General features: G+C 50.1%; 2 protein-coding genes across 8 annotated transcripts; both read right to left on the reverse strand.

The window, feature by feature from the left end:
* Nucleotides 1-9015: 9015 nt before the first annotated feature.
* On the reverse strand, nucleotides 9016-37898 carry NAP1L4 (nucleosome assembly protein 1 like 4). Of its 4 annotated transcripts, XM_069739811.1 has the most exons (15): nucleotides 37789-37891; nucleotides 32618-32674; nucleotides 30103-30202; nucleotides 29266-29407; nucleotides 27517-27609; nucleotides 27113-27232; nucleotides 17709-17780; nucleotides 17400-17539; nucleotides 16925-17070; nucleotides 16481-16500; nucleotides 16171-16290; nucleotides 15644-15673; nucleotides 15043-15099; nucleotides 12651-12693; nucleotides 9016-10256 (listed from the first exon to the last, which is right to left on the reverse strand). In XM_069739811.1, exons 2-14 carry the CDS (start codon nucleotides 32646-32648, stop codon nucleotides 12688-12690), a joined length of 1077 nt encoding a protein of 358 aa, XP_069595912.1. In that variant the 5' UTR covers nucleotides 32649-32674; nucleotides 37789-37891; the 3' UTR covers nucleotides 9016-10256; nucleotides 12651-12687. The 4 variants fall into 4 exon arrangements, with proteins under 4 accessions (XP_069595912.1, XP_069595909.1, XP_069595910.1 ...); XM_069739808.1 differs by lacking the exon at nucleotides 12651-12693 and having other exon boundaries at nucleotides 37789-37898; XM_069739809.1 differs by lacking the exons at nucleotides 12651-12693; nucleotides 37789-37891 and adding an exon at nucleotides 37554-37677 and having other exon boundaries at nucleotides 9375-10256.
* Nucleotides 37899-47216: 9318 nt separating this feature from the next.
* On the reverse strand, nucleotides 47217-115765 carry CARS1 (cysteinyl-tRNA synthetase 1). Of its 4 annotated transcripts, none has more exons than XM_069740055.1 (23): nucleotides 115481-115748; nucleotides 74065-74310; nucleotides 72786-72877; nucleotides 71503-71591; nucleotides 71275-71371; nucleotides 71091-71189; nucleotides 70147-70296; nucleotides 69919-70059; nucleotides 68744-68832; nucleotides 68530-68651; nucleotides 68247-68359; nucleotides 67601-67729; nucleotides 67387-67516; nucleotides 66895-66998; nucleotides 65932-66029; nucleotides 65666-65855; nucleotides 54500-54568; nucleotides 52279-52360; nucleotides 51917-51997; nucleotides 51036-51103; nucleotides 50728-50787; nucleotides 47679-47762; nucleotides 47217-47578 (listed from the first exon to the last, which is right to left on the reverse strand). In XM_069740055.1, exons 1-23 carry the CDS (start codon nucleotides 115503-115505, stop codon nucleotides 47447-47449), a joined length of 2490 nt encoding a protein of 829 aa, XP_069596156.1. In that variant the 5' UTR covers nucleotides 115506-115748; the 3' UTR covers nucleotides 47217-47446. The 4 variants fall into 4 exon arrangements, with proteins under 4 accessions (XP_069596156.1, XP_069596157.1, XP_069596158.1 ...); XM_069740056.1 differs by having other exon boundaries at nucleotides 70147-70281; nucleotides 115481-115636; XM_069740057.1 differs by lacking the exon at nucleotides 74065-74310 and having other exon boundaries at nucleotides 115481-115765.
* Between the last annotated feature and the right edge of the window lie 22762 nt (nucleotides 115766-138527).

A 138527-nucleotide genomic window follows, 5' to 3' on the forward strand; every position in this document is an offset into this window, starting at 1 on the left:
GGCGCTATAACAATAAATAATAATAGGGGCAGTATTATATTAGTTATATTCTTGGACATAGGGTGCAGTATTATAGTAGTTATATTCCTGTACATAGGAGCAGTATTATAGTAGTTATATTCTTGTACATAGGAGCAGTATTATAGTAGTTATATTCTTGTACATAGGAGCAGTATTATAGTAGTTATATTCTTGTACATAGGAGCAGTATTATAGTAGTTATATTCTTGTACATAGGAGCAGTATTATAGTAGTTATATTCTTGTACATAGGAGCAGTATTATAGTAGTTATATTCTTGTACATAGGAGCAGTATTATAGTAGTTATATTCTTGTACATAGGAGCAGTATTATAGTAGTTATATTCTTGTACATAGAGGGCAGTATTATAGTAGTTATATTCTTGTACATAGGGGCAGTATTATAGTAGTTATATTCTTGTATATAGGAGCAGTATTATAGTAGTTATATTCTTGTATATAGTGAGCAGTATTATAGTAGTTATATTCTTGTATATAGGGCAGTATTATAGGAGTTATATTCTTGTACATAGGGGGCAGTATTATAGTAGTTATATTCTTGTACATAGAGGGTAGTATTATAGTAGTTATATTCTTGTAAATAGGGGCAGTATTATAGTAGTTATATTCTTGTACATAGGGGCAGTATTATAGTAGTTATATTCTTGTACATAGGAGCAGTATTATAGTAGTTATATTCTTGTACATAGAGGGCAGTATTATAGTAGTTATATTCTTGTACATAGGGGGCAGTATTATAGTAGTTATATTCTTGTACATAGGGGCAGTATTATAGTAGTTATATTCTTGTACATATAATTAGTGAGCACCTTATACATTATGCTATTACATTCAGCAGTCATGTGCAGATAACGTCTTCTCCGCGCTCCCTTCCCTCTTGGCTGCAGAGGATTAGCTCCTCTCCTGTTGTGCTGAGGAGGAGGTTACAGTTCATGGTGAAGTTGAAGTCTTCAGAGCTGGTTTGAAGTTCAGTTTGCATGACAGATGGGGGAGGGGGGGTAGTCACGCTACTCTCTACATCTAAAACAGAGTGTGTGTATATATGTACATACATTATATATACACATATTATAATTTTTTTTTTTTTTACTGTGAAATGAGCAACCTGAAACGTGTCAAACCAGATTCTGCACATCACCTAACCTGTGGATGTGGCAATCTACTATTTGGGTTATTGGGCGAGTGCCATCGCGGACTGCACTTCTGGAATTCTATTCATGGACATCCAAGACCTGTATGAACAGCGCTTTAGCATCCAGTCCAATTATGGAAAATTACACTAAAAATTAATACAGCATGCAGGGGGAGGCTCTTAAAGGGGATGTCCTATCATTTGTCGCACACCCCTTAGTGTAGGGTGAAAGTTACGCCACACGTTGTCCTGTAATCCCTACGCTGTTCCCTTTTTGTGGGTTGGAGTGGAAACAAATATAAATTGTATACAGATTAGCATAAAGCCATAATGAGATTTATGAATATGAACTGGAATGAGACAAACACCGAACAAATCCTGGAAAGTGAAGTTTCCTGGACTATTATATCATGGAGATCGCCGACTACCAACCCCTGACAACCTGGTATAAGATTACTGATGATGGTCAGGGGTCTGACCATTACGCATTGAACTGTGGCATGCTGGCGAGATAAAGGGATGTTCCTGCACTTCCCTCCCTCTTCATTATACGCAGATTTTATCTGCCCTATTGTGCTTTTTAGACTCATTAATTCTTTATGCATTCTTACTGCCCATTTTCCTCAACCTCATAATTGAGTTTCCGCAGAAGCTCCATGTGTGAACATACCTTAGTGCTAGAGCCGCTCTACAATGGAGGAGTGAAGGCTGCAACCTGAGAAGCAGCAGCGCTACCCCCATCTGAACGACAGGACGCTGGCGCCCCCTCATGGTGCCGCTTCATACCACTATGCCCTGAACTTCAGGATGTTACCTCACTCCGAGGCCGGTTTCACACGTCGGTGCCTCCGGTACGTGTGGTGACCGTTTTCTCACATACCGGAGACACTGAAACACATAGACCCATTCAAATGAATGGGTCTATGCAGATGTCAGCGTATTTTGACGGACCGCGTGTCCATGTGCAAAACACGCACACATGTCCATTTTTACCTGGACACACGTCCCACCAAACGGAGAACAGTGTACACTGTCCTGCCATGGGGGAAGCAGCGCTACTGTAAGCCACTGTTCCCCTGCATGTGGTGCTGAACCTGGCTTTCATCCATTATCCTCTGCTCGGCCGGCCGCAGCGCAAGCAGGGGACAATGAAAGAAAGAAAAAACGGACGTGGGGTCCCCCCTATATTTTACAACCAACCCGGCAAAACTCACAGGTGTGGCTGCTATTCTCAGGCTGGTAAGGGGCAGCCTGATTTTCCCACGCTGAAGAGTTCATAACGCCAGGGAGCGCAGCGTCGGTGACATCACGGAAGCCCCGCTCCCAGCGTTTCATTCACCAGTAGTTTACAACCGGGAGTGGTGCTAATGCGACCGTCCCGGCTGTAAACTGTATATACCCCAGATATGGATTACTGCGTGGGACTGACTGTACGCCGGACAGGTATGGGATATTGTTGGTTTATTTTTTTTGACATTTTTTCCAGGAGATCGAGGGCATCACTTGGAATGGCAGACTAATAAAGATGGAAAAAACTGTGTGTATTGTTTTATTTCACTAAAATACTTTTTTTCCTAACTGTAGTGTGTTTGATTAACCCTTTAACAACTATAGGATTAGTAATTGATGTCTTATTATTGTCACCTTACAATAGGAAGGTGACATTAACCCCTCATTACCCCACATGCCACCGCTACAGGGCAAGTGGGAAGAACCAGGCAAAATTCCAGAATTGGCGCATCCAATAGATGCGCCTTTTCTCGGCAGCTGCGGGCTGCTTTTTTTTTAAGGTTTGGGGGGGGCCCCATTTCCGTGGCCCCTTACCAGCCTGAGAATAGCAGCCCGCACCTGCGAGTTTTGCCGGGTTGGTTGTAAAATAAAGGGGGAACCCCCACATCATTTTTTTTTTTTCTTTCATTCATTCGCCCATGGTCGCGCTGCTGCCGGGTGAGCAGGGGAGAAAGGATGACAGCCGGCTTCAACACAAGCAGGGGAACAGCGCTTACTGCAGCGCTGGCGGCCGTCCGTGTGGTCCTGATGCAGCACACTGATGTATCACATGGACATCTCCGGTACCGGTTTTTCCAGTACCAGAAAGATCAGGACGCGTGAAACCAGCCTTATTAAAAATTTGGTTCAAGTCCCGTGAATCTACACCCATCTATCAGCGGCCCTCCATGTGCCGCACAACATCTGAGACTCATCACCCCACCTTATATAAAGCACTGCAGGTGGTGTGCACTACAAGTATCACAATGCCCACCAGCATGCACCTGTGCTACAATACGGTTTATCGCAGCGCAGATCTTCTCGGATTAGCGCTCGGCCCCAGCTTTATCCATTGTCTGGAGCCGGATGAATGAGCTCCACTCCCTGGATAACCTGAAGGTACAATCAGCGCTCTGTCCTATTCATGAAAAACAAATATTTTCTCCGCCACCCACCGCCCCTGCTATTACAAACTTTCCTGCAGCTGCGGGTGCTGCCATCGGCACCGCTGGCATTAGTAATAGGCTTACCTATGCGGTAAGCTCGGGAGCTCTTTAACCCTTGTATGACCATAGATTGGATCATGGGAAAAGGGAAGGTGTTACGTCTAATTTATTGACCCAAAATACAAGTGTCCTCCCCTCGAGTGAAGAAAACCGATCACTGGTGATTACTAGTTCTTACAGTACCCAAAAGGTGTCGTCACCCAGCTTTCCACCTCCCCTGAATGGTAGATATAAGTGCACGGTTGAATTACTTTCTATTATTGGCTTCTGTTTTAATGCAAGTGTCAGTCTCAACAATAAGCAATAATTAGTGAATGGCTACTTGCTGTGGACCCAAGCAGGTTAACAACCCCAAAGTACCCGCTTTTTGCTACTTACAGAAAGAAAAACCCCCCACACCATACAATAGTAGAAAGAGCGACAAAAGTAACTGAGGAATGATTTTCCTGGCTTTTTACAAGTTTTTGTTGGTCCAAGTGACTTACGCAAAGGAGGAAATGTTATACATGACGGATTGTAAGCTCCTGGGGACGGCTGCTGTCACTCACATGCTAGGGAAAAATTTACATGTATGCGGCGCCATCTAGCGCCTGCAACTGAAACTGCACGAAGAGTCAGTATAAGCCAAACACAACTTATACATGAAACGCGCGTCGGGTCAGGGTGGTGGGCTCAAGGGGGAAGTGTCACATACTGTTTCAAGGAGTGAGGAGTGTTTTTATTTTTTGCTGAGTGATGCACTGTATATTGGATTTTGATGCTCCCCATTTATGGACCCATATCCATATAATGGTTTATTGAAAAAAATGATATAAAAATTACCATGTAGCAGCATAACGCCCATGGTCCTGTGTCCCTCAAAGTGGCAAAGGAGAAACCATGTTTTAACCTTACTGGTGGTTTATGGCTACTCTGTTGTAGTAGATTATGTTTGGAGTACTCCGCCTCCTGAATACATTTAGTCTGATTTATTTAGGGTGGGCGTACTCTTGTTCCTGACCAATTGTCATGGATCCCTACTCTGTGGTGTCCTATTTCGTCACGTGCCTGCAAGGGTTAATCTATCTCCCCACTCTCAGTCCAGCATTCAACCTCTGTCCTATGCTGTAATGGGAGCATAAATCCCACACCGACCCAGGCCACACACCAGCTCATACGCGCGGCCACCACTCATCGAATACACGGGCGATGAGTCCCAGAAATACAACAGCTAAATCTAATGGTCACTACTCCATGCTAATTCTCTTGGATCTGTCCGCAGCATTTGACACTGTGGATCATCAGCTCCTCCTCACTATGCTCCGCTCCATCGGCCTCAAGGACACCGTTCTCTCCTGGTTCTCCTCCTATCTCTCTGACCGATCCTTCACTGTATGTTTTGCTGGGTCCTCCTCCTCTCACCTTCCCCTTACTGTTGGGGTTCCTCAAGGATCAGTCCTAGGCCCCCTCCTCTTCTCTTTGTCTACTGCCCCTATTGGACAAATAATCAGTAGATTTGGTTTCCAGTACCATCTCTATGCTGACGACACCGAACTATACACTTCTCCTGTTATCACGCCGACCTTTTTAGTAAACACTAGTGATTGTCTTACCGCTGTCTCTAATATCATGTCCTCCCTCTATCTGAAACTGAACCTGTCAAAAACTGAACTCCTTGTGTTTTCTCCCTCTATTATCTTACCTTTGCCTGACATTGCCATCTCCGTGTGCGGTTCCACCATTACTCCAAAGCAACATGCCCGCTGCCTTGGGGTCATACTTGATTCCGAGCTTTCATTCACCCCCCCACATCCGATCACTGGCTCGCTCTTCTTATCTGCACCTCAAAAACATTTCTAGAATTCGCCCTTTTCTTACTTTCGACTCTGCAAAAACTTATTGTTTCACTTATTCATTCTCGTCTGGACTATTGTAACTCTCTACTAATCGGCCTCCCTCTTACCAAACTCTCCCCGCTCCAATCTGTCCTGAATGCTGCAGCCAGGATCATATTCCTCACCAACCGTTACACCGATGCCTCTACCCTGTGCCAGTCATTACACTGGCTACCCATCCACTCCAGAATCCAGTACAAAACTACTACCCTCATCCACAAAGCACTCCATGGCTCAGCACCACCCTACATCTCCTCTCTGGTCTCAGTCTACCACCCTACCCGTGCCCTCCGCTAATGACCTCAGGTTAGCATCCTCAATAATCAGAACCTCCCATTCCCGTCTCCAAGACTTTACACGTGCTGCGCCGATTCTTTGGAATGCACTACCTAGGTTAATATGATTAATCCCCACAGCTTTAAGTGTGCCCTAAAAACTAATTTGTTCAGATTGGCCTACCGCCTCAACGCATTAACCTAATGATCCCGGTGTGGCCTATATTAGAAAAAAAAAAACATAATCAGGTTCCTCGTATCATGTTCTCATTCACTTTATGCAGTTAATAGCCCTCTGTGTCTGTACTGCTACATACTTAGGCAGTTAACTGGTTCATGCAGCTTTACATGAACACCTGAGCCTTACACTATGGCCGGTCCGAATAACTAAAGCAATTGTTACCATCCACCTCTCGGGTCTCCCCTTTTCCTCATAGTTTGTAGCTTGCGAGCAGCAGGGTCCTCATTCCTCCTGGTATCTGTTTTGAACTGTATTTCTGTTATGCTGTAATGTCTATTGTCTGTACAAGTCCCCTCTATAATTTGTAAAGCGCTCCGGAATATGTTGGCGCTATATAAATAAAAATTATTATTAGATATTATGCGTGCTATTAATGCTTCAATATTGACATTATAGCTATAGTGGTCACTGCAGGGGATAATGAGCTACCCACACCACTCCATCCTCCCGACATCTGCCCCTTTAACCCCTTCATGACCTTGGGATTTTCCGTTTTTTTCCATGTTCATTTTTCGCTCCCCTCCTTCCCAGGGCCATAACTTTTTTATTTTTCCCGTCAATTTGGCCATGTGAGGGCTTATTTTTTGCGGGACGAGTTGTACTTTTGAATGACATCATTTTACCATGTTGTGTACTAGAAAACGGGAAAAAAATTCCAAGTGTGGTGAAATTGCAAAAAAAAGTGCAATCCCACACTTGTTTTTTGCTAGGTTCACTAAATGCTAAAACTGACCTGCCATTATGATTCTCCAGGTCATTACGAGTCCATAGACACCTAACATGACTAGGTTATTTTTTACCTAAGTGGTGAAAAAAAAATTCCAAACTTTGCTAAAAAAAAAAAAAAAAATGGTGCCATTTTCCGATACTCGTAGCGTCTCCATTTTTCGTGATCTGGGGTCGGGTGAGGGCTTATTTTTTGCGTGCCGAGCTGGCGTTTTTAATGATAGCATTTTGGTGCAAATGCGCTTTTTTGATCGCCCGTTATTGTATATTAATTCAATGTCGCGACGACGAAAAAAAATGTAATTCTGGCGTTTTTAATTATTTTCTCGCTACGCCGTTTAGCGATCAGGTTAATGCTTTTTTTTTTTTAATTGCTAGATCGGGAGATTCTGAATGCGGCGATACCAAATGTGTAGGTTCGATTTTTTATTGATTTATTTTGAATGGGTCGAAAGGGGGGTGATTTAAACTTTTATATTTTTTCACATTTTTTTTTCATTTATTTATTTTAACTTTTGCCATGCTTCAATAGCCTCCATGGGAGGCTAGAAGCAGGCACAGCACGATCGGCTCTGCTACATAGCAGCGATCTTATGTTCATTGCTATGTAGCAGAAAATCAGGTGTGCTGTGAGCGCCGTCCACAGGGTGGAGCTCACAGCTACCGGCGATCAGTAACCATAGAGTAACCTATATGGTTACTATTCAGAAGCATCGCTGACCTCCGATCATGTGATGGGGGTCGGCGGTGCGATCATTTCCGGCCGCAAGCGGTAGTTAAATGCCGCTGTCTGCGTTTGACAGTGGCATTTAACTAGTTAATAGGTGCGGGCAGATCGCGATTCTGCCCGCGCCTATTACGGGCACATGTCAGCTGTTCAAAACAGCTGACATGTCCCGGCTTTGATGCGGGCTCACCGCCGGAGCCCGCATCAAAGCGGGGCTTCTGACCTCGGACGTACTATCCCGTCCGAAGTCAGAAAGGGGTTAAAGAACAAATTGCTGATACCCATATTCCCGTTTCATTTTACATTCTAGATTTTAATTAAACAAAAAAACAAAAAAAAACACATGACCCACACGATCGTTCAGTCATTTCTGGTTTTCGCTTTATTAATATTTTGACATTGTCCTTGAAAAAACAAAAAGGAGAAACCCTAAAACACAAGATGATGTAACTGACGGATCAATAAATAATGAAGCCTGCAAAAAAAAAAAAAAAAAACCAAACAAAAAAAACAAAAAAACAGAAAACGATGAGACGACATACTGGAAGCATCAGTTTATAAGAGGCTGAAGACAACGCCCCTCGGTGGAGCCATTAACCCTATAGATGAGAACCCGACACATACAGTGTATGATAAAGTAGAACCGCACCCGGAGAGGGAATCCAAAACTCAATAACTCATATTTATCATCAATGTCCTACAGCCTGTAATCACAGAGGGGCCATTGGATCCCCAAAACGATTCGTCACTTAAGACTTTCAATTGGCACCAAAAGTTGTTCAGGGAACTGTGTGCCCATTTTAACTCTTTTTAGGCATCTTATCTTTTACTGGCCCAGAAAGAGTTAAATATCACCGTTTAATTCACAGTCCCTTCTTCTGTGGAGTCATATAGGACTCCGGCCCAGAGAATGAAGGGTCTGGGAAGGTTGGGGGTCCACAACTGCACTGGGTTGCATCGTTAATGGAAGGAAAAAAAATAAAAATAAATAAAATCACACCGTCACAAATCAATGTAGATGTCCATTGACTTCATAGTGTGTGAAAATCAGAACAAAAAAAAAAAAAATTGGAAAGATTGCATTGGCCTCCTCACCTCGGCCATTGTACAACAGCCCAGGCCTGACTCCGGTATAAACAATATAAGGCATCAGGTATAAGCAATAGTCAATTTCACATGACCTCCACGTTTTAGTCCGACCTGAGCTGCATGAATCAAGAGTTGAAGTGGGTTACTGGGATTAAGAAAAATGGATTCACTTCTCCTTAAAACAATGCCTCTTCTGTTTATTGGGCCATGTCTGGTATTGCAACCCAATTTTTATCCGCTTGCAATCCCAGACATAACCCCTAAACAGAAGCGGGTCTGTTTCATGGACTGGGATAAATGGTCTGGAAACCCAAGTGAAATTGGAAAACCCCCCAAACAAGGTCAGGTAAAAATGCAGCTTGGAGAAGCCATCGTTCTGTAACAGTGACCTATATGTATATCCGTATGCAGCAGATTCAGCCAGTCTATATTTTATTGCATCTTTTAAATACATTATACAACTTAAATAAGTAGAATATCTTGAGACGTAAAAGGTTTCAACGTTCATTTTGTTTTTAAATTTGTGTCCTCGTTTACCCTCCATGGAGGACGCAATTTTTTTTTTTTTTTTTTTGGGGGGGGGAGCTGGATTTAGCCACGCGCAGACATGGATTTTCAGTACAGGAACATACCGTCATTGAAAATACAGCAGTGATAACGACGCTTTATTCCCATGAAGGATGTTTCCAGGAGAAAGAGGTAATCATGTTCTATTTTGGCCAAGAGGCAGTACACACCACCCTTTTAGGAACCAAGGGTCATGATGGGACACTGTTGATGAAGTAGGCTTTATTCGTTGATCCACGCATCTGCACACTTAACGGCGCCACTTACCTACTGACAAAGTAGTGAGTGGCTCCACTATACCCCTTTAAATATCCCACCATGACTCCTGGGTAAGATCACAGGACCCTCTCTTGGTTATGTAAATGACTGCCACTTGCCCACAATTGCAGTCAAGCAAATTACAAAAGGCTGGTTATTTGCATAGTAAGGAGAAAGTATAGAGGTCCAAATCTGAAGACCCAGTGCCGAAAATTGGAAAAAAAAACAAAACAACAAGACAGGATTTTTTTCTGCAAGATCACTGGGTGAACACACAAAAAAAGCGCCTTTCTTTATTCCCAATGGTCTGAAACGTGCGGTTTCCAGATGTTGTGAAAACTACAACCCCCAACAAGCCCTGACAAACTACAACCAGTCTGAACAGGTGCACATCCATAAAGGTTGCAGACCAGTGCTGGAAACAATTGAACACTAACTTTTTTTTTTTTTTTTTTATCATTTGGTTAGTTCGTAAGGTAGCTGTGTATCCAAAGGAGAAACAAAAAAAAAAAAAAAAAAAAAAAAAAGAACACCGCGTGTAGACTTAGACTGTGCTTCTGCTCCTCCTGAATCCAAAAACAGATCCAAAAGTTCTAAGAAATCATTGGAAGATATCAGGCTTTAAAAAAAAAAAAAAAAAAAAAAAATATGTGGGGGGGAAAAAAAAAAAATAAAAAGTAGAATTCATGCATAGAAAAGTGAAGCCTTGATTTAAAAAATATGCTGCAGCACAGTAGAATCCTGAATATTTGGAAAGGTTTCCTCTAGAAATGCATCCGTCGTCTCCGGTCACTGCTGTTTGCACTCAGCAGGCTGGACGGCTTCTTTCGGCTGGGTGGAGAACAAGAAATAGGAACAGCAATTAGGTAGAGACGAAAACGCAATCAGAGGGTAAATCTATAGAGACAGGAGCATAAAGGGGGACACCGATAATACAGGAGGGGGGGGGGGGGGGGTACAGAGGACCCCCTCCTAATCACCTTGAGAAAAGCAATAGTCACATTCTAGAAGGCAAATTTACTCAATGGTAACTACTTGCCCAGACAAATTTATTTATATATATTTTTTTACATTGAAATGAAGATACAGGATAAGAAAGAAAAAAAAAAAAAAAAAAAAAGTGTCAGGAACTCGCAGGTCAATCAGTGGGAACTTTGCAGGATGTGCCCCCTATATTAGGCCATGTTCACACGTAATAAAGATGCTGTGATTTTACTGCAGATGTGTGCGCCATAATACACACTGTGTACATTACCGATCCGGAGTTACATCCTGTATTATACCCCAGAGCTGCACTCACTATTCTGCTGGTGCAGTCACTGTGTACATACATTACTGATCCTGAATACATCCTGTATTATACCCCAGAGCTGCACTCACTATTCTATGGGGGAGTCACTGTGTACATACATTACTGATCCTGAATACATCCTGTATTATACCCCAGAGCTGCACTCACTATTCTATGGGGGAGTCACTGTGTACATACATTACTGATCCTGAATACATCCTGTATTATACTCCAGAGCTGCACTCACTATTCTGCTGGTGCAGTCACTGTGTACATGCATTACATTACTGATCCTGAGTTACATCCTGTATTATACTCCAGAGCTGCATTCACTATTCTGCTGGTGCAGTCACTGTGTACATGCATTACATTACTGATCCTGAGCTACCTCCTGTATTATACTCCAGAGCTGCACTCACTATTCTGCTAGTGGCTTAGCTTTAGGTTGCATTTCATAAGACTGAATTTTATACAGTTCTTGCTCAGCCACACTGCTGGGCTCTTTATAAGCATGTATGAGGCTGTTCCATCAGGGCATTGCAGTCCATGCATTGACTGTAAAGTAGTGTTGTGTGAATGCAGCCTTGTAAGTAGATTGCAGTGTGCGCGAGTTGCAATATTACATGAGACAAGTACAGGGAGCACATAAAAGCAGCACATTTAGGGGCTTTCGCAGTAGATCAATTAGTAAGCTGGGGTCCAGCTGATAGCCCTTAAGCATGCACAAGTCCTACACCAAGACCTCCACATACTACACTTTCGGGCTCATACTCATCAGCGTAAATAAAATCAATCTGATGTTCCAGAAAAGTAGGACGAGTGTCATGCAGGTAAAATGCGATTGCATACGGATGCTAGGTGAGCAATGTGATTTTAACATCAGCCTTTACATAAGAATTACTGGATGTCATTTCAAGATAATTTAGCAAATACTAAAAAAACTCTTAGACGAGTTATCAATTAGAGCATTGTGTGCATTTTAACATGTATTTAGCTAATTAAATAAAAGGGGGGGGGGTGGGGGAGGGGGAGGAAAATGGGGTTCCCCTTACTTTTTTTTTTTTTTTTTTTAAACCAGTTGAGGGAAAGCCGACTACTGGGGGCAGATGTTTATAGCCTGGGAAGGGGGTAATACACATGGACCTTCCTTGGCTATTAATATCTGTTGACAGCTGTCTACTTCACCTTTACTGGTTAGTATCACATTGCACTTCTTTGATTTATACACAGATGAGTATGAGTCTTTAGAGGGAGTCTCGCCTACTAGTACCTTGCCAGCACTGGAAATCCCAGTTAGTAAAGTCAATGACAAAAATACTTCATGCTTGGAAAAAAACAAAACAAAAACGCAATGCTGGATTTTTTTCCCCCCTTCTTTACAACTTTTACCATAAGGGTTCAATAACTTATTTTTTATTTTTAACTAGGAAGAGTGGGGTAGTATCAATGTATATTTTTCAGCTTTCACACTTAGTTTTTATTTGGTCCACAGAGAGGACTGGAGCCTGCACTAACTTGATCACAATACATGGCAATACTTCAGGGCAAATTTCACAATTTTCCCCCATTGATTATCGCACCCTACAACCATTGCCTGTTATTGCCAGTTTTTGCCTCTGCCCCAGTCTCCATGCCAGTTCATAAACCTTAAAATCCATAATCTCAAGACCACAACTGTTTTTCACCCCTCTAGATGTAACCAAAAATGTTCCCATTCACTGACAACAAGCACAGATATTGTAAAAAAACAACAACAAGGAAATACTATAAAAGCAACACTTAAGCAGCAGACATGGAAAAAAAACAAACTGATAAAAGGAAGTTTGTCCAAGTAGACCCCAGTACAATGGGGATTAGTGAACGTGACCAATAATAGAGAAAAGACAGAAAAACCGGAGGTGGGGAAGGATGACAGGAATGGCGAGCCACCTTACCTAGGATTGCATGAATGACAAAACAAGAAAAAAATTATTACACCTAAACAGAAAAAAATGGAAAAGATCAATGAAAGCCAGTATGGAATGGAAGAATAAAAAATCTGATTATAGTCACAGGCAGAGCTACACCAGAGAGAAAATATACCATGAAGTTTCCTTAATTCAGCCAAAAATATGCTGCGTTATCAATACTATCTATAGACTAGATTTAATGTATTAAATAGTCTTCTGATTATCTCCGCTCCATAATACATGCATCATCTGATAGATACTCGGCACAGTATAGGATCACCACTGAGCAGGAAATATAACAGAACTTTCCAAATAAATTACCGTGTATACTCGAGTATAAGCCGACCCGAGACCCCTAATTTTGCCACAGAAAACTAGGAAAACTTATTGACTTGAGTATAAGCCTAGAGTGGGAAATGCAGCAGCTACTGGTAAATTTGAAAAATAGATACCAATAAAAGTAAAATTGATTGAGACATCAGTAGGTTAAACGTTTTTGAATATCCATATTGAATCAGGAGCCCCATAAGATGCTCCATAGAAAATACGCCCCATATAATGCTCCAAACAAAAAAGTATGTCCCATATAATGCTGCACAAAAGGTTAATGATGGCCCCATAAGATGCTCCATATTGAAATATGCCCCATATAATGCTGCATAAAAAAGGTTAATGATGGCCTGGCCCCAAAAGATCCATAGAATCAGCATCCCCATATAACGCTGCTGCTGCGATCAAAAGAAAAATAAAATGACACTCCACTCTCGACGCTAGGGGCCAGGTGCCAGTGTTGCCGCTGGCTCAGCCCCCCCGGCACTTGCGATAGTCACCTGTCTCCGTTCCACCGCCACGCGCCGCTGTGTCTTCTGGGTCTCTGCAGTGACTGTTCAGGCAGAGGGCGCGCACTAACCACGTCATCGTGCCCTCTGACCTGAACGTCACAGCCAGAGGACACGGAAGACACAGCCCGGCGATGGAACGGGGACAGGTGAACATCGCAAGACTCACCCTCCCCCCAGTCATACTCACCCTCCTGGCGTGGTCTCTGGCGCCTGCAGCTCTTCCTGTGTTCAGCAGTCACATGGTACCGCTCATTAAAGTAATGAATATGCACTCCACGCCTCTGGGAGTGGAGACGTGTCCATATTCATTACTTTAATAAGGGTACCATGCAACCTCTGAACACAAGAAGAGATGCAGGAGCCAGAGACTAACGGAGAAGTAGGGATGTGCAGAGACGCACCAGGAGGGGGTGAGTATGATGTGACAGCCGCCGGCTCCTGCTGCTCCTCCCTCGCCTACCCCCTGGGACAATGACTCGAGTATAAGCCGAGAGGGGCACTTTGAGATCCCCCCCCCCCCAAAAAAAAAAAATAAAAAAAAAATCCCGGCTTATACGGTACATATTTTGTATTATACTCCAGAGCTGCACTCACTATTCTGCTGGTGCAGACACTATGTACATACATTACTGATCCTGAGTTACATCCTGTATTATACCCCAGAGCTGCACTCACTATTCTGCTGGTGCAGTCACCGTGTACATACATTACTGATCCTGATTTACATGCTGTATTATACCCCAGAGCTGCACTCATTCTGCTGGAGCAATCCGTGTACGTACATTATTTATCTTGTATCATACTCCAGTACAGGATAAGTAAATGTAATATATTTGGAAAGTTGCCATGTATGAATTGATAGCGTATCTTATGGCCGTTATTACTCAGGTGGATTAATAATGCAGCAGGTTCTGGTCATTGATCAGATGCATTCAGGTCACCTGCACCAGAAATATCCATACTTGGCAACCATATAAAAATGGTCCCATCATCAAGAGCTGAGTAGAGTGCTCTCCTTACTATATAAATATATACATTTTCTTCTTTTGGTTTAGTTCCGCTCTGACCACAACAATATTTAGACATTCAGGACTTCAGACAGCGCCCCCTTAAGGACAACGGAGTGAACAGCTCACATGTAGGCAGCTCATGCAGTACACAGAACGTGCCAGAGCAGATTAGCTGGATTAGAAAAGGACTATTTGCAGAAACAATTTGCAACATTAATGATGGATGCAATTGCTGAAGACCATCCTAGATAGGTGCCACAAGCAGCTGGAAGGTGCCGTGCAGTCTGTACATTATGAGGGGTCTTTGGCAAATACGGCTACAGAGACATGACTTCTAGAATGGATCATAAAGGTTATTCTGCACGCAGATCCGTTCATTCATTTTTACCCCTCATCAGTTCTGTTCCTTGCCAATTATAGGATCTCTACTTACAAAGGTTTTTTTTTTATCTAATGGTAATAGGGGGCGAACTGTCACAGCCCATCTGATAATTCCCTTCATAAAACAAAAAAGCCAGAACGTACTTTGTCAGCATTTGGCTCTTCATCATCTTCCTCACATTCTTCTTCCCCTTCCATTTCCTAAAATGTAAAAAAAATAAAAAATAAATGTCTAACTCAACATCCAAAATGAAAATATAAAAGTGATCGCTTACCATTATCACTAGTAAAGTTACACCCCAAGGAGATAATGGAGACAAATATTACAATAACAGGATGTGACAATAAAGGGTTAAGTAATGTCCACTTAAAAGTCCCATACAGTCTTATTGGTATCTGTTGGGAGAACAAGGGTGGCCCCTCGTGTCAGAAAATGTCCCAAACGAGTTTCTCCTCTGCAAACTCAGAGTGAATGTTCCCTAAATCAATGACGGGATGGCAATTTGTTAATATCTGCCCCGTCTATTGGACGTTCATCGATTGCAATGAGTGACGATTAATACCTCATGAACACAGTTGTTATGCTCCGGTTACAGCATGAAGGTCAGTACACATTTGTTCTCACTGATACATACACAAAGCAACGCCGCCTGTGGGTCTGCAGCAATCGGTTTGGACAATCTTATTGGGGCCCCGTGAACAAAGTTTGTCCTTTAAAATATAATAAATAATGTTGTGCACTCACCTCCTCTTCTCCTTCCTCCGCTTCTTCAAACTACAAAAGAAGAAAAAAACTACAATCAAAGCGTTATTTTCAGAGAGGATTCTATGAAGACATTACAGAACATTTTAGTTACAGAAACTTTATTAGACATGTTTGTTTCGTTCATTTATTTTGTGGTTGTCAATAGTGAAGAGCAGATTGTAGGGTCTCCCAGCAAATAGTATCTAAAGCAGTGGTCCCCAACTCCAGGCCCCGAGGGCCGCCAACAGTGCAGGTTTTCAGGATTTCCTTAGTATTGCACAGGGGTTGGAATCATCACCTGTGCAGATGATCACATTACCACCGATGCAATACTAAAGAAATCCTGAAAACCTGCCCTGTTGGCGGCCCTCGAGGCCTGGAGTTGGGGACCCCTGATCTAAAGGCTCGAAGCCCACGGTACAAGATGTTGTAAGGTTGGATGCATTATTGCAAAACGTCATTTCTGATGAGACAAGCAATTTACCAAATGCTTCATAATCGTAAACATTTGGTGCAATAAAACATACACTGTCCTCATCCTCAATGGCTTCTCCAGTGAAATACAGAACAGCTCGAGGAACTATTCTTTCCCGGAAAAAGTGTCCGAGCTCAAAGTCAGCAGCTAAAGAATTCTCCATCTCTTCATCCTGTAAAGAAAGGGATGACATTGTGGGTAAGAGACACGTTCACATTGACATTTCCCACAACACAAATACTTAGAGGTTGAACCTCTATGACAAGTATTTTACACATAAAATATTTACTATATATTCTTTAAGAGACCAATTAAAAAACAAAATAAAACCCTGTATCACACAACATTCACATTTCACTTACCAATTCTCCTTCTACAGGTCCTGAAAAACAGAGGAAAAAGAATAAGTCAACACATGTATATAAATTATGGCCAAACAATACCATAAAGGCAATGCAGGGGGTCATAGATGACAGGGAAGAAAGAACTACAATTACACATTAATATTAGGCACTGCTCAGGCTGCCAATCCAAAAAGCACTAATACCGTGATGTAGAGAGATAATGGAGCAGTGGGAAGTATGTACAACCACTGCGAGGGGGGAGGTCAGAAACCCATTTATTTATTTATTTTTTTTTGGGGGGGGGGGAGGTGGGGGTGAGGGGGGACCGGAAATCTATCATTTGATCAGCACAAGATCTGCACAAATGAAATATAATTTTTAGTCAGGAACAGTAGTGTCATACTTAATGGTGGAAGTATAGAAGACAAGAGAATGATAGATAATGGGAGCTTGTTGATTCACCTTTGATTGGAGTGAAGAAGTTGAAGAAAGACTCATTGGGAACTTGCTTTGTTATAGTTCGTACGGTGCCACGTCCCTTGTGCTTCTGCTTCTTTTTTATTGTTTTAACTGTAACATTCTTGCCTTTTTTCCAGTCGATAGTACATCTGTTATCAGAAGAAATAATTATGTGAAATCGTTCTCATCCACAGGGATATAATTCCAGTTGTGAGTGATGTTTTAGCTTACAACCATTCTCTTTAAAACTGAACCATCAGGTGTCTTATGACAATATCCGAGAGTAGCGTAGGAAAAAGTTGAGACGCGGAGCATAGTTTTTACTAAGTATTTCAGTCATAAGTGCTGCCAGGATTTACAGCGAGCCCTGAATCCTGATCCTTCACCCACGTTGGACAGGTGAAAGCAGGACGTTCAGGCTGTGTAATCGCAGGCGGTAGACAGAATAAATCTAGAACACAGAGGACTCAGATCTTACCCATCACAATCAACAATTTCAGGGCCTTCAAATGAAAAGGGATCGGTAGAGTCCGGCTCAGACTTCATCTTGTAGGTTTTCGTCAATACATGGTTAGCAAAATACTCATTTGGTTCAAAGTGGAACTCTAATGTGAAGGACTGGAAAATAAAAAGGGTTACATAGTAACGAGCCTTGTAGTGATCTGAGCTTTAACCACACAGTAGTTTTGGACACCATCTAAAAACAGTGCCGACATTACCTGACCGCGGCCATCATCAATATACTAAATACTAGAAAATCAACTGCGTAAAATCCCGAATTACTCACCATCGGCTGCCCTGACTCAGAGAACTTCACTTTTACATCCTGCAAGTGCTTTAATATTGGCTCATCGTATTCCTGCAAGGAGTGGGAAAAAAAAACAACAAAAAAAAACCACTATGAACGGAAGCCAAATTGTTTAAAGGACTTCACCACCAATCCTCAAATATTATAGGCCATAGGTCATAACCTTAGCGATATGACATTGACTGTTTCCGTAAACAAGTTAAATCTGACAGTTTGGACAGACACCATAAAGTGCCACAAAATATCACTATGGAGGAAAGAAAAGCCATACAATCCAAGAGACAATAACAATATCATCATCAAACCAGCTGTAGTCCTAATGAACATGACAGATTACATCCAGGAAGCAAACAGACAACTCTTGGATATAAAAACAGGATTTTTGGTTGCTTACCGTAAAATCTGTTTCTTGGAGCCTCCATTGGGGGACACAGGAACCATGGGTGTATGCTGCTGCCACTAGGAGGCTGACACTATGCAAATAAAAAAGTTAGCTCCTCCTCTGCAGTGTACACCCCACCGACTGGCATAATACTCTTCAGTTAGTGAGAAAGCAGTAGGAGATAAATAAGGTTGAAAACCAAAACCACAAACTTGAGAACTGTAAACGTGATAACAGTCATAGAACATATAACCAAAACATTGGGAGGGAGCTGTGTCCCCCAATGGAGGCTCCAAGAAACAGATTTTACGGTAAGCAACCAAAAATCCTGTTTTCTTTATCGTCTCTCATTGGGGGACACAGGAACCATGGGACGTCCCAAAGCAGTCCCAAGGGCGGGTAAAACAGACTTCCATCAGGTCACAGGACTCACCCCTGCCGCCTGCAAGATCCTTCTGCCTAGGCTGGCGTCCGCCGAAGCGTAGGTATGGACCTTGTAAAATTTGGCGAACGTGTAGACCAGGTTGCCGCTTTGCAAAGCCGTAGGGAGGAAGCCCTGTGGTGCACCGCTCAGGAGGCGCCGACTGCCCGGGCAGAGTGAGCCTTGATCCCAGGAGGAGGCACTCTGTTCTTGACCCGGTAAGCCTCCAGAATAGCCGTTCTGATCCAGCGAGCAATAGTCGCCTTAGAAGCTGGCTGGCCTCTGCGCGAGCCATCAGGAATGACGAAAAGAGAATCCGTCTTTCGGGAAGTGGACGTTCTATCCAGATAGATCATCACTGCCCTGACAAGGTCCAGCTTGTTCAACGATCGCTCCAGAAGAGGAGTCGGAGCTGGACAAAAGAAGGTAGAACGATGTCCTCGTTGATGTGGAATGTGGAAACCACCATAGGAAGAAAGGAAGGCGGAGGTCTGAGGACCACCTTGTCCTGGTGGATAACCAAGAAAGGAGGTCGGCAAGAGAGCCGCCAACTCGGAGACGCGGCGGATAGAAGTGATGGCCACAAGAAAGGCCACCTTCCAAGATAGGGGAACCTCTTTGAGAGGTTCAAAGGGGAAAACCCTCAGAACGTCCGGTACCAGGTTTAAATCCCATGAATCCACAGGGGCCCTGAACGGAGGGACCGCGAGGGCTACTCCTTGAAGGAAGGTCTCAACCTGTGGTCTGGAAGCTAAAGTCTTTTGAAAAAGGATGGAAAGCGCAGAAACCTGGCCCTTTAGGGAAATAAGAGAAAGGCCCGAATCCAGTCCTGCCTGAAGGAAAGCCAAGATGGAAGGCAGGGAAAAGGACATAGGTGAAACGCGACTGAACTCGCACCAACGGAAGTAAGCCTTCCAGGTACGATAGTAGATCCTGGAAGACGAAGGCTTCCGAGCCTGAATCATGGTGTGAATCACCCGAGCCGAAAGGCCGGACGCTCTTAGAACCGCGGTCTCAACAGCCACGCCGTCAAACTGAGCGACCGTGAACTCGGGTGGCAGATCGGACCCCGAGACAGCAGATCTGGCCTGTCTGAAAGGCGCCAGGGAGCGTCCGCGAGAAGATTGACGAGCTCCGCGAACCAAGCTCTCCTGGGCCAATCCGGGGCGATTAGAATGATCGGCACCCCTTCCGCTTTGATCTTTTTCAGCAGTTTGGGAAGCAAGGGAAGGGGTGGGAACAGGTAGGGCAGCACGAACTGTGACCAAGGAATGGCCAGAGCGTCGACGCCCACTGCGAGAGGATCGCGAGACCTGGAGACGAACCGCGGAACCTTCCTGTTCATTCGAAACGCCGTGATGTCCACGTCCGGAGTCCCCCCTCGAAGGCAAATCTGATGGAGGACCTCCGGATGTAAGGACCATTCCCCTGCCGCGAGACCCTCGCGGCTGAGGAAGTCGGCGGCCCAATTGTCCATGCCGGGGATATGCACCGCGGATATCACCGGAACCGTTGCCTCTACCCAAAGGAGGATCTTGGATACCTCGGCCAAGGCGCTCCGAGTTCACCCCCGATGGTTGACATATGCCACCGCCGTGGCATTGTCCGTCTGGATTCGGATAGGAAGGCCCCTGAGAATCCTTTCCCAGTGACGAAGGGACAGAAAAATGGCCCGGATCTCGAGAACATTGATCGGCAAGGGTGACTCTTGCGCCGACCAACGTCCCTGTACAGTCAGTTGGCGAATCACTGCACCCCAGCCGAGCAGGCTGGCATCCGTTGTCACCACTTGTCAGTGAACTGGAAGGAAGGACCTGCCCTGGGAGATGAGAGGTGACGTGAGCCACCAGTTGAGACACCGTTTGACTCGGGGAGAGAGTCGGATCGGGCGGTCCAGGGAGAAGACAGACCTGTTCCGCTGAGACAGGATGGCTTGCAGAAGAGGTCGAGAGTGAAATTGGGCGAAGGGAATCGCTTCCAATGATGCTACCATCCTCCCCAAAACCTTCATGGCCGATCGGAAGGAGGGAGACCGAGGGCCCTGGAGCAAGCGTATGTCCCGACGAAGAATGGATCTCTTGTCTTCGGGAAGAAAGACCTTGGTCTGACGAGTGTCGAAGAGCATGCCCAGAAAGATGATGCGCTGAGAAGGAATAAGGCAGGACTTCTTCCGGTTGACCAGCCACCCGAAACGGGCGAGGGTGTCGAGAACGATGGACAGGCTTTCGTGGGCCTGAGAAAAAGACGGAGCCTTGATGAGGAGGTCGTCGAGGTATGGAAACAGAACCAGACTTCTGACCCTCAAGATGGCCATCAGTGCCGCCATGATCTTCGTGAAGACTCTTGGGGCGGTTGCAAGACCGAATGGCAGGGCGACGAACTGAAAGTGTTCCTGGAGCACCGCAAAGCGCAGGAATCGGTGATGTCCGGGGAATATTGGGACATGGAGGTAGGCGTCCTGAATGTCTATGGAACACAGAAATTCCTGAGCCTCCATATAAGCAATTACTGAACGAAGGGATTCCATCCTGAAGTGCTTTAGGCGGACTCTCCTGTTCAGTAATTTTGAGATCCAGAATGGGACGCACTCTGCTGTCTTTTTTCGGTACCTCAAAAAGGTTTGAGTAGAAACCTGTGAACCGTTCTTTCTCCGGGACGGGAACGATTACCCCGGCTTTGAGGAGAGACGCGATGGCTGCGAAGAAACCCGGAACTAGAGCGGGATCTCTTGGAGGTCGGGATTCGAAGAAACGATCCCGGGGTCGTGAAAGGAACTCTATCTTGTATCCCGAGGATACAACTTCCCTGACCCAAGCGTCCTCTACCGAGGAGTTCCAATGTCCCTGAAGAAGAGAAGACGGCCGCAAAGCCTGGGAGGTGGACTGGCTACTAGTCGAGAGTCATGCCGAGGAGGTCCTTCCAGTCCTGGACCTGGAGGATCTACCCTGGGAGTAGCGAGCACGCCAGGAAGGAGTGGGCCTAAAGGATACCAACTTCTTTTCTTGACGGGCCTGTGGCCTCTGTTGCCGCTAGAAGGAATTAGATGCCGCGAAAAGACCGAAATTGACGTCTAGGAGGAGGGCGTCGAGGCTTAGCCTGGGGAAGAAGGGAACTCGTGCCCCCTGTAGCGTCCTTAATAATTTGGTCTAGCTTAGAACCAAAGAGACGAGACCCCTGAAAAGGCAGGCTGGTAAGGGACTTTTTAGAAGACAAATCTGCCTGCCAGGCCTTAAGCCAAACTGTTCGGCGGATGGCAACTGCGTTGCTGGACGCCTGAGCCGCACAAGACGCGGCGTCCAGGGAGGCGGAGACCAGATATTCACCCGCGTGAGAAATCTGGTTGGCAAGTTCCGCTAGGTGTCCGGGCGGAGCCCCGTCCAGAAGACCCCGACGGAGTTGCTTGGCCCATTTGGATATAGATTTTGAAACCCAAGTGGAAGCGAAGGCCGGGCAAAGACTAGCTGAGGCCGCTTCAAAGGCTGATTTTGCGGAAGATTCTATGACCCCATCGTTAGAATCCTTCAGAGATGCTCCGCCGGACAGTGGAAGAACCGTGCTGGTGGACAGTCGGAAACTGAAGGGTCCACCGAAGGGGAGGCAGTCCAATTAGCGGTGAGCTCCGGAGAGAAGGGATATAACACGCCAAGTCGCTTTCCTCTCTGAAAGCGTCTGGTCAGGTTCTCTCTTTCTCTAGTCATAATCTCCTCAAATTCCGGGTGAGGAGCGAAAAAACTTGGAAGGTGGTTTAGCCCGTCTAAACGAAACCGCCTGATCTGCGGGATCCGTAGAGGACTCTTTGATGCCACGGGTTTGATTTATTGCTCCAATGAGATTCTGAACCATATCCCTCATGGTAGCGATTTGGTTCGAATCCAGCTCCGAAACATCCTCCGAGGGCGCATCAGAGAAAGCCTCGCCAGACTCAGGGGAGGAGGATTGGGAGGACGCCGACCGCAGAGGGGGACCGAGTGGCGAGATGGAACGAGAAGAGGACTCAGACCGTCGTTCCTGTCTGGACCTTTGCGGCTAGCCATGAAGGGTTCGGACGGAGCTTCCTGCGACCCGCTGGCTACTGCGGGAGTCTGCAGGGGTAACTGATTCAGCGCGGACACTGAGGGAAGTTTGGTGTTACAGGACGAACATGTAAAGTACTTGACTAAGGTAGAAGAGGAAGAAGTAGGAGGGCGAGAGTGGCCCCCTTTAGAATTACATTTTAGAAAGGTCCCTGAAGAAAATGCCGGTGGGTTAGGGGACAGTGGGGCAGAGGGGGGTGTCGGTCTGCAGTGCAGAGCTACTCACGGCAGACGAAAAACCCGGATACCAGTATGCTGCAGGCCTGTAGGAATGCTGTGGATCTCCGGCGCAGATGGCGTGCTGTGTCCCCAGGAAGGCGCGCTCTGTGGAGTTTTAGAAGGTGCGTGGCACGATGCAGGAATCACGTGCCCTGAGTGTCCAGCAGCAGCGTGGAAGGGGCGGAGCCAGACGAGATGGCACCGGTGGGTGGGGAAAGCAGGGCACAGTTTGTCGAAGGGAAGTGGGCGGAGCGCGGCCCAGAAGTAGGCCCCGGGAAAAGCCGGGGCCTAAATTAGAAGCCGGTGGCCGGTGCTTGTGGTAGACAGCGGTGCGGCGCTAATAATGTGCGGGCGCCGCCCGGCTGATAGGTGCGGGAGCCGCCGCATGGAATAAAGGATTCTGGTGCCGGCGTCGGAAGTAGGCCCCGAAAAAAGCCGGGGCCTAAATTAGAAGGCTGAGACCACTGCGCTGCCTCCGGCGGGCGTATAGCCAGAAGTAGGCCCCGGGAAAAACCGGGGCCTAAATTAGAAGGCTGCGACCGCTGCGCTGCCTCCGGCGGGCGTATCGCCGGAAGTAGGCCCTGGGAACAGCCGGGGCCTAAATTAGGAGCCGGAGGGAAAACCACAGCGGCGATAACAGCGGCGCGGCAGCCTGCGAGGCCGCCGCCTAGAGTGGAGGGGAACTGCTGCGATGTCAGGTGTGGGCGCAGGAAAGGTACCGCACATGGGATGGGGAGTGCTGCAAAAGCAGCCATGACCCCTGCTGAATCCTGGGCCCCTTTTAGGAACGCCGATCAGGCCCAAAAAGGTGGCCTGGAGTACTTAAAACAAGGAACCCCCACTGGGAATACTCACCTAAAAACATCCCACGTCGTCCGTTACTAACCTTGGGGAAGGTATCAGACGTCCATGGGAGCTGCTGATGGACGTCCTCGTCTCCTCCAACCGACAGGCTCTGGTGGGTGAGTGGGTGGGGGACGGGGCCAGGACCGGACTTGTGTGCTAGGCTCTTGGTCCTGGAGAGGGATCTATGAGGATACGGGGTGGCAGTACACGCCGTACTCATAGTCCGTAAAGTGGGACTACAGGTGTGACTGCTCACCCTGTATCCCTTCCGGGGAAACCTGAAAAGAAACGACGCACATTGAGGTAGATAAGGGTCTAATGAAAGACCCGTGTCCACCTCCTACTGACACTAAGCTAAACTGAAGAGTATTATGCCAGTCGGTGGGGTGTACACTGCAGAGGAGGAGCTAACTTTTTTATTTGCATAGTGTCAGCCTCCTAGTGGCAGCAGCATACACCCATGGTTCCTGTGTCCCCCAATGAGAGGCGATAAAGAAATACTACATTCCACTTCAGGGAGATCCGACCAAAAAAAAATACACAGAGGAACTAGAACACATATCATCAATGGATTTGATTCCACTTCATCCTCACTGCTGGAACTAAGACCAGACAATCCCCAAACCGGTACCTTCTACATGTTGCCTAAAATACATAAAGAAGGTAATCCTGGGAGGCCTATCATCTCTGGTATTGGGACTTTAACTGAGAAGATCTCAGGTTGGGTGGAGAACGTTCTGAAACCCTTGGTGAGGCGCACACACCCAGCTATATCCAGGACACCGCGGATATTCTTTGCAAATTGTCAGCGCTGGGCCCACTTCCAGAGAACACTACCAGCCACCATAGATGTAGAGTCTCTATTCCAACATTCCTCATGAGGATGGAATGGCAGCATGTAAATATTTCCTTCAAAAAGAACAATCTAGCCACAGAACCAACACTGCAATTCATCAGGTTTGTGCTCCATCACAACTATTTTTCTTTTGGGAACAATTTATACTAACAGTGTATGGGCAGCACCATGGGAAGCAAAATGTCCCCACAATATGCTAACTTATTTATGGCGAAACTAGAGGAAAATTTTTTGTCATCTTGTTCTGTTAAACCTTTTGCATGCTTCCGCTACATTGATGATCTGCTAATAATATGGCTCAAAAGATGATCTACTACTCACCTTCCACAATAACGTCAACAAGTGCCACCCAACCATCAAGCTCTCCCTCAACGTTTCAAAGACCCAAATACATTTTTTGGACATGACCATATACATCAAGGACAATGCCATACAGACATCCATTTACCATAAGCCCACCGGACGTCTGGCTTATCTTAGATAGAACAGCTTTCATCCAAGATGCACAAAAAAATCCATCATCTACAGTCAAGCTCTCAGGTATATTCGGATCTGTTCAGAAAGCAAAGACAGGGAACTACAGCTGCGATCACCGAGGAATACATTCCCACAACAAGGATACCATCCACTGGTAATAGATGAGCAGATCCACAGGGCTACAAGGATCCCAAGAAACAGCCTCCTGGATTACAAACAGAGGATAACAACAGGGTACCTCCACATATAACCCCCACATTGGCATCCTAAGGAAAATTGGTGCTGAGCTCCAACCCATATTCCAGAGATCACAAATTGAAAGACATATTCCCAGAACTACCACTTCTCTCCTACAAACAGCCCCCAAACTTAAGGAATCTGCTTGTCAGAAGGGTCCTCTCATCACCATCAGTAACTGGCACATTCCCCTGTAACAATAAAAAATGCAAAACGTGTCCCCACATATTACCGACAAATATAGTCCGTGTACCAAACAACAACAGGTCATGGGTTCCTTTTCTTGTACACCCTCCAACGTGGTGACATGATACAATGTACGAGGTGCCCTGGAAGCATCTATATTGGGAAACCATGCAAAGACTACAAACTAGGACGAATCTACACAGACACACAATCAGGAATAAAATGGACACACCAGTGGGAAAACATTTCTCTGGACCTGGACACAGTATGACAGATTTAAAAGTCTAAAGGTACCGTCACACTAAGCGACGCTGCAGCGATACCGACAACGATCCGGATCGCTGCAGCGTCGCTGTTTGGTCGCTGGAGAGCTGTCACACAGACCGCTCTCCAGCGACCAACGATGCCGGTAACCAGGGTAAACATCGGGTAACTAAGCGCAGGGCCGCGCTTAGTAACCCGATGTTTACCCTGGTTACCATCCTAAAAGTAAAAAAACAAACAGTACATACTTACCTACAGCCGTCTGTCCTCCAGCGCTGTGCTCTGCACTCCTCCTGTACTGTCTGTGTGAGCACAGCGGCCGGAAAGCAGAGCGGTGACGTCACCGCTCTGCTTTCCGGCTGACCGACGCTCACAGTCAGTGCAGGAGGAGAGCAGAGCACAGCGCTGGAGGACAGACGGCTGTAGGTAAGTATGTAGTGTTTGTTTCTTTTACTTTTAGGATGGTAACCAGGGTAAACATCGGGTTACTAAGCGCGGCCCTGCGCTTAGTTACCCGATGTTTACCCTGGTTACCAGTGAAGACATCGCTGAATCGGTGTCACACACGCCGATTCAGCGATGTCTGCGGGGAGTCCAGCGACCAAATAAAGTTCTGGACTTTCTTCCCCCGACCAGCGACAGCACAGCAGGGGCCTGATCGCTGCTGCCTGTCACACTGGACGATATCGCTAGCGAGGACGCTGCAACGTCACGGATCGCTAGCGACATCGTTTAGTGTGACGGTACCTTTAATACTAAAAGGTAATTTTAAGGAACATAGGGAAAGAAAAATTTGGGAATGCAAACTAATGAATGTGTTTAATTCGTTGACACTAGTACTCAATTTAACACCTGGATTTATGAGTCACTACATGGATACAATTCACACCTTTACCTGATGGACTCCAGATAACTAAGAACATTATTCCCACTGCCTCTCCATTTGTAAGAAAATGCCTAATTTGATTATCTTGTTTTATCTATGGATTCATCACACTTCCCACCCCCTAACAAATGTCCTCCTGTAGTATTCTTAAAATGTTGTGCTTGTTTCTTATTAATCTATTTGTAATCTTGCCTGAAGAAGGAGCCACTGTGCTCTGAAAGCTTGCAAACATTTTCTGGTTAGCCAATAAAAGGCATCACTCCTTGGTGTCATCATTGAGCAGAAAAGTATTCACATCAATCTTAGTGATAAAAAAGCAATGAAGGGAGAGGAAGAAAATCATCATCAGCAATTGACATCTGTAGTCCATAAACTTCGACCACTGACAGCAATGATAACCATTCTGTAACATTGATCTTATAGCGCCCCCTAGTGTTGCTGCTCCAGCACTTTCAGGACACCTTGCATCTTACCCAAAAGAGAGCCATGTATACTTTCATTACGGTTCATACTTCTATAAACTGTGAACTACTTACCTGCAAAGATATATTAATCATGTCTACATTCCTAAATATTGTGAGCCAGAAGTCTGGGATCCCTTTAGGGTCTCCTGTATTTGGTGCGTCTGATATTGTCATTTTCTTCTTTACATCTTCCTAAGATTACAAATGGAGATTTTATAAGTGCCCTTAATTCCGTGGTTTAGCATGTGCAAAAACAATTGTTTTTGTACTGAACCCCAACAGTACAAAAAACAAACAAAAAAAAAAAAGAGTTACTGATGCCAAGTAAGTGCTGAAGGCGGTGGGATGCCGTGTGCCATCTCCAGCCAAAGGTATCAATGCAAAGGTATCAATGCAGAAGAGGAGGGGGTCCCAGGACAGTGCTGGGGGGGGACACACTAAAGGAGGAGATGAATAATGCAATCTTTGTTACTTACTGATAGCTTGTCTTTGTCGTCATCCTCACCGCCGCTGTGCCATTCAGATTCTGCATCTGTTGGCTCTTCTGCTCCTGAAACAACGAGTCTCCTCTGGAAATAAATTAACAAGATCAGCCTCAAAGTATACAGCATGTATAACAAAACGTAAGTAATTGCAATAATTTTCTGGGAGAAATACTTTGCTTGCTGGAACAATTCCAAGGGTGCCACCACTTTCGCCCATAGCTGTATATAATGGTTAGCTGGTTTCTCCTGCTCTTCTCCACAATAGAGCTTGTAAATGTTTCGTCAGTGCAGAGCCGATTGTTGCCTGCTGCTGACAGGTCAAAGATGTGAAACTGAAAATGGCGCTATGTTGATGCACATGGCAGAGTTCTCTTCTGCCATTGGCATCTACAGAGCAATACTGGAAGTTTCACATCACTGCTCACAGAAACATACACACACACACATCCCATCAATCCGGTCATATAAGTGTGTACCGTCCTATCCTACAGTACATTGCACCTCATCGCCTGTATACAGAGCCCCATCTCAGCACCCATCCTGGAGTACATTACTCTCCTCAGCCCCATGCTGCAGTAAATCACTAGTCTCAGCCCCTCAATATACAGCCCCATCTGACAATAGATCAAACTATTCAGTCCCCTTTATACACAGCCTCATCCTGCAGCACATCGCTCCTCAGTTACCTATATACAGCACCATCCTGCAATACATTGCTGCTGAGCCCCGTGTAGAGCTATACATAATATATATATATTTACTTACATGGGTCATCTAACCAGTATGCCATTGCTTCCTGGTATGAGCTCTGCCCTGTAGGAAGATATGCCACTTGCCATCACTAATGGGAGCAGCCTAGTCCCAGAGCAGAGATATGGTTGGAAGAAGGCAACAGACTGCACCGAGCATGATCGACTGGGAGCAATGGAACTACAGGAGGGTACCAGTGACAAATGAAGGGTAAAAAAGAACCTGGAGGGGCATCCTTTAAAGGCGGTGGTGTTGTGATTAGTGATGAGCGAGTATACTCGTTGCTCAGGTGGTCTCCGAGTATTTATGACTGCTTGGAGATTTAGTTTTTGTTGCCTGATTATATGTGGGGGTTGCCTGGTTGCTAGGGAATCCCCACATGTATTCAGCCTGTCTAGCAGCCGTAAATCATGCAGCAGCGACGAAAACTACCGTATTATTCTTTCTGTATTTGCTTAGTGTCCACCCATGGTCCTGTGTCCCCCAATGAGGCGTAGGAGAAATTAGGGGTCTCTGCTTATACTCGGGTCGGCTTATACTCGAGTATATACGGTAAATATTCGAGCAGTCATAAATACTCGGAGACCACCTGAGCAACGAGTATAGTCGCTCATCACTAGTTGCGATATGTGCAATTCAGGATAGATTCAAAACTACATTATATTGGTACAAAATAAGTGTGTGCATTAAAAGCCATATAGACCTAGACGAACCTAGTCAAAAACTTTTGACATGCCTCTAACACTTCAAAAGTATTCACATATTACCCTGAAATTTCCTAAAGGCGCTTGAGAAGATGAAAGCAACAAACATGACTGACCAGAAAACGTAAAAAAAAAACAAAAAAACCCAAAATCTAAATTAGCTATGGTGGCCCAATAATGCACGTTGGTTTGCTCTGGAACTCATTTAACATCTAGATACAGTATTTTACATGCACATATGAAGCCGACCGGCCATACAGTATATGACAGCATGTGTGCTGCATACCTTCTCAAACAGGGGACAGTACAGGGCTGCGTACTTTCTTTCCAGCTCATGCACCTCTTCATAGAATTTCGCTTCTATGTGTGCACATTTCTCCTGAAGTTGCTTTAGCGCATTGATTCTTCTCTTCACTGCTTTGGGCAAACTGTTGGGGAGAAGAGAAAACCCAGTTAGTTATATTTGACCATCTTGCAATCACCCCATTTCCCCCCCCCAAATACTCCAGGGAGCCCTTATGGGAAAGGTTTTGAAAATCTTAAGTCTCAGCAGGATCTGATTTTTTGGGGGAGAGTTGTGTGACAAAAAGTAGCTGCCATAAAATCACCCACTCAGCTTTCTTGGCCCTGTAAACAGCAAACCTGCACAAATTCTGTTGGCATGATTCTGTATAAAATGGCCTTTAAACACGTATCAATTGATTCATCTAGTCAACCAGTGCTTGTTCAAGCAGGAAATTTGCCTTTATATTTACAAAAAGTTTTCCCTAGGCAAATCTACCCTTGTTTGCCAGAAATATATAGAAGTAGTCACTCTGGCTTTCAGTCTAGACAGGGTATGCTGGGAGTTGTAATTCTGCAACGGCTGATGACCAGCTAAACGATGCTATATACATACTTGGCTCCTTCAGGGATTATTAACGAGTCCAATTTTCTTCATATACAAGAAAAACACACGGATGAGTTTGATCAGAGGGCATTGGTTTTTCTTAATTGATAAAAAACAAAACAAAAAAAAAAAACACACGGACGTATGAATAGTCATCATGTTCATATTTAGCTGTGGATTTGTGGTGCAGACTGCACCCCAGGATTTTACGCACAGTACCAGGGGGTCACTTACGTTTCAATATAGCTTGAAGGTGTCTGAGAGACGCTGTCGAGCCTTTCCTGAAGGGCAGCGAGAACCTGAGGATTCTGCATTATCTGGTCTGCCAGTGTTTCTGTTGAGAAGAATAGAAACATCAGCCGTGATAAAGTACCGTACAGCTCCAGCTGAAGGTATAAAGGGTCTCGTCATATATGGCTCCATCCACCTGACAGATGCAGACTGTGTCCTTGTAGTCTCTGCCAGGTGTGCGCTCATTTTTAACCTCGATACCCTTTTTTATAAGCGGTGTTCCAAAATGTGTAAGGACGTGTGTCACGTCTGCCCTTTTGAAAATGCCCTTGAGAAAAAAAAAGCCATCGGCAAACAATACCAACGGTGCGTGAAGTGTTAGCATTACCGAATGTAACGTCAGATGAATGGTGCTCCTGTTATTGGCAGAGGCACAGTAAAGGGTGCTGCCATAACCTGTATAGCGGCGCAGAGAAGACCCTGGTGGACCCATCTAGGTTTTCACAAAATCCATCATCTCACCATGGCTTACGAAATAAAACAAAAAAAATATAATATAGTAATAAATATTTAGCCATGCTCTTCCTGTGTTAGGCTAGGGTCACATTGCGTTAGTGCAATCCGTTTAGCGCTAGCAGATTGCGCTAACGCAATGTTTTTACCGGGGCCACGTTCCGGGGTCGCGGTAACGTCCCCGCTCTCGCAGATCCCCGATCTGCGAGAGCGGGGAACGGACCGCGGGCGCGCCTCGGACACTGCAAGCAGCGTCCGCTGCGCGCCACAAAGCACTGGCGCGTCACTAGCGCGTGCCGAACATGGCACGCGCTAGTGCTGCGCGTTCCCATTGCCGTGAATGGGCGCGCTAACGGAAGCGTTGCACGGCGTTAATTTCGCTGTGCAACGCTGTCCGTTAGCACGTTCTCATTAACGCAATGGGAACCTAGCCTTACTGTGCACGATGCCCTTGTGACAATGCAGTCTCCTCTAGAAAAAATGTTTTAAAGGGTTCAAGAAAAACCTGCCAAATAAAATATCATCTATGGATTTAAGCCAACTTCAAAGCCGCGACATGTCAGCTGTTTTCCGCTCGCGCCCATTAACTAATTAAATGCCGCTGTCAAACTGACAGCGGCATGTAACAAGCGATGCGGGCAGCGTGGCCGAAAGTACTCACACCGCTGACCCCTGTCATGTGATCGGGGGTCATTGGTGCGTTGCCATCACAACCAAAGGTCTCCTCGAGACCTCTATGGTTGTTGATGGCAGATTGCTATGAACACCACCCTGTGGTCGGCGGTCATAGCAAGCCTGCAATTCTGCTACATAGAGGTGATCTGTGCATCACATCTATGTAACAGAGGCTATTGAAGCATGCCAAAATAAAAACCCAAATTTCGTTTTTTTTGTCGCTGCGACATTGCATTGAAATGCAGTAACAGGCGATCTAAAGATCGTAACTGCACCAAAATGGTATGTTATCATGAAAAAATGTCAAGCTTGGCGCGCAAAAAAATAAGCCCTCACCCGACCACAGATCACGAAAAATGGAGACGCTACTGTTATCGGAATTTTTTTTTTTTTTTAAACCAAACTTTGGATTTTAATTTTTACCACTTAGATAAAAGAGAACCTAGACAAGTTTGGTGCCTGAACTCGTAATGACCTGGAGAATCACAATGGCAGGTCAGTTTTAGCATTTAGTGAACCTAGCAAAAAAGCCAAACAAAAAACAAGTGTGGGATTGCACTTTTTTTTTGCAATTTCATCGCACTTGGAATTTTTTCCCCCGCTTTCTGTTACACGACATGGTAAAACCAAAGGTATCGTTCAAAAGCACAACTCGTCCAGCAAAAAATAAGCCCCTACATGGCTATATTGACGGAAGAAAAAAAAAATAAAAAAATGATATGGCTCTGGAAAGAAGGGGAGTGAAAAACGAAAACAGCTCTGGGGCTGAAGGGATTAAGTGGTACTCCGCTCCCCCCCCCCCCTTTTACTGCAGTGCTCATGTGCCACCTACACACGTGACCACTGCAGCCAATCACTGAGGTATGGCACAAGATCACTAAGGCCAGAGGGGAGAACAGCAGCAATGGTGTTGGAGTGACCGGATTCACCTTATGAGCGATGCTAGTTTTAATTTATTGCATTTACCGTTATTTTAGCACGTAGCAAAGTTGCACTGGTCATGGAAACACCTTACAAATTTTTATTTTCTTACCAGAATTGCAAGTTACCAGTATTGGGAGTACTTCCTGACTGATGGGAGCCCCAGAGGACGGTGCACAGAATCCCAGCTCAAATCTAGAGAAGGTGCACATGGTCGACCTCTGCTCTATTATCTAAAGGACTGTGGATATAAATGGAGCAGATCGCTGCAGCCTGGTTCTCAGGATCACTGGGGTTTCCAGCAGTCAGACCCTCCTAGGAAAACTTGCAGTTCTGGGAATGCCACATGATGAATTACAATGCAATATAAACTAATGATTGCTCCTGACATTTCAGAGCAGCGTCTCACCTTTATCGCCTGCATTTTTATTCCCTTCCATGGACGCTCCAGCAGTTGTCAGCTTTGCTGCAGAAGAAAAAAAAAATTTATTGTCAAAAATTCTCATAATTTAGAGCATTTACTACCACACAAAAAGACAGATGAGACTCCTCCCCCCCCCCCCCCCCAATAACCCCTGAAATCATCTGGTATTTTCCTGCACTATATTTTGTCAGTGCCATTTGCAAAAATCTCATGCAGCAACCGACAATAAATTAGCGCACCGACATAGGGACCACATTTAGGGGGTCGGAGAGCCCAAGTACCATTAGAATGATAAGATCGATGGATATGCAGGCTACGAGTGCCAACACTATCCGGGCATCTCAGAAGGGTCTTGGCTCATGCAAGGGACGGGAAGACCTTTTGCTCTGGTGCTTGGTTGCAGGTCATAGCTTGTGGACGGGCACCACTTTTTAGAGGTCACTTTAAGACTGCAGCAAGTATCGGAGGTGCTCAAGGTTATAAACTGGGTCTCCTCCCAAATGCTAATCCGCAGACTGGTCCTACCCGTTTAGGATCCACTCCAGCGCTCACGAGCTGCGGCCATGACCTGGGATACACCCTGCACAGCACAGGACAGGTCTTAATTTATTAGTCACTGTGAAGGGGGTGCCCAGACTTGTTTGTTTTAATGCATCTAAACTAAAACAGTACAAATAGCCTTGATTAAATTTTACAAATCCCATACTTTTTAGTGCACACAGCTCCTGTTAGGATGGATCAATGTGTCTCCACGGTTACAGACTACAAACAAACCCTGTGTGTTCCGATACTGCAGACCTACCACAGATCCAAAGGGTGAACTAATTACCCATTCAGACCGGCCGATCCAGGCCACTAAACGATTTACCAATTTTCCACGTACAAGTAGTTTATTGGCCTGTTTAGCATTTTATTTGTTCAGCAGGAAGGTGCCGGCCTGTTTAGATGTGCCAAATCAGAAAAGATTGTTTCTACACTTCTATACTCGTTCGACAATTACTGAACCCGAATATCAGGTACAAAGCCGACGACCCGGGTGGACACATTGCCAGCTGAGTGGTGGGGTACCAGGTCACAGACCCCGAATGATCTCATTCTAGTGACCTAGTCAATGGATATGCAAGTCTTGACAACCTTTCTAAGCCCAGGTTCACATTTGCGTCTGTGTGCTTAGCGTAGATCCGCATGCGTCATGTATAGATATCGTTAACATTGTTTACACAGGGACATGTTTTTGCATGCGTTTGCTTACGAATGCGTCATTTCACGGTGTGCGGCGGGGACGGTGAATGCAACATGTTGCATTTTTTGAGAGGTCAAATATTAAGCAATTGTCTGAATGCGGGCGATTGTGTAAAATAACGCATACCTGCATATGGGAACGCATTGGTACGCAATGACATGCGTACAAATGAATTGTCGATACGCATGCATACTTTAGACAGCGTATGTCCAGAAAATGATGTCACCGCCTCCACCGTGCGCATAAAAACAAACGCTTGCCTAAACGCATGCATACGCAGCATTTTTGTTTGTGTCATGCGCAGGCGTAAGAAGGCTTTGCATGTGTTTGCGCACGCAGACGATACGCTGCGGACACATACGCAAATGTGAACTTAGGGTAAGGCTACGTTCACAGGATGAGGACATGATGTTGCAGATTTTCTGGATCAATTTGCTAACTTACTTGGGTTTTTCTCCATTGCGTTTGTCTTTTTTGGCATGTTATGTTTTACATAAAAATGCTTCGGTTTTGAAAAACAAGCCAGAGTGTGCGTGAAACGTCTATGCATCTCATTCATTTTCCACAAGAATGAATTCTCACCGCCACACAAGAGAAAAAAGAATGGATCTACCTGTGGCAATACATTTCTGTCTCCCAAATCATAACATTATGGACATGAAATTACTTGTGTTAAAAGGTAGCTTCAAATCTCAGAGAGACAGAAGAGTCTGGGAATATAAACTGATGACGACCTTTGACAGTCTTAATGCAGGAATGAACGTGTCGCACGGATTTATGTCTTTTTACATCAACTAAGGAATCAGACTATGAGGGGTCATCACAACAGAGACCCTAATCAGAGGACAATAAAACATTCCTTATCTAAGAATTGGCCCAATATTTATGGACACAACTGTTTATCACTCATGGTAATTCTGCTTCATGTCACCTGTCTTACCCATGGTTTTTCCTTTTTTTTTTTTTTGCTGTGCTATGTTGTGCATTAATATGTGATTCTTCAGAATTTCTTTTAGTCTTTGCCTGATGAAGAGACCCGTGTAGTCTCGAAAGCTTGCAATTTGATACCATCTTTTCAGTTAGCCATTAAAAAGGTATCAACCACTGAGGGCTCAATTCTAAATAGTATTAATTTTCCTGGAACTGTAATATGCTGCAGGTTTTTTTTTGTACGGCGTCAAACGTGCAACAAAAATTCATTGTGGGAAGGTAACCATAAGTTTTGTTTTAGCGTTAGATCACTGGAAGCTGGGTTGGTGGGACTGACGACCATCTCAGACTTCGTTTATATAAAACCAGGACATTTCGATTACAGAAGTGAAGGGCCTGCATAGCCCTGCTGTCCAGATGAGGGTCTACCCAGCCCTCATCAGACAGACAAAGAAGCAATGTTATCCTGCAGGAAACTGCAGGACAGGGGGCTGTATTAAGTGGCTGATAACAGGGGACAATAGCTTGCAATAAAGTCTGAAAAGAGGCTGACATGCTTTATGTTGCATCTCCAGTTGCAGATGACCCTCCCAAAATTTATACGGCAGAGGGGGCTTTGCTCAGGTTTCCAGGAGTCTAATTAAACTAGCAGCTAAATTGGGACAAAGGATCCTTTAAATTTGCTGGAGGTGATAATTTACAGAAGTGCCAATCACTTGTCCTTGGCCTGCAGTACAGATCTGAAGCCCGCATAGCACATTAAGTTTTTTTTTTCTTTAGGATATTAGTTATAAATACCAAGAATAACATGTGCCAGGGCCATGTGTGCCCGCTGTGCCAGTCCCGATCTATTAATAACTTCACACATTTCGTCCTGAAGCATATGTGCGGCACGTGTAGGATTACAGGGGTCGCTAACATGACAGCTGCTACCGCTAACGTGGCAAATAGAGCAGGAACTGAGAACCTGCCCCTTTAAATTAGGATTGCTGTGCCCTGCTGACAGCTGAAGATACGGGTGCAAAACGTACTACCATGGTAAGGACAGCATGTCACTTCTGTATGGTGGCAAGGTACAGGCGCCATAATGCAGCGTTACATCGAATAAGACAATGAGAACTGCACTGCAGGTCGGTCAGGTAATAAGGCGCCCCACACCATCCTCCATAGTAAAGAGAATTGGGAGTAAAAATACACAGCAGCTACTGTGGGTGGCAGAGGGCACATGTGAGGGTGGCACGAGGCCTCTGTACCGGCTGTGAGCACATGTGAGGGTGGCACGAGGCCTCTGTACCGGCTGTGGGCACACGTCAGGGGAAGCAGGAGGCCTCTGTACCGGCTGTGGGCACACGTCAGGGGAAGCAGGAGGCCTCTGTACCGGCTGTGGGCACACGTCAGGGGAAGCAGGAGGCCTCTGTACCGGCTGTGGGCACACGTGAGGGTGGCACGAGGCCTCTGTACCGGCTGTGGGCACACGTCAGGGGAAGGAGGAGGCCTCTGTACCGGCTGTGGGCAAACGTCAGGGGAAGCAGGAGGCCTCTGTACCGGCTGTGGGCACACGTCAGGGCAGCAGGAGGCCTCTGTACCGGCTGTGGGCACACGTCAGGGCAGCAGGAGGCCTCTGTACCGGCTGTGGGCACACGTCAGGGCAGCAGGAGGCCTCTGTACCGGCTGTGGGCACACGTCAGGGCAGCAGGAGGCCTCTGTACCGGCTGTGGGCACACGTCAGGGCAGCAGGAGGCCTCTGTACCGGCTGTGGGCACACGTCAGGGCAGCAGGAGGCCTCTGTACCGGCTGTGGGCACACGTCAGGGCAGCAGGAGGCCTCTGTACCGGCTGTGGGCACACGTCAGGGCAGCAGGAGGCCTCTGTACCGGCTGTGGGCACACGTCAGGGGCAGCAGGAGGCCTCTGTACCGGCTGTGGGCACACGTCAGGGGCAGCAGGAGGCCTCTGTACCGGCTGTGGGCACACGTCAGGGGCAGCAGGAGGCCTCTGTACCGGCTGTGGGCACACGTCAGGGGCAGCAGGAGGCCTCTGTACCGGCTGTGGGCACACGTCAGGGGCAGCAGGAGGCCTCTGTACCGGCTGTGGGCACACGTCAGGGGAAGCAGGAGGCCTCTGTACCGGCTGTGGGCACACGTCAGGGGAAGCAGGAGGCCTCTGTGCCGGCTGTGGGCACACGTCAGGGGCAGCAGGAGGCCTCTGTGCCGGCTGTGGGCACACGTCAGGGGCAGCAGGAGGCCTCTGTACCGGCTGTGGGCACATGTCAGGGGCAGCAGGAGGCCTCTGTACCGGCTGTGGGCACATGTCAGGGCAGCAGGAGGCCTCTGTACCGGCTGTGGGCACATGTCAGGGGAAGCAGGAGGCCTCTGTACCGGCTGTGGGCACATGTTAGGGCAGCAGGAGGCCCCTGTACCGGCTGTGGGCACATGTCAGGGCAGCAGGAGGCCTCTGTACCGGCTGTGGGCACATGTCAGGGGCAGCAGGAGGCCTCTGTACCGGCTGTGGGCACATGTCAGGGCAGCAGGAGGCCTCTGTACCGGCTGTGGGCACATGTCAGGGGAAGCAGGAGGCCTCTGTACCGGCTGTGGGCACATGTCAGGGCAGCAGGAGGCCTCTGTACCGGCTGTGGGCACACGTCAGGGGCAGCAGGAGGCCTCTGTACCGGCTGTGGGCACATGTCAGGGCAGCAGGAGGCCTCTGTACCGGCTGTGGGCACATGTCAGGGCAGCAGGAGGCCTCTGTACCGGCTGTGGGTGATATCGCGCAGGACAGCGCCGCTCGGTGTCCGGGCAGTGAGGGGCGGTATGTGGTGCGGACTCTGGGGAGCTGTCAGAGTTCAGGTGCTGCCCGGCTCCGGCCTACACTCGCTGCTGCCATCATTCCTCACACAGAGCCCCGGTCAGCGCCCGCTCTCGGCCACGCAGTCCGCACTCATCCCCGCCCGCCACACGTCCTCCACCGCCGGTCACACCCGCTTACCAGCCGCCTCAGATCACCGCACTCTGCTCCTCAGCGCCTGCCAGGAACTGCTCAGCCGCAGGGTAATGATTGGTTGGGGAGGAATGACGCAAACACGTAGCCGAGCGCTGATTGGTGAAACTGTTGTCACTCCTGCAGTCACGTGATCGTAATCCGCAGCAGTTGCCCCAACATATAGTGTCCGTGCTGCTACTGCACTAATGGGCTGTATACCGTATATATAGTAATATATGTGTACACCGCCCTATATATACCGTATATATAGTAATATATGTGTACACCGCCCTATATCTACCGTATATATAGTAATATATGTCTACACCGCCCTATATATACCATATATATAGTAATATATGTGTACACCGCACTATATATACCGTATATATGTGTACACCGCCCTATATATACCTTATATATGTGTACACCACCCTATATATACTGTATATATGTACACACCGCTTTGTATATACCGTATATATGTGCACACCGCCCTATATATATATACAGTATATATGTACACACCGCCCTATATATACCTTATATATGTGTACACCACCCTATATATACTGTATATATGTACATACCGCTTTGTATATACCGTATATATGTACACACCGCCCTATATATATACAGTATATATGTACACACCGCCCTATATATATACAGTATATATGTACACACCGCCCTATATATATACAGTATATATGTACACACCGCCCTATGTATACCGTATATATAGTAATATATGTGTACACCGCCCTATATATACCGTATATAGTAATATATGTGTACACCGCCCTAGATATACCGTATATATAGTAATATATGTGTACATTGCCCTATATATACCGTATATATAGTAATATATGTGTACACCGCCCTATATATACCTTATATATGTGTACACCACCCTATATATACTGTATATATGTACACACCGCTCTGTATATACCGTATATATGTACACACCACCCTATATATATACAGTATATATGTACACACCGCCCTATATATACCTCATATATGTATACACCTCCCTATATATACCTTATATATGTGTACACCGCCCTATATATACTTTATATATGTATACACCTCCCTATATATACCTTATGTGTACATCGCCCTATATATACCGTATATATGTACACACCGCCCTATATATACCTTATATATGTATACACCTCCCTATATATACCTTATATATGTGTACACCACCCTATATATACCGTATATATGTGTACACCACCCTATATATACCTTATGTGTACATCGCCCTATATATACCGTATATATGTACACACCACCCTATATATACCGTATATGTGTACACACTGCCCTATATATACAGTATATATGTGTACACCACCCTATATATACCTTATATGTACACACCACACTATATATACCGTATATGTGTACACCACCCTATATATACACCTTATATATGTACACCCCCCCCGTATATATACTTTATATATGTGTACACCACCCTATATATACCTTATATGTACACACCACACTATCTATACCGTATATGTGTACACCACCCTATATATACACCTTATATATGTACACACCCCCGTATACAGTGGGGCAAAAAAGTATTTAGTCAGTCAGCAATAGTGCAAGTTCCACCACTTAAAAAGATGAGAGGCGTCTGTAATTTACATCATAGGTAGACCTCAACTATGGGAGACAAACTGAGAAAAAAAAATCCAGAAAATCACATTGTCTGTTTTTTTAACAATTTATTTGCATATTATGGTGGAAAATAAGTATTTGGTCAGAAACAAAATTTCATCTCAATACTTTGTAATATATCCTTTGTTGGCAATGACAGAGATCAAACGTTTTCTGTAAGTCTTCATAAGGTTGCCACACACTGTTGTTGGTATGTTGGCCCATTCCTCCATGCAGATCTCCTCTAGAGCAGTGATGTTTTTGGCTTTTCGCTTGGCAACACGGACTTTCAACTCCCTCCAAAGGTTTTCTATAGGGTTGAGATCTGGAGACTGGCTAGGCCACTCCAGGACCTTGAAATGCTTCTTACGAAGCCACTCCTTCGTTGCCCTGGCGGTGTGCTTTGGATCATTGTCATGTTGAAAGACCCAGCCACGTTTCATCTTCAATGCCTTTGCTGATGGAAGGAGGTTTGCACTCAAAATCTCACGATACATGGCCCCATTCATTCTTTCATGTACCCGGATCAGTCGTCCTGGCCCCTTTGCAGAGAAACAGCCCCAAAGAATGATGTTTCCACCACCATGCTTTACAGTAGGTATGGTGTTTGATGGATGCAACTCAGTATTCTTTTTCCTCCAAACACGACAAGTTGTGTTTCTACCAAACAGTTCCAGTTTGGTTTCATCAGACCATAGGACATTCTCCAAAAACTCCTCTGGATCATCCAAATGCTCTCTAGCAAACTTCAGACGGGCCCGGACATGTACTGGCTTAAGCAGTGGGACACGGCTGGCACTGCAGGATCTGAGTCCATGGTGGAGTAGTGTGTTACTTATGGTAGGCCTTGTTACATTGGTCCCAGCTCTCTGCAGTTCATTCACTAGGTCCCCCCGCGTGGTTCTGGGATTTTTGCTCACCGTTCTTGTGATCATTCTGACCCCACGGGGTGGGATTTTGCGTGGAGCCCCAGATCGAGGGAGATTATCAGTGGTCTTGTATGTCTTCCATTTTCTAATTATTGCTCCCACTGTTGATTTCTTCACTCCAAGCTGGTTGGCTATTGCAGATTCAGTCTTCCCAGCCTGGTGCAGGGCTACAATTTTGTTTCTGGTGTCCTTTGACAGCTCTTTGGTCTTCACCATAGTGGAGTTTGGAGTCAGACTGTTTGAGGGTGTGCACAGGTGTCTCTTTATACTGATAACAAGTTTAAACTGGTGCCATTACTACAGGTAATGAGTGGAGGAAAGAGGAGACTCTTAAAGAAGAAGTTACAGGTCTGTGAGAGCCAGAAATCTTGATTGTTTGTTTCTGACCAAATACTTATTTTCCACCATAATATGCAAATAAATTGTTAAAAAAACAGACAATGTGATTTTCTGGATTTTTTTTTCTCAGTTTGTCTCCCATAGTTGAGGTCTACCTATGATGTAAATTACAGACGCCTCTCATCTTTTTAAGTGGTGGAACTTGCACTATTGCTGACTGACTAAATACTTTTTTGCCCCACTGTATATACTTTATATATGTGTACACAGCCCTATATATACCGTATACAGTTATATTAAAAAGTTTGGGCACCCCTATTAATCTTAAGCTTAATGTTTTATAAAAATTGTTTTTTTTTGCAACAGCTATTTCAGTTTCATTTATCTAATAACTGTTGGACACAGTAATGTTTCTGCCTTGAAATGAGGTTTATTGTACTAACAGAAAATGTGCAATCTGCATTCAAACAAAATTTGACAGGTGCATAAGTATGGGCACCCTTATCATTTTCTTGTTTTAAATACTCCTACCTACTTTTTACTGACTTAGGCCGGGGTCACACTAGACCGTAATACGGACGAGTGCAATGCGATAAAAAAATCGCATAGCACTCGTCCCAATGTTAATCAATGGGGCAGCTCCCATCATCCGATATTTTCTCGGCCGTATTCAGGATCCGAGTGAAATCGCAGCATGCTGCAATTCTCAGCGTATCTCGGCCGAGAATCGCCAATGAAAGTCTATGGAAGCCCCAAAAATACGGATCACACACGGACCAGCAGTGTGACTTGCGAGAAATACGCAGCGGTGTTAGAGAGAAAAGCCGGCAATTCAGTGCGGTGTACAGTAAAATCACACTGACAGGTTAGAATAGAATAGGTCGAATAAATGTGTACACATAGAATAGGTATATATATATTAATATTTATTCCAGCGCTATACAGCTTTAAAGCCGGTAATTCAATTACCGGCTTCTGCTTTCTCCTTCCTAAACCCGACATGATATGAGACATGGTTTACATACAGTAAACCATGTCTTCTCCCCATTTTTTTTTTGCATATTCCACACTACTAATGTCAGTAGTGTGTCTATGCAAAATTTGGCCGTTCTAGCTATTAAATTAAGGGGTTAAATGGCGGAAAAAATTGGCGTGGGCTCCCGCACAATTTTCTCCGCCAGAGTAGTAAAGCCAGTGACTGAGGGCAGATATTAATAGCCTGGAGAGGGTCTACGGTTATTGGCCCCCCCCCCTGGCTAAAAACACCTGCCCCCTGCCACCCCAGAAAAGGCACAACTGTAAGATGCGCCTATTCTGGCACTTGGCCACTCTCTTCCCATTCCCGTGTAGCGGTGGGATATGGGGTAATGAAGGGTTAATGCCACCTTGCTATTGTAAGGTGACATTAAGCCTAATTAATAATGGAGAGGCGTCAATTATGACACCTATCCATTATTAATCCAATACTAGTAAATGGTTAAAAAAATACACAAACACATTATTAAAAATTAATTTAATGAAATAAACACAAAGGTTGTTGTAGTAATTTATTCTACTCTCAGTCCACTCACTGAAGATCCTCGATCTGAAAATCAAAAAAACATAATAAACCAACAATATACATACCTTCCGAGGATCTGGCACGTCCAACGATGTAGATCCATCTGAAGGGGTTAAACTATTTTGCAGACACGAGCTCCGCTAATGCAGGATGCTCATTTCTGCAAAACCCCAGCGAATGAAGCTAAATATAGGTCAATGATCTATATTTAGCTTCATTTGCGGTGAGGCGCCCTCTGCTGGCTGTTCCTAGATCGTGGGAACTTTCCTAGAAAGCTCCCTTGCTCGAGATCATATGAGGACAACCAGCAGAGGGCGCCTCTTATGAACTCGAGCCAGGGAGCTTTCTAGGAAAGTTCCCACGATCTAGGAACAGCCAGCAGAGGGCGCCTCACCGCAAATGAAGCTAAATATAGATCATTGACCTATATTTAGCTTCATTCCCCGGGGTTTTGCAGAAATGAGCATCCTGCATTAGCGGAGCTCGTGTCTGCAAAATAGTTTAACCCCTTCAGATGGATCTACATCGTTGGACGTGCTAGATCCTCGGAAGGTATGTATATTGTTGGTTTATTATGTTTTTTTGATTTTCAGATCGAGGGTCTTCAGTGAGTGGATTGAGAGTAGAATAAATTACTACAACAACCTTTGTGTTTATTTCATTAAATTAATTTTTAATAATGTGTTTGTGTATTTTTTTTAACCATTTACTAGTATTGGATTAATAATGGATAGGTGTCATAATTGACGCCTCTCCATTATTAATTAGGCTTAATGTCACCTTACAATAGCAAGGTGGCATTAACCCTTCATTACCCCATATCCCACCGCTACACGGGAATGGGAAGAGAGTGGCCAAGTGCCAGAATAGGCGCATCTTCCAGATGTGCCTGTTCTGGGGTGGCTGGGGGCAGATGTTTTTAGCCAGGGGGGGGGCAATAACCGTGGACCCTCTCCAGGCTATTAATATCTGCCCTCAGTCACTGGCTTTACTACTCTGGCGGAGAAAATTGTGCGGGAGCCCACGCCAATTTTTTCCTCCATTTAACCCCTTAATTTAATAGCTAGAACGGCCAAATTTTGCATAGACACACTACTGACATTAGTAGTGTGGAATATGCTAAAAAAATGGGGAGAAGACATGGTTTACTGTATGCAAACCATGTCTCAAATCATGACGGGTTTTAGGAAGGAGAAAGCAGAAGCCGGTAATTCAATTACCGGCTTTCTGCTATATCGCGCTGGATGAAATATTAATATATATACATATATGTGTCTACTGACACATATATATATATATATATATATATAGACAGTATATATATATTTTTTTGTCACATGGATCCCTTGTATTGCCGTATGCTGGTTTTGCAAGCCTGCGATAAAAACACGCAGTACGGCTGCCATACGGATGTCACACGGATCATTTGATGCGATAAAAATCGCATCCTCGCACTGCACACGGATCAATGTTTTGGTAACATTTGTGCGATTCTCGTCCATCAAAAACGGTCCGTTTTTTTATACGTTGTGTGTGTCCCCGGCCTTACTAAAGCACTTTTTTTGGTTTTCTAACCTCATTGAGCTTTGAACTTCATAGCCAGGTGTATGCAATCATGAGAAAAGCTACTTAAAGTGGCCACTTGCAAGTTGTTCTCCTGTTTGAATCTCCTCTGAAGAGTGGCATCATGGGCTCCTCAAAACAACTGTCTAACGATCTGAAAACAAAGATTATTCAACATAATTGTTAAGGGGAAGGATACAAAAAGCTGTCTCAGATATTTAACCTGTCAATTTCCACTGTGAGGAACATAGTAAGGAAATGGAAGAACACAGGTACAGTTCTTGTTAAGGCCAGAAGTGGCAGGCCAAGAAAAACATCAGAAAGGCAGAGAAGAAGAATGGTGAGATCAGTCAAGGACAATCCTCAGACCACCTCCAGAGAGCTGCAGCATCAACTTGCTGCAGATGGTGTCACTGTGCATCGGTCGACTATACAACGCACTTTGCACAAGGAGAAGCTGTATGGGAAAGTGATGCGATAGAAGCCGTTTCTGCAAGCACGCCACAAACAGAGTTGGCTGAGGTATGCAAAAGCACATTTGGAGAAGCCAATTTCTTTTTGGAAGAAGGTCCTGTGGACTGATGAAACCAAGATTGAGTTGTTTGGTCATACAAAAAGGCGTTATGCATGGCAGCCAAAAAACACAGCATTCCAAGAAAAACACTTGCTACCCACAGTAAAATTTGGTGGAGGTTCCATCATGCTTTGGGGCTGTGTGGCCAATGCCGGCATCGGGAATCTTGTTAAAGTTGAGGGACGCATGGATTCCTCTCAGTATCAGCAGATTCTTGACAATAATGTTCATGAATCAGTGACAAAGTTGAAGTTACGCAGGGGATGGATCTTTCAGCAAGACAATGATCCAAAACACCGCTCCAAATCTACTCAGGCATTCATGCAGAGGAAGAATTACACTGTTCTGGAATGGCCATCCCAGTCCCCAGACCTGAATATCATTGAACATCTGTGGGATCATTTGAAGAGGGCTGTCCATGCTCGGCGACCATCAAACTTACCTGAACTGAAATTGTTTTGTAAAGAGGAATGGTCAAAAATACCTTCATCCAGGATCCAGGAACTCATTAAAAGCTACAGGAAGCGACTAGAGGCTGTTATTTTTGCAAAAGGAAGATCTACTAAATATTAATGTCACTTTTCTGGTGGGGTGCCCATACTTATGCACCTGTCAAATTTTGTTTGAATGCAGATCGCACATTTTCTGTTAGTACAATAAACCTCATTTCAGGGCAGAAACATTACTGTGTCCAACAGTTATTAGATATATGAAACTGAAATAGCTGTTGCAAAAAAAACAATTTTTATAAAACATTAAGCTTAAGATTAATAGGGGTGCCCAAACTTTTTCATATAACTATATGTGTACACAGCCCTATATATACCGTATATATGTGTACACAGCCCTATATATACCGTACATATGTGTACACAGCCCTATAAATACCGTTTGTGTACGCCATATATGTGTACACAGCCCTATATATACCGTATGTGTATACTGCCCTATGTATAGCGTATATGTGTACATCGCCCTATATACCGTATATATATGTGTACAACGCCATATATATGTATACATCACGCTATATATACAGTATATGTGTACACCGCCCTATATACATCGTATATATGTACACACCGCCCTATACACTGTGTGTACACCGCCCTATATATACCGTATGTGTACACTGCCCTATATATAGCGTATGTGTACATCACTCTATATATGTGTACAACGCCCTATATATGTATACATCACCCTATATATACAGTATATATGTGTACACCGCCCTATATACATCGTATATATGTACACACCGCCCTATATATGTATACATCGCCCTATATATGTACACACCACCCTATACACTGTATGTGTACACCGCCCTATCTATACACCGTATGTGTACAACGACATATATACCGTATATATGTGTACACCGACCTATATATACCGTATATGTGTACACCGCCCTATATACACCATATATATGTACACACCACCATATATATGTGTACACAGCCCTATATACACCATATATATGTACAGAAACATCATACCAACAGTAAAATGTGGTGGTAGTGTGATGGTCTGAGGCTGTTTTGCAGCTTCAGGACCTGGAAGACTTGTTGTGGTAAATGGAACCATGATTTTTGCTATCTACCAAAAATCCCTGAAGGAGAATGTCCGCCCATCTGTTCGTGACATCGTCCTGAAGCGCACTTGGGTTATGCAGCAGGACAATGATCCAAGACACCAGCAAGTCCACCTCTGAATGGCTTAAGAAAAATAATATGTTGACTTTGGAGTGACCTAGTCCAAGTCCTGACCTTAATCAGATTAAGATGCACCCTATCTTCGTCCTGGTATGCATGGCCCCATCAGAAAAACATAAAACAAACCATTTCACTTACCTTCCCGGCGCTCCCTCGCAGCATCCTGTTCCGATGCCAGCAACTGATTTATGCTTGTAAGCAGCGAATGGCAGTGATGTCATGTACTGCCTGTAGAGGACAGCTGCCGGGACTATGGGCCTGTGAAGCAGTGAATATTCATTGATCTTTAATAGCGGACATAGTGTTAGCCGCAGCTGCTGGGCGATCACATGTGGCCGCTACTAAAGGGAATGAATATCCACTGTTGACCTGAACTGCTCATGGTCTGATGCTGCTTGCAGAGACAGCGTTACCTCTGTAGGAGGTACAGAAGCTGAGTTGATCCAGCAATCCGGCTAGCTTGCTAGAGTGACGCAGGCAAATGCAAGTTTCTTGCCCAGGAAAGAAGAAGCTTGTAACCAAAGGAAAATGACCTACCCTGAAACCGTTCAGATTGGATGATGTTGCAGAAGTATAATATTCGCCATGATGTCTGCCGATTGTTTCATGTGTTCAGTGTAGACCCCTCATTTGTAAAGAGAATCGGATCCCTAATGGTGGTCCTGCCCATTCTGGTCTTGTCTGAATGCCAAGTGAGCTGCACCGCGCTGAGCTGTGAGCACTGGTCCCACCACAGGACGTCGGACCCTCATGGAGCCCATTTCTAACGGTCTGAGGAGCAATATTCTCACCAGAGGGCTGTGGCCGTGCTCCTTGCACAATACCAGTCCTCCATGGCCCAACCCCGCAGCCTGGTATCTGCTCCATGCTCTGGAGACACAGCAAACCTTCTTGTGCCAGCACGTATGGATGTGCCATCCTGGAGGATAGATCAGTTATATACTGGAACAACCTGACATATTGAACTGCACAATTTCCATGTATTATGGCTGAGTCTCGTGGGCAGAGGAACAACAGGCAGATGGGGGAAGAACAAGAAAAAAGAAATTAAGACAAGGTGCATTTAGTAGAGAATTTAATTGGCTGTATATAACTAGTGATGGAGTCCAAGCGGCAGCTGATTGTACAGTGATAGGCAGGTTGGTAGTGGTACAAAGCGAGGACCCCCTGTGACCCACGCACTTATCGGCCACGGACCCCTACTGGTGGCGATACATGATGGGAACCACTGGGGAACGCACAGGAAATCATACAGTTTGTTCACACACTCTCGTTGCTGGTTTATCTGTTAGACGTTGCTGTTCTGAACCATCTGCAGATATTCTTTGTATAGTTTCTCCTGGGTTTCATATAATTTCCTGAGTTTTTTGGTTTGACCTTTGCTCAGCTCCTTCCCTTCAGTATCATGCGTTGGGAATCCCTGGGGGGGAAATATAAAAAAAACGAATAAGACGACAAAAATGTCACAAGTACAGAAGAATTCCTTTCATCCAGCATTTCATAATCTGCCATCTGCTCACATTTTCATCAAACTTTGAGTATTTGTCAATTTCGGTCTTGAACATTTCACTTGGACAGATCTTCATTTTGCCAAGTTTTGCTGCCTGCGAGGAAAATCAGAGAGAAAGAAAACTGGAGGTGAAACGAAATGGAAACTTTCAAGGGAAGTAATAAGAGTTCTGCTGCTTTCTTATATACATTATTTTCTGGGGTAGAAGCCGCAGCTCATTAATACAGAGTATGCCCTATGGAGCATATCACTGCCTTCAAGCATCTTCACATTTATGAGATTACTGGCTGTGACAATAGGAAGAGTAAGGAAATAGGACATCCTCCCATTGTGCTAACCTACTAATGAGAGTTACAGATTTCATCATACATAATCATATCATTCCTATCCTGAGTTACATCCTGTATTATACTCCAGAGCTGCACTCACTATTCTCCTGGTACAATCACTGGGTACATAGATTACTGATCCTGAGTTACCTCCTGTATTATACCCCAGAGCTGCACTCACTATTCTGCTGGTGCAGTCACTGTGTACATACATTACATTACTGATCCTGAGTTACATCCTGTATTATACCCCAGAGCTACACTCACTATTCTGCTGGTGCAGTCACTGTGTACATACATTACATTACTGATCCTGAGTTACATCCTGTATTATACCCCAGAGCTACACTCACTATTCTGCTGATGCAGTCACTGTGTACACACATTACATTACAGATCCTGAGTTACATCCTGTATTATACTCCAGAGCTGCACTCAATATTCTACTGGTGCAGTCAATGTGTACATACATTACATTACTGATCCTGAGTTACATCCTGTATTATACTCCAGAGCTGCACTCACTATTCTGCTGGTGCAGTCACTGTGTACATACATTTCTGATCCGGAGTTACATCCTGTATTATACTCCAGAGCTGCACTCACTATTCTGCTGGTGCAGTCACTGCGTACATACATTACATTACTGATCCTGAGTTACATCCTGTATTATACTCCAGAGCTGCACTCACTATTCTGCTGGTGCAGTCACTGTGTACATACATTTCTGATCCGGAGTTACATCCTGTATTATACTCCAGAGCTGCACTCACTATTCTGCTGGTGCAGTCACTGTGTACATATATTACATTACGGATCCGGAGTTACATCCTGTATTATACTCCAGAGCTGCACTCACTATTTTGCTGGTGCAGTCACTGTGTACATACATTACATTACTGATCCGGAGTTACATCCTGTATTATACCCCAGAGCTACACTCACTATTCTGCTGGTGCAGTCACTGTGTACATACATTACTGATCATGAGTTACATCCTGTATTATGCTCCAGAGCTGCACTCACTATTCTTCTGATGCAGTCACTGTGTACACACATTACATTACAGATCCTGAGTTACATCCTGTATTATACTCCAGAGCTGCACTCACTATTCTGCTGGTGCAGTCACTGTGTACATACATTACTGATCCTGAGTTACATCCTGTATTATACTCCAGAGCTGCACTCACTATTCTGCTGGTGCAGTCACTGTGTACATACATTACTGATCCTGAGTTACATCCTGTATTATACTCCAGAGCTGCACTCACTATTCTGCTGGTGCAGTCACTGTGTACATACATTACTGATCCTGAGTTACATCCTGTATTATACTCCAGAGCTGCACTCGCCATTCTGCTGGTGCAGTCACTGTGTACATACATTACATTACTGATCCTGAGTTACATCCTGTATTATACTCCAGAGCTGCACTCACTATTCTGCTGGTGCAGTCACTGTGTACATACATTACATTACTGATCCTGAGTTACATCCTGTATTATACCCCAGAGCTGCACTCACTATTCTGCTGGTGCAGTCACTGTGTACATACATTACATTACTGATCCTGAGTTACATCCTGTATTATACTCCAGAGCTGCACTCACTATTCTGCTGGTGCAGTCACTGCGTACATACATTACATTACTGATCCTGAGTTACACCCTGTATTATACTCCAGAGCTGCACTCACTATTCTGCTGGTGCAGTCACTGTGTACAGACTGCATTATGAAGTGGACAGGTTGATACTGTAACCTGCAATATCCATAGTTTCGCCACTCCTTCCTAACATCATTATTATTATTTGCATAGCACCATTAAAGGGAACCTGTCACCCCCAAAATCGAAGGTGAGCTAAGCCCACTGGCATCAGGGGCTTATCTACAGTATTCTGTAATGCTGTGGATAAGCCCCCGATGTATCTTGAAAGATGAGAAAAAGAGATTAGATTATACTCACCTGGGGGGGAAGGGGGGGGGCTGCGGTCTGGTCTGATGGGTGTCGTGGTCCGGTCCGGCGCCTCCTATCTTCATACCATGACATCCTCTTCTTGTCTTCACGCTGCAGCTCCGGCGTACTTTGTCTGCCCTGTTGAGGGAAGAGCAAAGTACTGCAGTGCGCAGGCGCTGGGCCTCTCTGACCTTTCCCGGCGCCTGCGCACTGCAGTACTTTGCTCTGCCCACAACAGGGCACCAAAGTACGCCTGTGCCGGAGCCGCAGCGTGAAGACAAGAAGAGGACGTCATCCTATGAAGATGGGAGGCCCCGGACCGGACGGCGACGCCCATCGGACCAGACCGCACCAGGACTGCCCCTGGGTGAGTATAATCTAACCTCTTTTTCTCATCTTTCAGGATACATCGGGGGCTTATCTACAGCATTACAGAATGCATTACAGAATGCTGTAGATAAGCCCCTTATGCTGGTGGGCTTAGCTCACCTTTGATTTTGGGGGTGACAGATTTCCTTTAACTCCATGGAGCTGTACATGAGAAGGGGTTACATACAGGGTTATAGATATCGTTAACAGTAAACACATTTACAATGACTGACTTACAGAGGGGAGAGGACCTTGTCCTTGCGGACTTACATTCTACATTCTAACATGATGCATGCTCAGACAATACAGATATAGGAATCTTCGTTCTATGATCGGCCATTAATCATTCTGGAAAACTTTTGGAAGCAATGAATAGTTTCTCAGGGAGATCGGGCAGATTTACCTCCTGCTCCTGTTTTTTCCTAACAGCTTCTTCTTTTTTCCTCCTCTTCTCTTCTTCGGCCTGGAAATACACAAGACAAGACATAACCTTTGCTTACACCATTAGTCTACTTCTCTGTAATACAAAATATTTATGTTTTTTTTTGCAGTGGGGGTTAGTGGAGGGTTCATCAGGGTGGATATTACCAACCAGCATTACATAGTGGCCACGTAATACAGGTATATGGTTCCAGCTCATATAGGTGGGGCTCGGGCGGCAGACCCCTTTTTAAGGGCATCATATGTCCATTATGAATCAGATGGATTTACCTTTTTCTTTTCCTCCTTCTCTTTCAGCAGTGTCTCTCTATCCACAAGTTTCACCACGGTGGGAAGTCCTAGAAAAAGAATGGTGGGATATTGTCCCTTCGTTAAAGATGTCCCAAGTGCATAAGCCACAACCCCTATTAACTTTGCATTAAGCAACTGGAAAGGGGATGCTGGGTCTTGTAGTTCTATGCAAAAGGAAGCAACTGCTGGTGAACACCACTATCCATAAAGTAGTAACCATTCTGTACAGCTGCTATGTGCTGGACACAAGGGAAGGCTTCGTGGTCAGCACATCATCAGATCTGTGTGTGATCTTGGCCGGCATATTAGGCTGCATGGACAGAGAAGGGGGTTACTCAGGCGCCCCGTCACATACAGCGCTGACGACATAGCAGCACACAAAAGTAGCTGGTGAACCCAGGGCAAGAAGAAATATCTGAATTTCAGTGCCCAAGATGATGGCTTCTGCAGCCTCTATGTTCATAGCAGACTGCAGAGTGAGTTACCAGTGAAATATATGCACTGTTCTATATAGAGGCTGCAGAAGCCGATCTAAACATTTTGATAAAATTCTAAAGCAAAACGCTAATTAGATCAAACTTGATTAAAGAGAAGAATGTAAAATCCATGACCTCTTTTGTGTTTTAATTTATTAAATAAATAAATAATAAATAAATCTTTATTTTTATATAGCGCTAACATATTCCGCAGCGCTTTACAGTTTTGCACACATTATCATCGCTGTCCCCGATGGGGCTCACAGTCTAGATTCCCTATCAGTATGTCTTTGGAATGTGGGAGGAAACCAGAGTACCCGGAGGAAACCCACGCAAACACATTAATACCATAGACACTCGGCATTTACCAGACTAGCCTGTTACCTTCATGGTCTTCTAGGCGGACGCCGAGCTCTGGAAGTACATCGTCCCGCAGGGAGTCACACAGCTGCAAAACTCCCAATACTGTGAAGGAGCAAACACAGGGACTTAAAGGGTTTTCTACATCCCCATATTATATTTGATTTTCAAAACTGGTTAGGGGTCTCAGCAATCAGAAAATTAATGTAAATTGTAGGATAGCCCTTTAATATAAGAAACATCAGTCTATACGCACACGGGGTGAAAATCATCAGTCCAAATAATGTGGCACTATAATATGGCCAGGCAGGGTTTGTAGGGTTAGAGTGTTATCGTTCTATGTTTGTATGGACAGCCAAGTCTCAGGACATCCTCGCTCGTCTTACCTTTGTTCTCTCGGGCGATCTGTCGCACTCCTTCCCTGAACTGGGAGAGGACCTGAAGATAAGGCATCACTGTGGACTCCAACTGCAAGAATAAACCAAGTGCATTTTAATTAACAAAAAAGGTACAGATTATTATTAGTTTTTTTATAACAAAGAGGATGATTGAGGGCAATCATTAGGGATGCAAACGATGTACAACCTTAATGGTAGAGTATTAGAAATGAGCTAGAAGGTTTGTAGTAACCAGTTAGGACTTCTGGTCCAGTCCTCTGTTGCAGCCAGATTTCACTTTTGCAGCCGGCATCATCAGCCTCGTATCTCCTGGGCGCCTCTGTTGTCCCCTAAGCACCATGATATTGAAGAGCGGCACCGCAATGGACACCATGATGTCACGCAATGCCAACCAGCAAGGTCGCACATTATGCCATGGGGCCTAAGAGAACTACATAGGCGCCGAGAAGACGCCGGGCTGAGGATACCGGCTGCAGAAGTGTAGTCCAGGTGCAGTCAGAACGTCCAGGTAGTTGGAACCAGGTACCATAAATCTTTTTGCTCATAATAATATACAGTGGGGCAAAAAAGTATTTAGTCAGTCAGCAATAGTGCAAGTTCCACCACTTAAAAAGATGAGAGGCGTCTGTAATTTACATCATGGGTAGACCTCAACTATGGGAGACAAACTGAGAAAAAAATATCCAGAAAATCACATTGTCTGTTTTTTTAACATTTTATTTGCATATTATGGTGGAAAATAAGTATTTGGTCAGAAACAAACAATCAAGATTTCTGGCTCTCACAGACCTGTAACTTCTTCTTTAAGAGTCTCCTCTTTCCTCCACTCATTACCTGTAGTAATGGCACCTGTTTAAACTTGTTATCAGTATAAAAAGACACCTGTGCACACCCTCAAACAGTCTGACTCCAAACTCCACTATGGTGAAGACCAAAGAGCTGTCAAAGGACACCAGAAACAAAATTGTAGCCCTGCACCAGGTTGGGAAGACTGAATCTGCAATAGCCAACCAGCTTGGAGTGAAGAAATCAACAGTGGGAGCAATAATTAGAAAATGAAAGACATACAAGACCACTGATAATCTCCCTCGATCTGGGGCTCCACGCAAAATCCCACCCCGTGGGGTCAGAATGATCACATGAACGGTGAGCAAAAATCCCAGAACCACGCGGGGGGACCTAGTGAATGAACTGCAGAGAGCTGGGACCAATATAACAAGGCCTACCATAAGTAACACACTACGCCACCATGGACTCAGATCCTGCAGTTCCAGACGTGTCCCACTGCTTAAGCCAGTACATGTCCGGGCCCGTCTGAAGTTTGCTAGAGAGCATTTGGATGATCCAGAGGAGTTTTGGGAGAATGTCCTATGGTCTGATGAAACCAAACTGGAACTGTTTGGTAGAAACACAACTTGTCGTGTTTGGAGGAAAAAGAATACTGAGTTGCATCCATCAAACACCATACCTACTGTAAAGCATGGTGGTGGAAACATCATGCTTTGGGGCTGTTTCTCTGCAAAGGGGCCAGGACGACTGATCCGGGTACATGAAAGAATGAATGGGGCCATGTATCGTGAGATTTTGAGTGCAAACCTCCTTCCATCAGCAAGGGCATTGAAGATGAAACGTGGCTGGGTCTTTCAACATGACAATGATCCAAAGCACACCGCCAGGGCAACGAAGGAGTGGCTTCGTAAGAAGCATTTCAAGGTCCTGGAATGGCCTAGCCAGTCTCCAGATCTCAACCCTATAGAAAACCTTTGGAGGGAGTTGAAAGTCCGTGTTGCCAAGCGAAAAGCCAAAAACACCACTGCTCTAGAGGAGATCTGCATGGAGGAATGGGCCAACATACCAACAACAGTGTGTGGCAACCTTGTGAAGACTTACAGAAAACGTTTGACCTCTGTCATTGCCAACAAAGGATATATTACAAAGTATTGAGATGAAATTTTGTTTCTGACCAAATACTTATTTTCCACCATAATATGCAAATAAAATGTTAAAAAAACAGACAATGTGATTTTCTGGATTTTTTTTTCTCAGTTTGTCTCCCATAGTTGAGGTCTACCTATGATGTAAATTACAGACGCCTCTCATCTTTTTAAGTGGTGGAACTTGCACTATTGCTGACTGACTAAATACTTTTTTGCCCCACTGTATGTGTATATCAAATCATAGCTTCAGTAGAGGCAGGAGAGAGGCTTACATTAAGATGCTGTCCGTTTCCTCCAACAGGGAATCCAATAGGTTCCTCGCCTTCTATGGTCCCAAATATCTAGGAAGGAAAGGAAAACATTGTGTTAATTCCATCAACTACTTCTGGAACATCCATTAAGTTCTTCATCAATTAACTCCAATTATGCATGTAGCTGCGTATCAGCAGGGGTATAGCTGGTAGGACGAGGTAACACTCTCTAAAGGCACCTTCACACTGAACAAATTAACAACGATATCGCTAGCGATCCGTGACGTTGCAGCGTCCTGGATAGCGATATCGTTGTGTTTGACACGCAGCAGCGATCTGGATCCTGCTGTGACATCGTTGGTCGAAGCAGAAAGGCCAGAACTTTATTTCGTCGCTGGATCTCCCGCAGACATCGCTGAATCGGCGTGTGTGACGCCGATTCAGCGATGTCTTCACTGGTAACCAGGGTAAACATCGGGTTACTAAGCGCAGGGCTGCGCTTAGTAACCCGATGTTTACCCTGGTTACCAGTGTAAATGTAAAAAAAACCAAACACTACATACTTACATTCCGGTGTCTGTCCCCCGGCGCCATGCTTCCCTGCACTGTCAGCGCCGGCCTGCCGTAATGCAGAGCACAGCGGTGACGTCACCGCTCCGCTTTACGGCCAGCCGGCGCTCACAGTCAGTGCAGGAAGCAGAGAGCCGGGGGACAGACACCGGAATGTAAGTATGTAGTGTTTGGTTTTTTTTACATTTACACTGGTAACCAGGGGACTTCGCCCTGCGCTTAGTGACCCGATGTTTACCCTGGTTACCAGGGGACTTCGCATAGTTGGTCGCTGGAGAGCTGTCTGTGTGACAGCTCTCCAGCGACCACACAGTGACGCCGCAGCGATCGGCATCGTTGTCTATATCGCTGCAGCGTCGCTAAATGTGACGGTACCTTAAGCTTAGTGTCACCTTCCAGTGGCAGCAGTTTTACTCAAGGTCATGATTGGTAGCCCTATTAAATATATCAGTGTCATCAAAGAAAACTGAAAATCCATAAGACATCTCCAGAATAGAGAAGAGCTGACACTTCAACCTCCTTTGAAGTAGGACTACACATTGAACATGTGGAATTAAATATAGCTAGGGAAGGAAAAGAAACTAATTCACATCATCTCCATTGAAGTAGCAGCTGACTTGCATTGGGCAGGTAATTACAGCAGGGAAAGTCTGAGATTTGTTAATGCAGAAAATGAGAACTACCTTCCAGGCATAAGCTTCCTCTCCATTAACCCCCAGAGCTTTTTTCAGTTTTGCGTTTTTCTCGTTTTTCGCTCCCCTCCTTCCCAGAGACAAAACTTTTTTATTTTTCCATAAAATATGGCCATGTGAGAACTTATTTTTTGTGGGACGAATTGTACTTTTGAAAGATACCATTGGTTTTACCATGTTGTGTACTAGAAAATGGGAAAAATAGGGATTTTTGTGTGTACTCACCGTAAAATCCTTTTCTCCGAGCCACTCATTGGGGGACACAGGACCATGGGTTATGCTGCTGTCACTAGAGGCTGACACTAAGCTGAGACAAAAAAAGGTTAGCTCCTCCCCTGCAGTATACACCCTCGTACTGGCTTCCAGATACCCAGTTTAGTGCAAAAGCAGTAGGATATTAACAATATAACAAGTAACATTAGAATACAACATGTCAAACAAACAGTCAAGATCAAAAAACAAGGTCACGAGCCGAAAGGCTACCAGGGTGGGTGCTGTGTCCCCCAATGAGTGGCTCGGAGAAAAGGATTTTACGGTGAGTACACACAAAAATCCCTATTTCTCCTTCGCCTCATTGGGGGACACAGGACCATGGGACGTCCCAAAGCAGTCCCTGGGAGGGAAACAATACAACCAAATAACTCCGTGTACCATCTGACTACAAATGCGCAACGGCCGCCTGCAGGATACGCCTGCCAAGGGCCGCGTCCGCAGAGGAGTGAATGTGAACATTGTAATGCTTTGTGAAAGTATGCAGGCTGGACCACGTTGCGGCCTTGCAAACCTGCTCCGCTGTTGCCTGGTGCCGGATGGCCCAGGAAGCACCCATCGACCGAGTGGAGTGAGCTCTAATCCCCGCCGGGATAGGACTGCCCCTGACCCGATAGGATTCCTGGATAGCAGATCGGATCCATCTGGCTATCGTGGATTTAGACGCAGCCAAACCCTTTCTGTGACCTTCCGGGAGCACGAAAAGGGCGTCCGATTTTCTGAAATGAGCCGTTCTGGAAATGTACCTCCTGAGGGCCCTTACCACGTCCAGGGTATGGAGGGCCTTCTCGACCCTATGTTTGGGCTGCGGGCAAAAGGAGGGAAGAATGACGTCCTCATTGAGGTGGAAAGATGAGACCACCTTCGGGAGAAATGCCGGAGAAGGACGTAGGACTACCTTGTCCTGATGAAAGGCAAGGAAAGGAGCCCGGCAGGATAAAGCGGCGAGCTCTGAAACCCTTCTGATGGACGTCACCGCTACCAGGAAGGAAACCTTCCAAGAGAGGACAGAGAGCGGAACGTCTTGAAGGGGTTCGAACGGAGGTTCCTGAAGAACCCCGAGGACCAAGTTGAGATCCCAGGTCTCTAGCGGCATCCTGTAGGGAGGAACCACATGGGAGACTCCCTGGATGAAAGTCCTGACTTGAAGGTTGGTGGCGATCCTACGCTGGAAAAGCACGGATAACGCTGAGATCTGACCTTTGAGGGAACTCAGGGCCAAACCGGAGTCCAGACCCGACTGAAGGAAATTCAAGATGCAAGGGATAGAGAAAACGAGCGGAGGGTGACCCCGGAGCCTGCACCATGAGAAGAAGGTTTTCCATACGCGGTGGTAAATGGAGGCGGAAGACGCCTTGCGAGCACTTAACATGGTGGGGATGACCTGCTGAGAGAAACCGGCACGAGTTAGAATCCAGGTTTCAACAGCCACGCCGTTAAACGTAGGGCCCCTGAGCTCTGATGGTAGATGGGTCCTTGGCGAAGCAGGTCTGGGCGGTCTGGCAACCGCAAGGGAACGTCGGCTACGAGCTGAACGAGCTCCGCGTACCAAGCGCGACGAGGCCAGTCTGGGGCGACCAGGATGACTGGAACTCCCTCCGTCTTGATCTTTTGGATCACCTTCGGCAGTAAGGGAAGGGGAGGGAAGACATATGGGAGCTGAAATTGATGCCACGGAGAGATCAGCGCGTCCACTCCAATGGCCTGGGGATCCCGAGATCGAGCAATGAAGTTGTGGACTTTGGCGTTCAATCTGGACGCCATCAGATCCACGTCCGGGGTCCCCCAGCGAAGACAGATCTGGTGAAAAACCTCTGGGTGGAGTTCCCACTCCCCCGAGGCAAGGCCCTGGCGGCTCAAGAAGTCCGCCGCCCAGTTCTTGACTCCCGGAATGTGCACCGCAGAGATGATGGAATGGTTGGTTTCGGCCCAACGAAGGATGAGGGAGACTTCCTGCATCGCCGCCCTGCTGCGGGTACCCCCCTGGTGGTTGATGTAAGCCACCGCCGTGACGTTGTCCGATTGGACACGTACTGGGTGACCCGCGAGCAGGGCGTGAAAGCGACTCAGAGCAAGTCTGATAGCACGAATCTCCAGGATGTTGATGGGGAGTTTGGATTCCCGAACTGTCCAGCGGCCCTGGGCAGAGTGGTGGAGGAACACCGCCCCCCAGCCAAGAAGACTGGCGTCGGTAGTTACCACTAACCAGCGGATCGGGAGGAAGGACTTCCCCTGGAGAAGAGATGGGCCCAGGGTCCACCATACGAGAGATTGTCTGACCCGCGGGGACAGGGGACAAGGGCGGTTGAGAGATGAGATACTCCTGTCCCAGCTGTCCAGCAAAGCCTGTTGCAAGGGACGGAGATGGAGTTGAGCAAAAGAAACTGCTTCGATTGTGGCAACCATCTTTCCCAGAATCTTCATGGCGAACCGAATGGTTCGCGGGCGGGGATGGCAGAGCGTTCGGGCTCCCTTCTGAAGTGCTAGGGCCTTGGACCGAGGAAGCAAGACCAGTCCCCTTGAAGTGTCCAGGATCATTCCCAGAAAGGAGATCCGACGGGCCGGAACGGGAGCGGATTTGTCCCAGTTGATCAACCAACCTAGGCGCGAAAGAGAATCCAGGGTAATGTGGACGCTTGACTCGCAGGCTTGAAAAGACGGGCCCTTTATGAGGAGATCGTCTAAGTAAGGTAACACGACGACTCCTCGAGAATGAAGAATGGCCATGACAGCCGCCATGACCTTGGTAAATACCCTGGGCGCAGTGGCGAGACCGAAGGGTAAGGCCGTGAACTGGAAGTGGTCCTCCCGAATGGCAAAGCGGAGGAACCTTTGATGAGGCGGGAAAATCGGGATGTGAAGATAGGCATCCTTGATGTCTATCGAGGCCAGAAATTCCCCTCTTTCCATCGAAGAGATGACCGATCTGAGCGATTCCATCCTGAAATGCCGGACTCTTACGCACTTGTTCAGGAGCTTCAGATCCAAAATGGGCCGCACTTTTCCGTCCTTCTTTGGCACGACGAAGAGGTAGAAACCTTTGAACCTCTCGTGTTCCGGGACCGGGACAATGACCCCGCTCTGGCGGAGGGTGTGAATGGCGCAAAGAAGGGCGCGAGACTGAGCTGCCGAGCTGGGAAGACGAGAGGGGAAAAACCGAGTTGGGGGAGGAGAGGAGAACTCTATCTTGTAGCCTGACGATACCAGATCCCTGACCCATTCGTCGTGCACGACGGAGAGCCAGGCTTGCTGAAAAAGGAGCAGGCGTCCGCCTACTCTGAAGGTATCGACTGGCGTCGTTCCCGAGTCATTGAGACGGGAATCTGGGAGGTCTGGACCCTCGGGATCTGGGTTGTCTCGGTTTCCCGCGCCAGGAAGGAATAGGCCTGAAGGAGGGACGAGCGTCTCTGTCTGTGCGAGCGGCTCGGTCCGATCTTGGAAGACCGGTAGGATTGGACCAGGCTGGGCTGGTACGAAAGGGCCGAAAGCGAAAGTAAGGCTGGCGTTGGAAGGCCGCCTTGGGCCTCTGTTGGGGAAGGAACTTGCTCTTTCCCCCTGTGGCGTCGGAAATAAGCTGGTCAAGCTTTTCGCCGAAAAGACGCCCGCTTTGAAAAGGGAGGGAGATCAGAGATTTCTTAGAGGAGGAATCTGCGCGCCAATCTCTGAGCCAAAGAGCCCTTCTGATAGCGATGGCGTTGGAAGCCGCGGAAGCTGCGCAATTCGCCGCGTCGAGGGATGCGAACATCACATAATCGCTAGCCATGGCTAACTGCTTGGCTAGGTCTGCCATATCAGACGGGAGGTCCTGTTCGTTAATGGATTTCGCTAGAGCATCCGCCCAGGAAACCATAGCCTTGGACACCCAAGCCGCTGCGAAGGAGGGGGACAGGGAAGAGCCAGAGGCTTCATACACCGAACGAGCTAGCGAGTCTATCTGGCGTTCGGTGGGGCTCTTAATTGACGCGCCTTCCGGAACTGAGAGAAGCGTTTTAGAAGCTAGGCGCGAGACCGGCGGATCTACTAAGGGAGGATCCGTCCAGTCTTTCACGAGATCCGCTGAGAAGGGGTACTTTGATAGCAGATTCTTCTTACCCGTAAACCGCTTATCTGGATGCTCCCTGTGACGCCTGACTATATCCAGAAAGGCTGGATGAGAGGCAAAGGATTTGTGGGAACGTTTGGATCTGGTAAAAGAGACCGCGTGTTCCGGAGCGGAATTAGCGTCATCCTCCACTTTAAGAGCGTGATTGACTGCTACAATGAGGGAGTCGACCGTAGCTCTGAACTCCGGAGCCTCCGGGTCCAATGATACCTCGGACTCATGTTCAGAGTCGGGAACGCTGTGAGCCCCCAAAGAGGGTGAGCGAGAGGGGGAGCTGCCAGATTCTGAACGGTGAGGAGAGCGTTCAGGAGAGGTAGGGCGGATCCGCTTTCGGGATGACCGAGCCTCTTTATGGAGAGAGCGGCCCCTGCTGACCGACGATTCCCCTGCTATGGAGGGATCTCTTAACGCCTGTAACGGGTTGCCTCGTTCCCCGGGAGGATTTTGAATGGATTTGATGGCGTTGGCTAAAAAATCCATGGATTGAGAGAGAGAAGCGACCCACGGGGGGGGACTAGGTACGCCAGAGTCGGTGGAGGGCTCCTGGGCACATGGGGCATCGCAGGAAGAACAGAGAGGGGAACTTTGAGGCCTAGGAAGAGGGGCCTGACAGGTGGTACACGCAGAAAAAAAGGTCGTATGCACCTTAGAGGATTTTTTAGATCTAGTCTGCGACATGACTCTAATGCACAAAAACCACAGGGGCTATAATCTGGCCTGGGAAGCAGAGGGCGGCGCTGCAGAGGAGAAGCTGACGATGTCTCCTTACCCCGGTCCTGTGTCCCGCTGTCCAGGGGAGCCGAGCTGTGAATCCAGAGAACTGAGCTGCCGAGCTAGAGCTGCACGTGGGCGCTGTGCCTCCGTGATGCGGCAGAGCTGGAGCTGCGGCGTGTATGTGTGGACCAAGATGGCCGCCGAGATCAGAGGAGAGATCTCGGCGGCTGCGAGAAGCACCAGGGACCGGGGGCGGCGCCGCCGATGACGCGCAGGAGTGGGTGGAGCCTATCGGCAGCGACCAGCGGCCAGGCCGAAGCCGGGGGCTAAATTTGCGGCCCCGGGCCGGCGCGCGGCCGCAAAAGGCCGACGTCTCGGCCCACCATACTGCGCTGCAGCCCGCCAATGTGCCAGATGAGGAGGAGCCCTCCGACCGCTGTGACCCCCCCATCCCCCACGGAACACTTACCCTATGGAGGTGAGAGGAACCTTAGGATGGCTGGGACGGTGCAGGGAATGGGAAGCCTCAATCCACCAGCCCCTGAGAGAGAGGGGTGGAGAGGAACCGTCCACCACCTGAGTCACACAGAACATTGGTGATGCAGTGTGGTCTGCACGGACGCCACGGGGATAGGGCCACTGTACAGCCGAGGGTAGAACCTGGTGGACAGGGCATATGTCCGGCATAAAAAAGGCCTGGCTGCAGAGGAGGATACTGGAGGAAAACCCAGTGCTCGTCTGTATAAAAAAGGGGAGATCGGGGCCCTATTAGGGGAGAAACCGTCGCCCAAAAAATGTCAGCTCAGGCAGTGGCTCCCACGTCGCAGGAGAGGATACGGAGAGGTAAAACTCCCGTGCTCGCCTGTTGTTGGTTCGGGGGAGATCGGACCTAGAAAGGACCCGTCGCCCCCTTCGTCCGGAATAGATTAAAAGGAAAAAATTTGTGAAAATAAAAATCAGTGTGCCTCCTACGGACACTAAGCTTAAACTGGGTATCTGGAAGCCAGTACGAGGGTGTATACTGCAGGGGAGGAGCTAACCTTTTTTTGTCTCAGCTTAGTGTCAGCCTCTAGTGACAGCAGCATAACCCATGGTCCTGTGTCCCCCAATGAGGCGAACGAGAAAAGTTCCAAGTGCAGTGAAATTGCAAAAGAAGTGCAATCCCACACTTTTTTTTTTTTTGCTAGGTTCACTAATTGCAAAAACTGACCTGCCATTATGATTCTCCAGGTCATTACGAGTTCATAGACACCAAACATGTCTAGGTTCTTTTTTTTTATCTAAGTGGTAACTTAGCTAAACTTTGCTTAAAAAAAAAAATCATCGCGCATTTTTCGTGATCTGGGGTCAGGTAAGGGCTTATTTCTCCTTCGCCTCATTGGGGGACACAGACCTTGGGTGTATGCTGCTGCTGCCACTAGGAGGCCGACACTAAGTGATACAGAGAACGTTCTCTCCTCCCCTGCAGTATACACCCTCCTGCCGGCTCTCAGAGAACCAGTTCTTGCTTATTGTCTGTAGGAGGCACTTGGGTCTGGTTCAGACCCCAACGTTTTTATTTCATTTTTTACTTTTCTGTAAATTTTTATTTTTTAATTAACGGAGTGTAGGGGGCGACGGATCCTTTCAAGGTTCTGATCTCCCCCGAATCATCAACAGGCGAGCACGGCGAGTATACCTCCCCGTACCCTCTCCTGCGACGTGGGAAGCCATGCCTGAGCTCACTTCAGGGGCGACGGTTCCTTCGAGTCCCGATCTCCCCACACCAGCAACGGGCGAGCACATGGAGTGTCGCCTCCATGTATCCTCTCCTGGAACCAGGCCTAATGCCGGACAACTGGCCCTGTCCACCCGGACTGAACTCCGTGGCTGTACAGAGGCCCCTCTCTATGGCGTCCGAGCAGCCCCCACTGTCCCACCTCTGTGAAAGCGGATGGCACAAGGAGGCGGACGGTTCCTCTCCACCTCCCTAACAAAGGGATGGTGGATTGAGGTTTATCCCTGCAGCAGAACAGTAGAGTGAGTGCGCTTTCCTCCGCGCTGAAACCCAGTCATCGCGGCGGCTCCATTCCTGGACGTGCACCGATGGTGTGTGGATCCAGTCAGCAGTGACCTCTGCAGCGGGATATTCACATGCTGACTGGCAGCCTCAGCTTCCCTGTGGCCCACCTACCTGAGGTAACGCCCCAGCTGGCTTCAAAAATTTAGCCCGCGGCTTCGACCAATGCGTAGGCCGCATCCCGGGCGCCGCGCCTGCACTATGGAGCGCTAAGGCGGCTCCGCCCACCTTTTCTGGCGCTTCTTCCCTGGCACGTTAACGATCGCTTCCCTCGGCAACGCTGGTATTGCTCACGCCAGCTGCAGAAATTTAGGCCCCGGATTGGGCCTATTCATGGAAGTCAGGAGGCTCCGCCCACCTAGTGTATGTGGCCCCGCCCCCAAATTGGTGCCTCTCGCTCTCTGCGAGACTTTACCACCTCTGCAACTCCCGGTGGCCATCTTGGTTCACCCTGCCGGCACACACACACACACGGGATATGGTTTTGCATTAAAGGGAACCTGTCACCTGAATTTGGCGGGACTGGTTTTGGGTCATATGGGCGGAGTTTTTGGGTGTTTGATTCACCCTTTCCTTACCTGCTGGCTGCATGCTGGCTGCAATATTGGATTGAAGTTCATTCTCTGTCCTCCATAGTACACGCCTGCGCAAAGCAATCTTGCCTTGTGCAGGCATGTACTATGGAGGACAGAGAATGAACTTCAATCCAATATTGCAGCCAGCGGGTAAGGAAAGGGTGAATCAAACACCCGAAAACTCCGCCCATATGACCCAAAACCAGTCCCGCCAAATTCAGGTGACAGAGTCCCTTTAAAGGGGCACAACGACTCTGCAACCAAGTAAGGAAGTACTGCATAAAAGGTACATGACCTGTATTCCCTGGTTTTAAAGGCACATGACCCGTATTCCCTGGTTTTAAAGGCACATGACCCGTATTCCCTGGTTTTAAAGGCACATGACCCGTATTCCCTGGTTTTAAAGGCACATGACCCGTATTCCCTGGTTTTAAAGGCACATGACCCGTATTCCCTGGTTTTAAAAGGCACATGACCAGTATTACCTTTTCTTAGTGGCGCATGACCAATATTTTCTGGTCTTAAAGGCGTATGACCAGAGAGCCAGCAGGAGGATGTATACTACAGGGGAGGAGCGAACATTCTTTGTATTACTTAGTATCAGCCTCCTAGTGGCAGCAGAGTACACCCACGGTCTGTGTCCCCCAATGAATGGCTCGGAGAAAAGGATTTTACGGTGAGTGCACAAAAATCCCTCTTTTTTGCATGCGGAGTTGATGTTTTTAATGATACCATTTTGGTGCAGATACTTTCTTTTGATCGCCCATTATTGCATTTTGAATTTTTTTTCTCGCTACGCCGTTTAGCGATCAGTTTAATCCTTTTTTTTTTTTTTATTAATAGATCGGGCGAATCTGAACGTGGCGATACCAAATATGTGTATGTTTGATTTTTTTTATAGTTTTTATTTTGAATGGGGAGAAAGGGGGGTGATTGAACTTTTATATTTTTTTCATATTTTTTTTAAAACATTTTTTTTTTTTACTTTTGTCATGCTTCAATAGCCTCCATGGGAGGCTACAAGCTGGCATAGCCTGATCGGCTCTGCTACATAGGAGCGATGCTCAGTTTGCTCCTATGTACCTGAATTATAGCATTGCTATGTGCGCCGACCACAGGGTGGCGCTCATAGCAATGTGGCATCAACAACCATAGAGGTCTTCAGGAGATCTCTGGTTGTCATGTCGAAGCACCGCTGATCACCGATCACGTCACAGGGTCAGCAGTGCACGCATTTCCGGCCCGATGGCTGGAAGCGCTTGGTAAATGCCGCTGCCAGAGTTTGACAACGGCATTTAACTAGTTAATAGGCGCGGGCAGATATCGATTTCGCCCGCACCTATTGCAGGCACGTGTCAGCTGTTCAAAACAGCTGACGTGTCCCGGCTTTGATGCGGGCTCACCGCATGAAAAATGAGGGCGGTGCTGCAATTTCAAGGGGCGGTCCAGTCACATGACAAAAGTCTGCAGTCACTCAATGCGACTGCAGACTTATGAATCATGACAGTGTGTGGTGCGCACGCTGTCAGATTTCACAGATATTGCCGTTGAGAGCGAAGAGTAACATGACTGCAAGTATGCGTTTTGCATATATGTGGTCACAAGCCAACTAGACTTGCCTGGCTCCTCTCAATTCACTTGGATTGAAAGAAAGCAGAAACGTTTAGTTGGAGTGTGGCCAAAAGTACGGAAACGACCAGACACAAAACGGCCCATAGATTGACTGCAGACTTTCATCAGACGACTGGACAACCCCTTTAAGCTTGTGAGCTGATGTGATTTGCCCACAATCGTAATACAACAGCACAAAATAAAGGGGTTTTGATTGAGAACCACAATAAAAATAGTAATAGTGTATACTCCCCTCCTGCAGTGGCGTCGTTCCAACGATGTCATTGCTGCTGTTCCCAGAGAGTGACGTGACTTTTTGTGTCACGTGTCGGCTGCAGCATTTTATTAATATTTTGTCAGGGCAGACGACCACTCTGATTTAAAGGCAGTAGCTGATGAGCAGCCGTTCATTGGCTTCAGCCGGCACATTATACAAGTCACTCTCCGTGAACATCGCAGGAATGGCGCCGCTGCAGGAGGGCAGTGTACATTGTTTTTATTCACACTGTGGTCCTGAATGGATTAGGCCAAGGTTTTCCAGCAGTGGACAACCCCTTTAATGAAATGGTTACACAGGAAAGCGGAGCCGCTTACACGGAGCATGCTGGTCAGGTAGGTGCCGATACTCTCCAGTAACATCCTGTTGGGGGTCTGCTTAGCCGCCTTCTTCCCTGCAATGTACGAGTTGCATTGACTGACCAGCGCCCTCATTTCCTCCATGACGGTCCGGGTGTCAATGTTATCGCACAGGGCGGCGTGGACAGCTGACTTCTTGTTGTAGAAACTGGAGAGGAGAAATCATTAAGACAAAGCCAACAAGGGTCCCAGAAAGCAAAAAAAAGACCAATCCGAGGGTTCACCTGTTGTTGAGTTCAATCTCCGGAGATTCCCATTTCACGTACTGACCAGTGATGTCGGTGGGAGCCCTCAGAATATCTTTCACATTTAGAAAGAATTCCTGGAAGGCAGAAAAACAATAAATTGAGACTTTGTTTTAATATAGACCAGGCATTTTGGGGTAAATATATAGTAGTAATTAATTTCAATTAAATATATATATATATATATACTTTTTTTTTGGGGGGGGGGGGGAAGGGGGGTAAATATATAGTAGTAATTCATTTCAATAAAAAAAAAAAAAAAATTATATATATATATATATATATATATATATATATATATATATATATATATATATATATATATATATATATATATATATAATTTTTTTTTTTTTTTATTGAAATGAATTACTACTATATATTTACCCCCCTCCCCCCCCAAAAAAAAAGTATATATATATATATATATATATATATATATATATATATATATATATATATATATATATATATATATATATATATATATATATTTATTTTTTTTTTTTTTTTAATCGCAGGGGCTGACTGGGTAATCGTTCCGGGCCTGATAAAGTCCCCCTAGTAAGAGTATATATATATATCTCTTACTAGGGGGACTTTATCAGGCCCAGAACGATTACCCAGTCGGCCCCTGCGATCACTTTGCCAGTGCTGACAGGTACAGAATAGAGGACGTACTTCTTTAGCTCACACGGAGTTTGGTATTGATTGAGGATTAAATGACTAGGATCAGAGTTTATTCCGATCTTGGCCATTGGGGTAGGATTGTGTCAATCATTGCTATATTCCTGCAATCAGCAATGACAAACATGTATCGCGTCCTGCAGGAACTACATCCTGATGACGACATACGCACGATAGATTTTGTAGGACGCATAGCAATGACAGCTCCAGCCATTAACAACACTATCCATCCATGACAATGTACAGACCGCTCACATTCATGAACTTTTCGTATTGGACGGCCGACTCCATGGTGTTGTTAGAATAATCCAGGGTGTCCTTCCAGGAGTGCATGAGGAACGCCAGACGCAGCTGCCGAGCTGCAAGGAAAGAGGATCATCACTGAAAACAATGTACTGAAAAGTTCGGCAAACTTCCTAACACTACATTGGGTTTCAATTCTCCACCATTTTCCATGTCCTCTGCTTGTTGACAGTGAACTGGGAGCCTTGATATAACCAGAGGCTGAAAAGGTTAATACGCCTAGCACTTCTCATAAATGAGGATTTGGTACGACTCAGTAGCCCAAACGCAGCTTTATAGTCACCGAGTTCATGGAACGGGGAGGAATTCAGTCACTAAGAACAGGAAGACTTTACAAATCTGTCCGTTCACAAATAATAATATTCTTTATTTTTTATATAGCGCTAACATATTCCGCAGCGCTTTACAGTTTGCACACATTATCATCCTTGTGTGCTCACGTACCTGTATTTCTCTCCAGCGCGTCTTTAATGGTGATAAAGTTCTTCAGGGATTTGGACATCTTGCAGCCGGCGATGGTCAGGTGACCGGTGTGGAGAAAATAACGCACCCAGTGGTCACTGTCAAAGTAAGCCTAAAATATGGAAGGAGAGCTCACAATTCTGCAGGTTCGATACAAGAAGATTTAAGGATGGAGCAGAGACAGGGTTCCCCCTACCTCAGACTGAGCCAGTTCATTGTCATGATGGGGAAACCGCAGATCAAATCCGCCTCCGTGAATGTCCATGGATTCTCCCAGGATGGAGCCCGCCATCGCCGAACACTCGATGTGCCATCCGGGACGACCCTGAAAACAGCAAAATTATACAATCTGCATAAACAGACGACATGTAGTGAACAATGCGCAGCTTTGCAAATCTAAATATTTACTGCTCTATTAAGTTACAGCTATGATTATAGATTGTATTATATATTAGGGGTCAGGGTAAAACTGTACACCCCACCATTCTAGGCAGGTAGACGGGCACTTAAATAGTTGGTCCTCAGCACATCTAATGCACAGATACAGGACATGCGCTGATTAATTGCTGATTAATTGCAGCACCTGCAGAGAAGAGGCTGGAGATGGGGAAGGTAAGATGGGGAAGGTAACGCAATCACCCCTGCAACCACCGTCTTAGGCGCCATACACACTGCGACTGTTGCCATCCAATGTTTGCACTCACTTATGGGCAGCAGGCGGCCTTGGTAAGCAGGAAAATGATTTGCTTAAGTCTGTACAGAACAGTTTAGGTCACTTTATAAGTTTGGCCAGAAAGTAATCAAAACCCTTTGAAAAAAGAAAAAAAAGAGCATGGACTTACCTTTCCCCAGGGAGAGTCCCACGATGGTTCGCCAGGCTTCGATGCTTTCCATAGGGCGAAGTCATTGGGTGACTGCTTTTCACTTAACCGATCTGCGGAGATGCTCAGGTCACCTGTATAGAAGGGGTCGATACATAAAAGCCTCCCGGGGAACAGGACAATAATGTCCGAGTATCACACAGCTCCAAACTGCATCAACAGTTACAACTCCCAACGGGCCCCCGTCAGGCACTAGGAGTTGTAGTTTGGAGACCTCTGGTTCGCGAGGACGAGCACCACTCACCTTCTCCTTCCTGAAGAGCTTTCTGATCTCCTACGGCTTCTGGCACGAGTTTGGCGTAGTAGTGTTTATCACTGGAATGAAACTTTGCTGTGCTGAAGTAAACTGACCCATTGGACACATATCTGCAGATAAAAAACAAAACCATTGCCATGTCGTTCTGATGACGGAGGGTCGACCGCTGCTGCCAGCAACCAAAATCAGCACAAAGACTCACCCGTAGCCATTATCCACAATCCTCTGCACAAACGCTACGATTTCTGGCACGTACTCACTGACCCGCGTGAGGACATCAGGAGGTAGGACCTGCCGGCGAGAAGTACACACTAATCACAATCATTATGATCTATGCGAGATGTGGCCGATAATGACATTTCTATGGTGCCCTCGACAGAAGGAGCAATAATACTTCACTACGTGGTGGGGAGCGTTATACAAAGAACATAAGACAGAGCATCCCCGGGTCATGGTCCAATGCTCAGTCCCAGGCAATTTATGTCTGAAGAGCACCATTAACCACTTCAAGGGTTGTATCAAAACTCTGTTCCTCAGCTGCAATTTGATAAAAAATGAACAAAAAAACCCCCAAAACTGAACTTTACTCACCCTCCCCTGGTCTCTACCTCTGCTACTGATATCTGTCATGTTGACAGGGCTGCAGCCAATAACTGAGCTCAGCGGCTCTGCACAAGTTGAAGACACGAGCCACTGAGCTCCCTGATTGTCTGCAGCGCTATCAAGATGACATCAGCGCTGCAGACAATAAAAGACACAGGACAAATAAAGCTATTTGTTTTTTTTAAACAAACTTCAACCGGTGGACAGGGGTTTAATAACCAGATCTGAAAGGACCTTAATGACCACCCAATTTCTAAGTTATTTATTCTTTGCAGTTGGAAAACTTTTTGGCTACTTTTCCTGATGTTGATATTTATTGATTTATATAATTTGCCCCTGCGAGAAAAAAAAAAAAATCTATTGGGAACATATTGTTTTCTATTTATTGTGCATTGTTTCCATTGCAATTGGTTCTTCTGTAACAGCCCAACTCAAAGGCAAAAAATAGCCCAGGACAGGGACACGGATCACAGGAAGAGCTGATAGGCAGACCCCCTTATTTTGGGCAGACCCCATGTGTGATCACCGGGTCCAATAAAAGCATTGGCACTGCAAAGCTTCTATTGGGCACTACTCCAGGATGACCGGAGGTCAAAATGTGATTCCTCCTGACATGATCAGATCAGTAAGTGTACTGCAATCTCTGCCTTAAAATTTTCATTTTGGGTGCAGTAACTAAATGCAGGGTCCTGTTACCCGTCTGTGCCATCCGCTCATAGTCTCAGTACAGACCCGTGGTCACGGCCTTCTATAAAGGAGAACACGATGACTTACATTCAGGGCTTCCATGTCTTTGTGATACTCTCCCTCCCAGTATTTGGGGAGCTGTGAGAAGATGGAGTTGTCCGTCACCTTTGCCCCCTTCTTTGTGTCCAGCCAGTCGGAGAGCAGATCTGCAGATTCTTGCAGTAACGTCTAGACACAGGAAAGATCTCATATCATCGCTGTGCCCCGATATATAATGGAAGGCAATCATCTCTAACCTGTAGGTGACTCTCCTACCTGTGAGAGCCTCGGAACGTCCTCAGCATCTGCAGATTTACTGATCGCTTCTTCAAGAGGCCGGATGGCGGCTGTTACAGCGGACTGGATTTTTTCAAGCATCTGCTTCTTATCCGGATCCGTCATCTCACTGACCTTGATTAAAAATGGCTGGAAATATATATATATATATATATTAAAAAAAAAGACACTCAGTGATGCAGCATTCAGGAGACAACATTACCAGGGTAGAACAGAGTGCATGGCGGCTTAGGCCAGCTCCTATAATACAGAGGGGCAGTCAGGGCTTTCTTCATCAGATGACGGCACAACTCCTGGTGCAAAATCAGTGAGAAAACACCTGAGCTCTGTCTGTGACAGCAAATATGAAGGGGAAGCTAGAAGATTGTCACTCTGAGGTCTGCAGAATTGTGAATCCAGCTCTGCAAGTCAGGATCAGTGCAGGGAAAGTAATGTAATGTTATGTACAGGGTGACTGCACCAGCAGAATAGTGAGTGCAGCTCTGGGGTATAATACAGGATGTAACTCAGGATCAGTAATGTATGTACACAGTGACTGCACCAGCAGAATAGTGAGTGCAGCTCTGGAGTATAATACAGGATGTAACTCAGGATCAGTAATGTATGTACACAGTGACTGCACCAGCAGAATAGTGAGTGCAGCTCTGGAGTATAATACAGGATGTAACTCCGGATCAGTAATGTAATGTATGTACACAGTGACTGCACCAGCAGAATAGTGAGTGCAGCTCTGGAGTATAATACAGGATGTAACTCCGGATCAGTAATGTAATGTATTTATACAGTGACTGCACCAGCAGAATAGTGAGTGCAGCTCTAGAGTATAAAATAGGATATAATAAGCACTGGCTCACATACTTAGTGAACTTCCTAATAGGTCTGTGTGCACCCATGTAACACCCAGTCGCCGATGCTGGACATACCGTCAGTGCGGTCTTCACATCGTTGAGTACAGTGGCGGCCTCAGGTTGGCTCGCTTTGTATTGCTGAAACAAATAGTTCTGTCTGGCTCGCTTTATGATCTAGAGAGAAGATAAGAAAACAACCCTGACTTATCTGTAGCAGGAACACAAAATACAGAAAAGTAACAAAGCAGCGGCCGCGCACCTTGTCATCAATATCTGTGATGTTTATGCAGTAAAAGACGTCATAATTAAAGTAGTCCCTTAAGACTCGTCTGAGGATATCAAAGGATATATAAGACCTGAAAATAAATAAAGGAAGGGTTAGGTGACCCCTGCAACACAAGACATGGGAAAAAAATGGCTTTTAACTCAACTTTGGCAAGTTCTGCGAAAAATGACCAGTATGTGCCGATCCCTGCCCCATAGTCACCTGGCATGTCCCATGTGCGATGCATCGTACACAGTTGGTCCACAGCAGTACCACGTGACTTTCTTACCTTTCTGCGGTACAAACACTTCCTTAAAAAAAAAAAAAAAAGGACAGAAAAACAAAGTTAATTTTTTAGGTATAGAGAAATGAAAAATCATAGCATTCATAGGGGATCATGATTACTTCTATGTATAGCACAGGCGATCGCGGCTTCAAGTCTCCTAAGAGGACTAAAAGTTAAAAAAATAAAAAAAAATTGACAAAAAAAAAAGATAAAGTTCAAATCACCCTTCTGCCCCATTGAAATTAAATAAATAAATAAATAAATACACATATTCGGCATCGCTGTTGTACAGAAATATCCAATCAAAATATAAAATAAATTAATCAGATTGGTAAACAGTGTAATGAGAAAAAAAAATCTGAACGCCACAATTACATTTTGCTTGGGCTGCAACATTGCAATAAAATGCAATAACAGGTGATGAAAACATTTTTTATCTACCCCAAAATAGTATCCACAGAAACGACAGCTGCAGCCGTGAAAAATAAGCCTCCGCCCGACCCCAGAAAAACTAAACAGCTACGGGTCTTGGAAAATGGCGACAAATGCAAAAAACAATTTCCATGCAAATTTTAACTTTTTTTCACCACTTAAATAAAAAAAATGAACTATACATGTTTGGTATCAGCAAACTCCTACTGACCTCTAGAATTATATTATCAGGTCAGTTTTACCATATAGTAAACATGGTAAATAAAAAAATAAACTAAATATATTGTGGAAAATTGCAATTTAATTGCCCTTAGAATTTTTTTTTACCATTTTCCAATACACTATATGGTAAAATCAATGGTGTCATTCAAAAGTACAACTCGTCGCGCAAAAAAACAACTCTAATATGACTATAGTCATCCACCATCCATCCACTGACAGCAAGCAGAGGTCTTCCAAATGGTAAAGAATTTAACCACGACGAATATCAGAGTTCAGAATATTTATTACACCTCCGATACATATAAAGGAGTGTTAAGGTAAGAATATGTTATACACAGGAGAGGGGATAACTACTAGTTTAGTGGGGGTCCGAACACCGAGACCCCCAGCAATCACTATGGCTATTTTGAATGGAGAGGTAGCATGCACTCATTCTGTATGGAACAGATGGAGAGAGCAGATAAGGCAGGTTACAGCCAGGTAAGATGGAGGGATAAATGGAAAGAAGAACATAACCAGGGGGACGGGGGAATTTGCTTCGTTACCACATTTCTTTTGCCGTCACCTTGTTGCGCGTCAGACTGTTGTATAGCCGCAGTTGGGGTTGTTCTGTTGCTTCTGGGGGTCTCCATGGAGGTTGTGTGCGTTTCCCCTTACCTGGTAATTACATAAAGCAGGTCGTTAATAGTTAGAAGATCGGGACATTACATTAATTACAGAAGGAACATGTTGAGCCGGCAAATCAGAAGTGACGCCTGTTGATAGGAGGCAATTCGTAGGGCTCACATCCAGTGACTACGGACCACTGAAACAGGTCCCTACTGTAGAGTGAAGCGGGACCCCTAAGTCTTTCCCGACACAGCAGCCCTCCAGTGAAGCGGGACCCCCAAGTCTTTCCCGACACAGCAGCCCTCCATTGAAGCGGAACCCCTAAGTCTTTCCCGACACAGCAGCCCTCCTCCAGTGAAGTGGGACCCCTAAGTCTTTCCCGATACAGCAGCCCTCCTCCAGTGAAGCGGGACCCCTAAGTCTTTCCCGATACAGCAGCCCTCCTCCAGTGAAGCGGGACCCCCAAGTCTTTCCCGATACAGCAGCCCTCCTCCAGTGAAGGGGGACCTCTAAGTCTTTCCCGACACAGCAGCCCTCCAGCGAAGCGGGACCCCCAAGTCTTTCCCGACACAGCAGCCCTCCAGCGAAGCGGGACCCCTTAGTCTTTCCCGATACAGCAGCCCTCCAGCGAAGCGGGACCCCTAAGTCTTTCCCGATACAGCAGCCCTCCAGTGAAGTGGAACCCCTAAGTCTTTCCCGATACAGCAGCCCCCCCCCCCCCCCAGAGTCACCCGACTGTAGGGGAGCTGCAAAGCTGAATTCATGCTGCAGCCTCTTCATTCTCAGGATTGGTGACAGTCCCTCCCTTATTCCTAGGATCTGCGGGGGTCTCACCGATCAGTAATATCTTTGCTATAGGTTTTACATGATAAATATCCCTTTAATGAGGGGGCTTACTTTTGGCATCATAAATGCCCAGATGAATAGTGCACCCAGGGCAATGTGATGGCGCAGTCACCCGTGCCAGGAGAGAACGGTTGTTGGGCCATGCTCTACAATAAGGGGAGTACAGACTTCGCTTCTCGATAGGGATTCCCAGAGAAAGTGGAGTACAGATGATGAACAAGCAGGGAGAGTTCAGCTCTGAAGCTTGCATGAATGTGAATGCAGCTCTGGTGTATAATACAAGCCGTAATGTGGATGATGGCACCTGTGCATTAAACAACGAATGCAGATCATGCAAAAAAACAAATAACTGCAGCATTTCCCGGCATGCTCACAGCACGACTACTCACATGGCTGGGCGGTATGTGAGTTGCTTTGCATTGCAGGGTCTGATGATATTGCCGTAATGTGCCGGTACCACCGCACCACATGGAAGTAATGATCAGGAGGGGGCGCCGACAGCTGCCTGTACACCTCTACGTCGGCCTGAGAAAAAGCGTAGCCCTGGATGTAACTCCGAGAGCTGAGGAAGTCATGTAAGGCGGAGAGCCGGGCCTTCTCATCACTAACGCTCAGGACAGACTGGTAGCTCACCGCTGCAAGAGAGGATCATACACAGGGTTCAGACGGGCGAGAGGAGCCGGCGTGCACGGGCAACATGCAACAGCGGGAAACAGGGAGCGGACGATCGGAACCCACCAACGGGGTCGGACTGATGTCACATACACCAAGGGAGAAGGCAAAAATAATCCGTTTACAGAATCTTTATTGTATCTTAAAGGGTATATTTATTAAAAATAAAAATCAAAAATCTTGCAATTATCTCACCAGCCACTCAGCACCTTTTTAGACTCTACTTTCCTGTAGTTTCAGGAGATTCACATGTACACTAGCAGCAATAGACTGCATCTAATGAGTGTGTGCAACAGTCACTCTGAAGGGAGGGGGAGCGGGTGAGCTGTGACATCTCCTATTCTGATTGGTGGATCATGTGTGATCAGATGTATATAGCGGTGTTACCCATCATTGTAATCCTGCCTCTGATGATAAGGAGACTGCTGAAAGCTCTTCCTGAAAGGACAGGAAAGAGGTGCTCATTGTCTGATACCGCTAGCACAGGACGAGGATAGACTGGCAATTAGTGCGGAGCAACCACCGAGATCCGTAGAATTAAATCCAAGGTTTGGCTGCCGCTTCCTTCCTCCTCTCCACATGAAAGGACAGGAAGTAATATAACAAAAAAAGCCCTAGTGGCCAATGTGAAAACTGCAGGATTACCAATTTATGTTAAGAAAGGTTGCGATATGAAATTAAAAAAAAAAACAACAAAACTGCAAAATAATAATAAAAAAAATTGCATATATACACGTGTCACAACAGAAATACGTGATTTACACATTTTCTGATGATGGCTTCTCTTTAAGTTAAATAATGTATCGCCCTCCAGTCACATCCAAAGCTGCACGGAAGATTCTCCCGGCCAGCACTGAGGGAAATGATGGGAGCAGCCGGATCATCACAGAAAAGTGCATGTAACCTTCAGAAGAATTTTCACGTGAGTTCTCTTAGCTCGCATGGGACTGCTTATTCCAGTATATCAGTGTCAGCACAGACTTTTTGGATTATTTGGGTCGCTCTGGCGGGATATGTTCTCTTAGGGAATTCCTATTATCTGCAGCACTCCAGCGGCCATCTGCAAACAGCGATCAGTCAATAGCGCGGCTCCCGGGGCTGTATCCATGGCAGATAATTCACTGCCCCCACACCAATGCTCTTTCCTAAGAAGCCTAACCAACTGAGAGCCATAAAGTCCTGCAAAAATCCCGGCCTTATGGTGCAGAAGACATTGCAGCACAGCAAAGTTATACGTGGGCCCCTAATACAGCATCCATGCCATACAGGGAGAAGAACAAATGTCACTTCAAAGGGACACTAACCCTAAAGCCAGCAGGGCATTAAGAAGAGAAACGGATTTGGCAGTCATTCTTCCTATTGACTCATGGCAGGGTTCGGGGGCAGGTCACATTGTATCTGACGTACTGACTTAGTAGAGGACAGATCAGATGTCAGAGTGTTTCCATCGACCGCGTGGCCGTGGGCAAAACAAGCTGACACATAGATGTCATCCGTGTGACGCGTTCCAGCATCTGAGAAGCAGCGGTACAGTAAGCGCTGTTCCCCGGCGCCGGGTGCTGAAGACGGCTCATCATTCCCTCCTGCTCTTCTGGCGATCAGTGTGAGCAGGGGAGAATGATGACTTATATTCAAGTGATAACAATGAGAGCAGGCGGCGGCTGATGGGACTATTACTCCCATCAGCCTACACCTGCTGACGCTAATAACAGTGAGAGCAGGAGCAGCTGATGGGAGTATTCATCACTCGCCACCCGCGCTACAAATAAATAAACCCTTGTCACCACTACAGGACAAGAGGGAAGCGCCAGAATTGGGGCATGTAACAGATGCGCCTTTTCTGGGCGGCTGCTATTTTTAGGCTGGAGGGGTCAATATCCATGGCCCCTTACCGGTCTGAGAATACCAGCCCCCAGCTGTCTGCTTTAGAAAGGCTGGTTATCAAAAATGGGGGGGCTCCACGCAGTTTTTTTTTTAAATATTTAAATAATTTAAAAAACAGCATGGGGACCCCTCTATTCTTGATAAACAGCCTTGCTGACAGCTGAGGGTTGCAGCCCCCAGCTGTCAGTTTTGCCTGGCTGGTTATAGAAAATACAATATTTTTCATTTATTTATAACGCAGGCGGCGGGTCATCAATATTCCCATCATACAACTCTTATCGTTCTCCCCTGATCGCTGGCAGAGCAGGGGAGAATGGTGAGAGCCGTCTCCAGCTCTCAGCGCCGGGGAACAGTGCTAACTATACTGCTGCTTCCCTGGCACTGGTGCATGTGGTACTGATGCGGCACACAGTTGGCACACGTGTTCCACAAGTTTTACATACAAGAACACTGATATCTCCGGTACTGGAAATATCAGGACGCGTGACACCGACCTTATACTGTAACCTACTTTTCAGTTTTACAAGAATATCTCCTGCGTGAAATCTCCACCCATATTATTATCACTGTAAGATAACAGACAAGGCACGGGGATGGTGCAATATTCTCAAGGTGTTACGCTGCAAGCAAGGAATCCCCGGAGTCCTTGGAAGAGGCAGTCAGAGAAGCCACGCCATAAACCAATCCATACATTATCAGCTGGCAGCAATGCCGCTCTGTGCCAATCACCTGTGATATCTCTACACCGAGACCAGCGGCCATTGATGTCCAGTCAATTCTAGGTTGTTGTTTTTTTTAAATAGTCAGGCACTTGTAATGTACGATCGACAAAGTTCTGGTATTGTCTAACATGTGTAAGGCCTCGTTCACATGATCGGGGGTCGGCGATGCATCAGGATGGTGACCATAGAGGTCCTTGAGACCTCTATGGTTACTGATGCCGACTTGCTGTGAGCGCCCCCCTGTGGTCGGCGCTCATAGCAAGCCTGTAATTAAGCTACATAGGAGCGATCTGATGCTCGCTGCTATGTAGCTGAGCCGATCAGGCTATGCCAGCGTCTAGTCTCCCATGGAGGCTATTGAAGCATGGCAAAAGTAAAAAAAAAAAATATATATATATAAAAGTTTAAATCACCCCCCTTTTGCCCTATTCAAAATAAAACAATAAAAATAAAATCAAATATATACATATTTGGTATCGCCGTGTTCAGAATCGCCCGATGTATCAATAAAAACACATCCTCCGTATACCCGGGTGACAGCACGCACGCGCATCCTCCGTATACCCGGGTGACAGCACGCACGCGCATCCTCCGTATACCCGGGTGACAGCACGCACGCGCATCCTCCGTATACCCGGGTGACAGCACGCACGCGCATCCTCCGTATACCCAGGTGACAGCACGCACGCGCATCCTCCGTATACCCGGGTGACAGCACGCACGCGCATCCTCCGTATACCCGGGTGACAGCACGCACGCGCATCCTCCGTATACCCGGGTGACAGCACGCACGCGCATCCTCCGTATACCCGGGTGACAGCACGCACGCGCATCCTCCGTATACCCGGGTGACAGCACGCACGCGCATCCTCCGTATACCCGGGTGACAGCACGCACGCGCATCCTCCGTATACCCGGGTGACAGCACGCACGCGCATCCTCCGTATACCCGGGTGACAGCACGCACGCGCATCCTCCGTATACCCGGGTGACAGCACGCACGCGCATCCTCCGTATACCCGGGTGACAGCACGCACGCGCATCCTCCGTATACCCGGGTGACAGCACGCACGCGCATCCTCCGTATACCCGGGTGACAGCACGCACGCGCATCCTCCGTATACCCGGGTGACAGCACGCACGCGCATCCTCCGTATACCCGGGTGACAGCACGCACGCGCATCCTCCGTATACCCGGGTGACAGCACGCACGCGCATCCTCCGTATATCCGGGTGACAGCACGCACGCGCATCCTCCGTATACCCGGGTGACAGCACGCACGCGCATCCTCCGTATACCCGGGTGACAGCACACACATCCTCCGTATATCCGGGTGACAGCACGCACGCGCATCCTCCGTATACCCGGGTGACAGCACGCACACGCATCCTCCGTATACCCGGGTGACAGCACACACATCCTCCGTATACCCGGGTGACAGCACACACACGCATCCTCCGTATACCCGGGTGACAGCACGCACGCGCATCCTCCGTACACCCGGGTGACAGCACGCACGCGCATCCTCCGTATACCCGGGTGACAGCACACACACGCATCCTCCGTATACCCGGGTGACAGCACGCACGCGCATCCTCCGTATACCCGGGTGACAGCACACACACACATCCTCCGTATACCCGGGTGACAGCACACACACGCATCCTCCGTATACCCGGGTGACAGCACGCACGCGCATCCTCCGTATATCCGGGTGACAGCACGCACGCGCATCCTCCGTACACCCGGGTGACAGCACGCACGCGCATCCTCCGTACACCCGGGTGACAGCACGCACGCGCATCCTCCGTATACCCGGGTGACAGCACGCACGCGCATCCTCCGTATACCCGGGTGACAGCACGCACGCGCATCCTCCGTATACCCGGGTGACAGCACGCACGCGCATACTCCGTATACCCGGGTGACAGCACGCACGCGCATCCTCCGTATACCCGGGTGACAGCACGCACGCGCATCCTCCGTATATCCGGGTGACAGCACGCACGCGCATCCTCCGTATACCCGGGTGACAGCACGCACGCGCATCCTCCGTATACCCGGGTGACAGCACACACATCCTCCGTATACCCGGGTGACAGCACGCACGCGCATCCTCCGTATATCCGGGTGACAGCACGCACGCGCATCCTCCGTATACCCGGGTGACAGCACGCACGCGCATCCTCCGTATACCCGGGTGACAGCACACACGCGCATCCTCCGTATACCCGGGTGACAGCACACACACACATCCTCCGTATACCCGGGTGACAGCACACACACGCATCCTCCGTATACCCGGGTGACAGCACGCACGCGCATCCTCCGTATACCCGGGTGACAGCACACACATCCTCCGTATACCCGGGTGACAGCACGCACGCGCATCCTCCGTATATCCGGGTGACAGCACGCACGCGCATCCTCCGTATACCCGGGTGACAGCACGCACGCGCATCCTCCGTATACCCGGGTGACAGCACACACGCGCATCCTCCGTATACCCGGGTGACAGCAAACACACGCATCCTCCGTATACCCGGGTGACAGCACGCACGCGCATCCTCCGTATACCCGGGTGACAGCACACACACGCATCCTCCGTATACCCGGGTGACAGCACGCACGCGCATCCTCCGTACACCCGGGTAACAGCACGCACGCGCATCCTCCGTATACCTGGGTGACAGCACGCACGCGCATCCTCCGTATACCCGGGTGACAGCACGCACGCGCATCCTCCGTACACTCGGGTGACAGCACGCACGCGCATCCTCCGTATACCCGGGTGACAGCACATACACGCATCCTCCGTATACCCGGGTGACAGCACGCACGCGCATCCTCCGTATACCCGGGTGACAGCACGCACGCGCATCCTCCGTATACCCGGGTGACAGCACGCACGCGCATCCTCCGTATACCCGGGTGACAGCACGCACGCGCATCCTCCGTATACCCGGGTGACAGCACGCACGCGCATCCTCCGTATACCCGGGTGACAGCACGCACGCGCATCCTCCGTATACCCGGGTGACAGCACGCACGCGCATCCTCCGTATATCCGGGTGACAGCACGCACGCGCATCCTCCGTATACCCGGGTGACAGCACGCACGCGCATCCTCCGTATACCCGGGTGACAGCACACACATCCTCCGTATATCCGGGTGACAGCACGCACGCGCATCCTCCGTATACCCGGGTGACAGCACGCACGCGCATCCTCCGTATACCCGGGTGACAGCACGCACGCGCATCCTCCGTACACCCGGGTGACAGCACGCACGTGCATCCTCCGTATACCCGGGTGACAGCACACACACGCATCCTCCGTATACCCGGGTGACAGCACGCACGCGCATCCTCCGTATACCCGGGTGACAGCACACACACACATCCTCCGTATACCCGGGTGACAGCACACACACGCATCCTCCGTATACCCGGGTGACAGCACACACACGCATCCTCCGTATACCCGGGTGACAGCACGCACGCGCATCCTCCGTATACCCGGGTGACAGCACGCACGCGCATCCTCCGTACACCCGGGTGACAGCACGCACGCGCATCCTCCGTACACCCGGGTGACAGCACGCACGCGCATCCTCCGTATACCCGGGTGACAGCACGCACGCGCATCCTCCGTATACCCGGGTGACAGCACGCACGCGCATCCTCCGTATACCCGGGTGACAGCACGCACGCGCATACTCCGTATACCCGGGTGACAGCACGCACGCGCATCCTCCGTATACCCGGGTGACAGCACGCACGCGCATCCTCCGTATATCCGGGTGACAGCACGCACGCGCATTCTCCGTATACCCGGGTGACAGCACGCACGCGCATCCTCCGTATACCCGGGTGACAGCACACACATCCTCCGTATACCAGGGTGACAGCACGCACGCGCATCCTCCGTATATCCGGGTGACAGCACGCACGCGCATCCTCCGTATACCCGGGTGACAGCACGCACGCGCATCCTCCGTATACCCGGGTGACAGCACACACGCGCATCCTCCGTATACCCGGGTGACAGCACACACACACATCCTCCGTATACCCGGGTGACAGCACACACACGCATCCTCCGTATACCCGGGTGACAGCACGCACGCGCATCCTCCGTACACCCGGGTGACAGCACGCACGCGCATCCTCCGTAAACCCGGGTGACAGCACATACACGCATCCTCCGTATACCCGGGTGACACCACGCACGCGCATCCTCCGTATACCCGGGTGACAGCACACACGCGCATCCTCCGTATACCCGGGTGACAGAACACACGCGCATCCTCCGTATACCCGGGTGACAGCACGCACGCGCATCCTCCGTATACCCGGGTGACAGCACGCACGCGCATCCTCCGTATACCCGGGTGACAGCACGCACGCGCATCCTCCGTATACCCGGGTGACAGCACGCACGCGCATCCTCCGTACACCCGGGTGACAGCACGCACGCGCATCCTCCGTATACCCGGGTGACAGCACGCACGCGCATCCTCCGTATACCCGGGTGACAGCACACACACACATCCTCCGTATACCCGGGTGACAGCACACACACGCATCCTCCGTATACCCGGGTGACAGCACACACACGCATCCTCCGTATACCCGGGTGACAGCAAGCACGCGCATCCTCCGTATACCCGGGTGACAGCACGCACGCGCATCCTCCGTATACCCGGGTGACAGCACGCACGCGCATACTCCGTATACCCGGGTGACAGCACGCACGCGCATCCTCCGTATACCCGGGTGACAGCACGCACGCGCATCCTCCGTATATCCGGGTGACAGCACGCACGCGCATCCTCCGTATACCCGGGTGACAGCACGCACGCGCATCCTCCGTATACCCGGGTGACAGCACACACATCCTCCGTATACCCGGGTGACAGAACGCACGCGCATCCTCCGTATATCCGGGTGACAGCACGCACGCGCATCCTCCGTATACCCGGGTGACAGCACGCACGCGCATCCTCCGTATACCCGGGTGACAGCACACACGCGCATCCTCCGTATACCCGGGTGACAGCACACACACGCATCCTCCGTATACCCGGGTGACAGCACGCACGCGCATCCTCCGTATACCCGGGTGACAGCACACACATCCTCCGTATATCCGGGTGACAGCACGCACGCGCATCCTCCGTATACCCGGGTGACAGCACGCACGCGCATCCTCCGTATACCCGGGTGACAGCACGCACGCGCATCCTCCGTACACCCGGGTGACAGCACGCACGCGCATCCTCCGTATACCCGGGTGACAGCACATACACGCATCCTCCGTATACCCGGGTGACAGCACGCACGCGCATCCTCCGTATACCCGGGTGACAGCACACACGCGCATCCTCCGTATACCCGGGTGACAGCACGCACGCGCATCCTCCGTATACCCGGGTGACAGCACGCACGCGCATCCTCCGTATACCCGGGTGACAGCACGCACGCGCATCCTCCGTATACCCGGGTGACAGCACGCACGCGCATCCTCCGTATACCCGGGTGACAGCACGCACGCGCATCCTCCGTATACCCGGGTGACAGCACGCACGCGCATACTCCGTATACCCGGGTGACAGCACGCACGTGCATCCTCCGTATACCCGGGTGACAGCACGCACGCGCATCCTCCGTATATCCGGGTGACAGCACGCACGCGCATCCTCCGTATACCCGGGTGACAGCACGCACGCGCATCCTCCGTATACCCGGGTGACAGCACACACATCCTCCGTATACCCGGGTGACAGCACGCACGCGCATCCTCCGTATATCCGGGTGACAGCACGCACGCGCATCCTCCGTATACCCGGGTGACAGCACGCACGCGCATCCTCCGTATACCCGGGTGACAGCACACACGCGCATCCTCCGTATACCCGGGTGACAGCACACACACACATCCTCCGTATACCCGGGTGACAGCACACACGCGCATCCTCCGTATACCCGGGTGACAGCACGCACGCGCATCCTCCGTACACCCGGGTGACAGCACGCACGCGCATCCTCCGTATACCCGGGTGACAGCACATACACGCATCCTCCGTATACCCGGGTGACAGCACGCACGCGCATCCTCCGTATACCCGGGTGACAGCACACACGCGCATCCTCCGTATACCCGGGTGACAGCACACACGCGCATCCTCCGTATACCCGGGTGACAGCACGCACGCGCATCCTCCGTATACCCGGGTGACAGCACGCACGCGCATCCTCCGTATACCCGGGTGACAGCACGCACGCGCATCCTCCGTATACCCGGGTGACAGCACGCACGCGCATCCTCCGTATACCCGGGTGACAGCACGCACGCGCATCCTCCGTACACCCGGGTGACAGCACGCACGCGCATCCTCCGTACACCCGGGTGACAGCACGCACGCGCATCCTCCGTATACCCGGGTGACAGCACGCACGCGCATCTTCCGTATACCCGGGTGACAGCACGCACGCGCATCCTCCGTATACCCGGGTGACAGCACGCACGCGCATACTTCGTATACCCGGGTGACAGCACGCACGCGCATCCTCCGTATACCCGGGTGACAGCACGCACGCGCATCCTCCGTATATCCGGGTGACAGCACGCACGCGCATCCTCCGTATACCCGGGTGACAGCACGCACGCGCATCCTCCGTATACCCGGGTGACAGCACACACATCCTCCGTATACCCGGGTGACAGCACGCACGCGCATCCTCCGTATATCCGGGTGACAGCACGCACGCGCATCCTCCGTATACCCGGGTGACAGCACGCACGCGCATCCTCCGTATACCCGGGTGACAGCACGCACGCGCATCCTCCGTATACCCGGGTGACAGCACACACACACATCCTCCGTATACCCGGGTGACAGCACACACACACGCATCCTCCGTATACCCGGGTGACAGCACGCACGCGCATCCTCCGTATACCCGGGTGACAGCACACACATCCTCCGTATACCCGGGTGACAGCACGCACGCGCATCCTCCGTATATCCGAGTGACAGCACGCACGCGCATCCTCCGTATACCCGGGTGACAGCACGCACGCGCATCCTCCGTATACCCGGGTGACAGCACACACGCGCATCCTCCGTATACCCGGGTGACAGCACACACACGCATCCTCCGTATACCCGGGTGACAGCACGCACGCGCATCCTCCGTATACCCGGGTGACAGCACACACACGCATCCTCCGTATACCCGGGTGACAGCACGCACGCGCATCCTCCGTACACCCGGGTGACAGCACGCACGCGCATCCTCCGTACACCCGGGTGACAGCACGCACGCGCATCCTCCGTATACCCGGGTGACAGCACGCACGCGCATCCTCCGTATACCCGGGTGACAGCACGCACGCGCATCCTCCGTATATCCGGGTGACAGCACGCACGCGCATCCTCCGTATACCCGGGTGACAGCACGCACGCGCATCCTCCGTATACCCGGGTGACAGCACGCACGCGCATCCTCCGTATACCCGGGTGACAGCACACACACACATCCTCCGTATACCCGGGTGACAGCACACACACGCATCCTCCGTATACCCGGGTGACAGCACGCACGCGCATCCTCCGTATACCCGGGTGACAGCACACACATCCTCCGTATACCCGGGTGACAGCACACACACGCATCCTCCGTATACCCGGGTGACAGCACGCACGCGCATCCTCCGTACACCCGGGTGACAGCACGCACGCGCATCCTCCGTATACCCGGGTGACAGCACACACACGCATCCTCCGTATACCCGGGTGACAGCACGCACGCGCATCCTCCGTATACCCGGGTGACAGCACACACACACATCCTCCGTATACCCGGGTGACAGCACACACACGCATCCTCCGTATACCCGGGTGACAGCACGCACGCGCATCCTCCGTATATCCGGGTGACAGCACGCACGCGCATCCTCCGTACACCCGGGTGACAGCACGCACGCGCATCCTCCGTACACCCGGGTGACAGCACGCACGCGCATCCTCCGTATACCCGGGTGACAGCACGCACGCGCATCCTCCGTATACCCGGGTGACAGCACGCACGCGCATCCTCCGTATACCCGGGTGACAGCACGCACGCGCATACTCCGTATACCCGGGTGACAGCACGCACGCGCATCCTCCGTATACCCGGGTGACAGCACGCACGCGCATCCTCCGTATATCCGGGTGACAGCACGCACGCGCATCCTCCGTATACCCGGGTGACAGCACGCACGCGCATCCTCCGTATACCCGGGTGACAGCACACACATCCTCCGTATACCCGGGTGACAGCACGCACGCGCATCCTCCGTATATCCGGGTGACAGCACGCACGCGCATCCTCCGTATACCCGGGTGACAGCACGCACGCGCATCCTCCGTATACCCGGGTGACAGCACACACGCGCATCCTCCGTATACCCGGGTGACAGCACACACACACATCCTCCGTATACCCGGGTGACAGCACACACACGCATCCTCCGTATACCCGGGTGACAGCACGCACGCGCATCCTCCGTATACCCGGGTGACAGCACACACATCCTCCGTATACCCGGGTGACAGCACGCACGCGCATCCTCCGTATATCCGGGTGACAGCACGCACGCGCATCCTCCGTATACCCGGGTGACAGCACGCACGCGCATCCTCCGTATACCCGGGTGACAGCACACACGCGCATCCTCCGTATACCCGGGTGACAGCACACACACGCATCCTCCGTATACCCGGGTGACAGCACGCACGCGCATCCTCCGTATACCTGGGTGACAGCACACACACGCATCCTCCGTATACCCGGGTGACAGCACGCACGCGCATCCTCCGTACACCCGGGTAACAGCACGCACGCGCATCCTCCGTATACCTGGGTGACAGCACGCACGCGCATCCTCCGTATACCTGGGTGACAGCACACACACGCATCCTCCGTATACCCGGGTGACAGCACGCACGCGCATCCTCCGTACACTCGGGTGACAGCACGCACGCGCATCCTCCGTATTCCCGGGTGACAGCACATACACGCATCCTCCGTATACCCGGGTGACGGCACGCACGCGCATCCTCCGTATACCCGGGTGACAGCACGCACGCGCATCCTCCGTATACCCGGGTGACAGCACGCACGCGCATCCTCCGTATACCCGGGTGACAGCACGCACGCGCATCCTCCGTATACCCGGGTGACAGCACGCACGCGCATCCTCCGTATACCCGGGTGACAGCACGCACGCGCATCCTCCGTATACCCGGGTGACAGCACGCACGTGCATCCTCCGTATATCCGGGTGACAGCACGCACGCGCATCCTCCGTATACCCGGGTGACAGCACGCACGCGCATCCTCCGTATACCCGGGTGACAGCACACACATCCTCCGTATATCCGGGTGACAGCACGCACGCGCATCCTCCGTATACCCGGGTGACAGCACGCACGCGCATCCTCCGTATACCCGGGTGACAGCACACACATCCTCCGTATACCCGGGTGACAGCACACACACGCATCCTCCGTATACCCGGGTGACAGCACGCACGCGCATCCTCCGTACACCCGGGTGACAGCACGCACGCGCATCCTCCGTATACCCGGGTGACAGCACACACACGCATCCTCCGTATACCCGGGTGACAGCACGCACGCGCATCCTCCGTATACCCGGGTGACAGCACACACACACATCCTCCGTATACCCGGGTGACAGCACACACACGCATCCTCCGTATACCCGGGTGACAGCACACACACGCATCCTCCGTATACCCGGGTGACAGCACGCACGCGCATCCTCCGTATACCCGGGTGACAGCACGCACGCGCATCCTCCGTACACCCGGGTGACAGCACGCACGCGCATCCTCCGTACACCCGGGTGACAGCACGCACGCGCATCCTCCGTATACCCGGGTGACAGCACGCACGCGCATCCTCCGTATACCCGGGTGACAGCACGCACGCGCATCCTCCGTATACCCGGGTGACAGCACGCACGCGCATACTCCGTATACCCGGGTGACAGCACGCACGCGCATCCTCCGTATACCCGGGTGACAGCACGCACGCGCATCCTCCGTATATCCGGGTGACAGCACGCACGCGCATCCTCCGTATACCCGGGTGACAGCACGCACGCGCATCCTCCGTATACCCGGGTGACAGCACACACATCCTCCGTATACCAGGGTGACAGCACGCACGCGCATCCTCCGTATATCCGGGTGACAGCACGCACGCGCATCCTCCGTATACCCGGGTGACAGCACGCACGCGCATCCTCCGTATACCCGGGTGACAGCACACACGCGCATCCTCCGTATACCCGGGTGACAGCACACACACACATCCTCCGTATACCTGGGTGACAGCACACACACGCATCCTCCGTACACCCGGGTGACAGCACGCACGCGCATCCTCCGTACACCCGGGTGACAGCACGCACGCGCATCCTCCGTATACCCGGGTGACAGCACATACACGCATCCTCCGTATACCCGGGTGACAGCACGCACGCGCATCCTCCGTATACCCGGGTGACAGCACACACGCGCATCCTCCGTATACCCGGGTGACAGAACACACGCGCATCCTCCGTATACCCGGGTGACAGCACGCACGCGCATCCTCCGTATACCCGGGTGACAGCACGCACGCGCATCCTCCGTATACCCGGGTGACAGCACGCACGCGCATCCTCCGTATACCCGGGTGACAGCACGCACGCGCATCCTCCGTACACCCGGGTGACAGCACGCACGCGCATCCTCCGTATACCCGGGTGACAGCACACACACGCATCCTCCGTATACCCGGGTGACAGCACGCACGCGCATCCTCCGTATACCCGGGTGACAGCACACACACACATCCTCCGTATACCCGGGTGACAGCACACACACGCATCCTCCGTATACCCGGGTGACAGCACACACACGCATCCTCCGTATACCCGGGTGACAGCAAGCACGCGCATCCTCCGTACACCCGGGTGACAGCACGCACGCGCATCCTCCGTACACCCGGGTGACAGCACGCACGCGCATCCTCCGTATACCCGGGTGACAGCACGCACGCGCATCCTCCGTATACCCGGGTGACAGCACGCACGCGCATCCTCCGTATACCCGGGTGACAGCACGCACGCGCATACTCCGTATACCCGGGTGACAGCACGCACGCGCATCCTCCGTATACCCGGGTGACAGCACGCACGCGCATCCTCCGTATATCCGGGTGACAGCACGCACGCGCATCCTCCGTATACCCGGGTGACAGCACGCACGCGCATCCTCCGTATACCCGGGTGACAGCACACACATCCTCCGTATACCCGGGTGACAGCACGCACGCGCATCCTCCGTATATCCGGGTGACAGCACGCACGTGCATCCTCCGTATACCCGGGTGACAGCACGCACGCGCATCCTCCGTATACCCGGGTGACAGCACACACGCGCATCCTCCGTATACCCGGGTGACAGCACACACACACATCCTCCGTATACCCGGGTGACAGCACACACGCGCATCCTCCGTATACCCGGGTGACAGCACGCACACGCATCCTCCGTATACCCGGGTGACAGCACGCACGCGCATCCTCCGTATACCCGGGTGACAGCACACACGCGCATCCTCCGTATACCCGGGTGACAGCACGCACGCGCATCCTCCGTATACCCGGGTGACAGCACGCACGCGCATCCTCCGTATACCCGGGTGACAGCACGCACGCGCATCCTCCGTATACCCGGGTGACAGCACGCACGCGCATCCTCCGTATACCCGGGTGACAGCACGCACGCGCATCCTCCGTATACCCGGGTGACAGCACGCACGCGCATCCTCCGTATACCCGGGTGACAGCACGCACGCGCATACTCCGTATACCCGGGTGACAGCACGCACGCGCATCCTCTGTATACCCGGGTGACAGCACGCACGCGCATCCTCCGTATATCCGGGTGACAGCACGCACGCGCATCCTCCGTATACCCGGGTGACAGCACGCACGCGCATCCTCCGTATACCCGGGTGACAGCACACACATCCTCCGTATACCCGGGTGACAGCACGCACGCGCATCCTCCGTATATCCGGGTGACAGCACGCACGCGCATCCTCCGTATACCCGGGTGACAGCACGCACGCGCATCCTCCGTATACCCGGGTGACAGCACACACGCGCATCCTCCGTATACCCGGGTGACAGCACACACACCCATCCTCCGTATACCCGGGTGACAGCACACACGCGCATCCTCCGTATACCCGGGTGACAGCACGCACGCGCATCCTCCGTACACCCGGGTGACAGCACGCACGCGCATCCTCCGTATACCCGGGTGACAGCACATACACGCATCCTCCGTATACCCGGGTGACAGCACGCACGCGCATCCTCCGTATACCCGGGTGACAGCACACACGCGCATCCTCCGTATACCCGGGTGACAGCACACACGCGCATCCTCCGTATACCCGGGTGACAGCACGCACGCGCATCCTCCGTATACCCGGGTGACAGCACGCACGCGCATCCTCCGTATACCCGGGTGACAGCACGCACGCGCATCCTCCGTATACCCGGGTGACAGCACGCACGCGCATCCTCCGTATACCCGGGTGACAGCACGCACGCGCATCCTCCGTACACCCGGGTGACAGCACGCACGCGCATCCTCCGTACACCCGGGTGACAGCACGCACGCGCATCCTCCGTATACCCGGGTGACAGCACGCACGCGCATCCTCCGTATACCCGGGTGACAGCACGCACGCGCATCCTCCGTATACCCGGGTGACAGCACGCACGCGCATACTTCGTATACCCGGGTGACAGCACGCACGCGCATCCTCCGTATACCCGGGTGACAGCACGCACGCGCATCCTCCGTATATCCGGGTGACAGCACGCACGCGCATCCTCCGTATACCCGGGTGACAGCACGCACGCGCATCCTCCGTATACCCGGGTGACAGCACACACATCCTCCGTATACCCGGGTGACAGCACGCACGCGCATCCTCCGTATATCCGGGTGACAGCACGCACGCGCATCCTCCGTATACCCGGGTGACAGCACGCACGCGCATCCTCCGTATACCCGGGTGACAGCACGCACGCGCATCCTCCGTATACCCGGGTGACAGCACACACACACATCCTCCGTATACCCGGGTGACAGCACACACACGCATCCTCCGTATACCCGGGTGACAGCACGCACGCGCATCCTCCGTATACCCGGGTGACAGCACACACATCCTCCGTATACCCGGGTGACAGCACGCACGCGCATCCTCCGTATATCCGGGTGACAGCACGCACGCGCATCCTCCGTATACCCGGGTGACAGCACGCACGCGCATCCTCCGTATACCCGGGTGACAGCACACACGCGCATCCTCCGTATACCCGGGTGACAGCACACACACGCATCCTCCGTATACCCGGGTGACAGCACGCACGCGCATCCTCCGTATACCTGGGTGACAGCACACACACGCATCCTCCGTATACCCGGGTGACAGCACGCACGCGCATCCTCCGTACACCCGGGTGACAGCACGCACGCGCATCCTCCGTATACCCGGGTGACAGCACATACACGCATCCTCCGTATACCCGGGTGACAGCACGCACGCGCATCCTCCGTATACCCGGGTGACAGCACGCACGCGCATCCTCCGTATACCCGGGTGACAGCACACACATCCTCCGTATACCCGGGTGACAGCACGCACGCGCATCCTCCGTATATCCGGGTGACAGCACGCACGCGCATCCTCCGTATACCCGGGTGACAGCACGCACGCGCATCCTCCGTATACCCGGGTGACAGCACACACGCGCATCCTCCGTATACCCGGGTGACAGCACACACACGCATCCTCCGTATACCCGGGTGACAGCACGCACGCGCATCCTCCGTATACCTGGGTGACAGCACACACACGCATCCTCCGTATACCCGGGTGACAGCACGCACGCGCATCCTCCGTACACCCGGGTGACAGCACGCACGCGCATCCTCCGTATACCCGGGTGACAGCACATACACGCATCCTCCGTATACCCGGGTGACAGCACGCACGCGCATCCTCCGTATACCCGGGTGACAGCACACACGCGCATCCTCCGTATACCCGGGTGACAGCACACACGCGCATCCTCCGTATACCCGGGTGACAGCACACACGCGCATCCTCCGTATACCCGGGTGACAGCACGCACGCGCATCCTCCGTATACCCGGGTGACAGCACGCACGCGCATCCTCCGTATACCCGGGTGACAGCACGCACGCGCATCCTCCGTATACCCGGGTGACAGCACGCACGCGCATCCTCCGTATACCCGGGTGACAGCACGCACGCGCATCCTCCGTATACCCGGGTGACAGCACGCACGCGCATCCTCCGTACACTCGGGTGACAGCACGCACGCGCATCCTCCGTATACCCGGGTGACAGCACATACACGCATCCTCCGTATACCCGGGTGACAGCACGCACGCGCATCCTCCGTATACCCGGGTGACAGCACGCACGCGCATCCTCCGTATACCCGGGTGACAGCACGCACGCGCATCCTCCGTATACCCGGGTGACAGCACGCACGCGCATCCTCCGTATACCCGGGTGACAGCACGCACGCGCATCCTCCGTATACCCGGGTGACAGCACGCACGCGCATCCTCCGTATACCCGGGTGACAGCACGCACGCGCATCCTCCGTATATCCGGGTGACAGCACGCACGCGCATCCTCCGTATACCCGGGTGACAGCACGCACGCGCATCCTCCGTATACCCGGGTGACAGGACACACATCCTCCGTATATCCGGGTGACAGCACGCACGCGCATCCTCCGTATACCCGGGTGACAGCACGCACGCGCATCCTCCGTATACCCGGGTGACAGCACACACATCCTCCGTATACCCGGGTGACAGCACACACACGCATCCTCCGTATACCCGGGTGACAGCACGCACGCGCATCCTCCGTACACCCGGGTGACAGCACGCACGCGCATCCTCCGTATACCCGGGTGACAGCACACACACGCATCCTCCGTATACCCGGGTGACAGCACGCACGCGCATCCTCCGTATACCCGGGTGACAGCACACACACATCCTCCGTATACCCGGGTGACAGCACACACACGCATCCTCCGTATACCCGGGTGACAGCACACACACGCATCCTCCGTATACCCGGGTGACAGCACGCACGCGCATCCTCCGTATACCCGGGTGACAGCACGCACGCGCATCCTCCGTACACCCGGGTGACAGCACGCACGCGCATCCTCCGTACACCCGGGTGACAGCACGCACGCGCATCCTCCGTATACCCGGGTGACAGCACGCACGCGCATCCTCCGTATACCCGGGTGACAGCACGCACGCGCATCCTCCGTATACCCGGGTGACAGCACGCACGCGCATACTCCGTATACCCGGGTGACAGCACGCACGCGCATCCTCCGTATATCCGGGTGACAGCACGCACGCGCATCCTCCGTATACCCGGGTGACAGCACGCACGCGCATCCTCCGTATACCCGGGTGACAGCACACACATCCTCCGTATACCAGGGTGACAGCACGCACGCGCATCCTCCGTATATCCGGGTGACAGCACGCACGCGCATCCTCCGTATACCCGGGTGACAGCACGCACGCGCATCCTCCGTATACCCGGGTGACAGCACACACGCGCATCCTCCGTATACCCGGGTGACAGCACACACACACATCCTCCGTATACCTGGGTGACAGCACACACACGCATCCTCCGTATACCCGGGTGACAGCACGCACGCGCATCCTCCGTACACCCGGGTGACAGCACGCACGCGCATCCTCCGTATACCCGGGTGACAGCACATACACGCATCCTCCGTATACCCGGGTGACAGCACGCACGCGCATCCTCCGTATACCCGGGTGACAGCACACACGCGCATCCTCCGTATACCCGGGTGACAGAACACACGCGCATCCTCCGTATACCCGGGTGACAGCACGCGCATCCTCCGTATACCCGGGTGACAGCACGCACGCGCATCCTCCGTATACCCGGGTGACAGCACGCACGCGCATCCTCCGTATACCCGGGTGACAGCACGCACGCGCATCCTCCGTACACTCGGGTGACAGCACGCACGCGCATCCTCCGTATACCCGGGTGACAGCACATACACGCATCCTCCGTATACCCGGGTGACAGCACGCAAGCGCATCCTCCGTATACCCGGGTGACAGCACGCACGCGCATCCTCCGTATACCCGGGTGACAGCACGCACGCGCATCCTCCGTACACTTGGGTGACAGCACGCACGCGCATCCTCCGTATACCCGGGTGACAGCACATACACGCATCCTCCGTATACCCGGGTGACAGCACGCACGCGCATCCTCCGTATACCCGGGTGACAGCACGCACGCGCATCCTCCGTATACCCGGGTGACAGCACGCACGCGCATCCTCCGTATACCCGGGTGACAGCACGCACGCGCATCCTCCGTATACCCGGGTGACAGCACGCACGCGCATCCTCCGTATACCCGGGTGACAGCACGCACGCGCATCCTCCGTATACCCGGGTGACAGCACGCACGCGCATCCTCCGTATACCCGGGTGACAGCACGCACGCGCATCCTCCGTATACCCGGGTGACAGCACGCACGCGCATCCTCCGTATACCCGGGTGACAGCACGCACGCGCATCCTCCGTATACCCGGGTGACAGCACGCACGCGCATCCTCCGTATATCCGGGTGACAGCACGCACGCGCATCCTCCGTATACCCGGGTGACAGCACGCACGCGCATCCTCCGTATACCCGGGTGACAGGACACACATCCTCCGTATATCCGGGTGACAGCACGCACGCGCATCCTCCGTATACCCGGGTGACAGCACGCACGCGCATCCTCCGTATACCCGGGTGACAGCACACACGCGCATCCTCCGTATACCCGGGTGACAGCACACACGCGCATCCTCCGTATACCCGGGTGACAGCACGCACGCGCATCCTCCGTATACCCGGGTGACAGCACGCACGCGCATCCTCCGTATACCCGGGTGACAGCACGCACGCGCATCCTCCGTATACCCGGGTGACAGCACGCACGCGCATCCTCCGTATACCCGGGTGACAGCACGCACGCGCATCCTCCGTACACCCGGGTGACAGCACGCACGCGCATCCTCCGTACACCCGGGTGACAGCACGCACGCGCATCCTCCGTATACCCGGGTGACAGCACGCACGCGCATCCTCCGTATACCCGGGTGACAGCACGCACGCGCATCCTCCGTATACCCGGGTGACAGCACGCACGCGCATACTTCGTATACCCGGGTGACAGCACGCACGCGCATCCTCCGTATACCCGGGTGACAGCACGCACGCGCATCCTCCGTATATCCGGGTGACAGCACGCACGCGCATCCTCCGTATACCCGGGTGACAGCACGCACGCGCATCCTCCGTATACCCGGGTGACAGCACACACATCCTCCGTATACCCGGGTGACAGCACGCACGCGCATCCTCCGTATATCCGGGTGACAGCACGCACGCGCATCCTCCGTATACCCGGGTGACAGCACGCACGCGCATCCTCCGTATACCCGGGTGACAGCACGCACGCGCATCCTCCGTATACCCGGGTGACAGCACACACACACATCCTCCGTATACCCGGGTGACAGCACACACACGCATCCTCCGTATACCCGGGTGACAGCACGCACGCGCATCCTCCGTATACCCGGGTGACAGCACACACATCCTCCGTATACCCGGGTGACAGCACGCACGCGCATCCTCCGTATATCCGGGTGACAGCACGCACGCGCATCCTCCGTATACCCGGGTGACAGCACGCACGCGCATCCTCCGTATACCCGGGTGACAGCACACACGCGCATCCTCCGTATACCCGGGTGACAGCACACACACGCATCCTCCGTATACCCGGGTGACAGCACGCACGCGCATCCTCCGTATACCTGGGTGACAGCACACACACGCATCCTCCGTATACCCGGGTGACAGCACGCACGCGCATCCTCCGTACACCCGGGTGACAGCACGCACGCGCATCCTCCGTATACCCGGGTGACAGCACATACACGCATCCTCCGTATACCCGGGTGACAGCACGCACGCGCATCCTCCGTATACCCGGGTGACAGCACACACGCGCATCCTCCGTATACCCGGGTGACCGCACACACGCGCATCCTCCGTATACCCGGGTGACAGCACACACGCGCATCCTCCGTATACCCAGGTGACAGCACGCACGCGCATCCTCCGTATACCCGGGTGACAGCACGCACGCGCATCCTCCGTATACCCGGGTGACAGCACGCACGCGCATCCTCCGTATACCCGGGTGACAGCACGCACGCGCATCCTCCGTATACCCGGGTGACAGCACGCACGCGCATCCTCCGTATACCCGGGTGACAGCACGCACGCGCATCCTCCGTACACTCGGGTGACAGCACGCACGCGCATCCTCCGTATACCCGGGTGACAGCACATACACGCATCCTCCGTATACCCGGGTGACAGCACGCACGCGCATCCTCCGTATACCCGGGTGACAGCACGCACGCGCATCCTCCGTATACCCGGGTGACAGCACGCACGCGCATCCTCCGTATACCCGGGTGACAGCACGCACGCGCATCCTCCGTATACCCGGGTGACAGCACGCACGCGCATCCTCCGTATACCCGGGTGACAGCACGCACGCGCATCCTCCGTATACCCGGGTGACAGCACGCACGCGCATCCTCCGTATATCCGGGTGACAGCACGCACGCGCATCCTCCGTATACCCGGGTGACAGCACGCACGCGCATCCTCCGTATACCCGGGTGACAGGACACACATCCTCCGTATATCCGGGTGACAGCACGCACGCGCATCCTCCGTATACCCGGGTGACAGCACGCACGCGCATCCTCCGTATACCCGTGTGACAGCACACACATCCTCCGTATACCCGGGTGACAGCACACACACGCATCCTCCGTATACCCGGGTGACAGCACGCACGCGCATCCTCCGTACACCCGGGTGACAGCACGCACGCGCATCCTCCGTATACCCGGGTGACAGCACACACACGCATCCTCCGTATACCCGGGTGACAGCACGCACGCGCATCCTCCGTATACCCGGGTGACAGCACACACACATCCTCCGTATACCCGGGTGACAGCACACACACGCATCCTCCGTATACCCGGGTGACAGCACACACACGCATCCTCCGTATACCCGGGTGACAGCACGCACGCGCATCCTCCGTATACCCGGGTGACAGCACGCACGCGCATCCTCCGTATACCCGGGTGACAGCACGCACGCGCATCCTCCGTATACCCGGGTGACAGCACGCACGCGCATCCTCCGTATACCCGGGTGACAGCACGCACGCGCATCCTCCGTATACCCGGGTGACAGCACGCACGCGCATCCTCCGTATATCCGGGTGACAGCACGCACGCGCATCCTCCGTATACCCGGGTGACAGCACGCACGCGCATCCTCCGTATACCCGGGTGACAGGACACACATCCTCCGTATATCCGGGTGACAGCACGCACGCGCATCCTCCGTATACCCGGGTGACAGCACGCACGCGCATCCTCCGTATACCCGGGTGACAGCACACACATCCTCCGTATACCCGGGTGACAGCACACACACGCATCCTCCGTATACCCGGGTGACAGCACGCACGCGCATCCTCCGTACACCCGGGTGACAGCACGCACGCGCATCCTCCGTATACCCGGGTGACAGCACACACACGCATCCTCCGTATACCCGGGTGACAGCACGCACGCGCATCCTCCGTATACCCGGGTGACAGCACACACACATCCTCCGTATACCCGGGTGACAGCACACACACGCATCCTCCGTATACCCGGGTGACAGCACACACACGCATCCTCCGTATACCCGGGTGACAGCACGCACGCGCATCCTCCGTATACCCGGGTGACAGCACGCACGCGCATCCTCCGTACACCCGGGTGACAGCACGCACGCGCATCCTCCGTACACCCGGGTGACAGCACGCACGCGCATCCTCCGTATACCCGGGTGACAGCACGCACGCGCATCCTCCGTATACCCGGGTGACAGCACGCACGCGCATCCTCCGTATACCCGGGTGACAGCACGCACGCGCATACTCCGTATACCCGGGTGACAGCACGCACGCGCATCCTCCGTATATCCGGGTGACAGCACGCACGCGCATCCTCCGTATACCCGGGTGACAGCACGCACGCGCATCCTCCGTATACCCGGGTGACAGCACACACATCCTCCGTATACCAGGGTGACAGCACGCACGCGCATCCTCCGTATATCCGGGTGACAGCACGCACGCGCATCCTCCGTATACCCGGGTGACAGCACGCACGCGCATCCTCCGTATACCCGGGTGACAGCACACACGCGCATCCTCCGTATACCCGGGTGACAGCACACACACACATCCTCCGTATACCTGGGTGACAGCACACACACGCATCCTCCGTATACCCGGGTGACAGCACGCACGCGCATCCTCCGTACACCCGGGTGACAGCACGCACGCGCATCCTCCGTATACCCGGGTGACAGCACATACACGCATCCTCCGTATACCCGGGTGACAGCACGCACGCGCATCCTCCGTATACCCGGGTGACAGCACACACGCGCATCCTCCGTATACCCGGGTGACAGAACACACGCGCATCCTCCGTATACCCGGGTGACAGCACGCGCATCCTCCGTATACCCGGGTGACAGCACGCACGCGCATCCTCCGTATACCCGGGTGACAGCACGCACGCGCATCCTCCGTATACCCGGGTGACAGCACGCACGCGCATCCTCCGTACACTCGGGTGACAGCACGCACGCGCATCCTCCGTATACCCGGGTGACAGCACATACACGCATCCTCCGTATACCCGGGTGACAGCACGCAAGCGCATCCTCCGTATACCCGAGTGACAGCACGCACGCGCATCCTCCGTATACCCGGGTGACAGCACGCACGCGCATCCTCCGTACACTCGGGTGACAGCACGCACGCGCATCCTCCGTATACCCGGGTGACAGCACATACACGCATCCTCCGTATACCCGGGTGACAGCACGCACGCGCATCCTCCGTATACCCGGGTGACAGCACGCACGCGCATCCTCCGTATACCCGGGTGACAGCACGCACGCGCATCCTCCGTATACCCGGGTGACAGCACGCACGCGCATCCTCCGTATACCCGGGTGACAGCACGCACGCGCATCCTCCGTATACCCGGGTGACAGCACGCACGCGCATCCTCCGTATACCCGGGTGACAGCACGCACGCGCATCCTCCGTATACCCGGGTGACAGCACGCACGCGCATCCTCCGTATACCCGGGTGACAGCACGCACGCGCATCCTCCGTATACCCGGGTGACAGCACGCACGCGCATCCTCCGTATATCCGGGTGACAGCACGCACGCGCATCCTCCGTATACCCGGGTGACAGCACGCACGCGCATCCTCCGTATACCCGGGTGACAGGACACACATCCTCCGTATATCCGGGTGACAGCACGCACGCGCATCCTCCGTATACCCGGGTGACAGCACGCACGCGCATCCTCCGTATACCCGGGTGACAGCACACACATCCTCCGTATACCCGGGTGACAGCACACACACGCATCCTCCGTATACCCGGGTGACAGCACGCACGCGCATCCTCCGTACACCCGGGTGACAGCACGCACGCGCATCCTCCGTATACCCGGGTGACAGCACTCACACGCATCCTCCGTATACCCGGGTGACAGCACGCACGCGCATCCTCCGTATACCCGGGTGACAGCACACACACATCCTCCGTATACCCGGGTGACAGCACACACACGCATCCTCCGTATACCCGGGTGACAGCACACACACGCATCCTCCGTATACCCGGGTGACAGCACGCACGCGCATCCTCCGTATACCCGGGTGACAGCACGCACGCGCATCCTCCGTACACCCGGGTGACAGCACGCACGCGCATCCTCCGTACACCCGGGTGACAGCACGCACGCGCATCCTCCGTATACCCGGGTGACAGCACGCACGCGCATCCTCCGTATACCCGGGTGACAGCACGCACGCGCATCCTCCGTATACCCGGGTGACAGCACGCACGCGCATACTCCGTATACCCGGGTGACAGCACGCACGCGCATCCTCCGTATATCCGGGTGACAGCACGCACGCGCATCCTCCGTATACCCGGGTGACAGCACGCACGCGCATCCTCCGTATACCCGGGTGACAGCACACACATCCTCCGTATACCAGGGTGACAGCACGCACGCGCATCCTCCGTATATCCGGGTGACAGCACGCACGCGCATCCTCCGTATACCCGGGTGACAGCACGCACGCGCATCCTCCGTATACCCGGGTGACAGCACACACGCGCATCCTCCGTATACCCGGGTGACAGCACACACACACATCCTCCGTATACCTGGGTGACAGCACACACACGCATCCTCCGTATACCCGGGTGACAGCACGCACGCGCATCCTCCGTACACCCGGGTGACAGCACGCACGCGCATCCTCCGTATACCCGGGTGACAGCACATACACGCATCCTCCGTATACCCGGGTGACAGCACGCACGCGCATCCTCCGTATACCCGGGTGACAGCACACACGCGCATCCTCCGTATACCCGGGTGACAGAACACACGCGCATCCTCCGTATACCCGGGTGACAGCACGCGCATCCTCCGTATACCCGGGTGACAGCACGCACGCGCATCCTCCGTATACCCGGGTGACAGCACGCACGCGCATCCTCCGTATACCCGGGTGACAGCACGCACGCGCATCCTCCGTACACTCGGGTGACAGCACGCACGCGCATCCTCCGTATACCCGGGTGACAGCACATACACGCATCCTCCGTATACCCGGGTGACAGCACGCAAGCGCATCCTCCGTATACCCGGGTGACAGCACGCACGCGCATCCTCCGTATACCCGGGTGACAGCACGCACGCGCATCCTCCGTACACTCGGGTGACAGCACGCACGCGCATCCTCCGTATACCCGGGTGACAGCACGCACGCGCATCCTCCGTATACCCGGGTGACAGCACGCACGCGCATCCTCCGTATACCCGGGTGACAGCACGCACGCGCATCCTCCGTATACCCGGGTGACAGCACGCACGCGCATCCTCCGTATACCCGGGTGACAGCGCACACATCCTCCGTATACCCGGGTGACAGCACGCGCGCGCATCCTCCGTATATCCGAGTGACATCACGCACGCGCATCCTCCGTATACCCGGGTGACAGCGCACACATCCTCCGTATACCCGGGTGACAGCACGCACGCGCATCCTCCGTATACCCGGGTGACAGCACGCACGCGCATCCTCCGTACACCCGGGTGACAGCACGCACGCGCATCCTCCGTATACCCGGGTGACAGCACACACACGCATCCTCCGTATACCCGGGTGACAGCACACACACGCATCCTCCGTATACCCGGGTGACAGCACGCACGCGCATCCTCCGTATACCCGGGTGACAGCACGCACGCGCATCCTCCGTATACCCGGGTGACAGCACACACATCCTCCGTATACCCGGGTGACAGCACGCACGCGCATCCTCCGTATACCCGGGTGACAGCACATACACGCATCCTCCGTATACCCGGGTGACAGCACGCACGCGCATCCTCCGTATACCCGGGTGACAGCACGCACGCGCATCCTCCGTATACCCGGGTGACAGCACGCACGCGCATCCTCCGTATACCCGGGTGACAGCACGCACGCGCATCCTCCGTATACCCGGGTGACAGCACGCACGCGCATCCTCCGTATACCCGGGTGACAGCACGCACGCGCATCCTCCGTATACCCGGGTGACAGCACGCACGCGCATCCTCCGTATACCCGGGTGACAGCACACACGCGCATCCTCCGTATACCCGGGTGACAGCACGCACGCGCATCCTCCGTATACCCGGGTGACAGCACGCACGCGCATCCTCCGTATACCCGGGTGACAGCACGCACGCGCATCCTCCGTATACCCGGGTGACAGCACGCACGCGCATCCTCCGTACACCCGGGTGACAGCACGCACGCGCATCCTCCGTATACCCGGGTGACAGCACACACATCCTCCGTATACCCGGGTGACAGCACGCACGCGCATCCTCCGTATACCCGGGTGACAGCACATACACGCATCCTCCGTATACCCGGGTGACAGCACGCACGCGCATCCTCCGTATACCCGGGTGACAGCACGCACGCGCATCCTCCGTATACCCGGGTGACAGCACGCACGCGCATCCTCCGTATACCCGGGTGACAGCACGCACGCGCATCCTCCGTATACCCGGGTGACAGCACGCACGCGCATCCTCCGTATACCCGGGTGACAGCACGCACGCGCATCCTCCGTATACCCGGGTGACAGCACGCACGCGCATCCTCCGTATACCCGGGTGACAGCACGCACGTGCATCCTCCGTATACCCGGGTGACAGCACGCACGCGCATCCTCCGTATACCCGGGTGACAGCACGCACGCGCATCCTCCGTACACCCGGGTGACAGCACGCACGCGCATCCTCCGTATACCCGGGTGACAGCACACACACGCATCCTCCGTATATCCGGGTGACAGCACGCACGCGCATCCTCCGTATATCCGGGTGACAGCGCACACATCCTCCGTATACCCGGGTGACAGCGCACACATCCTCCGTATACCCGGGTGACAGCACGCGCGCGCATCCTCCGTATATCCGGGTGACAGCACGCACGCGCATCCTCCGTATATCCGGGTGACAGCACGCACACACATCCTCCGTATACCCGGGTGACAGCGCACACATCCTCCGTATACCCGGGTGACAGCGCACACATCCTCCGTATACCCGGGTGACAGCGCACTCATCCTCCGTATACCCGGGTGACAGCGCACACATCCTCCGTATACCCGGGTGACAGCACGCGCATCCTCCGTATACCCGGGTGACAGCACGCACGCGCATCCTCCGTATACCTGGGTGACAGCACGCACGCGCATCCTCCGTATACCCGGGTGACAGCGCACACATCCTCCGTATACCCGGGTGACAGCACGCACGCGCATCCTCCGTATACCCGGGTGACAGCACGCACGCGCATCCTCCGTATACCCGGGTGACAGCACGCACGCGCATCCTCCGTATACCCGGGTGACAGCGCACACATCCTCCGTATACCCGGGTGACAGCACGCACGCGCATCCTCCGTACACCCGGGTGACAGCGCACACATCCTCCGTATACCCGGGTGACAGCGCACACATCCTCCGTATACCCGGGTGACAGCACGCACGCGCATCCTCCGTATACCCGGGTGACAGCACGCACGCGCATCCTCCGTATACCCGGGTGACAGCACGCACGCGCATCCTCCGTATACCCGGGTGACAGCACGCACGCGCATCCTCCGTATACCCGGGTGACAGCACGCACGCGCATCCTCCGTATACCCGGGTGACAGCACGCACGCGCATCCTCCGTATACCCGGGTGACAGCACGCACGCGCATCCTCCGTATATCCGGGTGACAGCACGCACGCGCATCCTCCGTATACCCGGGTTACAGCACGCACGCGCATCCTCCGTATACCCGGGTGACAGGACACACATCCTCCGTATATCCGGGTGACAGCACGCACGCGCATCCTCCGTATACCCGGGTGACAGCACGCACGCGCATCCTCCGTATACCCGGGTGACAGCACACACATCCTCCGTATACCCGGGTGACAGCACACACACGCATCCTCCGTATACCCGGGTGACAGCACGCACACGCATCCTCCGTACACCCGGGTGACAGCACGCACGCGCATCCTCCGTATACCCGGGTGACAGCACACACACGCATCCTCCGTATACCCGGGTGACAGCACGCACGCGCATCCTCCGTATACCCGGGTGACAGCACACACACATCCTCCGTATACCCGGGTGACAGCACACACACGCATCCTCCGTATACCCGGGTGACAACACACACGCATCCTCCGTATACCCGGGTGACAGCACACACACGCATCCTCCGTATACCCGGGTGACAGCACGCACGCGCATCCTCCGTACACCCGGGTGACAGCACGCACGCGCATCCTCCGTACACCCGGGTGACAGCACGCACGCGCATCCTCCGTATACCCGGGTGACAGCACGCACGCGCATCCTCCGTATACCCGGGTGACAGCACGCACGCGCATCCTCCGTATACCCGGGTGACAGCACGCACGCGCATACTCCGTATACCCGGGTGACAGCACGCACGCGCATCCTCCGTATACCCGGGTGACAGCACGCACGCGCATCCTCCGTATATCCGGGTGACAGCACGCACGCGCATCCTCCGTATACCCGGGTGACAGCACGCACGCGCATCCTCCGTATACCCGGGTGACAGCACACACATCCTCCGTATACCAGGGTGACAGCACGCACGCGCATCCTCCGTATACCCGGGTGACAGCACACACACGCATCCTCCGTATATCCGGGTGACAGCACGCACGCGCATCCTCCGTATACCCGGGTGACAGCGCACACATCCTCCGTATACCCGGGTGACAGCACACACACGCATCCTCCGTATACCCGGGTGACAGCACGCACACGCATCCTCCGTATACCCGGGTGACAGCACGCACGCGCATCCTCCGTATACCCGGGTGACAGCACACACGCGCATCCTCCGTATACACGGGTGACAGCACACACACACATCCTCCGTATACCCGGGTGACAGCACGCACGCGCATCCTCCGTATACCCGGGTGACAGCACATACACGCATCCTCCGTATACCCGGGTGACAGCACGCACGCGCATCCTCCGTATACCCGGGTGACAGCACGCACGCGCATCCTCCGTATACCCGGGTGACAGCACGCACGCGCATCCTCCGTATACCCGGGTGACAGCACACACACGCATCCTCCGTAGACCCGGGTGACAGCACGCACGCGCATCCTCCGTACACCCGGGTGACAGCACGCACGCGCATCCTCCGTACACCCGGGTGACAGCACGCACGCGCATCCTCCGTACACCCGGGTGACAGCACGCACGCGCATCCTCCGTACACCCGGGTGACAGCACGCACGCGCATCCTCCGTACACCCGGGTGACAGCACGCACGCGCATCCTCCGTATACCCGGGTGACAGCACGCACGCGCATCCTCCGTATACCCGGGTGACAGCACGCACGCGCATCCTCCGTACACTCGGGTGACAGCACGCACGCGCATCCTCCGTATACCCGGGTGACAGCACGCACACGCATCCTCCGTATACCCGGGTGACAGCACGCACGCGCATCCTCCGTATACCCGGGTGACAGCACGCACGCGCATCCTCCGTATACCCGGGTGACAGCACGCACGCGCATCCTCCGTATACCCGGGTGACAGCACGCACGCGCATCCTCCGTATATCCGGGTGACAGCGCACACATCCTCCGTATACCCGGGTGACAGCGCACACATCCTCCGTATACCCGGGTGACAGCACGCGCGCGCATCCTCCGTATATCCGGGTGACAGCACGCACGCGCATCCTCCGTATATCCGGGTGACAGCACGCACGCGCATCCTCCGTATACCCGGGTGACAGCGCACACATCCTCCGTATACCCGGGTGACAGCGCACACATCCTCCGTATACCCGGGTGACAGCGCACACATCCTCCGTATACCCGGGTGACAGCGCACACATCCTCCGTATACCCGGGTGACAGCACGCGCATCCTCCGTATACCCGGGTGACAGCACGCACGCGCATCCTCCGTATACCCGGGTGACAGCACGCACGCGCATCCTCCGTATACCCGGGTGACAGCGCACACATCCTCCGTATACCCGGGTGACAGCACGCACGCGCATCCTCCGTATACCCGGGTGACAGCACGCACGCGCATCCTCCGTATACCCGGGTGACAGCACGCACGCGCATCCTCCGTATACCCGGGTGACAGCGCACACATCCTCCGTATACCCGGGTGACAGCACGCACGCGCATCCTCCGTACACCCGGGTGACAGCGCACACATCCTCCGTATACCCGGGTGACAGCGCACACATCCTCCGTATACCCGGGTGACAGCACGCACGCGCATCCTCCGTATACCCGGGTGACAGCACGCACGCGCATCCTCCGTATACCCGGGTGACAGCACGCACGCGCATCCTCCGTATACCCGGGTGACAGCACGCACGCGCATCCTCCGTATACCCGGGTGACAGCACGCACGCGCATCCTCCGTATACCCGGGTGACAGCACGCACGCGCATCCTCCGTATACCCGGGTGACAGCACGCACGCGCATCCTCCGTATACCCGGGTGACAGCACGCACGCGCATCCTCCGTATACCCGGGTGACAGCACGCACGCGCATCCTCCGTATACCCGGGTGACAGGACACACATCCTCCGTATATCCGGGTGACAGCACGCACGCGCATCCTCCGTATACCCGGGTGACAGCACGCACGCGCATCCTCCGTATACCCGGGTGACAGCACACACATCCTCCGTATACCCGGGTGACAGCACACACACGCATCCTCCGTATACCCGGGTGACAGCACGCACACGCATCCTCCGTACACCCGGGTGACAGCACGCACGCGCATCCTCCGTATACCCGGGTGACAGCACACACACGCATCCTCCGTATACCCGGGTGACAGCACGCACGCGCATCCTCCGTATACCCGGGTGACAGCACACACACATCCTCCGTATACCCGGGTGACAGCACACACACGCATCCTCCGTATACCCGGGTGACAGCACACACACGCATCCTCCGTATACCCGGGTGACAGCACACACACGCATCCTCCGTATACCCGGGTGACAGCACGCACGCGCATCCTCCGTACACCCGGGTGACAGCACGCACGCGCATCCTCCGTATACCCGGGTGACAGCACGCACGCGCATCCTCCGTATACCCGGGTGACAGCACGCACGCGCATCCTCCGTATACCCGGGTGACAGCACGCACGCGCATCCTCCGTATACCCGGGTGACAGCACGCACGCGCATACTCCGTATACCCGGGTGACAGCACGCACGCGCATCCTCCGTATACCCGGGTGACAGCACGCACGCGCATCCTCCGTATATCCGGGTGACAGCACGCACGCGCATCCTCCGTATACCCGGGTGACAGCACGCACGCGCATCCTCCGTATACCCGGGTGACAGCACACACATCCTCCGTATACCAGGGTGACAGCACGCACGCGCATCCTCCGTATATCCGGGTGACAGCACGCACGCGCATCGTCCGTATACCCGGGTGACAGCACGCACGCGCATCCTCCGTATACCCGGGTGACAGCACGCAAGCGCATCCTCCGTATACCCGGGTGACAGCACGCACGCGCATCCTCCGTATACCCGGGTGACAGCACGCACGCGCATCCTCCGTATACCCGGGTGACAGCACGCACGCGCATCCTCCGTACACCCGGGTGACAGCACGCACGCGCATCCTCCGTATACCCGGGTGACAGCACGCACGCGCATCCTCCGTATATCCGGGTGACAGCACACACACGCATCCTCCGTATATCCGGGTGACAGCACGCACGCGCATCCTCCGTATACCCGGGTGACAGCGCACACATCCTCCGTATACCCGGGTGACAGCACACACACGCATCCTCCGTATACCCGGGTGACAGCACGCACACGATTCCTCCGTATACCCGGGTGACAGCGCACACATCCTCCGTATACCCGGGTGACAGCGCACACATCCTCCGTATACCCGGGTGACAGCACGCACGCGCATCCTCCGTACACCCGGGTGACAGCACGCACGCGCATCCTCCGTATACCCGGGTGACAGCACGCACGCGCATCCTCCGTATACCCGGGTGACAGCACGCACGCGCATCCTCCGTATACCCGGGTGACAGCACGCACGCGCATACTCCGTATACCCGGGTGACAGCACGCACGCGCATCCTCCGTATACCCGGGTGACAGCACGCACGCGCATCCTCCGTATATCCGGGTGACAGCACGCACGCGCATCCTCCGTATACCCGGGTGACAGCACGCACGCGCATCCTCCGTATACCCGGGTGACAGCACACACATCCTCCGTATACCAGGGTGACAGCACGCACGCGCATCCTCCGTATATCCGGGTGACAGCACGCACGCGCATCGTCCGTATACCCGGGTGACAGCACGCACGCGCATCCTCCGTATACCCGGGTGACAGCACGCAAGCGCATCCTCCGTATACCCGGGTGACAGCACGCACGCGCATCCTCCGTATACCCGGGTGACAGCACGCACGCGCATCCTCCGTATACCCGGGTGACAGCACGCACGCGCATCCTCCGTACACCCGGGTGACAGCACGCACGCGCATCCTCCGTATACCCGGGTGACAGCACGCACGCGCATCCTCCGTATATCCGGGTGACAGCACACACACGCATCCTCCGTATATCCGGGTGACAGCACGCACGCGCATCCTCCGTATACCCGGGTGACAGCGCACACATCCTCCGTATACCCGGGTGACAGCACACACACGCATCCTCCGTATACCCGGGTGACAGCACGCACACGATTCCTCCGTATACCCGGGTGACAGCGCACACATCCTCCGTATACCCGGGTGACAGCGCACACATCCTCCGTATACCCGGGTGACAGCACGCACGCGCATCCTCCGTACACCCGGGTGACAGCACGCACGCGCATCCTCCGTATACCCGGGTGACAGCACGCACGCGCATCCTCCGTATACCCGGGTGACAGCACACACGCGCATCCTCCGTATACACGGGTGACAGCACACACACACATCCTCCGTATACCCGGGTGACAGCACGCACGCGCATCCTCCGTATACCCGGGTGACAGCACATACACGCATCCTCCGTATACCCGGGTGACAGCACGCACGCGCATCCTCCGTATACCCGGGTGACAGCACGCACGCGCATCCTCCGTATACCCGGGTGACAGCACGCACGCGCATCCTCCGTATACCCGGGTGACAGCACACACACGCATCCTCCGTAGACCCGGGTGACAGCACGCACGCGCATCCTCCGTACACCCGGGTGACAGCACGCACGCGCATCCTCCGTACACCCGGGTGACAGCACGCACGCGCATCCTCCGTACACCCGGGTGACAGCACGCACGCGCATCCTCCGTACACCCGGGTGACAGCACGCACGCGCATCCTCCGTACACCCGGGTGACAGCACGCACGCGCATCCTCCGTATACCCGGGTGACAGCACGCACGCGCATCCTCCGTATACCCGGGTGACAGCACGCACGCGCATCCTCCGTACACTCGGGTGACAGCACGCACGCGCATCCTCCGTATACCCGGGTGACAGCACGCACACGCATCCTCCGTATACCCGGGTGACAGCACGCACGCGCATCCTCCGTATACCCGGGTGACAGCACGCACGCGCATCCTCCGTATACCCGGGTGACAGCACGCACGCGCATCCTCCGTATACCCGGGTGACAGCACGCACGCGCATCCTCCGTATATCCGGGTGACAGCGCACACATCCTCCGTATACCCGGGTGACAGCGCACACATCCTCCGTATACCCGGGTGACAGCACGCGCGCGCATCCTCCGTATATCCGGGTGACAGCACGCACGCGCATCCTCCGTATATCCGGGTGACAGCACGCACGCGCATCCTCCGTATACCCGGGTGACAGCGCACACATCCTCCGTATACCCGGGTGACAGCGCACACATCCTCCGTATACCCGGGTGACAGCGCACACATCCTCCGTATACCCGGGTGACAGCGCACACATCCTCCGTATACCCGGGTGACAGCACGCGCATCCTCCGTATACCCGGGTGACAGCACGCACGCGCATCCTCCGTATACCCGGGTGACAGCACGCACGCGCATCCTCCGTATACCCGGGTGACAGCGCACACATCCTCCGTATACCCGGGTGACAGCACGCACGCGCATCCTCCGTATACCCGGGTGACAGCACGCACGCGCATCCTCCGTATACCCGGGTGACAGCACGCACGCGCATCCTCCGTATACCCGGGTGACAGCGCACACATCCTCCGTATACCCGGGTGACAGCACGCACGCGCATCCTCCGTACACCCGGGTGACAGCGCACACATCCTCCGTATACCCGGGTGACAGCGCACACATCCTCCGTATACCCGGGTGACAGCACGCACGCGCATCCTCCGTATACCCGGGTGACAGCACGCACGCGCATCCTCCGTATACCCGGGTGACAGCACGCACGCGCATCCTCCGTATACCCGGGTGACAGCACGCACGCGCATCCTCCGTATACCCGGGTGACAGCACGCACGCGCATCCTCCGTATACCCGGGTGACAGCACGCACGCGCATCCTCCGTATACCCGGGTGACAGCACGCACGCGCATCCTCCGTATACCCGGGTGACAGCACGCACGCGCATCCTCCGTATACCCGGGTGACAGCACGCACGCGCATCCTCCGTATACCCGGGTGACAGGACACACATCCTCCGTATATCCGGGTGACAGCACGCACGCGCATCCTCCGTATACCCGGGTGACAGCACGCACGCGCATCCTCCGTATACCCGGGTGACAGCACACACATCCTCCGTATACCCGGGTGACAGCACACACACGCATCCTCCGTATACCCGGGTGACAGCACGCACGCGCATCCTCCGTATACCCGGGTGACAGCACACACATCCTCCGTATACCCGGGTGACAGCACACACACGCATCCTCCGTATACCCGGGTGACAGCACGCACACGCATCCTCCGTACACCCGGGTGACAGCACGCACGCGCATCCTCCGTATACCCGGGTGACAGCACACACACGCATCCTCCGTATACCCGGGTGACAGCACGCACGCGCATCCTCCGTATACCCGGGTGACAGCACACACACATCCTCCGTATACCCGGGTGACAGCACACACACGCATCCTCCGTATACCCGGGTGACAGCACACACACGCATCCTCCGTATACCCGGGTGACAGCACACACACGCATCCTCCGTATACCCGGGTGACAGCACGCACGCGCATCCTCCGTACACCCGGGTGACAGCACGCACGCGCATCCTCCGTATACCCGGGTGACAGCACGCACGCGCATCCTCCGTATACCCGGGTGACAGCACGCACGCGCATCCTCCGTATACCCGGGTGACAGCACGCACGCGCATCCTCCGTATACCCGGGTGACAGCACGCACGCGCATACTCCGTATACCCGGGTGACAGCACGCACGCGCATCCTCCGTATACCCGGGTGACAGCACGCACGCGCATCCTCCGTATATCCGGGTGACAGCACGCACGCGCATCCTCCGTATACCCGGGTGACAGCACGCACGCGCATCCTCCGTATACCCGGGTGACAGCACACACATCCTCCGTATACCAGGGTGACAGCACGCACGCGCATCCTCCGTATATCCGGGTGACAGCACGCACGCGCATCGTCCGTATACCCGGGTGACAGCACGCACGCGCATCCTCCGTATACCCGGGTGACAGCACGCAAGCGCATCCTCCGTATACCCGGGTGACAGCACGCACGCGCATCCTCCGTATACCCGGGTGACAGCACGCACGCGCATCCTCCGTATACCCGGGTGACAGCACGCACGCGCATCCTCCGTACACCCGGGTGACAGCACGCACGCGCATCCTCCGTATACCCGGGTGACAGCACGCACGCGCATCCTCCGTATATCCGGGTGACAGCACACACACGCATCCTCCGTATATCCGGGTGACAGCACGCACGCGCATCCTCCGTATACCCGGGTGACAGCGCACACATCCTCCGTATACCCGGGTGACAGCACACACACGCATCCTCCGTATACCCGGGTGACAGCACGCACACGATTCCTCCGTATACCCGGGTGACAGCGCACACATCCTCCGTATACCCGGGTGACAGCGCACACATCCTCCGTATACCCGGGTGACAGCACGCACGCGCATCCTCCGTACACCCGGGTGACAGCACGCACGCGCATCCTCCGTATACCCGGGTGACAGCACGCACGCGCATCCTCCGTATACCCGGGTGACAGCACGCACGCGCATCCTCCGTATACCCGGGTGACAGCACGCACGCGCATACTCCGTATACCCGGGTGACAGCACGCACGCGCATCCTCCGTATACCCGGGTGACAGCACGCACGCGCATCCTCCGTATATCCGGGTGACAGCACGCACGCGCATCCTCCGTATACCCGGGTGACAGCACGCACGCGCATCCTCCGTATACCCGGGTGACAGCACACACATCCTCCGTATACCAGGGTGACAGCACGCACGCGCATCCTCCGTATATCCGGGTGACAGCACGCACGCGCATCGTCCGTATACCCGGGTGACAGCACGCACGCGCATCCTCCGTATACCCGGGTGACAGCACGCAAGCGCATCCTCCGTATACCCGGGTGACAGCACGCACGCGCATCCTCCGTATACCCGGGTGACAGCACGCACGCGCATCCTCCGTATACCCGGGTGACAGCACGCACGCGCATCCTCCGTACACCCGGGTGACAGCACGCACGCGCATCCTCCGTATACCCGGGTGACAGCACGCACGCGCATCCTCCGTATATCCGGGTGACAGCACACACACGCATCCTCCGTATATCCGGGTGACAGCACGCACGCGCATCCTCCGTATACCCGGGTGACAGCGCACACATCCTCCGTATACCCGGGTGACAGCACACACACGCATCCTCCGTATACCCGGGTGACAGCACGCACACGATTCCTCCGTATACCCGGGTGACAGCGCACACATCCTCCGTATACCCGGGTGACAGCGCACACATCCTCCGTATACCCGGGTGACAGCACGCACGCGCATCCTCCGTACACCCGGGTGACAGCACGCACGCGCATCCTCCGTATACCCGGGTGACAGCACGCACGCGCATCCTCCGTATACCCGGGTGACAGCACACACGCGCATCCTCCGTATACACGGGTGACAGCACACACACACATCCTCCGTATACCCGGGTGACAGCACGCACGCGCATCCTCCGTATACCCGGGTGACAGCACATACACGCATCCTCCGTATACCCGGGTGACAGCACGCACGCGCATCCTCCGTATACCCGGGTGACAGCACGCACGCGCATCCTCCGTATACCCGGGTGACAGCACGCACGCGCATCCTCCGTATACCCGGGTGACAGCACACACACGCATCCTCCGTAGACCCGGGTGACAGCACGCACGCGCATCCTCCGTACACCCGGGTGACAGCACGCACGCGCATCCTCCGTACACCCGGGTGACAGCACGCACGCGCATCCTCCGTACACCCGGGTGACAGCACGCACGCGCATCCTCCGTACACCCGGGTGACAGCACGCACGCGCATCCTCCGTACACCCGGGTGACAGCACGCACGCGCATCCTCCGTATACCCGGGTGACAGCACGCACGCGCATCCTCCGTATACCCGGGTGACAGCACGCACGCGCATCCTCCGTACACTCGGGTGACAGCACGCACGCGCATCCTCCGTATACCCGGGTGACAGCACGCACACGCATCCTCCGTATACCCGGGTGACAGCACGCACGCGCATCCTCCGTATACCCGGGTGACAGCACGCACGCGCATCCTCCGTATACCCGGGTGACAGCACGCACGCGCATCCTCCGTATACCCGGGTGACAGCACGCACGCGCATCCTCCGTATATCCGGGTGACAGCGCACACATCCTCCGTATACCCGGGTGACAGCGCACACATCCTCCGTATACCCGGGTGACAGCACGCGCGCGCATCCTCCGTATATCCGGGTGACAGCACGCACGCGCATCCTCCGTATATCCGGGTGACAGCACGCACGCGCATCCTCCGTATACCCGGGTGACAGCGCACACATCCTCCGTATACCCGGGTGACAGCGCACACATCCTCCGTATACCCGGGTGACAGCGCACACATCCTCCGTATACCCGGGTGACAGCGCACACATCCTCCGTATACCCGGGTGACAGCACGCGCATCCTCCGTATACCCGGGTGACAGCACGCACGCGCATCCTCCGTATACCCGGGTGACAGCACGCACGCGCATCCTCCGTATACCCGGGTGACAGCGCACACATCCTCCGTATACCCGGGTGACAGCACGCACGCGCATCCTCCGTATACCCGGGTGACAGCACGCACGCGCATCCTCCGTATACCCGGGTGACAGCACGCACGCGCATCCTCCGTATACCCGGGTGACAGCGCACACATCCTCCGTATACCCGGGTGACAGCACGCACGCGCATCCTCCGTACACCCGGGTGACAGCGCACACATCCTCCGTATACCCGGGTGACAGCGCACACATCCTCCGTATACCCGGGTGACAGCACGCACGCGCATCCTCCGTATACCCGGGTGACAGCACGCACGCGCATCCTCCGTATACCCGGGTGACAGCACGCACGCGCATCCTCCGTATACCCGGGTGACAGCACGCACGCGCATCCTCCGTATACCCGGGTGACAGCACGCACGCGCATCCTCCGTATACCCGGGTGACAGCACGCACGCGCATCCTCCGTATACCCGGGTGACAGCACGCACGCGCATCCTCCGTATACCCGGGTGACAGCACGCACGCGCATCCTCCGTATACCCGGGTGACAGCACGCACGCGCATCCTCCGTATACCCGGGTGACAGGACACACATCCTCCGTATATCCGGGTGACAGCACGCACGCGCATCCTCCGTATACCCGGGTGACAGCACGCACGCGCATCCTCCGTATACCCGGGTGACAGCACACACATCCTCCGTATACCCGGGTGACAGCACACACACGCATCCTCCGTATACCCGGGTGACAGCACGCACACGCATCCTCCGTACACCCGGGTGACAGCACGCACGCGCATCCTCCGTATACCCGGGTGACAGCACACACACGCATCCTCCGTATACCCGGGTGACAGCACGCACGCGCATCCTCCGTATACCCGGGTGACAGCACACACACATCCTCCGTATACCCGGGTGACAGCACACACACGCATCCTCCGTATACCCGGGTGACAGCACACACACGCATCCTCCGTATACCCGGGTGACAGCACACACACGCATCCTCCGTATACCCGGGTGACAGCACGCACGCGCATCCTCCGTACACCCGGGTGACAGCACGCACGCGCATCCTCCGTACACCCGGGTGACAGCACGCACGCGCATCCTCCGTATACCCGGGTGACAGCACGCACGCGCATCCTCCGTATACCCGGGTGACAGCACGCACGCGCATCCTCCGTATACCCGGGTGACAGCACGCACGCGCATACTCCGTATACCCGGGTGACAGCACGCACGCGCATCCTCCGTATACCCGGGTGACAGCACGCACGCGCATCCTCCGTATATCCGGGTGACAGCACGCACGCGCATCCTCCGTATACCCGGGTGACAGCACGCACGCGCATCCTCCGTATACCCGGGTGACAGCACACACATCCTCCGTATACCAGGGTGACAGCACGCACGCGCATCCTCCGTATATCCGGGTGACAGCACGCACGCGCATCGTCCGTATACCCGGGTGACAGCACGCACGCGCATCCTCCGTATACCCGGGTGACAGCACGCAAGCGCATCCTCCGTATACCCGGGTGACAGCACGCACGCGCATCCTCCGTACACCCGGGTGACAGCACGCACGCGCATCCTCCGTATACCCGGGTGACAGCACGCACGCGCATCCTCCGTACACCCGGGTGACAGCACGCACGCGCATCCTCCGTATACCCGGGTGACAGCACGCACGCGCATCCTCCGTATATCCGGGTGACAGCACACACACGCATCCTCCGTATATCCGGGTGACAGCACGCACGCGCATCCTCCGTATACCCGGGTGACAGCGCACACATCCTCCGTATACCCGGGTGACAGCACACACACGCATCCTCCGTATACCCGGGTGACAGCACGCACACGATTCCTCCGTATACCCGGGTGACAGCGCACACATCCTCCGTATACCCGGGTGACAGCGCACACATCCTCCGTATACCCGGGTGACAGCACGCACGCGCATCCTCCGTACACCCGGGTGACAGCACGCACGCGCATCCTCCGTATACCCGGGTGACAGCACGCACGCGCATCCTCCGTACACCCGGGTGACAGCACGCACGCGCATCCTCCGTACACCCGGGTGACAGCGCACACATCCTCCGTATACCCGGGTGACACACACACACACTCACCCTGATCATCTTCTGCCGCCGCCATCCGGAGCTCTGCTCAGATTCTGATGCAACCATCAACAAAACGTGTCCGGAAGTCCCTGCCGCACTCACTTCCGGTGCTGCCTGTTACCAGGCAACCGCGGCGCTGCGGCCTACAGTGGAGGGGAGAGCTGTCAGCCTGGCCCACATTACGGTGCGTCTAGATTGGAGGCTCCTGTGAGACTCTTCCAGCAGCTCCAGTCTCCACAGCCGCATGGGGAAGCGACAGCGCAACATTCATTTTTTTTCCTGATTATTGGTTGTGTATAATAAGCAGGGGGCGTGTTTAATGAGGGGCGGGGTGGAGGGGCGTGTTTAATGAGGGGCGGGAAGTGGAGGGGCGTGTTTAATAAGAGGGGGGGGGGGTGTTTAATGAGGGGAGGAGTAGGGAGCGTGTGTAATGAGGGCGAGTGGGTGTGTCAGAGGAGCTACTCCGTGTCATTTTATTTTTCCAGCAGCCAATCAGTGCTCAGAAAGCACCCACGACATAGTGATGCACGGTCTTCTGTGATTGGCTGCAGAAGTCACATGTCCCTGTCCATCTAGCACGGGACCTCTTGTTTTCTTGTGGTGCCACCATTTTGTCAGTGCACCAGTGCAGGGAGGCTGCTCTCCTGCTGCTGCTTAACCTGAGCCTGTCAGCGAGATAGGAGGCTGTCCTGTGTGACATCGATCTTCCAGCATCTAGCTAGACAGTGCTGTAACAGTGTTGCAGCCAGGAGGCCCCATTTCCTCTCAAAAATCGTTAGGCCTAATATAGGGGTTCAGTCAGAAGGCCGTACTAATTAATCCAAATTGCTCAGTATAGAACTGCTGCAGTGAGGAATCAGGAGGAAACATTTCCTTTAAAGACTCGTTAGGCCTAATAGTTGGGTTCAGCCAGGAGGCCGTATTCACTAATGAAAATCGTTTGGGTTAAAAAAAAACTGTTGCCGTGAAAAATCAGAAGGCCACATTTCCTTTTAAAAATCATTAGGCCTAATATATCTGTTCAGCCTGTGGAGACCAGACTGAACCAAAGAATCCATCTTGTCTTCCTCCTGAGAAATCTGCTTCTAAACAGCAAACTTGACATTTCCTTTTATGGAAGTAATCACGCGCGCATTCCTTCTTGTTATCATAGTCCTTCACCCACATACCAGATATTGTAACATTTCACTAGTATAGACTTATTTTGTAAGAGATTGTGAAATATGTGCGCATGTCTGTAAATGCCTAACTTTTTACTATATAAAGAAGGGACAGCACCCAGTGAGGCAGGCGTGCTCCGGGGCTACCCCTGTTTATGACCACACAACCTTTGTGCTGCGTGTCATTTACTTGGATCCCTACATCCAGGAAGCCAGGGACGGAAAAGGACTCAACATTTCTTGGCGCCCGAAACAGGGACCCGAGGCGAGAGTATCTGCTCGAGATTCACCTGCGGATACGGACAACGGAGATCTGGGATAATGGACAGCAAATGAACTGAAAAACCTGGCCAGGTAAGAGACATTATTAGTTCTCTTTTATCTGCCCTGTATTATCCGAAAGATCTCTACGAGCCGTGTCACGCTGGGTTAGTCTAGTAGTGAGTAGATACCTATAAAACTCGGGTTACCATATTGTATAGATTTATGAGTCCTGTCCCTGGCAGTGTGTGAATAGTGTGAAGGTTGTGGCATGTTATGAAAGAAGGATAAAAGTACGTAAAACAATAAGCCGAAATTGTTAGGACAAGTCTTATTAGTGAAGTCAGCCTAACTGGGTCATGTGGTTGCGTCCTTTCGGGGAGACCTCCGCCCATGCTTGACTCTCTTTAAGAACTTGTTTCTTCATTTCTGGATAAGAGTTTGATAGAATGAGCCCAGGACACGGGTCCATGAGCCTGGGACAAGTATGATAACAGAGACGGAAAGTTTGGTGATCTGTTTGGTGTTGCTGATCCTGTTTGCGTGCATTGTAGGAATCAAGTTTATTCTGCACATTAGAAAGAACGGAGCAGATCAGCCCTTCAATATTTTAGCTCCCTAGGAAGAAGGCAACGAGACATCACTCCAGAGAGGTGGTTGTCCAAACGTCACCTAGGATAAGTGTAGCTATTATTGAAAAGAAAAATGGGAAATAAACAGACAAAAACCGTCTTAGGACAAGTAGAAGCAAAAGATATCATACAGGAAAGATGTGGAAAGACAGTCAGAAGGCAGATCAGAAGGGTAAGAAAAAAATTGGGAATTTCAGAAGCACTTATGTTTAGCACTGAATGGGAAAGACTGAGTAAAGAACGAGGTGGAATTATCAGGGATAATGGGTGGGAAGAAATCATACACTGTATGATAAAGGTCTCAAAAACAGCTAAAGAGGAGAATTGGAAGTATGATCCAGACACTTCCAAATGGAGTATGGGTACGAGAAAATGTTGTGCTACGACTCATTCAGTTCCTCCTCCTTATCTAGATCCGAATGTTCAACCATTTGTACCTTCAGGAGGTACAGAGGAAGGGAAACCCATACCAAATTTATATCCTGGGTTAAGCGGGGTGGAAGGATGGGTATGCCAAAATTGTGGCCAGCAGAATCCGGATTGGAGAACTGAGTGTTCCGCCTGTGGGGCCCCTAAAGGCCATCAGTTATTAGCACCTGTTAGGATAATAACAAAGGGAGTGAGAGAAGCTGATCCCGAGAATCCTAATCAAAGAATTACTAGGCAAATTGAAACACAGCAGTATTTTCCATGGACACCAGCTGAGGGTATGTCTCTTCTTATGAATGCACCAGATCCAACTCGATACCCAAATAGATTTGCTAGTTATATAGAGCAAATAATTCGCACACATAATGGTTCATGGATGGATGGAATGGAATTATGTAGGCTAAAAATGCCATCGGGAATGTTTCAGGAGCTGATTGTAGCAACACAGGCTCAAAGACCAGGAGAAAATGTAAGAGCACCTTTTGTGATAGAGTCAGGAAACCGGTTTGTAGAGGCTCTAAATCAGTTCATGCAAGGAAAACAGAGGGAGAGAGGATCCACAGGCATAGTTATGCAGAAAGCAGGTCAATCCATAGATGAGTATTCCCGGGAGCTGGAAGATAGCTTTAGGGATGAGGGATTAAATATTGCTGATCCAGGAGTCCTCCGGCTCTATACTAAACAATTGATTGAGGGACTTGAACCAGGCATTAAGGAAAGATTCAAGTCAGCTACACCAGATTGGAGAACTCTAGAACAACCACAGATAGTGAAACAAAGATGTATGGGCATTGCTATGGATTTAAGAGAAAAGAAAAAACCTGTCAGAATAGCGCAAGCAAACACAACAGGTGGAAGGGCAAGACATAATTTTCCCTGTCATTACTGCAAGAAACCAGGACATTTCCAGAGAGAATGTAGAAAGAAGCAGGCAGACATAAAATCAGGAAAATTTGTACCAAAGAATAAGCCCTCAGACACCCAACAGACATCCATAGTGGATGGTCCCATACCAGACTCAGATTGACTCAATGTGTTACAAACTTCCCTACCAGCTAGAAGACCTATAATACAGGTGAATGTAGGGGGGAGAGAGATTCCATTCTTGATAGATACAGGTGCAACTTCCTCAATTTTGAATCAAGATTTTCTTCCGAACCCAGAAGATGTTTCACAGCAAACAACTTTGGCTGAGGGTTATGATGGGGTAATTCGAACACTGCCATATACTGTGCCCCTAGAGGTCTCATTAGGACCTAAATGTTTTGCATCCAGATTTTTGTATGCCAGAGGTGCCCCAACATGTTTGTTGGGAACTGATGTCCTAAAGAAATTAGAAGCTAACATCAATTTTAGGGAAGATGGCACAGTTATGCTGACTATCCCTGATGATGCAGAAATATTAGAACAATATGTCAGAATTCAGGCTTTTGAGGATTATACTGAAGAAAAAGAGTACACCACAGATCTAGACCTCTCAACGGTCCCAGAAACACTGTGGGCACAGGGTGACACTGATGTGGGATTATTGCATATCTCACCTGTAAAACGATCTGTGCAACCAGGAACTGTTCTCCCACAGCTCAGACAATACCCTGTGAGTGCCCAGCAGGAACTAGCGATTACAAAACAGATAGAGGGATATAGAGAGAAAGGAGTTTTGGTAGAGATACAATCACCTGCTAACACTCCTCTGTATCCAGTCAAGAAGAGAACTCTTGATAAGGGTTCTATGCCCAAATATCGTATGGTACATGATCTAAGAGAAATAAACAAAGTTCTAGATCCAATCACCCCAGTTGTACCCAATCCTCATACGTTACTATCACAGATACCAGCCAGTTCTCAAGTGTTTACTGTAATAGATCTTTCAAATGCATTTTTCTCGGTTCCTTTACACCAAGACAGTTGGCATTTGTTTGCATTTACATTTAAGGGCAAACAGTTGGCGTGGACACGCCTTCCACAGGGAATGATACACTCCCCTACTCTTTATTCAAATGCCCTACAAACAGTCCTCCAGAGGTTTGAACCCGAACCACAGGTAGTAATTTTGCAGTATGTGGATGACCTACTACTTTGCTGCCCAGATCTAGAAACTGCAGAAAGGTCCACTGTGAGTTTACTATGTTTTCTAGAAAAAGAAGGGTGTAAAGTGAATAGTCAAAAGCTACAAGTTTGTCAGACCAAAGTGGTCTTTTTAGGTCATTGCATTTCTCAAGGTAAAAAGCATCTTACACCTCAAAGAACTGAAGCAATAAGACAGATGAATGAGCCTAGAAATCATAAACAGCTACGAGCATTTTTAGGAATAGTGTCTCATTGTAGACAATGGATTATACATGCCAGTCAACTAATGCAACCACTGTATGACTGTGTAAAAAGTGAACCTTACATGTTGACAAAAGAAGGTCAGATTTCGTTCCAACAATTAAAAGATGCCCTTGTTTCAGCTCCAGCGTTAGGGCTACCAGACTACACCAAACCATTTCAGCTTATGGCTGCAGAAGTTGATTCCCATGCTACAGGAGTTCTTACCCAGAAGCATGCAGGGAAACAAAGACCAATTGCATATCTTTCAGCAAGGTTAGATCCCGTAGCTAGAGCAGCGCCAACCTGTGTACGTGTAGTTGTTGCTGTCTCACTATTGTTGGACAAAGCATCAGAAATTGTCCTAGAGCATCCACTCACAGTTCAAACTACACATGATGTTTATGGGATATTAAACCAGGTTCAACCAAAACACATTTCCATGGCCAGACATTTGCGGCTGCAGTGTTCTTTGCTGCTCCCCTCTACTATCACATTTGCTAGGCTTCAGACTCTCAATTTAGCTACACTGCTACCTCTCGAGTCTGAAGGGGGGAATAAGGACACTGATCCATACGCAAATTTTTTCCCTACAGACACACATGATTGTACAGAGCTCATTTTACAAGAAACGGTAGGCTTACCCAATGTATCCGAAACACCACTTCAAAATCCAGATTTAGAGCTGTTTATAGATGGTAGTAGGTTTGCAGATGACACAGGTAACTTCCATACAGGGTATGCAGTTGTGTCAGAATCTGAAACTCTCAAAGCAGAACCGCTTCCACCGAAACAATCTGCACAAGAAGCAGAACTAACAGCATTGATTGAAGCTCTAAAAATAGCTGAGAATCAGACAGCTAATATATACACTGATTCTAGGTATGCACATGGTATTGTGTTTGATTTTGGAGTAATCTGGAGAGCTAGAGGTTACATGACAGCGTCAGGACAACCTGTAAAACATGCTTCTCTGATCAAACAGATCTTAGAGGCTGCACAAGAAACGAAAGAAGTAGCAGTAATCAAGGTAGCTGCACATGTGAGACTCGACACTAGGGAATCTAGGGGAAATGATAGGGCTGATAAAGCAGCCAAAGCAGCAGCAGTCAAACCCTTACAACAGGTCCATACTGTAAATCCCACGGAAAATACTGAAGATAGACTGAGACAAGCACAGGAAGATGCAGGAGAAGAGGAGAGGGACAGGTGGAAAAAGGAAGGGGCAGAAGAACAAGCGGGAATTTGGAAGACAAGATGGATTCTTTGGTTCAGTCTGGTCTCCACAATTCCCCCCTTTGACATATTCTTTTATAATCTATCATAAATTCTTGCATGAAGTCTGTGCATTCTCTTCTTTATACGGCAGTATACTAAAACATTACAAATTCAAGCATAAAAAATGACAAGGATTAATATGACGATCGGATAACATATAAAAACGTTATATTCTCGTATCACAAAATTTATTTGTGCATACCGAGATACCCTTGAGTACAACCTTGAACAATACATATATAATTACAATAACAATAACTATATGTATTAGGCTTTGCATAATTCCGGTAACCCACCCACCGATCCCTCTGAACCAATTGGCCGGGTTAAGAAAAGAAAAGGTATCTGACCACCAGCTATCCTTATTTTGGTCATTGTCTTTGTCATACTGATCCCTGAGTCATTGTACGTCTTTTAATTTAAATATCATACTCATAGTACTATTAGGGTCTATATAATGACAGCAGGTGGGTCCGATGATTTGACACATACCCCCTTGTGAGGCAGTTAGGTAATCCAATACCAGGGTATGTTGGTTAGTGACTATTATAAGCTGATTCTGTACAGCTATACTGGTATTTAATATGTCCAATATGTCCCAAATCTGATCATCTAGATAATTCGTGGCTCTAACTAATTTATCCTATGTTAACACAAATGTGGGATAAATTAGTTAGAGCCACGGATTATCTAGATGATCAGATTTGGGACATATTGGACATATTAAATACCAGTATAGCTGTACAGAATCAGCTTATAATAGTCACTAACCAACATACCCTGGTATTGGATTACCTAACTGCCTCACAAGGGGGTATGTGTCAAATCATCGGACCCACCTGCTGTCATTATATAGACCCTAATAGTACTATGAGTATGATATTTAAATTAAAAGACGTACAACGACTCAGGGATCAGTATGACAAAGACAATGACCAAAATAAGGATAGCTGGTGGTCAGATACCTTTTCTTTTCTTAACCCGGCCAATTCGTTCAGAGGGATCGGTGGGTGGGTTACCGGAATTATGCAAAGCCTAATACATATAGTTATTGTTATTGTAATTATATATGTATTGTTCAAGGTTGTACTCAAGGGTATCTCGGTATGCACAAATAAATTTTGTGATACGAGAATATAAAGTTTTTATATGTTATCCGATCGTCATATTAATCCTTGTCATTTTTTATGCTTGAATTTGTAATGTTTTAGTATACTGCCGTATAAAGAAGAGAATGCACAGACTTCATGCAAGAATTTATGATAGATTATAAAAGAATATGTCAAAGGGGGGAATTGTGGAGACCAGACTGAACCAAAGAATCCATCTTGTCTTCCTCCTGAGAAATCTGCTTCTAAACAGCAAACTTGACATTTCCTTTTATGGAAGTAATCACGCGCGCATTCCTTCTTGTTATCATAGTCCTTCACCCACATACCAGATATTGTAACATTTCACTAGTATAGACTTGTTTTGTAAGAGATTGTGAAATATGTGCGCATGTCTGTAAATGCCTAACTTTTTACTATATAAAGAAGGGACAGCACCCAGTGAGGCAGGCGTGCTCCGGGGCTACCCCTGTTTATGACCACACAACCTTTGTGCTGCGTGTCATTTACTTGGATCCCTACATCCAGGAAGCCAGGGACGGAAAAGGACTCAACAAGCCAAAAAGCCGTATTTGCTAGTCCAAATCATTTGGGCTATAACTGTGTTGCAGTGAGGAATCAGAAGGCCACACTGCATCATAAAAATCGTTAGGCCCAATAGTGGGGTTCAGCCAGGAGGACGTATTCGCTAATTCATATAGTTTAGGATAAATCTGTGTTTCGGTAGAAATCAGAAGGCACCTGAGGGGTGTGAAATCCATATTAGAGCACAATCTATTTTCCTTTTAGGAGGATCCTTATATACAGCAGTTTGGTACTGCGATGGGGACTCAGGTCACCCCAAGTTTTGCAAATTTATTTATGGGTCGATTCAAATTCCTGTCTCCCTTGACATCTCCAAAATTTAATAGACATTTCCATTATTATCACCGCTATATAGATGAGCTGTTCATCATATGGAGCGACAATATGCAAGAGGCAGTTTCATTTGTACAAGAACTAGATCAAAATATTTCAGCACTCCCCTTCACTTTGGATATCTCGAAGGAAAAGATAGTGTGTCTAGATTTAGAGCTATCAAAAAATAATCACACCGTTATCAGTAAAAACCACTTTAAAGCAGTGGTGACGAACAGATATCTGTATTTTTATAGCGCTCATTACCCTAAATGTAAATGTAACATCCCCTTCAGTCAATTCCAACGCATAAGACGAAACTGCACATCTACGTCTGATTATATGGAACAATCTTAACCCCTCTCTGACCTTAGACGTAATATCCCGTCGAGGTGCCCTGGGCCTATCTGACCCTCGACGGGATAGTACTTCATAGCGATCGGCCGCGCTCCCCCCTTTAGCGTGGCCGGGTGTCAGCTGCCTATCGCAGCTGACATCCGGCACAATGTTAGATAAATGACACAGTATACCCAAAAATGGTGTGTATAAATTGCACTAATATACTATCACCCACAAAAGTGATATATATAAATATATAAAATCAACCACCAGGGTGCGCTCTGCCCAATTGCAGTGAAACCACTGCTTAAAGGGACTCTGTCACCTGAATTTGACGGGACTGGTTTTGGGTCATATGGGCGGAGTTTTCGGGTGTTTGATTCACCCTTTCCTTACCCGCTGGCTCCATGCTGGCTGCAATATTGAATTGAAGTTCATTCTCTGTCCTCCGTAGTACAAGCCTGCACAAGGTGCAATCTTGCCTTGCGCAGGCGTGTACTATGGAGGACAGAGAATGAACTTCAATCCAATATTGCAGCCAGCATGCAGCCAGCGGGTAAGGAAAGGGTGAATCAAACACCCGAAAACTCCGCCCATATGACCCAAAACCAGTCCCGCCAAATTCAGGTGACAGGTTCCCTTTAAGAAGGTAAATGCAAAGCAATATTACAGGGACCAAAAAAGAAGAAAAACATACACGGCAAAGAACTATTAAAAATATGGCTTTATTAAAGGAAATGCCAATGATTTACTCAAATAAAAACAGAAAAACCACATCCGCGAGGCAACAGGATAATGAAGCTGTATACATTAACAAGCAATATGGCCCCCACAATATCAGATTAAAAAAATATAATTAACAAGTTGTACACCAGACACTTTAACATGTAAGGATAAAATCTCCCAGTGTGAAATTATGTAAAAAAATATATACTATATATGTGTGTTAAAAAATATGTGTTTATATGAAAATTGTCGTGTACAAGATAAAATAAAGTGAAAATAATTTTTCACCTGACTGCAAAAAATCCCATACATTTATAATGTGTCATAAATATCTATTGCACAAAAACCAAGTGAAAAAACAAAATTGTGTAAACCAAGAAAACAGGGGTTTAATAAAACAGGGGGTTAATAAAACCCAATAATATAACCACCAAAGCTCCAGTAAGGTGCAAAATTATCAAAGTGATAATGTGCCGTCACACAACTCAGAAATAGTTAAAGTGCACTCCTGCAAGTCACTATCAAACAAACATAGTAATAGCGCCTGTCTGAATGTGCGTGGTATAAAGTGCGGCTGTACAAACAAAGTTATAAGATCTCTCTACCTGTGGGGGCTCTCTCCTGTGCCAGCGCGTACCCGACGCGCGTTTCGGTCTTTAACCTTCGTCAGGGGGTGGCTTGTTATGTGTGGCAAGGGGGTTTATATAATGTGCATCCTTCATCTGCGACGCTGCAGCCCAGGTGGATCCGGCGCGTGCGTGGTCAGGAGGCTCCAGAGTTCCGGTCCCCGTGTCACATGAACGGAGTACCCAGCGTTGCCACGGTTACATGCACGCAGGGAACCAGGACTCCAGGGCGCAGACCTGGTTTACACAATTTTGTTTTTTCACTTGTTTTTTGTGCAATAGATATTTATGACACATTTTTTATTTGAGTAAATCATTGGCATTTCCTTTAATAAAGCCATATTTTTAATAGTTCTTTGCCGTGTATGTTTTTCTTCTTTTTTGGTCCCTGTAATATTGCTTTGCTTTTATCCGGCACAATGTGCCAGGAGTGGTCACGGACCGCCCCCGGCACATTAACCCCCGGCACACCGCGATCAGACATGATCGCGGTGTGCCGGCAGTATAGGGAAGCATCGCGCAGGGAGGGGGCTCCCTGCAGGCTTCCCTGAGCCCCCCGCAGCAACGCGATGTGATCGCGTTGCTGCGAGGGTCTCCCTACCTCCCTCCCTGCTCCAGGCCCAGATCCAAGATGGCCGCGGCATCCGGGTCCTGCAGGGAGGGAGGTGGCTTACCAAGTGCCTGCTCAGAGCAGGCGCTTGGTAAGCCTGCAGCACTGTAAGTCAGATCGGTGATCTGACAGAGTGCTGTGCAAACTGTCAGATCACCGATCTGTGATGTCCCCCCCTGGGACAAAGTAAAAAAGTAAAAAAATTTTTTTCCAAATGTGTAAAAAAAAAAATTCCTAAATAATGAAAAAAAAAAAAAATTCCCATAAATACATTTCTTTATCTAAATAAAAAAAACAAAACAATAAAAGTACACACATTTAGTATCGCCACGTCCGTAACAACCCCACCTATAAAACTATATCACTAGTTAACCCCTTCAGTGAACACCGTAAAAAAAAAAAACGAGGCAAAAAACAACGCTTTATTATCATACTGCTGAACAAAAAGTGGAATAACACGCGATCAAAAAGACAGATATAAATAACCATGGTACCGCTGAAAACGTCATCTTGTCCCGCAAAAAACGAGCCGCCACACAGCATCATCAGCGAAAAAATAAAAAAGTTATAGTCCTCAGAATAAAGCAATGCAAAAATAATTATTTTTTCTGTAAAATAGTTTTTATCGTATAAAAGCGCCGAAACATTAAAAAAATTGATATAAATGAGGTGTCGCTGTAATCGTACTGACCCGAAGAATAAAACTGCTTTATCAATTTTACCAAACGCGGAACGGTATAAACGCCTCCCCCAAAATAAATTCATGAATAGCTGGTTTTCGGTCATTCTGCCTCACAAAAATCGGAATAAAAAGCGATCAAAAAATGTCACGTGCCCGAAAATGTTACCAATAAAAACGCCAACTCGTCCCGCAAAAAACAAGACCTCACATGACTCTGTGGACTCAAATATGGAAAAATTATAGCTCTCAAAATGTGGTAATGCAAAAAATATTTTTTGCAATACAAAGCGTCTTTCAGTGTGTGACGGCTGCCAATCATAAAAATCCGCTAAAAAACCCGCTATAAAAGTAAATCAAACCCCCCTTCATCACCCCCTTAGTTAGGGAAAAATAAAAAAATTAAAAACATGTATTTATTTCCATTTTCCCATTAGGGTTAGGGCTAGGGTTATGGCTAGTGTTAGGGTTAGTGCTAGGGTTAGGGTTATGGTTAGGGCTAGGGTTAGGGCTAGGGTTAGGGCTACAGTTAGGGTTAAGGCTACAGTTAGGGTTGGGGCTAATGTTAGGGTTAGGATTACATTTACGGTTGGGAATAGGGTTGGGATTAGGGTTAGGGGTGTGTCAGGGTTAGAGGTGTGGTTAGGGTTACCGTTGGGATTAGGGTTAGGGGTGTGTTTGGATTAGGGTTTCAGTTATAATTGGGGGGTTTCCACTGTTTAGGCACATCAGGGGCTCTCCAAACGTGACATGGCGTCCGATCTCAATTCCAGCCAATTCTGCGTTGAAAAAGTGCTCCTTCCCTTCCGAGCTCTCCCGTGTGCCCAAACAGGGGTTTACCCCAACATATGGGGTATCAGCGTACTCAGGACAAATTGGACAACAACTTTTGGGGTCCAATTTCTCCTGTTACCCTTGGGAAAATACAAAACTGGGGGCTAAAAAATAATTTTTGTGGGGAAAAAAAGGATTTTTTATTTTATCGGCTCTGCGTTATAAACTGTAGTGAAACACTTGGGGGTTCAAAGTTCTCACAACACATCTAGATACGTTCCTTGGGGGGGTCTAGTTTCCAATATGGGGTCACTTGTTGGGGGCTTATACTGTTTAGGTACATTAGGGGCTCTGCAAACGCAATGTGACGCCTGCAGACCAATCCATCTAAGTCTGCATTCCAAATGATGCTCCTTCCTTTCCGAGCTCTGCCATGAGCTCAAACGGTGGTTCCCCCCACATATGGGGCATCAGCGTACTCAGGACAAATTGGACAACAACTTTGGGGGTACAATTTCTCCTGTTACCCTCGGGAAAATACAAAACTGGGGGCTAAAAAATAATTTATGTGGGGAAAATGTTTTGTTTTATTTTTACGGCTCTGCATTATAAACTTCTGTGAAGCCCTTGGTGGGTCAAAGTACTCACCACACATCCAGATAAGTTCCTTAGGGGGTCTACTTTCCAAAATGGTGTCACTTGTGGGGGGTTTCAATGTTTAGGCACATCAGTGGCTCTCCAAATGCAACATGGCGTCCCATCTCAAATCCTGTCAATTTTGCATTGAAAAGTCAAACGCCACTCCTTCCCTTCCGAGCTCTCCCATGCGCCCAAACAGTAGTGTACCCCCACATATGGGGTATCAGCGTTCTCAGGACAAATTGTACAACAACTTTTGGGGTCCAATTTCTTCACTTACCCTTGGGAAAATAAAAAATTGGGGGCAAAAAAATGATTTTTGTGAAAAAAAATATGATTTTTTTTTTTTTTTTACGGTTCTGCATTATAAACTCCTGTGAAGCACTTGGTGGGTCAAAGTGCTCACCACACCTCTAGATAAGTTCCTTAGGAGGTCTACTTTCCAAAATGGTGTCACTTGTGGGGGTTTCCACTGTTTAGGCAGATCAGGGGCTTTCCAAATGCAACATGGCGTCCCATCTCAATTCCTGTCAATTTTGCATTGAAAAGTTAATTGGCACTCCTTCGCTTCCGAGCTCTGTCATGCGCCCAGTGGTTTACCCCCCACATATGGGGTATCGGCGTACTCAGGAGAAATTGTACAACACCTTTTGGGGTCCATTTTATCCTGTTACCCCTGGTAAAATAAAACAAATTGGAGCTGAAGTAAATTTTTTGTGAAAAAAAGTTAAATGTTCATTTTTATTTAAACATTCCAAAAATTCCTGTGAAACACCTGAAGGGTTAGTAAACTTCTTGAATGTGGTTTTGAGCACCTTGAGGGGTGCAGTTTTTAGAATGGTGTCACACTTGGGTATTTTCTATCATATAGACCCCTCAAAATGACTTCAAATGAGATGTGGTCCCTAAAAAAAAATGGTGTTGTAAAAATGAGAAATTGCTGGTCAACTTTTAACCCTTATAACTCCCTAACAAAAAAAAATTTTGGTTCCAAAATTGTGCTGATGTAAAGTAGACATGTGGGATATGTTACTTATTAAGTATTTTGTGTGACATATCTATGTGATTTAATTGCATAAAAATTCAAAGTTGGAAAATTGCGAAATTTTCAAAATTTTCGCCAAATTTCCGTTTTTTTCACAAATAAACGCAGGTAATATCAAATAAATTTTACCACTGTCATGAAGTACAATATGTCACGAGAAAACAGTGTCAGAATCACTGGGATCCGTTGAAGCGTTCCAGAGTTATAACCTCATAGGGGCAGTGGTCAGAATTGTAAAAAGTGGCCCGGTCATTGACGTGCAAACCACCCTTGGGGATAAAGGGGTTAAGATTTTGGTTTCCAGACTTAGAGATAAAAGATATCCCGATTGATAGAAACAGCCAATCAGAAAAATCTGGTCCTTTCACAAAGTGAAAGTCTATGACTAAAAATAAGTCAACAGATGAGACAAACTAATGAAAATTTTGTTGTATTACCACATATAATAGAGACAATCAAACAATCCGGGGTATTCTAAACAAATACCGGTACCTCCTTCAAAAAGATCCAATTCTTAAAAGACTTTGTTCCCCCTAAACCTGTTATTGTTTTCCGAAGAGCTAAAACAATAAAAATAATGTAGCACCCAGCTTTATGCAAGTTACAGGGGAAATGATCAAAAACAAAGAAAAGAAAAAAACAAGGAGGAACCAACATAGTAGATTTGGTAGCGAGCGATGTTCATGCTGCAAGATCTTAAACTGTGGAATTAAACAAACAATTTCACAAAATTCTGAAGCCCATGTTCACACATACACAAGAACTATCTTGCGCCTCTGATTTCGTTGTGTATGTGGTCGCCTGCATCTACAGACTCCATCATGTTGGTCGTACGACTTAGACATTGCGAAGCCGCATGAATGGCCACAGAAACAACGTTAAAAAAGGTTTTCTCAAGCAAAGTTTATCTAAACATCTCACTATTGTACATAACAAAGATTTTAATCTGATCAAAGTCACCACTTAGAAAAATACCCATCACAACGAGAAATAGAAATTCCTCGCTCAGTGGTAAAGAGTCATATCGGATTTATAAACTAGGGACCCTTTATCCACACGGCTTGAATGAAACACTAGAATCGGTGTGATTTGGGTGCTATATTTCTTTTCTAATTCGTGTAATGACTTCCCCCAGCAAGGGATTCAGATACCAATATAACTCACAATTAGATCCCACATACAGATATTTAACCCCTTAACGATGTGGGGTGTTTTGGTTTTGCATTTTCATTTTTTACTCCCCTTCTTCCCAGGGCCATAACTTTTTAATTTTTTGTCAAAATGGCCATGTGAGGACTTGTACTTTTGAGTGACACCATTGATTTTACCATGTTGTGTAATAGAAAACTAGAAAAAAAATTCCAAGTGCTCTGAAATTGCAAAAAAAAGTGCAATCCCACACTTGTTTTTTGTTTGGCTTTTTTTACTAGGTTCACTAAATGCTAAAACTGACCTGCCATTATGATTGTCCAGGTCATTACAAGTTCATAGACACCAAACATGTCTGGGTTCTTTTTTATCTAAGGTGAAAAAAAATTCCAAAGTTTGTAAGAAAAGAAAATTGACATTTTCCGAGACTCGTAGCGTCTCCATTTTTCGGGATCTGGGGTTGGGTGAGGGCTTATTTTTTGCGTGCCGATTGACGTTTTTAGATTAATCAGATTTTATTGGTTATACATAAAAAAAAATAGCATAAAAGCCAAATTTAAATTTGGGCCACGCATCGCCTCATTGCATACAATAACCAGAGAATTATAATACCACTCTTGTATATCCAAGTTGATCACAGATGTATTTAAGATAATTTATACACTGTACTCTTTTCTCTGTGTTATGTTAAAGATATATCGAGTAGAAAAAAAGAACAAACAAACGAGAAACATGCCACAACATTGGTGAATATCGCTACCTAAGAAGGATATATAAATTCTATTAGATATAAAAGTAGGAAGAGGGAGGAGAAGAAGATGAAGATCATACTAGGAATGAGACAAACAAAGGGAGGACAGGGTGGAGAGGAGTAAGGGGGTGGTGGAAATTTTAATCCATATTTTCCCTATTTGGAAGGATAAATACTGTACAGTATATGGTAGATCGTAAGTTTTTAATACGTTTTTAATATTCTCGATCAAAGAAATTAAATATAAATAATTTAATATAACAAAAATTTGAAATATAAATATTTTTTTAAGAGCAAATTGACATAGGGGGAATATTAAACTCTCACCAGTGATTGTCAAATTAAAGTTTGATAAACTTGTACCTGTCGTCATAGTTGAAGACTTCAGTCTTATATGGCGCTTTCTCTGGTATGATATGCCGAGCACGCGTCAGGAAAATAAGAGCGTAGAAAGCTGATGGCACCGGCCACAAACTTCACAGTCATTGTCCCAAATGTGGAAACCAGAAAACATAGGCTGCAGAAAGTGAAAAAGGGAAAAAAACATGTAAATAATGCAGAAGTCACAGGGTGGAGCAGTGACTTCAATCAGTGCACAGAAAATTCGCATCCGAAATCCATCTTTTGGAACTCAGTAGTTTGCTGTTATTTTCCTCTGCAGCTCCTCTGGTCTGTTCTTTTAGAAACAGCCATGATAACACAAAACACATTAATAATATAATAATATACAAGACAACAGTGTATGAAGAATACTGGCCGTGGGTTTTATTTATGGTAACTTTGAATAAATTAATAATTATACAACTAATAAATTACTCATCCATCCATAAAAGACTGGGCAAAGAAACAACATGACAATCAAAGAAAAAAGAGAAGGGGGGATGGGATCTTCGCTCTTCTGACCGGATGTGTTGAAAACATACAGTGATGCAGTTATTTATACTCTTTTTCTTCCTGCTTTTTCTTGAAATTGTCCAATCAGGAACCTGAAAAAGAGCGCCACAAACAATCAGACAGCACTGGACAGAACCTTCTTGTGGAAACCACAGCTTACCGTATGACCTTCTGACCTTTATTATCAAAAGATTTTACCATTAAAAACCAGCAGGTGGCACCCCATCATAAACATGGCCTCTGCTATTGATCTTCTTGCAGGAGATACCACATACCGAAACGAAAATATTCTGGGAAGGAGAAAATCACTGAACCCAACAAGTCAAGAGAAAGGGGGCCAAAGTGAACGTACTTGAAACGGAAGTAAAGTGCACAGTCAACCAGGGTTGAAAAAAAAGCCCAGAAACACATTGTGGACTGAGATTTTGTTCGGGAAGTTATTAATCGTCTTGCGCCAAGCCTATTTTGGAGTTTAGTCGGGAATTATCCATCCACCCCAGTTTCCACACATTCATAGACAGCTCCCGCCATAGTCTATGATTTATACTGCTCATTACATCCGTCCTATATCCGAGACCCAGTAAGAGAATGAAAGCAAGTTCTACATTAGGTACTTACATAAGTGGCCACAGGACTGATATTTCCAAAAACAACAACCAAGAACAGTAAAATGGCGGAGCCCATCATGCTAAGAACACAAACTATCGGGTCGTCACGAGAGTTGTACTTGTATCTTTTGGCTATCTCCACTCCTGTTACAAATCCAAAGATGCCAGAGATGACTAATTCCACCGAAAATCAGACTGCAATGAAAAGTGGTAAAGACATTAGTAAAGGAGCTTAAAGAAATGAAATATAAATAATTTGATATAATTATTTGAAATATATATATATATATATTTTTTAAGAAAAAACTGGTAGGGAGAATATTAAATTCCCACCAGTTTGGTAAATTGGACCTTTCATTATAGTCGCAGACTTCAGTCTGACATGGCGCATTCTCTTGTGTGATATCCCAGGCACGCTTCTGGAAAGTAAGAGCTCATGGCACCGGCCGAAAATTTTACAGTCATTGCCCCAAGTGTGCAAAACAGAAAACTTCGGCTGCAGAAAGTGAAAAGGGGAAAACACATGTAAATAATGCACAAGTCACGGGGTGGATCAGTGACATCAATCAATGCACAGAAAGCAACAACTTTGTTTATTATTTTTATTGTGGGAATTTTTAACGTATAACGGGAAAAGGTTAAAACATAAATATATAATAAGCAATACAAATTAACATTAATAACAATGTACATTGTTACTCTATCTTAAGTGGTAGGGAAAAGCAAGGAAAAAAATCTGGATTAAATAGGAAAGAAAAGGGGAGAGTAAAAAAGAAAAGAAAGGAAATGGGAAAGAGGAAGGAAAGAATAAGGAAAAGAGGGGAGAAATAAAAATAAACTGGAAAAGAGGGAGATGGAAAAGAAAAGGAAAAACGGAAAAGATTCATCTGAAAAATACAAAATAAAACATACCTCATATAGAAAGTATGGAATATATTCAGAGTAAAAAAAAATGATCATACTGGCTAGCTATCAAATTTTATCTAGAACATGGTAATTCACATTTGAAGGAAAAGAAAGGTTCTATGAAGACCGTCTGACCTCATATATTTGGAAAGAGTTATTTTTAAAAGCAAATGCTAATTCAAAGGTTTTGTGAACAGAAATTCTGTCAATAATATCATCTATTTTAGGTATAACAGATGATTTCCATTTGGCTGCAATCATCATTTGGTAACTGCAAAAATATGTATAATTAAATATATTTATTCTCTAGGAAGCAAATCTACATCAAGACAAAGAAGGTAAAGTTGGGGAGAAATAGACACTTTGTCTTTCCCTACCTTTTTCAATAATACATTTATCTCTTTCAAGAGAGGTTTTAATTTCGGGTAGGCCCAGAAAATGTGAATGATGCTGCCTCGCTGTCCACAATCTCTCCCCAACATAAGTCAGATTGATCTGAAAAGGCTTCCTTAAGCCTAACAGGTGTAAAATGCCATTGTGAAAGTATTTTAAAATCGTTCTCATGGATGTTAGTGTTTGTATTAAATTTATATGTGATTCTGAGCGCTTGTTGCCAATTCTTGATGGAATTTTTTTGATTTAAGTCCGATTCCCAGTTACTCATGGGTTTAGATTAACTAAATTCCAAATCTGAGTTAAGGAACATATATATTTTTTTCATTGTCCAGATTGAATTTGTTATATTATTGTCCAATAGTGTAATTGTAGCTTTCAGCAGGGATAGTGGTTATGTACATTTTTTCCTTATGTATTTTCTGAGACAAAGTAAATTTAGTAGTTCCTCATCTGAGAGGCCAAGAGAGATTTTTAGAGCTTAAAAGTTTATAGTTATATCCTTATTTTTTCCAAGAATAAAAAGCAGGAGTTTTTGATCCCCAATCTTATCCATCTGTCAAATGGAAAATTGGGAAAAATTATTTGAAAGATGGTAATGGAAACCTTTTCCAATGTATATGTTGCTCCATTATTCAATGTCATTCTGTACAGTTTTCTCCATTGAATGATTGTAGATTTCAAACGTTAGTTGTTCGAGTAAAGGGAGGGAGATGTCAAATAAATAAATCAATATAAGAGATATCAGAGACAAGTTTCCGAAGATTTCCATTTCCAAGGAGACCCAATTTGGTTTATTAATATCAATAATGTCCAAAAAGGATAATTTGTTAGACACTTCAAGAACAATGTATCAACAATTGTCTGTTTGTGGCCCATCCGCTACCAGACAAGAAGAGACTCTAACGCAAAAACAGAATAAAATTTATACAAAGTTTATTGAAACAATTTAAAAATTACTTAGAAAGGATACTAAAATTAAACAGGGCTAAAGCCTCAAAAAACAGGGTGGAAAAAACACAGCTTAGGTCAAGCACAGCATAGTAAATTAATTCATTAAGAGACAGTTGCTCTATCAAAATATCGATAACAATTATATAAGATCCATGAAGGCTGTCACTATTAATATCTCAGTGTAAGTCACATGAATTTTATCAATGACATATTATGAATTCAATAGGTAAATCAAAGAATTAAAAGATATATAGGTGCAAAATAGATAGTCTCACTGCAGGAAAGCAAATGTGCAGTATGGAGATATATTGTGTCCTAAGCAGTGGCAATTCTATTAATAGCAGCAAAGTCTATAGAGTCATGGGCTAAGGCATCATAATAGCCCGGTAATTGAGGCAAAAGAGTTCCCAGTTATAGAGTTTATTACCTGGGTAAAATAGATGGTTAAGCCGGTATTATTAGTGCTGGCCAAGGTGGATGTAACAGAGCTATGTGATCCTCCCACCCGACGTGCACCGTTTCGCTGCTTGCTTCTTTCGAGGGCGTGTTTAGTGAGAGGTATATGAATATTTTTAATCCTCAATTTTTAATCATGATACTATTGTTTTCATCAATTTTGCTTTTTGTGTTAATTACACCACATATATATTTTTATCCACATAATATCCACAACCCCTTGGCCCCCTCCGTTGTTTTCTTCCTTGGACGGTCACCTTATTACAACTACCTCCATGTAGGTCCTTCCTCCTGTCGGTACTGTTCTCCTGCTGGTTGCGCATGCCCCGGTTTGATCTCCCCTTTGACTTCCGGAAGTGCTCGAACAGGTGATGGACCACCTTATCTTGTTGAGTGTCCTCTCTGACAATCTTATACACTTCCACCCCTGGGAGCGGGATACTGGTGATGACATAAGGATATGATTCCCACTGGTCAATCAGTTTGTGGGAGCGGTGGTTCTTTTTAGCCCAAACTCTGTCTACTTGTAAGGGTTTCGCCTTGGCCCTTGCATTGAAATCATTCTTTTGCCTTTGGCGTACAGCTTACATTTGGTCTTCCACAATTTCGTTAGCTTCTAGGAGAAGTCTTCGGTGGTCTACCACCCTTTCTGACTGTGTTAGGGAATTAGAGTGATCTTCCACTTGAACGTTTAGCTGAAAGTCTGCAGGCAGTTTCCCTGGACAACCAAACATTGGGTGGTGTTGATATACAGGTGAGTTAAGTCTTGGAGCAACTTAGGCCATTCTTGTCTTTATTTTGCTGGAACATTTTTTAACATGTCAATCAAAGTTTTATTCATCCTTTCACATAGTCCATTGCATTGGGGATGGTACGCAGTTGTGCAAACTTTCTTGCAGCCATAGAGTGCACACAGTTCTTGGAATAACTGACTCACATGCGGGACCTTGATTTGTCAGGATCTGCTCAGGGTATCCATAAAGCCTTACAAAATGTTTTCAAAATACTGTAGCAGTGGTCCGGGCAGTCTGATCTCTGACAGGCACAGCCACAACAAATGTAGTGAGGTGATCGATAATGGTCAGAGCATAGAGGTATCCAGTACGACTGGGTTGCAATTTCGCATGGTCAAGGGCAACGAGCCCCAGAGGATGGTGAGTTTCAATGGGATGCAATGGGACTCTTTGTTCCATACCTTCTTGGCTACTTATAGTACATGAAACACATTCTCTGCACCATTTCTCAATGTCTTGGCTTATTCCTATCGAATAGAAGCTATCACGGATGGTCATCTCAGTCTTTTGGCAGCCAAAGTGTCCTGATTAGTTGTGATAAGCCTCTAGGATGAGGCTGGCATCCTGTCTGGGCACGACTACTTGAAACACTCTCTTGTGAGTGAGGGGGTTCATGGTGCGTCGAACAAGCACTCCTTTGTGGAACTGCAGACGTTTTTCTATTTCCCTAATAGACAGAGTTCTGGATCAGATTGTTTGTGGCCCACAGGCAGTTTTGAGGGTCAAGATTCTAGCAACTTTTGTAGGATTCTGAAAGTTCTCTCCTTCTGGATTTCAACTGTTATGATCTGGTGGTTTAGGAGCAACATGGAGGAAGGAAGTGGTATCTGTACTGACCGCAGTCCCTAAGCTCAACACAACACTAGAAGTAGCCGTGGGATGCTCCTAACACTCCCTGGGCACCTCGTCACAGCCTGAGAACCAACTACCCCTAAAGATAGAAACAGGAAAACTATCTTGCCTCAGAGAAAATCCCCAAAGGATAGATAGCCCCCCACAAGTAATGACTGTGAGTGGAGAGGGAAAAGACATACACAGAATGAAACCAGGATGAGCACAGGAGGCCAGTCTAGCTAGATAGATAGGACAGGATGGAATACTGTGCGGTCAGTATAAAACACTACAAAAAATCCACACAGAGTTTACAAAAATCTCCACACCTGACTAAAGGTGTGGAGGGTAAATCTGCTTCCCAGAGCTTCCAGCATCACAGAATTAATTCCTACTGACAAGCTGGACAAACATAGAAAGCACAGAAAGAATAAGTCCACAACCTGTGAACAGAAAAGAGCAAGCAAGGACTTAGCTTTGCTGAACTGGTCAGAATAACAGGGAAATCCAAAGAGATGTGAATCCAACCAGGAACCATTGAGGAACCATTGAGGAACCATTGACAAGTGGCACAAGCTGAAGAAAAGAGCCAGGCTAAATAGCCGAGCAGAAAAGACAATCAGTGGAAGCAGCTGCTGACAGCTAAATCCAAGGAGCAGCCATTCCACTTAAAACCACCGGAGGGAGCCCAAGAGCAGAACTCACAAAAGTGCCACTTACAACCACCGGAGGGAGCCCAAGAGCGGAATTCACAACATTCAACCCAGTCATGACTCACCGTGGATTTGAGGCTAAGCTCGGAAACTGTTCCTTTTGACTCTCTCCACATTCTGTTTGGCAATATAAGAATAGAAGGTAGGCATTTCTACTTCCCACTTGTCTTCTTCACAACAGGGTGTTTCTGTTGTGGGCAACCTGGACACGTCATCAGCATTGGCATTTGATCGACCTGCTCGATACTTTAGGATAAATTGGTAATTAGCCAAGCTAGAAGCCCATCTCTTCTCAAGGGCTCCCAATTTAGCAATCAGTAACTGGGACAATGGGTTATTGTCAGTGAAAGCGATGAAGGGGGTTGCAGCCAAGTAATGTTTACATTTTTCAGTAACGGCCCACACTAAAGGAATTCCAACTTAAACGAACTGTAGTTCTCAGTTGTACGGGGGGATCTGCTGGCATAACCTAAAACTTTTTATTTGCCATCGTGGACCTGAGCTAGCACTCTAGTCCTAGATATATCTGGCATCTGTATACAGGTGGAAGGGGATATTGTAGTCCGGGTAGGCAAGGATTGGGACTTCAGTTAATTTCATCTTAAGTTCTTGGAAGGACTGTTCTAGCTCTGGAGTCCATTGAGTAGAGGGGCTTTTGTACGTCTTCCGGCACGTTTGTCCTTTCAGGAGGTCTTGTAAGGGCATATTTTTGATGAATCTTCTGTAGTAGCTAGCAAATCCGCAACGTTCATTAATGGTAGTTGGGATAGGCCAGTCTTTTGCCACAGCAATCTTCTCAGGATCTGGAATAACTCCTGCACTAACTACATGCCCTAGATATTGGACCTTGGATGTTAGAAGATGGCACTTGGACGGTTTGACTTTCAGGCCATGCTTGGCTAGAACTTCAAAGACCTCAGCAAGATGCTGGAGATGTTCCTTGTAGGTTTTGGAATAGACAATTACATCATCTAAATACAGTAGCACAGTTTCAAAATTCTTGTGTCCCAAGCAGCATTCCATGAGTCTCTGGAAGGTTCCCGGAGCATTGCACAGGCCGAAGGGTATGCAGTTAAATTCAAACAAACCCATG

This window comes from Ranitomeya imitator, chromosome 9 (genome assembly GCF_032444005.1).
Source record: "Ranitomeya imitator isolate aRanImi1 chromosome 9, aRanImi1.pri, whole genome shotgun sequence".
In the NCBI taxonomy this organism is placed as follows: domain Eukaryota; kingdom Metazoa; phylum Chordata; class Amphibia; order Anura; family Dendrobatidae; genus Ranitomeya; species Ranitomeya imitator.

Bases quoted from the DNA above. Each gene is read 5' to 3' on its own strand.
- NAP1L4 (XM_069739808.1), bottom strand. From the start codon at position 32,648: ATGGAAGGGAATAAAAATGCAGGCGATAAAG. The intron at 17,540-17,708 runs GTGAGTAATTCG...TTTATTTTCCAG, and splicing joins CTGAGTCAGGGCAGCCGATG to TCCTTCACATTAGAGTTCCA. The intron at 10,257-15,042 runs GTACGTTCTGGC...TTCTCCACCCAG, and splicing joins AAGAGCCAAATGCTGACAAA to CCGAAAGAAGCCGTCCAGCC.
- CARS1 (XM_069740055.1), bottom strand. From the start codon at position 115,505: ATGGCGGCGGCAGAAGATGATCAGG. The intron at 51,998-52,278 runs GTAAGACGAGCG...GCTCCTTCACAG, and splicing joins GATCGCCCGAGAGAACAAAG to TATTGGGAGTTTTGCAGCTG. The intron at 47,763-50,727 runs GTAAATCTGCCC...TTTTCCTCGCAG, and splicing joins GGAAAAAACAGGAGCAGGAG to GCAGCAAAACTTGGCAAAAT.